The sequence below is a fragment of the Gigantopelta aegis genome, chromosome 3 (genome assembly GCF_016097555.1).
Source record: "Gigantopelta aegis isolate Gae_Host chromosome 3, Gae_host_genome, whole genome shotgun sequence".
Lineage (NCBI taxonomy): Eukaryota > Metazoa > Mollusca > Gastropoda > Neomphalida > Peltospiridae > Gigantopelta > Gigantopelta aegis.
The window spans coordinates 78,053,644-78,197,822 of NC_054701.1; the positions used below are offsets into that span (position 1 = coordinate 78,053,644).

General features: G+C 36.5%; 2 protein-coding genes and 1 long non-coding RNA gene across 7 annotated transcripts; 2 read left to right on the top strand and 1 right to left on the bottom strand.

Annotated features, from left to right (window-relative positions):
• Window positions 1-18,491: 18,491 nt before the first annotated feature.
• LOC121369116 (serine/threonine-protein kinase TBK1-like) lies at window positions 18,492-97,204 on the bottom strand. Of its 3 annotated transcripts, none has more exons than XM_041493976.1 (22): window positions 97,174-97,204; window positions 75,449-75,554; window positions 71,329-71,442; window positions 52,902-53,110; window positions 50,447-50,737; window positions 47,044-47,184; window positions 45,116-45,245; window positions 44,464-44,554; window positions 43,732-43,822; window positions 42,407-42,564; window positions 41,008-41,118; window positions 40,183-40,362; window positions 39,438-39,649; window positions 36,812-36,962; window positions 35,263-35,464; window positions 34,169-34,281; window positions 29,223-29,342; window positions 28,725-28,826; window positions 26,516-26,612; window positions 24,247-24,422; window positions 21,688-21,759; window positions 18,492-20,021 (listed from the first exon to the last, which is right to left on the bottom strand). In XM_041493976.1, exons 5-22 carry the CDS (start codon window positions 50,558-50,560, stop codon window positions 19,961-19,963), a joined length of 2,322 nt encoding a protein of 773 aa, XP_041349910.1. In that variant the 5' UTR covers window positions 50,561-50,737; window positions 52,902-53,110; window positions 71,329-71,442; window positions 75,449-75,554; window positions 97,174-97,204; the 3' UTR covers window positions 18,492-19,960. The 3 variants fall into 3 exon arrangements, with proteins under 3 accessions (XP_041349910.1, XP_041349909.1, XP_041349911.1); XM_041493975.1 differs by lacking the exon at window positions 97,174-97,204 and adding an exon at window positions 85,551-86,050; XM_041493977.1 differs by lacking the exons at window positions 71,329-71,442; window positions 75,449-75,554; window positions 97,174-97,204 and adding an exon at window positions 59,775-59,837.
• Window positions 30,002-33,457, top strand: LOC121369117. Its single transcript, XM_041493979.1, has 2 exons — window positions 30,002-30,436; window positions 31,559-33,457. The coding sequence occupies exons 1-2, from the start codon at window positions 30,019-30,021 to the stop codon at window positions 32,917-32,919; spliced, it is 1,779 nt and encodes a 592-aa protein (XP_041349913.1). The 5' UTR covers window positions 30,002-30,018; the 3' UTR covers window positions 32,920-33,457.
• Window positions 48,756-84,627, top strand: LOC121369118. Of its 3 annotated transcripts, none has more exons than XR_005957561.1 (3): window positions 48,756-48,981; window positions 57,877-58,082; window positions 84,208-84,627. It is a non-coding gene; the product is annotated as an uncharacterized LOC121369118 (long non-coding RNA). The 3 variants fall into 3 exon arrangements; XR_005957562.1 differs by lacking the exon at window positions 84,208-84,627 and adding an exon at window positions 64,224-64,531; XR_005957563.1 differs by lacking the exon at window positions 48,756-48,981 and adding an exon at window positions 49,165-49,409.
• Window positions 97,205-144,179: the final 46,975 nt, after the last annotated feature.

The window sequence follows — 144,179 nt, forward strand, 5'->3', positions numbered from 1 at the left end:
ATAACTTTTAAATGTTTATAATAGCTCAGTTGTTACTTATATCTTAAGTTATATATCATTTAAACAAAATATTTAGTGTAGTTTACTTGTGGTAGAAACAATTTATGTGTACCAAGATGTGTTGCTGTGACAGTAGGAATATCCAGTTTTGGACCCAGGCAGAGATAATCTTACATATGTTTACTTGATTGATTTGAGTGCTTTCATTGAACTATATTCCATGTAGATCCAGTGGTATTTACTTAGCTGTCTTTTTATCAGTAAGTTTATCCTGTTGTGTGAGGAACATTATTTATTTAGTTGAGGTTAGCCATGGATTATTCATCTTGGTGACGTTACGGTTACGGCTATACATGAATAGTTTTTAATATTTGTGTCCTTAGGATTTGTTAATTCATAGACAATTAATACTGGTGACCTCAAGGTTTGTCTATTTATAGACTTAAAACTGATGACCTTGAGGTTTCTTTACTCATAGACCTTTAATACTGGTAACCTCAAGATTTGTTTACTCATAGGCATTTAACACAGATAACCTCAAGGTTTGTCTACTCGTATACATTTAATACTGGTAACCTCAAGATTTGTCTACTCATAGGCATTTAACACTGGTAACCTCAAGGTTTGTCTACTCGTAGACATTTAATACTGGTAACCTCAAGGTTTGTCTACTAATAGACAATACTTTTAACCTCACGGTTTGCCTACTCGTAGACAATACTGGAAAATCTCAAGGTTGTCTACTTATGGACAGTTAATACTGGTGACCTCAAAGTTTGTCTATTCATAGACAGTTAACAGTGGTGACCTTTTTGGATGTCTATTCATAGACATTTAAAACTGGTAAACCTCAAAGTTCATCTACTCATAAACTATTAAAAGTGACAGGTTCATTTACTCACAGACAGTTAATACTGGTAAACATTGAGATTTGTCTACTCACAGACAGTTAATACTGGTAAACATTGAGGTTTGTCTACTCGCAGACAGTTAATACTGGTAAACCTTGAGGTTTGTCTACTCGCAGACAGTTAATACTGGTAAACATTGAGGTTTGTCTACTCGTAGACAGTTAATGGTGTCTGTGAGGTTTGTCTACTCGCAGACAGTTAATACTGGTAAACATTGAGGTTTGTCTACTCACAGACAGTTAATACTGGTAAACCTTGAGGTTTGTCTACTCACAGACAGTTAATACTGGTAAACCTTGAGGTTTGTCTACTCACAGACAGTTAATACTGGTAATCCTTGAGGTTTGTCTTCTCATAGACAGTTAATACTGGAAACTGCAAGGTTATCCATTCTTGGACAGTTAACACTGGTGACTGGTATTTGTTATTAAACAGTTAACACTGGTGACCCTGAGATTTGTTTGCTCATGAGAAGGTGATGCTAATGACAATAAATGTATTCCTGAGGCTTCACCCTGGATAGTTAATTTGGTGACCTCAAAGTGACAGACCCTAGTTTCAACCCGTAAAAATGGACACTAAGTTTGGTTAATGTACAAATCTGTAACACATTTGAATGAAGTTACTATAGAGTAAAACAAGAAGCTGTGATGTTGAAACGGGGAAAGACCCTTCAAGAATAGACTAGAGCTCGTCTCTATGACTTACTTCTCAGAGGTACGTGCATTTTAAAAAATATAAAAAATCATTTTGTTGTATTAGAAACACTAGGATCACCACAATCACTTTGGATACGGAAATGAATAATCTAAATAATAAAGTGTTAATAATGTCTGATTCAATGAAAAAACTTGATTCTGACAGTGAAAAATATTCTGTATCGGTTTAAAAACTAGGGCCTGTCACTTTAAGTTTGTTTGTGGACCGTTAATCCTTTAACTGTGACAGTTGTCCAGTCATGAGCAGATGATGTTGGTGACAGTGGCTCTTAAACTGTTCAGCTCATTTCCATAAAACTTTGCAAGAATGTATTTCATCTCAGGGAAATTAAATTTAATGAAATACTGTGTCAGTTGTATCTTGAGCTGTACATGTGTTTGGGAAATAGATGATGTTGTGATGACAGTCATTGATTGAAAATGAAACATGGCTGTTCACCGACACTGTAACCATTGGTAACAGATTTTGCTACTTCCAGTAATCGCAGGTCCAAATTCACAAAACATTGTAACTTTATGTTTTGCGATTAACAATTATAATTTTCATACAGAAAAAATTATGTTAATATGGAATGTGGATCTTGATACGGCTGAAAATCAAAAAATTTAACATGTATATTTCAAACTCACTGTAATTGAAATGATTGCTTTTAATCATGATTTTAATAACCTAGTTTTGCACATAGATGCAATTTTACAACTGCAAAACTATTGTTATAATTACAAACAGTACAAATAATACAGTTTGAAATGTACATATATATATACATGTCATTTTGTTTTGTCCTTACCAAGACCCATCTTCTATACTAACATAATTTTCTGCATGAAATAGATAACAAATAATTATGAACCTACGACTAATGATCGCTAACAGTAGACATAATGTGGCAATGTTTTATGAAGTTGGCATCTGCACTTGGGTTGGAAAAACCATTGATTTTTCTCAATCATAGATTGTAATTGATAAATGTATTTTTTCAGATTATACCAAGACCATTTCTCTGTTTGCGATCATATAAAATCAACTTGATTATGTATTATGCACATATTTACAGTTTTTTAGTTTTATGACAACATCATTACACTGAGTGTGTGATATTTCTATTGATACTTGAAAATATTCAGACAATTCAAAAGGCTACGGTTTTTTAATTAATGACCAAATAGACCAGGCCTTTATAAATGTGATATTGTTAATAGTAGAATAGCAATCGAACCTGCTCAAGTGCCCATCTCTATATAGAGGGCAACTTTCTATTCTTACAATTTCTCGTTCCAGCCAGTGCACGACTGGTATATCAAAGGCCGTGGTATGTACTACCCTGTCTGTGGGATAGTGCATATAAAAGATCCCTTGCTGCTAATCGAAAAGATTAGCCCATGAAGTGGCGACAGCGGGTTTCTTCTCATTATCTGTGTGGTCTATAACCATATGTTTGACGTCATATAACCGTAAATAAAATGTGTTGAGTGCGTCGTTAAATAATTTTTTTTTATTTTTTATTTTTAATTCTTACAAATCGTCTAATTTGTTATACTGATAGAAAGAAGTAATGTAACAGATGGAATAGTAGACCAAATTTAATTTACTACTGGCGTAGTAATGTCCATATTTTATAAGAAGTTATAATGTCGGACTGACTGCCAATAACATGGTCAGCTTGTAACACTGTGTATTGAGGGTTTAGGTTTCAGTCATTATTGTCTGTTACTCTTTGTGTGTTCCCTTATTACACCCCAGCACAAAGAGTACACTGACTGTTGTTGTGTCGAATATTGGGTGTCAAACAAAGGTAAGACATGTGTAAAGAGGGTAATTTAAAATATTCCCTTAGGTGACTGTATAACACAGGTGGCCTTAATACAGAAGTAATAATATTGAGTGTCAAACAAGGGTAAGACCTGTGTAAAGAGGATAATTTAAAATATTCCCTTAGGTGACTGTATACCACAGGTGGCCTTAATACAGAGGTCATAATATTGGGTGTCAAACAAAGGTAAGACCTGTGTAAAGAGGACAATTAAAAATATTCCCTTAGGTGACTGTATAACACAGGTGGCCTTAATACAGAGGTCATAATATTGTGTCAAAGGTAAGACCTGTGTAAAGAGGATAATTTAAAATATTCCCTTAGGTGACTGTAAAACACAGGTGGCCTTAATACAGAGGTCATAATATTGGGTGTCAAAGGTAAGACATGTAAAGAGGACAATTTAAAATATTCCCTTAGGTGACTGTATAACACAGGTAGCCTTAATACAGAGGTCATAATATTGGGTGTCAAAGGTAAGACCTGTGTAAAGAGGATGATTAAACAAATTCCTTTAGGTGACTGTATAACACAGGTGGCCTTAATACAGAGGTCATAATATTGGGTGTCAAACAAAGGTAAGACCTGTGTAAAGAGGATAATTTAAAATATTCCCTTAGGTGACTGTATACCACAGGTGGCCTTAATACAGAGGTAATAATATTGGGTGTCAAACAAAGGTAAGACCTGTGTAAAGAGGATAATTTTACAAATTCGTTTAGGTGACTATAACACAGGTGGCCTTAATACAGAGGTCATAATATTGGGTGTCAAAGGTAAGACCTGTGTAAAGAGGATGATTAAACAAATTCCTTTAGGTGACTGTATAACACAGGTGGCCTTAATACAGAGGTCATAATATTGGGTGTCAAACAAAGGTAAGACATGTAAAGAGGACAATTTAAAATATTCCCTTAGGTGACTGTATAACACAGGTGGCCTTAACACAGGGCAGGACGTAGCAGCTCACTAGTAGAGTATTTGCCTGTGATACACTAGGTCATGTTTAAATGTGCTCTGTAAACCTGGGTTTTTTCATCGTCCCAACCAGTGACCCATGCCTGGTGTATCAAATGTGGTATGTCCTGTCCTGTCTATGGGAAAGTGCATATAAAAGATCCCTTGCTGCTGTTCACTAGGTGTAGACCATGTGATGGCAGCAGGATTCCTGTTCACACTAAATAGCCATAGTTTAAAACAAATATTCCTTTCCTTTGTGAATTGAAAGCAGAAAAAAGAGAAGTTTTGTTTCAAGACACCACTAGAGCACATTTATTAATCATCGGCTATTGGATGTCAAACATGAGGAAACCCACTGTTGCCACTTCATGGGCTACATCTTTTTCCATTAGTAGCGAGGGATCTTTTATATGCGACATCCCACAGACAGAATAGCACATACCACAGCCTTTGATATACCAGTCATGGTGCACTGGCTGGAATGAGAAATAGCCCAATGGGCCCACCGACGGGGATCAAGTATCTGATGTGCCCTTTATATGCAGGAGGCTGCTGTACAGGTTAGGCCTTAATCTGAACATGACCTTTTGTTTTTAACTTTATTCTGATGTCTTGTTAAGAGTGGTGTGTGTTGGAAAACTTTTCCAAAGATAGTGTGTTAAAGGTAACCATTTGCTACTGAATTTAACAATCAGAAAGCCATTTGATATGCCAAAAATTATCATTTTGGCAAGAAATTTTAAGTAATGTATAATTTAACAAAGCAAAAACGCTGTTACACTGCCAAATAGCTATGGTCGGTGCCTATGAGAAAAGTGTTCAAGTTAAGCTTTTACTCTTTAATACTCATAATTAGGTCTGGCCACCCTGTTTCAATGCATTTCTATTATGCATTTGTTCCTTTTATTGAAACAGGTCCTTCCATGTATACTGAAAACCAAAAGAAATGTAAAATACTGTATACGCAAATATGTTTGCGAATAAAATATACCGCGAAAATCGTGAACACGTTGATAGCACCGTGAATTTAATTACGTGCAAACTTATTTCCGATTTGGTATAATATTATTTACCTTATAATATATAGTCTTATCTCTACACGCCCAACCCATATCAGAATCAAGCAGTCAGAGGTCCGCAAGGTCACGTGATCCTGTAAACCTGCCTGGTCAGGTGGATTTGATCGAAGTGACACACAGTTGCGTGTAAGTCTGTTGTTACGTAACCTCAGTTTTGTTTGTTTTCTTTGTAACCTTGAATGGAAGTTTTTGGGTACCATCAATAATTAAGTTATTTCTTCTGATATTTGCGTGTATCACATGTGCGTGCATGTTCCATCAATAACATGTCTTATCAGACATACATACAACATTGACGTCTTGCTGACAGCATGTGCGTGAAATCGTCATTGAAAAGAATTTGGCAAATGAAATATGGGCAATTTGATTTTATTATCGGGAGACACTGTCGCGAAAATAATTCCTCGCGAAAATGTAAAATGAAAGCCCGATCGCGAATTGTTTTAGCCGCAAAAATATTTGCGTATACGGTAGGTTATAGTAATTAGAATAGATTTACTTACTTACAAACACTCGGTTCTGTGAAATTATCAATCTGTATTTCTCCGGAATCTCAATGTGTTAATCTCTTCTTAAAATAAAAGATGTGTTTCTTTTGGTGTTTAGTATAAATTCCAGCTTTTTTTTTTATGGAAAGGTTTAAAGAGCTAATAAAAGGAAGACATACAGGTGTTAGAATTCTTTTATTTAAGATTTTTTTTTTTTTTTTTTAGTAAAGAAAGGTTTTATTCATGATTGCTGGTAGTAAGGGAGTATAGTAGAAGTGGTTACAAATGCCTTTTAACAATGCCAGAAGTAACCACTGAACTCGGAAGTGGTCAGACAAAGACCACAGCTAAAAGTTGATGGGAAATGGCAGGTATGTGGCACAGATGACCGTAAGAGACAAGCAATTGTTGCAGCTGGAGAGACAAGGACTGGGGTGTGGAGGTGGACAGCGAAAGAAGTTAAAATATAGACAAAAGCTACCAGATCAGTAAGAAATGAGATGGAATTCAAAGGAGAGAAAAGAAATAAATAAAAAATAAATTGAAAGAAAAAAAAAAGAAGAAAAAAAAAAAAGTTTAAGCCCTGGGCTTTGTGAAGTCTTAAACACAAGAAGCAGCATTTTGATTACAAAAACAGTAATTACTTTCTATTATCCATAATTGTATTTATTACATTTCCAATGACATGTTCTCAGCCTAAATAGGGAGGGACTGTGTGCATGACATGATTATGCAAGACCAACAGCTAATCGCCAGGCAAGGAAGAATTCAGAACATTCTGACAAATGTGCTGTCTACGAAAGTTTCACAAAAGGTTTGCTGTTACATCAGGACAATGCACCTGCTCACATATTGGTGGTCGCCATTGCTACACTGCATGACTGTGGCTTGAAGCTGATCGATCACAGTATTCCCCAGATCTAGCACCATTTGACTTCCATTTATTTACTAACTTGAAAAAAGGAGTCGGCTGGCAGGTTTATTCAACTGATAATGGAAAAAAAGAAGAAATTTTTATTTAACGGCGCATTCAACACATTTTATTTACGGTTATATGGTGTCAGACATGGTTAAGGACCACACAGATATATAAAAGAGGAAACCCACTGTTGCCACTTCATGGGCTACTCTTTTTCGATTAGCAGCAAGGGATCTTTTATATGCACCATCCCACAGACAGGATAGTACATACCATGGCCTTTGTTACACCAGTTGTGGAGCACTGATAGTGATGTCATTTCTGCTTTTGAGGAGTTTTTCTACTTCAGGAAGAATCTTTCTTCAGTGTGTTCTAGATACTACTGCACCATTGACAGAAGTGTGTGATTCTCCAAGTAATAGGTAGGTATGTTTACAGGACAAGTCCATCCTAGTTAGGCTGAGAACCGTTTGACCACTCCTCGTCTTTCATAGACGTCTATATGAAAACATTTAATGTAACTAGACACTTTGCGTGTTTGCTAATCTGGAGAAATCAAATGTATTTTTCACTTTTGCTCTAGATAATAGTTGATGAATTAAATTCATTCTTACACTAAGTTATAAAAGATGTTTCTAATGCAAGCAACATCGAGAGCAGAATTTCTAAAATAAGTTATTACAGTATATTGTAAAACACCGATACATTGTTATTCATTCACTTTTCTTCTTGTGATTCTTGCACATGTATGTGCATTTTATATTTAAACAACACACACATCACAATTTACGTGTCTTGTTTTAGTTCAATAACATTTTGTGGAGAGGAGTACAGTTCTCAACTTTATTGACATGGTAAGCTCTTGGTAATCTGATAGACCATTCTCGACTTATTTAGAAAACATTTCTGGCTCCACTACTGGGAAAACTTACAGAAACTCAACTACAGTATTAATAAATCTGTGTTTTTGCACGTATCCTGTATTGTAAACTGCCTTAATATATGATTCAAATTAATTTCACGTCAGATTTGTTTTTGTGCCATGTCATTTTTTTTTCTCTGTTCACACTTGGTTTGTGATCAGTATAATATTTCAAGTATTCCATTTTCATTTATTAGACTCCCATAAATGATATATTAGGTAGGGTTTAGGCTGGACTCCAAATAATAATAGCAATTTGGCGAAATTTGATGAGCAAATCTGCAGCCAAATTAAAGTAAAGTTCAGATATATAGAATTATTTTTAAAAATAGCTATACAATTTCAAATAAAACACTGTTTTCAAATTAACTTTTTGGCGAATTGGTATCCTTATTCTGTTTGAAAAATATTGTCACCCTATTTTATTTTAATGTTTAACAACTTGACACCAAATCAAGGTGATGTTTTACTGTTAAACATCTGACACAAAATTTCATAGTATGTTTGCTCAGACCTTTATCAAATGTATTAAGTAATGGTGAATGTACAAGAGGGTGTAGATCTGTGAACAATAATTCACGAACCCTGTAGGGGCGAGTTAATTATTTTTCACGAATCTTACACTTCCGAGTGCATTCTCCAGCTTAATCCATTATTCATTAAAACATATTATGTGCTTGCTAAATTTTATCTTTGTATAATGAAAATATTGGAAAATAATATTTACAAAATGACCAGTAATAACCCAAAATGATAGAATCCTTTCAGACCTAACCTGAACAATTCGATCAGGAAATCCTCAACAGTGGATGGCTGGCATTAAGTGTGATGCACGTGTTAAATGTGTAATCTCTGATTTCTGATTTAGTTTCCGACAATCTTCACTGTGTTTTGCCAGAATATATTAATATCAGGTTTATAAGGCTTAAATTACATGTTTATTTGATGATGCAGATGTTTGGCCTCGTTGGTTAAAGCGTTGTACTTGTTTACAATGAATATTGTCTGTCAGTAGTGGGTTCAAATCTCTGACCTAAATGCACAAAAAGTTCAAATTGCATGGTTACACCTAGAACAATAGTATGGATGAATATTGTCAAGTGCATACAATGTAAACATTAATTCCTCTTGAGAACAGAAAAAAAAGAGTTAAGTCATGTTAATTTTCTTTTTACTAATTAGTTTTCTTCTTTAAAACTAAATTAAGTAGTAAAAGCATGCTTGGAATTGGGATGAGTTAAAAAAAGAAAATAAAAATTGTTTCTTTACTTGATATTTTGTCCCCATTCTAAATACTATGTTTTTTAACCTTTTAACTGGTGATTGTTGAAAATCTTTTTACACAGAATAATTATGCTTAGCAAATTAAATATTTGTGACAAGTATTTATTATAACATTATTGGAAAATTTTATCAGTGGATATATATATATTCAGTTCTGTGTTAATAATTTAAATCTCTCTGTCATTTATTATCACTTGGTGGTTGGTTAGATGCTTTGAATAGTTTTCCTTACAATGTTTATTAGCTGCTGGTAATCTACTCTGTTCATTGAAAAAGGTTTTGGATTAAGCTGTGATACATCAAGAAATACTGAGTACGTATTTGATCCCATATTATTGTCTAATTGTCATTTAAAGTCTTTAGCTTGATTAATGTGTTCTTATAGTAAAATTATATAGCAAAATAATTTGCATTTAATTTAGTGTACATGTAAATAAGGTATAGATTTCACTTGGGTTTTTTTTCGGTTCTTTCATGGTGGTGATTTTGACGATTCAAGTGATATTACCTTTCTTGTGCTTTATCTGTGCCAATTTTTATACATGTAAAATGACTACTAGCCAGAATTTCAAATTCTTGATACAAAAATAAAATTATATTCAAGGTTTTTAGTTGTTGATTTTGGATTTTTTTATTTTTTTATTTTTTAAGCTCGGCTTTGTGCCTGTAAAGTGGGATGTGAACTACCTCTCCCTAATGAAAAGTGGACTGAAGTACTTCTCTCTAATGAAAAGTGGATTATGAAGTATATCTCCCTAATGAAAAGTGGGATGTGAAGTACCTCTCCCTAATGAAAAGTGGGATGTGAACTTCTCCCCCTAATGAAAAGTGGGATGTGAAGTACCTCTCCCTAATGAAAAGTGGATTATGAAGTATCTCTCCCTAATGAAAAGTGGGATGTGAAGTACCTCTCCCTAATGAAAAGTGGGATGTGAAGTACCTCTCCCTAATGAAAAGTGGATTATGAAGTATCTCTCCCTAATGAAAAGTGGGATGTGAAGTACCTCTCCCTAATGAAAAGTGGGATGTGAAGTACCTCTCCCTAATGAAAAGTGGGATGTAAACTTCTCTCCCTAATGAAAAGTGGGATGTGAACTCTCCCTAATGAAAAGTGGATTATGAAGTATCTCTCCCTAATGAAAAGTGGTATGTGAAGTACCTCTCCCTAATGAAAAGTGGATTATGAAGCATCTCTCCCTAATGAAAAGTGGGATGTGAAGTACCTCTCCCTAATGAAAAGTGGACTGAAGTACTTCTCTCTAATGAAAAGTGGATTATGAAGTATCTCTCCCTAATGAAAAGTGGGATGTGAAGTATCTCTCCCTAATGAAAAGTGGGATGTGAAGTACCTCTCCCTAATGAAAAGTGGGATGTGAAGTACCTCTCCCTAATGAAAAGTGGGATGTGAACTTCTCCCTAATGAAAAGTGGGATGTGAAGTACCTCTCCCTAATGAAAAGTGGATTATGAAGTATCTCTCCCTAATGAAAAGTGGGATGTGAAGTATCTCTCCCTAATGAAAAGTGGGATGTGAAGTACCTCTCCCTAATGAAAAGTGGGATGTGAACTTCTCTCCCTAATGAAAAGTGGGATGTGAAGTACCTCTCCCTAATGAAAAGTGGATTATGAAGTATCTCTCCCTAATGAAAAGTGGGATGTGAAGTACCTCTCCCTAATGAAAAGTGGGATGTGAAGTACCTCTCCCTAATGAAAAGTGGGATGTGAACTTCTCTCCCTAATGAAAAGTGGATTATGAAGTATCTCTCCCTAATGAAAAGTGGTATGTGAAGTACCTCTCCCTAATGAAAAGTGGATTATGAAGTATCTCTCGCTAATGAAAAGTGGGATGTGAAGTACCTCTCCCTAATGAAAAGTGGACTGAAGTACTTCTCTCTAATGAAAAGTGGATTATGAAGTATCTCTCCCTAATGAAAAGTGGGATGTGAAGTATCTCTCCCTAATGAAAAGTGGGATGTGAAGTACCTCTCCCTAATGAAAAGTGGGATGTGAACTTCTCTCCCTAATGAAAAGTGGGATGTGAAGTACCTCTCCCTAATGAAAAGTGGATTATGAAGTATCTCTCCCTAATGAAAAGTGGGATGTGAAGTACCTCTCCCTAATGAAAAGTGGGATGTGAACATCTCTCCCTAATGAAAAGTGGGATGTGAAGTACCTCTCCCTAATGAAAAGTGGACTGAAGTACTTCTCTCTAATGAAAAGTGGATTATGAAGTATCTCTCCCTAATGAAAAGTGGGATGTGAAGTATCTCTCCCTAATGAAAAGTGGGATGTGAAGTACCTCTCCCTAATGAAAAGTGGGATGTGAACTTCTCTCCCTAATGAAAAGTGGGATGTGAAGTACCTCTCCCTAATGAAAAGTGGATTATGAAGTATCTCTCCCTAATGAAAAGTGGGATGTGAAGTACCTCTCCCTAATGAAAAGTGGGATGTGAAGTACCTCTCCCTAATGAAAAGTGGGATGTGAACTTCTCTCCCTAATGAAAAGTGGATTATGAAGTATCTCTCCCTAATGAAAAGTGGTATGTGAAGTACCTCTCCCTAATGAAAAGTGGATTATGAAGTATCTCTCGCTAATGAAAAGTGGGATGTGAAGTACCTCTCCCTAATGAAAAGTGGACTGAAGTACTTCTCTCTAATGAAAAGTGGATTATGAAGTATCTCTCCCTAATGAAAAGTGGGATGTGAAGTATCTCTCCCTAATGAAAAGTGGGATGTGAAGTACCTCTCCCTAATGAAAAGTGGGATGTGAACTTCTCTCCCTAATGAAAAGTGGGATGTGAAGTACCTCTCCCTAATGAAAAGTGGATTATGAAGTATCTCTCCCTAATGAAAAGTGGGATGTGAAGTACCTCTCCCTAATGAAAAGTGGGATGTGAACATCTCTCCCTAATGAAAAGTGGGATGTGAAGTACCTCTCCCTTATAAACAGTAGATTGTGAAGTACCTCCCTAATGAAAAGTGGGATGTGAAGTACCCCCCTTATGAAAAGTGGGATGTGAAGTACCTCTCCCTAACAATAAGTGGATTATCAAATACCTCTCCTTAATGAAAAGTGGGATGTCAAGTACCTCACCCTAATGAAAAGTGGGATGTGAAGTACCATTGCACTGGTACCTCTTAGTATTCGAGTCTCAGTGTCTACACTAAAAGTTTTATAAGTGTGGACCTTGGCTAGAGATTTTCAAAGCTATCTTAGCACTACAGTATTGTACAACTGTCGTGAGCTACGACGTAACAAGGCATGCCATAGCCAACGATGGTTTAACGATATCGTAGTGCTAAGATCGCTTTAAAAATCTGGGCCCTGATCACTCCAAGCTGACTTATTTTGGGACATGTACATGTAATGTAATGTTAAGTTTGTGTGAATTTCCCATACGGTCTATAGGTTTTACATGCAATGTAATGTTAAGTTTGTGTGAATTTCCCATACTGTCTATAGGTTTTACATGTAATGTAATGTTAAGTTTGTGTGAATTTCCCATACTGTCTATAGGTTTTACATGTAATGTAATGTTAAGTTTCTGTGAATTTCCCATACTCTCTATAGGTTTTACATGCAATGTAATGTTAAGTTTCCCATACAGTCTATAGGTTCTACATGCAATGTAATGTTAAGTTTTCCATAGTCTATAGGTTTTACATGTAATGTAATGTTAAGTTTCCCATACTGTCTATAGGTTTTACATGCAATGTAATGTTAAGTTTGTGTGAATTTCCCATACTGTCTTTAGGTTTTGCATTATACATGTTTAAATGATGTAAACTCTATATCAATCATCATATTCTCGAGTAATTTTTTAGTACTTCAAACCAAATCCAATCTATACTGTGAAAATTATTCCATGCTAAAAAGCTGAAATTTTATAAAAAGCTGAAAACTCACATACATGAGTCTTTGATATTGGTTTGTAAATTCTAATCATTCTGTTTTTCAGTATTACTAAATTACGAAAATTATGAACACACACACAACAAAAGATCAGTGTAAAATTGTGTTTTTTTTAAATTGTTTTATAATGCATCTAGGAAACCCTAGCATTCTCCCTACTATACATGTAAAATATCCAAAATTAATAACAGCAAAAAAACCCATTAACAATAAAGTGATAAATACAAATTAGGTAAGGCACTTGATAGCAAACAAAAATCTTTAATTTACTAGCAATTTTAATAGTGATAAATGAATATGTGGAATACACTAATATATGTAGATGAAAATTACTTACAAATGTACACGTACTGATATATATCTGCGTACAATTTCTGCTGAATGAATCACTCATATTCCTTAGTCTAGACACTAGTTACGAACATTAACTAATCATTCTAGTGCACTAATTGTTTGCCTGGCTTTGTCTCTGTGGAACAACCAAATTGTATTCCTATTTGAAGCCAATGCCAACTTGAATGCAGAATGCAAATGGACTATGACTTCAGCAACTTACTGCATTCTACCAGATGAAAGTGACAAACACGGCGGAGCAGGTGGGCTACCCCCCAGTAATTCTGAATCCAAAATATTATTGGTAGTAAATCTTAAGGCAGAGATGAATTTTACTTGAAGAATGCAGGAAATTGCATTTCTGGACATCTAATTTTAAAACGTTTATGGAGAAGCATACCCCTGACCGCCCCCCCCCCCAAAACAACAACAACAACACAAACAACCCCATTGCTTTGTGCCCTTGATCTCAGCTAGCTCCCCAATGTCTACTTGCCTCCACCATGCCTGCAGATGTCATTTCCCCCAATGAAATAATCCACATGTGACTACCAGTCCTGGTTACCATATATATAACAAATGTAAAATGATCCGACATATTTTAAAGTGATTTTTCAATGTTTCCCCATTCCTGATACATGCAAGAAAACAATATAGATGGTACATGGTATATCATACATGGAATATAGTCCACACCTGAGGTAATATTCTGTATTTCCAATTGAGTATAATCAAATTATCTTAATTATACATTATACACTGGGAACTACAACAACCTGTTCGCCCATAAACTGATATAATTTATTTATTAATATTCATCTTAAAAATATATATAACATAATAAACATATATGCTGTTGAAACTGAATATAAAACATATTTATTTAATCTACAAAAAACTGATTCCCAAAATATGATAGAATTTTGAGGATATGCAGCCATGACTGTCATCTTGTAAAATGTCATTAGATTTAAGTTAGCTACTAACTACGTTAGCTACTATAATGTTAAATTATATAAAAAATACAGTTGGGTATTTTAAAACACTGGGACAATCCACCTAACAAACTGACAGTGGCCTTTATGATACTTATAAACTTCTTTCTTTTCTTGTTTTTTAATCAAAATTATTTAATATTTTTAATTAATTTTTTAATTTTTTTTTATATAGGATCACCAAAAATTAACATATCTTAAATTGAGACATTCAAATGGAAAAACATCATGGCAAAATCAGTTTGTTTTAGATACATGTACAAGAGTGTTAAGATAGGGAAACACATCAGTTATACAAATATAATTCAAATGAAAGTTTGTTTTATTTAACGGCACCACTAGAGCCCATTAATTTATTAATCATCGGCTGTTGGATGTCAAACATATGATCATTTTTACACAGACATAGAGAGGAAACCCACCATATTTGTCCATTAGTAGCAAGGGATCTTTTTATATGCACCATCCCACAGACAGGATATAGCACATACCACAGCCTTTAATATACCATCCGTGGTGCACTGGCTGGAACAAGAAATAGCCCATGGGCCCACCGACGAGGATCAATCAGGCGTGTGCTTTACCACTGGGCTACATCCTGCCCAATATAATTCAAATATAATGGACAAAAGGTTATTACATTTTAATTTTTTATTATTTTTTTCTCAACCATGTCTGCTTGTAACAAGTCCTAACATGAAATTTGTAGAACACAATTTGAATTTTTCTTTCTATCTCTTTCCAATCCCATGGTCGTGCAGGATGTAGCTCGATAGTAAAGTGCTTCCTGAGGTGTGGTGGGTTGTACGATTGATTTCTCTCAGTGGATCCATGATTTTACTTTATTTTTCATCACATCCAAACTAGTTTGGCAGCCGGTTTATCCTAGTAGAACATGTAGCATGTGCTATGGGCCCAGCGTTTCAGGGGGCCCCACGGTGATGTGTACATTTATTCCCCACCCCCCTCCCCAAGGGAGTTGCAAAATATATATCCTGGGAAGGGGGAACACGCTGTTATTTGTGCTATAGGCCTGTGCATCCGTAAACCGGTGTAACGGCTCAAAATATACCCCCCACCAAACTATACCCGGGGTTAAAGTGGGCTAGCCTGTTTTATACCCCTAACCCTAACACTCATTTTTTATTACTAACCTGTATACAAAATAAATAAATAAATAATAATAATGAATGCTTTAAAAGAAAAGCAACTGTTTGCTTTCATAAAAATAAAACTATCACAAATTAGTCATTTTAGAAGATATTTTGATATTCTCTACCCCAAAATATATAAATTATGATGGAAAAAAAAACCTCTGGACACTGAAATACAGACTAGAGAGGTGTATTCTGGGCTAGCCTGTTTATACCTCGGGGTATATTTTGGGCTAGTCCAATTTATACCCTGCGTATAGTTTGGCAGGGGGTATATTTTGGGCTATTACACCGGCTCTGATCCCAACCAATGCCCTATGACCGATACATGTACATCAAGTCATGATGTGTGCATTCCTGTCTGTGGAAAAGTACATATAAAAGATTTTTTTTGCTGCAAGTTGATAAGGAGTATCCTATGTGACAGCAATTACATTTCTCTTTGACTATATCATGTTGAAATAACCACAAATTAAAATAGTGCAGACTGTAGTTTAAAACAACAACTTTGCATTCAATTAAATCATGTAAATTTGTACATATAAATCACAGAGTATCATGGTATAAACAATGTATTTTTAGCATAGAAAGCTAAACGAATATAACTAAATGGAATATAACTAAATGGAATATGACATGGACATAGAGAAAACACTCTACATATTAAGTTAAAGCAAAATTAATTTACAAAAATTAGAACACTATGCTGTAAATCTGTAGTTTAAAAAAAAGAAAAGTTGTTACAATTACTATATCTGCAATGGTATTCAAAATATTACCTTTTTCAGTTATTAAACAGGACTGGTCAGACTAAACCGACAAAAAGCGGATTGCAAATGACAGATGTGTGGCGTGGATGGCAACAAGAGACACAGGCATCTTTGCAGTTGATGAGGAAGGAAGGAAATGTTTTATTTAAAGACGCACTCAACACATTTTATTTACGGTTATATGGTGTCAGACATATGGAAAAGGACCACACAGATATTGAGAGAGGAAACCCACTGTTTCCACTTCATGGGCTACTCTTTTCGATTAGCAACAAGGGATAATTTATATGCATCATCCCACAGACAGGATAGTACATACCACGACCGTTGTTACACCAGTTGTGGGACACTGGCTGGAATGAGAAATAGCCCAATGGGCCCACCGACGGAAATTGATCCTAGATCAATCACCTTTGCAGTTGATGAGACAAGGACTGGAATGTGGAGGTGGACAAGGCAAGGACTGGAATGTGGAGCTGGACAACAAACGAAGTTGAAAGAGTTGTCGAAAGTAGAACAGAATGAGATAAAACCCAAAGTGGGCAGTTGAATATGCTTCCCCACCCCTAAAAATACCAAACAACCCCAAATAAAAATTTTAAAAGGTTATTTTCACACAAAAAGGTATTAGAAAATCAAATGGTGAACCATATTAAATTTTTGTAGTGGTAGCAATACATATCTAGAATGCATCGCCATAAATCTGATATAACACTGACTGATTTTGTAAAAGTACAATGTGTACATGCTTTCCAAATATACATTAAAATATTGACCGAGTTAACTGTTTATGGCCCTACTTAGTTTAGAATAATTCAGGAGAGGGGGGCAGTGGAGGGCTGTTAATTAAAAAAAAGAAAAGAAAAAAGGGCACAGTAATAACTTTTCTCAAGCTGTACAAAAAGTAGTGGGGGTGGGGGTGGGAACAGACAACTGAAGTCTCCATATGTACATGTACATAACACATTTTACTGACCATACAATTAAGTACTGGAAGTCAGCAACAATGACCTTGACCCAGTGTTCAATGTAAAAACAAGTTGCCATCATAAAATGATGGTAAACCCAGCTTTCATAACCATGCCAAGTTAATTAGCTATATGTTTTACTGTTACTGATCAGCTTTCAGGTCATTAGTGCCAAAATAACCACGACAATGTGACCTAATTTGTTTTACTGTTAAAACCAGTGTACAACAAATACAGCTGACTAATCAGCTTTTAGGCCATTAGTGCCAAAATGACCTTGACAATTTGACCTAATTTTTTACTGTTAAAGCCAGAGTACAACAAATACAGCTGACTAAGCAGCTTTTAGGTCATTGGTGCTAAAATTTGACCTCATTTTTAGTAAAACTGTCATGTGCAATGACCTTGACACTGACTCCATTATCACAGCTTGGGTGGTTTTATTTGTCCAGCCTGTTGTCAGATATAGTTTTGATGACCACTGAAACCCAAACACTGAAATGTGTTAGTTAAAGCTTTATTTTAGGACCTTGCGGCCCCAATTTCAGTTGGTCATGAGGTCTTTATATGTAGATAATACTACATATTATACAATAACCTAATGACAATCATTACACTGTGATGCATTAAGTCTTATTAATGGATGCCCCCAATCTAAAACAAAAACCCCTCAGACCACCCCCCCCCCCCACACCCCTACACCAACCCAGTTGATACCAGAACTGCCTGATGTTTACAGGATGTAAAACTGACCAAACCACCCTTACATTACAAAGGTCCTTTCATTATGGAGACCATTAAAACATATAATACATTATCCAATTGTATTTTTGAAACAACATAGTTTTATATGTAAAGTATCCATAACATACGCCAGGAACTCTTTCTACCAATCAAACTAGATGAATTCATGCTCATCTGTACTTTTCTATTTCTTTAATTATTTGTGTATACCAGTCTTCAATCAGAAATTAAGTAATTTTTGCTGAAATCAATGTGCAAGAAATAGACAGTGACTAAATGTTTCAGTTTAAAACCCCCCTCTCAAGTATATTTTTGTATTTAACCATTTACATTAATTATTTTACTGTCCAAATTTTGTTTTGTTTAACGACACCACTAGAACACATTGATTTATTAATCATCAGCTATTGGGTGTCAAACATTTGGTAATTTTGACATAGTCTTAGAGAGGAAACCTGCTATATTTTGCTAGTAGCAGTAAGGGATTTTTTATATGCACCATCCCAGACAAGACAGCACATACCACAGCCTTTGATATACCAGTCGTGGTGCACTGGTTGTATGAAAAATAGCCCAATGGTCCACCGACGGGGTTCGATCCTAGACCAACTGCTTTACCACTGTGCTACATCCCGCCCCTTTTACTGTCCAATGCTATCCTTTGATATCATTCTAGCTATACTCCCCATCTCGGCTGTCAGCTGAAATAAGTATTACTATTCATTTTAAAACACAGAGGTAGGCTAACAAGTCACCTATTTGTTTTATATAACTCAAACCCTAACCCATGTTGCTCAATATATATCTATTAGCTATTAACTATCTAACATAGGGTTATTTCAACACTTAGTCTTTTGAGTGAAAAAACCTGCTGCCATCACATAAGATACTCCAACCACAGAACAAATGTGCACTTTTTCCACAGACAGGATAGCACATATCATGGTCTTTGATGTACAAGTCTGAGGTTGCAGAACTGGAACCATAGTGCCCCCCCCCCTCCCCACCTTTCCATTATTGTGCTCAGAAGGTTGAGCCATATGATTTGAATACCTGAAATTCAATTTCACACACACACACCCCATACTATCAGAATATAGCAAAAACAGATTGCGACAATGAGACCACCAAATTTCACACACACACACACACCCTATACTGTCAGAATATAGCAAAAACAGATTGAGACCACTAAATTTCCATCCCCTGGGCTATTGCTCTGACAATGGCCCCCTCTCCCACTTTCAAAATTTAATACATTCCGTGGTGTGCCTTGCAAGTTGTGGGGCATTTTATCGGGATGGCAGGGCAAATGAAGGTCAAACCACCACATTGATGGATTTACATCTGACCTGACCTGGAATTTTTAACAAAACCATTAAGGTATTCAACATTTTAAAATTATCTTCTCTGTAAAGATATTTTGACAAGGTTGTGAATGCTCGTATACATCAATTGTCCGATACATCCTTCTTACAGAAAGTGTTTTATTTATTTCAATTAATGGGAAACACTTGTTTAAGGTTTTCCTTCTTTTTTTTGACAGTTTCAAGTAACACGTTTCCATTCTTTTGCTATATTCTGACAGTATTTATTGTTTCTATCTACAAACAACATTAATTCTTTTCTCAACAAAAATACTAAATTTATACACTAAAAAAACAACACTACATACATCAACATAAAAACTAAAAAATTTGGATGAAGGAAAAAACAAATTTAAAAAATCTTCATCACCAATGTTTTATAGCCTGACCTGAAGAAACACTGGTCAGACTGGTTAATTTGTCACGGTCATTTTCAAAACCAATGCTTTAACTCCAAACCTTTCTGTCACATGGCATGGCCATGACAACTATTCAGAGACATACTAAGCACACACAACGTGCTCAAGTTTCTCATTTGCAACATTCAAGACTTTTCACCAGAAACTAAGATCCTAAGATCATAAAATCTCTTCAATCTTCAGCGAGGACAAACTGCATCAGTCATGTTTGATCCAAGTTTGTACTCAAAGATCCACTGCTATATAATCCGCATTCTTCCAATCTGTAAGAATTTAAAATAAAATAATATACAAATATATATTATATAGATATATATTTTATAGATATTTTCTTAAGAAATTGAATAATAATATTCCAATACACAGTGAACCCTATCTAAACCAGATCACACTGGTGACTTAATATTTATTTCATTTAAACACCCCTGCGGGTGCTGTAACCTCACCGTGGTGCAGGGGTGTAATATTCTCTTTGCCAATACAGCACAAATCCCCTTGTTTTCTTTGAGATACAATTGAAATTTGGAGTAAAAGTCAGTATCTATCTGTGATATTTGTATTTTTGCACAGTTCTTTACACTGTTTTTATTTAAATCTTGAATTTTTATATTGATGTTGATCATCATTTTATTTGTTTGCATTATCATAGTTTGACACCCAGTGGCCGATGTATTTTTCGTGTTGGGGTGTCGTTAAACATTCATTCATTCATTCATTCATTCAGATTTAAACAGGATCCAATCATTAGAGATTTGTGTTTTAGAAGGTTGAGTTTTAGCAGGGGTTTTGCCAGAGGGTAAAATGGGTATGGTGCCATACCCACATTTTTTTGCAGATTTTTTTTTTAAGTTAACCTATTGAAAAAATTAATTACTTCTATCATTACAGTATGATTTTCTTAACCCTAACCCTAAACGTAACCCATTTTCTTTCTCTTAACACCGGACATTTTACTTGGTCCCGAGGGTGTCCGGTTTAGAGAGGTTTCACTGTATATATACAGTCAAACCTGTCCTAGCGGCCACCTGTAATCAGCAGTCACCTGCCTTAAGCGGCCACTTTTTCCCCTCTCAAACGATTTATAATGTAAATGCACCTGTAATAAGCGGTCATCTGTCTAACGCGGCCAGCCGCCACCTAAATCGGATCCCAAATCGCTAAAATACCTGTATTAAGCGGCCACAGTAAAGTTTTACTATTATATAAAAGGAATATTTTAACAACAGCGATAAGGTGCAGCAAATAACTGATCTTCACACCTTCAGGAATACTAGTACCCATTCAGTCCTGACATCTCTACTGTGTATCAATTAAGAAAGTATGCCTCTGCAATGCATCTAATTGCCTATAGGGAGGCTACGCTTGACATTTGTAGATTCACTTACTATGACAACCACATGGAGTAGGAATTAAATAATTAAATGGAAAAAGAAAACAAACTTGTTGAGAACGGTTAATTTAATACATTCCATTTGCATTATTTCTGAAGTAGACGACATGTCAAATGTTGATTTATAGTGAACTGTGAAGCACACATCTGTTGATTAGCAGTACAGACGATAAAACAAGAAACAAATGTTTTAAAGACTATATATGTGGCAACCTGTACTCAGCGGCCACGTTTATCTACTCCCTTGTGTGACCGCTTAAGACAGGTTTGACTGTATATATATATATATTAGAGTAAAAAGATCACATTCACATATACATTTTAAACTGATTTAGTTATGCCAGTAATGTTAAATTATTTTAAAATATAAGTGTGAACGCACCTTTTAACTAATAACACAAAATAACTACAAGTTCCCAAATTCACTTACTAATCATTTCAGAATTCTCTCAACCAAAAATAACTAAAAGTTCCCAAACTCACCTACGAATCATTTCGGAATTCTTCAAACAAAAATAACACAAAGTTCCCAAACTCACCTACGAATCATTTCAGAATTCTCTAAAATCATGCTCGCTATTGACTTGCTGTCGTCACAGATTTCCCGCAAACTGAAAAATAAATAAAGATCAATGAAGACATAATTAATCTCACCTTCACATGTGAAGAGCTACATGTCTCTAGCATCACAGTGGCATTTATTAAATAAAGAAAAACAGAAAAATAATTACTGGAAAAAAACCCCAAAACAAAGTAGAAAAACAATATCTAATTTATCTTAACCTGCATGTCTGTCATACAACATCAGAAAGTAAAGTTTGTTTTATTTAACGACGCCACTAGAGCACATTGATTTTTTATCATATCATCGGCTATTGGACATCAAACATATGGTCATTCTGACACTGTTTTTAGAGGAAACCCACTGTCGCCACATAGGCTACTCTTTTAGGACAGGCAGCAAGAGATCTTTTATTTGCGCTTCCCACAGGCAGGATAGCACAAACCATGGCCTTTGTTGAACCAGTTATGGATCATTGGTCGGTGCAAGTGGTTTACACCTACTCATTGAGCACTCACTCAGGGTTTGGAGTCGGTATCTGGATTAAAAATCCCATGCCTCGACTGGGATCCGAACCCACTACCTACCAGCCTGTAGACCGATGGCCTAACCACGACGCCACCGAGGCCGGTTACAACATCAGAAATGCACATACTATTAGGAAAGGAATATTAGTTTTATTGACACCTCAGCAGATTTTAAATTACGACTATTTGGTGACTAACATATGATTATTTTGACATTTAAAATTAAAAAGTTTGTTTCGTTTAACAACACAACTAGAGCACATTGATTTATTAATCATTGGCTATTGGATGTCAAACATTTGGTAATTCTCACAGTCTTAGAGAAAAAGCCCGCTAAATTTTCCTTTAGTAGCAAGGGATCTTTTATATGCACTATCACACAGACTGGATAGCACATACCACAGCCTTTGATATACCAGTTGCAGTGCACTGGCTGCAACGAGAAATAGACCAAAGGATGACCAGTGGGGATCGATCCAAGACGGAGTGTTTTACCACTGGGCTACATCCCGCCCACAGAAAGGAGAGGAGTAGTAGTTTTATCGACACCTCAGCACATTGTAAGTTACGACTACTTGATGACTAACATATCGTTATTTTAGTCGACAGAGAGACAGAACCTGCTGCTAATGATAAAGCAGCAAGGGATTTTTTATATGCACTTCCTCACAATCAGGATTTTACACACAATAGCAACTGAGGCGAGCACTCTACTAATGAGCCATATCTCACCCTGCTCATACTATTATGTCATCTGCTTTGGTTTTCTAATAATGTTTTAATTTGACTAATAGAGATGCTTTAAAAATTCAAATTGTGCAGTAATTAGAGGATATTACAAGCTTCCATTTCATATAATGTTTATGTCCAGAGTGAAAGTTTTTCAATTGTCATGAGCTTTAGTGAGTGACAATAAAAATATTTCACGAGGGACATAAACATTATATGAAAGGAAATGTTTTATTTACGGTTATATGGTGTCGGACATATGGTTACATTATATGAAATGGCAGCGAGTTTAACATCCTATTTATTATCCATAATTAATTTTAATTTATATCACTGATCTTGTTTTGTTGACTGTTCGGTAAGGTCGTAGTGTGGCAATCGATGACGTCATCATATGACGTGGAAGTGTTACGTCTCACTTGGCCTTCTAATGGGATGTAACACTATGATATGGGGGCGGGATTTAGCTCAGTCGGTTGAGCGCTCACCTGAGGTGCTTGCATTGCAGGATCGAACCACCTCAGTGGATCCGTTAAACTGACTGGGTTTCTCTCTCATTCCAACCAGTGCACCACAACTGGACAAAGGCCGTGGTATGTGCTTTCCTGTCTGTGGGAAAGTACATATAAAAGATCCCTTGCTGCATTAGGAAAATGTAGCGGGTTTTCTGTTGATTATTAGTCGGAATTACCAAATGTATGACATCCAATAGCCAATGATTAATTAATCAATGTGCTCTAGTGGTGTCGTTAAACAAGATATTTTGAACCATATAGTTAATAAATACATTTCCTTGTTGAGAATATCACTCCATGTTCAGAGTAATAGTACAGTTAAATGACATTCAAAAGAAATCTTCAAAAAATCTAATACCTTGAAGCTATACCACTGGATAGCTCAGTGGTAAAGTGCTCGCTTGATACGTTTTCGGTTTGGGATCGATTCCCGTCTGTGAACCCATTGGGCTATTTCTCGTTCCAGCCAGTGCACAACTGGTATATCAAAGACCGTGGTATGTGCTATCCTGTTTGTGGGATGATGCATATAAAAGATCCCTTGCTACTAATGGAAAAATGTTGCAGGTTTCCTCTCTTAGACTATATGTCAAAATTACCAAATGTTTGACATCCAATAGCCGATGATTAATAAATCAATGAGCTCAAATGGTGTCGTTAAACAAAAAAAACTATACTACTGGATATACCAAAACATCAGCTCCGTTTCTGTCTTTGAAGTAACAAACATATTTATAAAACATACTAATACTAGTAATAGAATACCTTGCAGAAAACCCAGCCGATGTGAGCGAACTGGAACCATTGCCACCATTATCCATCCCTCCTTCTGCGTACCCTGTCAGGGGCTGAGTCTGTCTTGCAGGATTCTCGGAACTGAAACCCGAGTCTTGAATAGTCCGCTGTAGTCTGTCAATAACGTCATGACATTTATCCTCCACCTGTATAAAAAAACACCCCCAACAACTTAGGTTATGCACAGTTATAGCAAGATGGATATAGCTCAGTCTGGGTGACACCTAGTGTGGGGATAGAGAGAGACAGCTCACCCTGTACATTGCCAAATTAGCCAATTGACAATTTTTTTACAATGTGTCTACAGCATTTAGTCTTTGGCTAATAAATTATTCCTTAACTTAACCCCATTTTAATAATTTTCACAGAAATTCTCTACAAATCTGAAAATTGGCTAAACCAAACTTTTTTACAGAGTAAGCCCTGCAGAGGGCAGACATCCCCCCCAACTCTCAACTTTGCCCCGATTCTTTTTATTAACTAACCCCTATATTGGCTAGGAACAGCTCACTTCAGTAATAGAACACACTACCGAGTGTACAGTAGGTTGTTGGATCAAGCCTCCTCACAGTACAGGCATGTTAAAGCAAGGCTCGAAATTCCTTTTGTGAAATGCAGGGTTTCTAGAATATTTTTAAAATTCACTTGCCATAGGGTGAAAAATTCACTTGCCTAATTTTAACTGTTGATAAAACAAAAAAACAGTAAATTAAAATAATTAACTTTTTAATGTCCATTTCTCATACTGAGATCATGTTTAATCAATTTGTCAATTTACACAACATATAGGCTCATTGGGCATGCTTTATGGTTTGTTTAAATAAATATGCAAATAATTTTCATCAGTTTAGAATAAAGTTACCGTACCTATTAAAATTTTAAAATATTTGTTTCCACTAAAACCACTTAAGTTATAAAAAATAATCCATGTTACTGAGATATTACAACAATTAACAGCATTATTCATTTACTTATGAATGGGAACTTACCCCCCACCCACCCCCTCAAAAAACAAAAAGAGAAAAGAAACAATTAAGAACCTTTATTAGCATAAAGTGTACATGTATTGCAGTTTAAGGCTCCCCCACCCTCCAACACACACACCATAGTAATTTTGCAATTTGGGTACTTTGTTAAATTTATCTATTTCATGATACTGTGTTCTTAAGCTTTTTAAAAAACGTTTTTGCAATTTATATCATATTTTATAAATTAAATTAATAATTTACACATTTAAAGTATTTGTAAATAGTGACTGGTTACTGTTTTGCATATTATTAGTATTCGAGTAACAAATCTTTGGATTTCAGTGTAAAAAACAAAATGGCAGCAAAACAATGAACTTTTGTTTTTACAATGTTTACACTTTATAACTTTAATAAAGTTATATCAGTAGGTACATTGATGTCATAGACTAGTCAGAGATTACTGCATGGTGGCCAACTATTTGTTAGTGAAATATTGTATGTGATAGCAAATCGAAAGAAGTAGATGTTTCTTTTGTTTTTGTATGATAGTAGGAAGTAGCGTTGTAGATTTTTTTTTTTTTTTTTTTTTTACCACTTGCCATCGGGATTGCACAAAGTAACTTTTACTGGGCCAAATCCAAAAAACACTGGCCTCGGGCATCGGGCCACTGTATTCTAGAAGGCCTGAAATGAGAAGCAATCACTGAGAACCAGTTCGTGACCACTTGTAGTGTTATAAGCTTTACTCTCATGTAAATCTAAACGTAATGGCAAAAAATAATATCTTGTAGATATATAGATTGTGGGGTGCCATTTTAATCAACACCAATTTGGTTTCATTTTCGCTTGGGGCTGTTTTGGCATGGTTCCGTTTTCACTATAACCCATTTCCGGAATGTCATGTTTGCGCACTTTGGAACTCTAAGTCGTTTATTGACAACGCGGTGCATGTATTATTGTGTGTTTCGACATCATTCTAAAACGTTTGAATGGTTTGGAATTCTTGCATGACTGATGTGTAGTCACGGATTCAATGCAAAAAAAAAAAAAAAAAAAAAAAAAAAAATTATAATAATTAAATTATAATACAGTCAGTGAGAAAAAGACAGATCGCCCATCTAACGGGTAGTTGCATTTTTTTATTCGTCCGTCAGAATTTTTACTCGCATTTGGTGAGCGGGCGAGTACTTTCTGCAGCCCTGTAGACGTGTTATGTGTGTAGTGTATAAACCATCCAATTCCTTTCTTAAAAACAGATAATACACCAATACCTTATCCAGCCGTAAGCTCAACTTTTGCTGACATACAATAACACTTTCAATATTTTTCTCAATCTTTGTAATTCTGAAGAGGTCCTTGGAGAGAGAGCTGTAACAAAAGGAACAGACAATATAATTTTGTTATAAACCAGGTAAAATATAGGAAATAATAAAATACAAAATGTATAACAGTGTTATCATAGGAACTAATGACATTATGTAAAGAACCCAATAACAGGAAGTGTATAATTTGTGCAATGATGTGTTAACTATGTGATATCATTTGTCTTCCAAATAGTGATGACGTCATGTCGTTGTTTGTCAGTGTCCAATAATATTTTATTATCCCAGCAGGCACTCATAATGGGGAAAATAAAAATCATAATGCATTGGTTTAACGTACACTACTATTGCATGATTTGACGCCAACAAACCAGTCACGTTGTTGGTACTAAATATGACGTCATCATGATTTGGCAAAGCACACACAATGACGTCACGTAGTTTAAAGCATTTGTGTCTTTCTGGTTTCAGTGTTAAACTTGTAATAAAATGGTAGTTTATTGCCATTCATTATAGATTTTGTTTTACAGAATATACAGAACTTTGGGTTTTGAAAATTATCAGTGAACCGTGAATAAAATACAAAGTTTGAGCAATACCCAGAACAGTAAAGTAGTTTACATCGTTTTTTATATACATGGACGTGTAGCCGATGTAGGCTATATTGAAAATAAAGGCTTTAAAAAAAACCCCAAAATAGCTGAGGTAATAAATAGAACAAACTCGGTACCAGTTATTATCAAATGTATGTTCCTCATGAAATAATGTTCACTTGTCACTAGCAAAAGCTTGTGATAAGTGAAAATTATTTCACTCGGGATATAAAGTTGATAATAACTGGTAACTCGTTTATTATCCTAAATGTACATGTATGTTACACCAATGCATGCTACTTTCTCAGTGAGAAATAATGATTTTTATTTCCCATGTAATGAGTGCCCGCTGGGGTAAAACATTTATTTGTTTTTCAAGTATTTCTTAGGCTAACTTTACTTATATTAGTCTGTCTCTTGTTTAAAGATGTGTACTTTTGATCAAAATGTATATGGAATATGTATACTAGGACGAGTTAAAAAAAGGAAAAAAGAAAAAGAAAAAAGAAGAAGTTTATATTGGAAGGATGAATAAATGGATTAAGGCAAATGAAATGTTTAGAAGAATAGAAGAATGAACCTGGATGCATATGTAACATCTCATGCTACTTACATCATACAATAAGAGTGGATGAATGGATTGATGGACAAAAACGTTTGTTTTGTATAATGACACAGGAGCGGGACGTGGTCCAGTGGTAAAGTACTTGCTTGATGTGCATTTGGTTTAGGATTGATCCTCGTCGGTGGGCCCATTGGGCTATTTCTCGTTCGAGCCAGTGCACCATGACTGGTATATCAAAGGCTGTGGTATGTGCCATCCAGTCTGTGGGATGGTGCATGTCAAAAATCTCTTGCTACTAATGAAAAAATTTAGCAGATTTTCTCTCTAAGACTATATGTCAAAATTCCAAATGTTTGACATTCCATAGCTGATATTAATAAATCAATGTGTTCTATAGAGAATATTTAAATGTTTTTTGTCAAATATGATTTATATCTCATCTCGTGAAGTTTGCAATCATATCACATTCGTCGCGTAAGCGCGACTCGTGTGATATGATTGCAAACTTCACGAGATGAGATATAAATCATATTTGACAAAAAACATGAAATTGTCTATTTATTATATAACTTTTGGCAATTTATCTTTATTTTTAAAATGCCAGCAGCAAAATAGTTCTGTCTTTCTTACAGTGAAGATAACACTTTCTACAGTGACGATAAAACTTTTATTTCACTGATATTTTAAGATATTTCACTAAATGTTATATAATAAAGTAGTGTTATTAAATAAACCAAACATCTTGTATAACAATACCACGAGAGCACATTGATGTATTGACCATCGGCTATTGGGGATCAATCCTAGACTGACCACGCATCAACTGAGCGCTTTACCACTGATGGATAAAAATACACACCTAACATAAGTACTCTTTACATCATTCCGCAGCAGAGTGATTTAAAAATAAAAATAAAAATATGGCCTGTACAAAGCTCACACAAGGTGTTTTTGTGTATCTGAAATGTTAACGTTTCAACCAAATGAAATAATAGCTTACCCCAAAAACTGTATCGCTTCTTTATACATTATTTCGAGATTGCAGAAGCAGTGATCTTGTAGAATTGATGTCATAGCAACGCACTGTTCCTGGAGCTTTTGTCTGTAAATAGAAACAAAATGAAAATATTATTATCAGTTATTATTACTGATATGTTTGATCATCGTATTATAAACCACAATTAAACGTAGTTAACTTGTATTTAATCTGATAGGAAAGAAAAAGAATCTTTGTTTAAAATCAACTCTGCACATTTTATTTGTAAAGGCAGGGCTAACTTTGTGATCAGAATATTTCACCAAATTATCTCAAAAACACAAAAACTATAGCTATTTTTCAAAACAATTTCTTTTCGCCAAATTAAAATAAAATTTGCCACTTCTTAAAATTCGCAACTGACGAATGGCAGAGCTAGCCCTGAAAGAAGAAACACTTAATCGATATGAAAAAGACAAACAAAACAAGTATACAGTCAAATTCAAATAATGACATGGATACCTTTCACACTGGTGCACATGTTCATCATGAGATGTCATCTGGTCTTTCACATTCTTGTCTCGTCGGAATCGGTTCTGGATGTTACCGATCACTGTCACATAATGACTGATTTTAGAAAAACTAAAAAAACCCACAAAAAAACTAATATATATATGTATATGTGTATATATATATATATATATAAATATATATATATATATATATATATATATATATATATATATATATATATATATATATATATATATACACACACACACACAGTAGAATCTCGTTCAGTCGAACTCAAAAGGGTCAAATACACACTGCTACACTTGAACCAAAAATGTCGTCACAACTGACACTTTTTTGACCGAATGGTTATGTCAAACTACCAGATTGGTAGAACAATTTATCGAGCACCGATAGGGTTCGAGTCAACAGGATTCAACTGAATATATATATATATATATATATATATATATATATATATGAAGAGTTCAGGCGCAAAAACCGACAAACGCCATTTTGGTCGAAAATAAACCATGGCGACCATTACATAGTACTGGTGCCGTATTTACTGACAGCATATCTGTTTCTTTGCAAAAGCCGACACCTACTTCATAAAACCCACAACAATTCCATGATTCGTTTCAGAAACCGACAAGTGACGGGTATCATTTTTCGCAAATACCGACAACTCCATTTATCCAATCTATACGCTGTAATTAGTCACGTGATTCAACATGGCAGCGCCCAGGATCCCTCTCATTACTCACTAAAGTTTCTACGTATTTATCGAAAATGTCCTTTAATAATGGAGAACTTTGATGACATTGACGAGACAGTGGTATTATCACCAATTGGGCGTAAACGGGAGAACAATTCAGGCAATTCTGGACGCTCCCTTGCAAAAAACGCGCGACATAGTGGTGCTGAAAAACCTGCTAGCATTTCGTGTGTACATAATGTACGTAATGTGTGCTTGGCGACTTCCCTGTCCAATGATGATTTAACCTACGCACATGATCGGTTATATTCTACTGAAAACAAGGTTACTCAGGATGCCACCCTGCTTTCTTACATGGATATCGGTAAATGTGTGCGGAGGCGACCAAGGATAGACGATTCTTCTAAAATTAAGAGGAATAGAGAAATTTCAGTGAAGTACTTCACTTTGACTGCAAACAAAGAGAAGATACCAGTGTGCAAGGCCTCATTCATGAGCATTTTCGGTGAGTATAGTACCCAGTGTAATAAAGTTCTAGACCCTAGGCCATAAATGATCTAGTTTTCATTAGTATAAAAATGCCATGCAAATAAAAAAAGTATTATAAGTTGTAGAAACATCACAGGGGCAAATGGATTTTTATGTGCCCTCTGTGTGCTTCGACTGGGGGTAAAAGAGCACACAGAGGGTACGGTGCATAAAAATCCATTTACCCCGAGAGATACTTCTTCAACGGATTTATCTGGCCGACATTTAACTATATATTATTATGATGTATTTACAAATTTCCGCGATTAAAGGTTTACACTTTTCTAAGAGTACGGCGTCTCCCTAAAACTGAATGTTTTCCTTCCATAAACCTAAAACAAAAATGACGTCAAACCTTAGAAAATGACGTCATTTATATCTCGGCGGGGAATACAATTCAATAAGAGAATCTGGCTTTGCCTTCCAGTGTATAATGGTTTTGTCAAAGGCTAAATGATCAATGGAATTCAAGTATTTTACATGCAGGCGAGATAATTAATATTAGCCCCCGAACCAGAGAGTGGCTAGCCACACCAACTGACCAAGGCTATGTAATTGTTTGCTCCAACGGCCATATTTCCTGGTATGGCAGGCGCGTGCGCAGGGGGAGGGTTTAGGGGTCGAACCCCCCCCCCCCCTGCTCAAGGCGAATTTTTTTTTGTCAGAAAGCAGCTCGGCTAGCCAGCAGAAAACACCTCAGAATAGCCCTAGAAGGGGCTTCGCCAGACACCTCGACCCTCCTCCCCCCCTGCAAAATTTCCTGCGCACGCCCCTGTATGGTTACATGACTGCTAAATTAGCTCCACTTAGCAAATATTCACCCCTACCCAAGACCAGGCTATACCCATTTATTCTGACCCCCCCCCCCCCCCCCCCCCCCCTTCCCACACATTTTAACCTTACTATATGGGCTTTGGGAGTGGCTCAGGTCGTATCTAATGACATAGTCACGTACTTTGAGCCTTCAGGTGGGACCCACCTTCATAAAATCGTGGATCTTCCCCAGATTGCATGCCGAATGATAACTGCTTATTGTTATGTGCTCCAGTATCGTTATTTTAATAATTTTCTTATTTTCATTTCCATTTTATTGTTTCAGGTGTCAAGAAAGATCGGTTAGCGAATATTGCCAAATATTGGTCAGAGAATGGAGTTGCGAGACCAGAACATCGTGGAGGTGTGCGAAATGTGGAGAGGAACCTTGCCAGAAAGCATGCCATTCGTGACCACATCACAACGTTCACTTGTCGAGCTAGCCATTATGCTCGGCGTGGCGCCCCTGGCCGGAAATACTTACCAGCCGACCTGAACGTCAAAAAGATGCACCAAATGTTTCAGGATCAGAATAATTTACAGATATCGTATTCACTATACTACAGTGTTTTTGTCTACGATTTCAACTTGGCCTTTGGTCATCCTGCTGTGGATATATGCAGCACATGCCTGAAGTTCAGGCTACAGCTGAAGAACCCATTCATCACAGATGATAATAAACGGAATTGTTCGGCCATGTTCATTCTTCACAGGCGTATGGCAAGGAGATTCTATGACAGTTTAAATAATGTCGAGGATTCATTCACCGTTTGTTTTGATATCATGGAGAATCTTGTTCTTCCGAAGTCTCCCATAGGACAAACCTTCTATTCTCGGCAGCTCTACCTCTATGTTTTTGGTGTAGTTCACCACCGCGGCCGAGGTCTTCCACAGGGAAAAGATGACATTCACCTATACATATGGTTAGAAAGCCAGAACCGCAAGGATAGCAATATGGTGGCTTCAGCCTTAAACCATTTTTTCATTTCTGTTGTGGGGGACCAACTGAAAAGGAATCAACACTTGCGCTTGTTTTCAGACTCCTGCTATGGCCAAAATAAAAACATCAATGTTTTGTCGATGCTGTGTGCTATGCGAAAACAGAACTTTCCACAGCTGAGCATCGAATACACATTCCCTGTCCGAGGCCACAGTTTTCTTCCAGCAGATAGGGTATTCGGGAGGATCGAGCAAGACATTAGGAAAAATAATACTATTCTCCTACCTGATGAGTATGTTGCTATTCTAAACAAACACGGCAAAGTACATGAGTATTGTACAGATTGGCAATGTCGCGATTTCAAGACAGCTGCAGCAGCGCATTGCAAGTCCCAGAGGTCCTTCAAGATCAGCGACGCCAAGGTCCTACGCATCAATTCGGATCAAGTTGGTTTCAAGCAAGTCTATGGTGGTGACTTTTGTGAACACGTTATTCTCAAGAAGGGTAGAAAATGGGAGAACTTCAAGCCAGCCATCAACCCCATGGTCAACTGTGTGAAGCCTGCCAAGAAAGTTGATGTCCTCAAACTTATTGATGAGATTGGTGCAGCTGACACTGTCCGGATCTTTTATGAGAATATCTTCGCCGATGTCGGCCAGCGTGACATTGGCAGACAGGACCTCGAGGAAAGCAGTGATGAGGACTGAACTGTCATTGGTTGGTTTCAAGCCAGTGCTACATTATATCCTACTTGAACTTTGTGTGGCGATACTAGTCACAAACTGTATAAACCTTAAGAACCTTGACTCTCTTTCATGGCGGTGATTATTCCTTTGTAGTTAATATCAATCTGATTAGATTTCTAGTCATATGAATGTTTGTTTCTTCAAGGACCTCTTGTTTTGTTAGATTAATACTGATTTATGTTGAATATTGAATAACAGTCATAATATTTGCCATTTTTAACATATTTGTGTACTTTGAAACATATAATGTTTCGACCATTATTTGAAGAAAAAAAATGTATGGATTTGTCTGTTTTTGCCGTAAAACGGAATCAAAAACTACATTTTTCTACTTTATTAATAAATTAATATTTTTGAAATTCTGTCCTTGGTTTACTTCACTTATAACAATTCAGAATCACCCTATACTAAATTGATATGCTTAACCTAGAAAGCACACCAAAAAAACCTCTTTTACAGAAAATGATCAAAATGGATTTGTCTGTTTTTGCATCTGAACTCTTCATATATATATATATATATATATATATATATATATATATATATCTATATCTATATCTATATATATCTATATATATATATATCATCTATATATCATCTATATCTATATCTATCTATCTATATCTATATATCTATCTATATAAATTCTTTCTAAATATGTATGTGTGAGAGCATATGCATGTGTATTTATAATACAGTAAGACTTTCTTTACAAACATTCACAAGACTTCCGCAGAATTAAATTCCGAAACATTGTCCATTAGTTTGATGAGTCTCAGAGGATCACTGTACTAAGTTCAGAACACTCCAATAAAGAAATCAAAGGAAAGGGTGATTTATGGATATCAGATATCAGTATTAGTTAAGCTCTGCCATTGAAAGTCATTGCAGAGCTAAAAAGTATAATTGTTTTATTCTTAATGTACCCAACAACCTATTCAATAAAATCGTAAAATATTTGTTTTAAAAACCCCACCATCCATGTGGGCAAGGAATACTCGGCTAATATTAGTGAATATTTCACATACTCAACAACAGCCAGTAAATAAGTTTGACATTTTTCTTTATATTACAAAATACATTTGTTTCTGGTGTTACAAGCTTACCTTTTTTGTTCACATTGGTCAAGATTTACTCAAACATTTAGAAATATATCTGTAACCACCATTTGCTAAATAATGTTGTTGAGTATATCATTGCCAGAACTCACCAGCTATTTTGTTCACACCTCACAAACCAGTGGTTATATTCATCACAGTTTTCATGCACTTTAGCCACCAGGGTATTTTGATAAGTTATAATTTCTTTCATTCTGATCTCTGCCTGTTAACAATAAAAGAAATATTTTACAGACACACTTAATAATTGCTAATGATGGTCAGTACAGTTGTACTAACATAAACAGTAGGTCGTTCTGGAAATAAGATTACATGTATAAAAAATATTTGGTTGATAAAATTTCAAAGTATTATTTTGTATTTTTATTTCAAAATATTATTTCATATCCCCAGAAACACATTTGGCAGGCACTGTGTGAAACAAAATAATTATTCTTGAACTGAATTACGAGGTATTCAACAAAAGCAAAAGGCCTGAGGATACATGTAAAACAGTTTGTTTTGTTTAACGACATCACTAGAGCACATCAGCTATTGGATGTCAAACATTTGGTAATTTTGACATATAGTCTCAGAAAGGAAACCCGCTACATTTTTCCATTAGTAGCAAGGGATCTTTTATATGCACCATCCCACAAACAGGATTGCACATACACCGATCGTGGTACACTGGCTGAAGTGAGAAAGAACCCAATGGGCCCACTGATGGGGATCGATCCTACACCAACCACGCATCAAGCGAGCGCTTTACCACTGGGCTATGTCCCACCCCCTGTTAAACAGAGATAAATAACCGCTGAAAAGCCTAATACTGATTAACCAATAACAAATATGTGACGTCTAATCACAGGCCAAATATTCATAATCATTTCCTCTATTAAAATTTATTTGTTTGTCACATTAACATAAGGAAATTACAGTCTGGTCTGGTGAATGAGAACACATCTGCTCCATTCACACTGCTATTTTTACTATCAAACAGCAGAAAATTAATAATACAACCCCTATCCAAATTCACTGCCATTAATACAGCTTATTTCAAAACATCAAACTTAATTATGCATAGTTTGTCATCATATTCACAGATGTTAAAAAACCCAACACCCCCTCCCGCCCCCCGAACTGATTATAAAAATCTATACTTTGTGGCATGAGCTGCCCAAGTCAGTGCAGTGACCTAACAAACCTTCTTATGCACTTCCTCCTGGGTCTTCTCCATGGAGATCTCTTCCAAGTCCCTATTCCGGATATTAAGTTTGTCGCAGAAAGTCTTGATGGTTCGCACCATGAAGTAAAATGTGTTAAAGCGTTTCTGACTCTCTTTCATTACCTGCTCCATTGTGCCAGCGCTGTGTTCAGAGTTATCTAATCTTGTATGTATGTAAGATCTGTAACAAATGTTGAAAAAAATAAAAAAATTAAATCATGTCTAAAAACAAGAAATGGAATGTTTTCTTCAATGACACTTCAGCACATTTTAAAGTATGGATATTTGGTGTTTAACTTATTATGGTTACTCCGACACTAGATTGAGAGTGTATGGTTATTCCGACACTAGACTGAGAGTGTATGGTTATTCCGACACTAGATTGAGAGAGTATGTTATTCTGACACTAGACTGAGAATGTATGGTTATTCCGACACTAGATTGAGAGTGTTTGGTTATTCCGACACTAGACTGAGAGTGCAAGGTTATTCCGACACTAGATTGAGAGTATGGTTATTCTGACACTACTCTCGAGTACCAAATAAATGTACACCAACGTTTATTAAATTTGTGAAAAAAAATTGGTGTCTACGCTTATTCAGCACCCTACGTTTAATTACATCTTTAAAAAATGTAACCCCCTATGCTAATTCGGCACCCAACGCTTATTACAATTCTTAATTTATCAAATAGTACCGATTTTCCGCGATCGCGGACGAAATTGCGGAATTTACAATTTTCCGAGTTGTCAAATAAAATGCCAACTTTTGTGGTCAAATAATACATTTATTTATTTATTAATATACATACATTGTTTTTCTGCTCATTGATCATTTGAACCATTAAGGCACAACAAAGTATGTTACTCTACGACAAAATGTAAACACACGTTTACGAACATTTTTCTATACACAGGACAGTACATACCACAGCCTCTGGTGTACCAGTAATGGATTCATCACCATAATGCAATAGTGTCCTCACTCTGGTTAAATATCATCTAAATATATCCAGGAAACATGTTCAGGCAATTGAGTGTTAAGAAGTTCGGACCAGTCTATAAGATGGGGAGAATTGCACTATGGTTAGAGGTCAGGTTCAATGTATTAAAAAACATAACCCTCATAAGTAAAAACTAAATAAGATCTAGTAGTTATATGAAGTTTATTTTGTTTAACAACACCACTAGAGTACATTGATTTATTAATCATCGGCTATTGGATGTCAAACATTTGGTAATTTTGACATAATCTTAGAGAGGAAACCCGCTACATTTTTTCATTAGTAACAAGCGGTCTTTTATATGCACCACCCCATAGGCAGGATAGCATATACGACGGCCTTTGATATACAAGTTGTGGTGCACTGGCTGGATCGAGAAATAGCCCAAATGGGCCCACCGACACGGATCGGTCCCAGACCGACAGTGCATCCAGTGAGCGCTTTACCACTGGGCTACGTCTCACCTCTCCCCTAGTAGTTATATGAACCTGACTTTATTGCTTCAAACACCAAGTCCGTCACGTACCTGATACAGACCAATCCCTCGGAAAGAAACTTCTGTTTTCTCAGAGTCTCATCTGTGTATCTCTTAATCAAATGTCCTCTGGCCGAACAACTGTGGGAGAGCCGTAAATCCTTCTCCATGTCGACAAAGTTGACAAATTCAGGAATATGAGCTGTGAAAAACATTACAAAAAGCATTCAGAAATATTTAAATCCACTAAATTTCTACAGCAGGAATAATTGAATGTAATACTATACAAGACAGAAAATACATTATGAAGTATTAAAAAGTGAAAAACAATGTTGTGGAACATCCATCGAAACTACAGAAACATTAAAATAAGACTGAAAATGCACAATATACGACATACTTTGAAAATACAGTACCGTGCAGTAGGCATGGCAACAATAAGGAAAGCCATCGATTTCTTAATTATTTACAAACAATTTAGTTATGAATAGCCACTGGTAACTGAAACTGACTGACAAAATGATTAACATTTTTAAAATCGCATATTTGCACAGGGTAGACGCAGACAGAGATGTTTTGACAATATCATGATTGCTCCCTTGATTCACTGTGAAAATTTGCCATATGGTCGGCACGGCTTGAACTTGATGACAGCATCTGCCGTCGTTGAGATAAAAAACTGGTTAAATATTTCTACTGCCGGTAATGCTCCTCAGTCATGACAAACTGTATATACTTGGTGTATATTATCTGCTAGTATTTAATATTTTTGCTTTTGAAATGTGTCTACATCAAGCATGTGAGAGGGGCTGGTACAAAAAAGGTTACTGCGACCTGGGGTCCAAGGAAAGTTGTTGTTTGCCACCCCTAAAACTGCCAAAAATTGCATTCAATGCTAACAAATCTAAACTGGTTATAACTTATAATATAAGGCACACATCATAAACTTGAAACCGTGAAAACATGCAAATGAACCTTGTGTGATCAACAGTATTGAAAATCATGTTTTTCTTTTTTCAGACGAAATGGAAAAGCAAATTTACTCGTTTCCGTGTAGCTTTCACATCCCTGCTACATACAGCAAAATAACCGTTCAGTCATGTTGATTTGAATCAAAAGTTACTTTGAAAAAACCCAAATTGTAGGCAGACTCAAAATTGCCGTTGGTGGGCTGTTTTACCCATTTTAATGTTTTTAAAATATTGCTGTAGGCTACAAATTCTTAAGTTCGAGCCCTGAGGTGGACTACCACATCCCAGGGTGATACATCCTTCCAGGGTTTCTGCCAGAGGGTAAAATGGGTATCATACCCATTCCCAAATATTTTTGCAAAAGTTTTTTTAAGTTAACATTTTGACAAAATTAATTACTGTTTATCATTACTGTATGATTTTTTTAATCCTAACTCTAAACTTAACCCATTTTCCTTCTGAGGGAGGACCCCCCCCCCCCCCCCCTACTGTAGAATACTTTATTTTCGCGGGATCAAATTTTCGCGATTTAATGAAAATGGGTCAATTCGCGAACATTTATTTTCGTGAATCCCCCAACCCCCATCAATAAAAAAACCGAGTACAGATGACAGATGTCAATAGTTTTGTTTTAAAAACGGAACTTAGTTTTGCCGGTTGTTATGCTAATCTGTAAACTAATCCTACATGTACACACGAGTGCTATACACGTAAAACAATAGTTTTCCTGCTTTAACCAATCAAGACTTTATTGTTTAATAAGCTTACAGAACTGTCAGAAGGTGCTTACCGCGTACAGTTTTTCTTAATTCTTATAATTGTTATAAAAACAAAAACCGAAAACAAACGAAACGAAATTTGAAGGCACAAGCTACTAGTACTCAGTAACTTAAGTTTGATTGAAGCAATATTTATTGCCGTCAAAATACTAGTTCAAAACGGTTTGTGATTGGCTAACAGGCCAAAAATAAAAATAAAATTGTGAAACATCTGAACATAGCCCAGTCCGGATTTTTTCACTTCCACATTTTTAATATACTGTGATAATGCATGTTTACTTCCGTCGTTGAACACGTGTAGATTCTGTCCGATGAACTGATCGCTAGCACATGCGAAGGAAAACAGCATAAAGCTTTTTAGTGTTAGTATTGTTTTATTATCATGTATGTACTTACAATTGTGTTCAAGTTTTAAACAGCTTTTGTGTTTTGTTCCGTGACAGTAGGGAGCACCGCTTTGTTACTACTAGCCTCGTACATCGGAAACTAATGTGGTATAGTTGAACGAGACTACATATTTTTTTATTTTTTGTCGGCCTTTATAAAAAGTTTATTTTCGCGTGGAATATATTTTCCCGAATTTCATTCACACGCGAAAAACACGAAAATAAATTCCACGTGAAAATAAAGTATTATACTATTATGTAAAATGCAGTGTAAAGTGCTGTGGGAAACGTACAATAGATCTAGAACCAAGTCGTTTACTTTCATGTCGACATCATTGATGCTGTATTTTTACAAAATATAATTAATAATATAATTAACTTAAAAGATAGAATGCTAATTCTGGAGATTTAGTTTCGAGGTTATTACCTGTTATTTGCCAAAAATATACAGATATATTTTTGTTTTACCAAGTTGTAGGCTTTTCCCATGTGATGGATACTATATTTTAAAAAACCCCAAACATTTTGAATCAAAACTTACGTATTTCTGGATGAATGACTCTTTCCGACTCAATGAATCTAAGATCACGTTGAAAGAGGAAAATATGACTGTCTCTGATGTGAATGGGGTAACTGTCCACAGTGGCTGTCATATCTACAAGGTTCTCCATCGGCTTCCCGTCGATCAGAAGCAGCTGATCCCGCGCACAGATATCAGTCTGAGATGCTAGGATGTCTTGTAATGTGGAAAATCTGGCATTAAATAGAACTACATACAGTCAAACTGAACAAGCTAATCTTGAATCATGAGTGGTTCAAGATGAGCAGTATACATGGTTATTTGCATATGCTTTCAATGTTTTGATTCACAGCCGATAGTCCCGAATGTGCAGCATGAGGGTCTATCATCTGTCAATCAAAATATCGAAAGTGTACAAATAACCATGTATACCATGAGTAAATATATGTGGTGACAGACTTGCACCACGCCCCCAAGTGATATTGCCTGATGTAATAAGGAAGTGCGGCTCGGTGAGAAGTGATATTGCCTGATATGATAAGGAAGTCTGGTTCGGTGAGAAGTTGGGTTTAAAAAGTATGTGGTTATAGAGATTAACCACACACTTGAATATCAAAATAACTCGCAGCAATATGGTTTAACTTTTATTTTACACAACTAAACTGAATAAGGGAAAAAAAAAAACCCCAACTCCGCAATTTGAATAGAAAAAATATACTTTACATTAATTACTCTATTCAGCGTTTAGAAGAATAAAAATACTTACGATTCATTCTTATCAATAAATATCTTCAGTTCTCTGCATGATGTGTAATGAAAAATGGTGAAGGTGATTTTTTGAGCAATAGTTTGTACAACACGGAAGAGAACATCGTAGGTTATCACGCGGGACTCGTCACATTCCATCAGTCCTGCCAGCAGGGGAACTACGAGTGCTTTCATTCCGCTGGAAAAACAGTTTAAAAAAAAGTAATTTCTTCCCCAGTCTTCAAAAATACATAAACCTGATCTTCCACCTCAAACTACAGGTAAAGACGTAGCTCAGTGGTAGGGCACTCGCCTTAATTGTGATGAAAGTTTGTTTGTTCGTTTTGTTTAACGACACCACTGGAACACATTGATTTATTAATCGTTGGCTATTGGATGTCAAATATTTGGTAATTTTTTACATATAGCCTTAAAAGAGGAAACCCACCACATTTTTTAATTAGTAACAAGGGATATTTTATATGCACCATCCCACAGACAGGATAGCACATGTGTTAAGGTAGTCTGTTATTAATAATTTAACTGAAACTAAAATAATATTGATTCATTACACTAAGTATTAAACTTTTGATGTTAAAATTGTTATAAGTTACCATGAATTAGAAGTCTTCTGCTAAATATGAATAGAAGATGAAATTCGCCGATATACTTCCAAATATTGCCATGAAGTTAATTCGGAAATTACATGTACATATATTCAATTATTTTGATGTACTTTGTTTTGCTATGCTAAATGTATTTTGTCATCATATCATCAAATAAATTCTTTAAAATTCATGAGAATATCACTCCACTCCCCAGCTTAATCCTTGAGTATAATTACCTTGATAACTGACATGACTGGGGCAACTCGCGACTCCAAATGATGGGACCATTCTCAAAATTCTGGACTCCTGAAATCACACCATATTCTTTCTGGGATGTAATCGTAAACCTGAAACAACACATAATACACAAAATTAAAAAACTAAAAAACTTGCCTCTACAAACCTGTATATATATATATACACTATCTATATATATATATATATATATATATATCGGACAGTATCTGTGAAAAGGAGTACAGATGAAGGAAAATAACAAAATAGGTTTTTAAAGCATAATTTGATAGCCAGTGGTCATAAGAATAAGAGATAAGCTCAAAGATATTTATGTGACTGGAATCTTAAACATCTAAAGACATTTATGATTGTATATAAAGAGCAATTAAAAGATAATTGAACTCTCGTTCTATCATTAAAATAAAATAAACGATTGATAAAAATATGCTTTTCTTTATGAAGGAAGGAAATGTTTTATTTATCGACACACTAAACACATTTTATTTACGGTTATATGGCGTCAGACCACACAGATATTGAGAGAGGAAACCTGCTGTCGCCACTTCATGGGCTACTCTTTCCGATTAGCAGCAAGGGATCTTTTATATACACCATCCCACAGACAGGGTAGTACATACCACAGCCTTTGATATACCAATCATGGTGCACTGGCTTTTTTCGTTATGATGTACATGCCAAATGCTTACCTACCGATAACATTTCCAACAAGGAGCTGCCCAACATGTGCTATACTGAAATTCCACATGACTTTATTTTAAACATTTCCAGTGAACAATGCCAAGCTGCATCTGTACTCGTTTTTACAGACGTAGTCATATATACATATATATTACAAAACTGCTAATTCAGAAGTATGTGAAAACAAATTTAAAGGGAAAGTCCTGAGTTTACAACCATTGTAAAATGTTTCCGACCAATAGAGCCTTTTCGATGACGTAACATACAAATTAAATACATTTTCTTATTTAAAATAGCAGTGTTTCTATTTACAAGGTGTATGTTGTTGTCCTAATGCTTGTAGTAGTCCAAACCATATTTTACCTCCCAATAATTTTGTCCGTGCGAAAAAATATATATCACAAATTAAAGTAAAAACTGAGTGCTACAAACACTAGTAATAGTAGTATACGACTGCAAACACATTCGATATACAGACACTGGTATTCTAAACAAGAAAATGTATTTAGTATGAAATAGTAGTGGCCAACAAGGCTCTGTTATCGCAAACATCTTACAATGGCTGCAAACTCAGGACAGTCCCTTTAAGGAAAATCCTGTGAATAAATAAGATAATAAAAATAAAAATTAAAATGCACAGTACACAAGTACACCCTGCAAATTTATGGCAAAGATGTGAAACAAAGAATACAAACTTACATTGTCTGCTTATTAGTTCTGCCGCCATAAGGTTGAAATGGTAGCTTTCCTGTAGCGACATGATAAAAAGTAACGCCTAGACTCCAAAGATCAACTTTGGCGTCAAAGCGTTGACCACTAGACTGCCGCAGAACAGCTTTCTCATACATCCCGGGATGCTGTAAAAACACAAACACATCTATCCTCGATGTAACAATGACTCAGGGATTTATCCAGCATATTTCACCAGTGTCCCCTGTCTATGGGACTGGGGAAAATAGCACGAGTAAATCATACTGGGGATATGAATAATGCAGTACACCACTGTCAAATTAAAATTTATTATAATTAATTGTATATATTGAGAATGCTTAGTACAACAATTGGGAATATTTTCAGTGCCACTTTCTTTTGGGAAGCCACGGAACACCTACAGATAAATCCCTGCGACTACATACAGACATGATTGTGTACCCTACCAAAAAACCCCTTTTTTTTGCTTGAATATACCAGATGTTAGTGTGGACTATGAGATGGCTTTCCAGTTGAGGGTTTGGGAGGGTGTGTTTAATAACATAGGACGCCATTTTTTCACAAGGCAAACTGTTTCCCAACTTATTATGCAGCGAATCATTAGTCTATTGTGCTATTGGAAACCATAGGCCAATCCCAAGAAGTTCAGATAGTAATATTCGGCTATTTTCGGTATATCCCGGCTAATTTTGTTTTCTCTGGCACCATAAATAAAGGCAAAATGCTCCGAATGACAACTCGTTAAAAATTATAACTAGCGGAAAAATAAAAATCTGTAACGGAATATTTAAAACATGGAAATCTGTTTTATTACGGAAAACAATCATGTCTGTACATACAATGAATGTATTCACTTATATCAGTGTTTGAAATAAGCACTTGTCAATTTGTATGGACATGTGAAAATCTACCCAAAGAAAAGGTACCTCAATGGTTATTCAGTGGACCAGTGAAAATGGTCAATGCAATTTCATTTCGAGCAATAACAAAAACTTGTCTTTATACTTGAAAAAGTTAGTTTTGTTCAACAACACCACTAGAGCACATTGATTTATTAATCATTGGTTATTTCTACTTAAAACAAACATTTATTTGGATAATTTAAAATATTGGTGGACAATTAGGTTTGTAGATGTACTTGTCCTGTGACTAATGAAAAATGATAAAAGTCTACTTATTTCTACTGCTGTATTCCCATTTATGTAAATAGTCGGTGGGCCTATTGGGCTATTTCTCATTCTAGCCAATGCACCACAACTGCTATCCTGTCTGTGGGATTGTGGAAATAAAATAGCAATGCTCTATCAACTTACAAGATATTCCTCTGTACCATACATTGATGTGAAATTCTGTTCCTCATTCAGTTCGCGCGCTGCCCCAAAATCTGTTAGCTTATAAATGGATCTGGAATAGCAAAGCAAAGCATCACTCATTAACTGAACTTAATATGACATTCAGTACAAAATAGATATTTATATAGATTTTATATAAATTTCTTTTTGTCTGACCTTTGTGAAATTCAGGACTGGTATCATTTAGAAGGAAACCATATAAGCCGTATTTAGTAATGTAACATGGCACACAAATTACAACACAGTGCTATTTCTAAAATAATAGCAATTAATGTGAACACCAAATTATTCTTTTATGCACCATGGTGTTAACTATAATATAATTAACAATGATAATTTAAAAAAATATATTAAACATGCAAAAACAATCAGTGATATACTCCAAATTTTTATCAATAATTTTGTCCAAAATAGCTCTGGTAGGTAATTATCTCCCCTTACATGGACCAACATCTCCAATGACAATTAGGAATGCAAGAAATGTCTCTTCATTTCTTTTGATTTTCAATCAAATGTTCCAATTCTTTTCTCCAAACCCCAAACTATTGATGGAATTTCTTTTTAAAAATTTAATATTGCATATTGTATTACAGTACATTGTGAACCAATGTTGATGTGTTTTCATTAGTATATATTTGTCAGAACAAATGTTTGCGAGTAAATGTATGTTTGTAGTTATATTTAAATCCATACCTGCCATCTTCTGTGACAAATCGCATGATATTTCCTGGTTTGATGTCTCGATGGATGATTTGCAATCTCCGGAGATACTCAATACCAGCAGCTGTAATCACGAGAAAAATTATCATGTACAAACACCAAAATTACAGTGATAGGATTTATCATGTAACATGTAGAGGATTTGATAACCATTTAAAAAAAGAAAAGCTGATACAACTTGGTTTAGAAATGAACCGTCAATCATACTGAAAATGAAAAACATTTGGTTGGGTTTAACGACACCACTAGACAATTACTAGCTGTCTTAGAGAGAACATCTGCTAAATTGTTTTATTAATAGAAAGGGATATTTTATATGCACCATCCCAGATAGACAGGTTAGCACAAACATACATACATACGGATGGCTCAATAGCTCAGAGCGCATCGTGGTTAGTCTTGCAATTTGAACCATGAATCATAAGTTGAACTATTATGAGAAATCGGACCCAAGTCTGATGCTTGCGCGAGTGACTAAAGTGGAAACCATACAATACGAGTGCCTCATACGAGAAAACGCCAATTGCATAGTAAATGATTAAATCTTAATGTTTGTCTTTTCACAGTCTTTATTCTCGTATGAGGCACTCATAGTCATATTGTGAGGCGTCGCTGAATGACTTACAAACGTGCTGCAGCACAAGAACAAACTGATCTTCTGGAAGGCCATAGCTGTGCTGAGGCTGGTCCAGCATATGGTAGAGACTACCTCCCTCGCAGTACTCCATGACAACCACCGGGCGCTTGCTCTGGCTCTAGTAACAAAACAAATTTCTTTAAAAATGAGAAACACATTGTTGCTAGAACAGGCAAATACAATACATCATGACAGCCACCAGCATCTGTCTCTAGCAACAAAAACACAGGGCTAGCTCTGCCACTCGCCAATTGTGAATTTTAAGCACAACTGGCAAATTTAATTTTAATTTTGCAAAATAATTTTATATAATGGTTGAAAGTTTCTTTAAAATAATGGTAGGTTTCAGCAATTTTTCAAGTTTAATAAATAATTTGGCGAAATATTTTGTACATCCAGAGCTATCCCTGAAAACAACAACATCCCCCCCCCCCCACCTCAAATGATACATGTTCAGTGGATAGAAAAACATATATTAAATATTTTTAAAGTCAATATAAACTGAATAAAAACATAAAAATCTAGTTAAAACAAAACTACAATCTACAGATTCAATTGGAACACATTTTGGCAACATAACAATAATGGGCCAAATTTATGGGTCTGTTTTTCTCGAACACAGGTGTTTAAGCATTGTAAATGTATGCAGTTACATATGTGTAAGACGTAAACAGGCTTTGCAAATTCAACCCAATATTTCTTCTACAAGCCTGACAAAGTTTTTTTTTTTTTAAAACCCAACATGCGTATTTGTGATGACGGCTAAACATTTACATTGACTAGTGATAGTAAAAGCAGTATTTCAGCCAGAAAGAAATTTTTGGGTATGGCGCTATGGAATTGTATGCAACCAGTCAACATGGGGTATAGGGGGCCTCCACCAAAAAGAAAATTGATCAAGTTTAGGGTTAGAGTTAAGAAAAAATCATACAGTAATGATAAGAGTAATCAATCATACAGTAATGATAAGAGTAATCAATCATACAGTAATGATAAGAGTAATCAAACATACAGTAATGATAAGAGTAATCAATCATACAGTAATGATAAGAGTAATCAATCATACAGTAATGATAAGAGTAATCAAACATACAGTAATGATAAGAGTAATGGGGCGATCACACTGGCCCAAATGAGCTTCCGTTTGTTTTCCGTATACGAAAGTGGTGTGATTTTTTAAACTGGCCGAATGTCCCTCCGAATGTGTTTTCCCCAATGTATCACCGAAAGCTTTCCGTTTGTTTTCCGAATGTTTTCAGTATGGTTTCAGAATGCTTTCAGAATAGACCGAATACTTCCCGCATGTTGACTTCGAAAGGTTTCCTTTCCGAATGCTTTCAGAACACAGCGAATCGACCTAGAATGGACCGAACTCTTTCTGAACGTTTTCGGCTTACTCTGACGTCCGGCTGAATGCTTTAAGAACCGCCAGTATAATGTTTGGAAAGCATTCGTCATGTTCTAGGTCCATTCGGGGTGTTCGGAAAGCATGCGGAACCCAGCACCTCCAAATTTTCATTCCGAATGCACCAAGAACTAGACGCATGCTTCCCGAACGTTTTCCGTACAAGCCGTATGTTCCTAGAATGCTTCCTGTATACTTCCCGAATACACATGGACGCCACATTCGGATGGTCGATAAAAATTATTTTGAACATACAGAACAAATTTTTGGAGCTACCGAATGCCGTTCCGTATGCATCCGTATGGAGCCGAACAGTATGCTCCTAGAACACATCGAATGCTTCCCGAATATGATCCGTTCGCTCCCCGAACACCCAAATTCCTATTCGGGTGATCGGGCCATAATCAAGTTTGTTAAAACAGTTAACCTAAAAAAGAAAAATCTGCCAAAATATTTGGGTATGGCGCCACTCATTTTACCTTCTGGCAGAAACCCTGAAAAGAGAACTTACTTCTCTCTCAATGGCAAATAGCTTGACGATGTTTTCGTGTTTGAGTTTCTGCAACAGCTCGAGTTCACGGATTTCATCACAGCCAGAAACCCAGTGAATGTGATCATGAAACACCTTGACTGCCACCACCTTTCCATGTTGCTGAAACAAACAAAATAACAACCACAAAGTAGATATTTACAAAATATTTTTTTGTATTGCGTGCGTTGGATGGTGTAAGCCATAGTTCTCAACATTTTCTATTTTTATTCTAGCGTGCTGTGCACAATACATTTCTTTCTTGGGGTGTGGGGTTGGGTGTGTGAAGAAAAGTTAAAGTTTGTTTAGTTTAAAAACACCACTAGAGCACACTGATTTATTAATCATCAGTTATTGGATGTCAAACATTTGGTAATTCTGACATATAGTCTCCGAGGAAACCTGCTACATTTTTCCATTTGTAGTCTAAGACTAGTATAAGGGGAGCTAAAAATTATTTCCCGTGAACTAATCTCAGCGATGTGATGGAGATCAAGTGTGATAGTCCCCCTTAAACGACAAGGTCTAGTGAAGATGGTATGACGAGAGACTGTGGTTTATGCACTTGTGACTATATTGATAATTATCAATGACCTCTTACACTGCAGTAAGAAAAAAATATATAAAAAATTCCCCAGTCGAACCTGCTTAAGTAGCCATATCAGTAATGCAAATATATACAGCAGTTGTTTATCAATCCAATATAGTTGTTTTATTTATTTTCAATTAATACTGCAACTTTAAATGGGTTAATATACCAAGGACGCAAAGTTACATGAGAACTTTTCATCAAAAATATTTATTACATTTTGTTTTTAAAAGTAAATATGAAACCTTCAACCATAATTAATTTACATTTTTAAACTAAAATAATATACATTTTAAAAAAGGTTAACTAATAATAATTAAAAAAAAGGTTTATTAAAAAACCTAGAGGATGACCAAGAGCTTCGAGTGTGTAAATGACATTACCGGTACAATTTTTATAATTCTTAAATTAATTATATGCAAAATAATGTGTGGGATCAATCAATTTGTGTTACATAAATGTTACGACGTATATATATCACAAAATTAATAAATGTAAAAATAGTTAAATATGGCTTTTTGCAAAAATAATAATGGAACTTTCAGCACTGTAATTAAATGTTATAAATTACCATCTATTTATCTACTAAGTTACAGTTTTACACAAGTTTGTTATTTGTTTACCTAGCAACTACAGCTTCTTTACAAGTTTGTTATTTGTTTATCTACTTCAGCTTTATAAAAGTTTATTATTTTTTAACTTTGGAATGTCGTATCGGCTTTACAAATTACACACAGATTAACAAAACCCCCAAACCCACCAACCCAAAACCATTAACTTTTGATGCCCAATTGCTTTGGTTTGTGTTCAGACATCTTCAATTAATTAAACATTCCCTTGTTTAACACTGACTACAGTAGATCCGGTTCTTTATGTTGTTGTCAAAACACTTACTCAGTGACACACCAGGCAGCAATATCACTGGCACTTGAGTAACTAGATATCCATCTCCGGTGGATCTAACAATAAACACTGTAGCTGTAGTAACTTATAAATATAAGCGAAACATAACTCCGGAAACTCCAGCTATTAATAACCAAGCATCATCAGCATTAAAAATAAACCGACACACACCATTCTTCTTTTTCATAGTTCGTAACTAGTGCATGTTTGTGTGAACACTGCTGTACATAGCAACAAAACGTTTCTAAATACTGACGGAACAAAAGTAAGTGTTACAGACTTTAGTTACCAATAATGAAGATACTAATGCATGTAGAAAAGGATCACCGATTGACAATTAAACCACATTACTGAATGAAGACGAAAATAGAAATGGGAAAAAACGTGTCCAAGCATATCTGTTTCTTCTATCTGTGCCAAGTTCAAAGGTGGGTATTAAATTAATATTGAATGAATCATGTAATAATTGTGGAGTTGAATATTAATAATAAAGACGTACATGTATATAACTAAGGTATGCACTGAACTTTTTGTGAGCAACAACTGTTTTACCGCTGTGTTAAATGTACCGACCAGTACATAATTTAAAGTGTAACAACATGTACTAAACTGCCAGATTAGATCAAGCCAATACTGTTAGTGGGATGGTCTAATTGATACTTTATCAAATGCCATAAAAGAAAAGTAAAAACACACGCGATGTAGAGAGTGGAGAAGAATAATTTGGGGAATTCCCTACAGTAGAAGATGGTCAGCCATTTTGGAGGAAGCACATTTCGCAACACCTGCCAGTTGTGGACACTTGTTCAGTAAAAAGGGAGTGCTTAAATAATGCTGGCTACACCCACTAACACAGGTAATGGTGTTAGATATAATAACAAAAATTACGTTTTGGAAATGGAAGCATACTGACCAACAAGGTGTGCTTGTAAGTAGGCGATCAATAGAAGGGTGAAATGACGTCACGTTTAAAATGCCTGATAAGGTAGGCAATTTTTTTGTATTGTTGTTGTTGAAATAAGAGTAAACAGTTCTACGCTGACATGATTCACCTAATTCATAAATCTGTATTATCTGGTATTAGTCTGATATTATCTAGCAGTGTGTGGAGGAGTATTAATCTAAAGAGGCGTTAAGGGTTGTTTCACAAAAAGACAACAAAACAAAAACCGCACCCATATCACGATCACAAACAATAGGTCCAATATTCAATACACAATTGACCTACAATGTCGACTAGTAAAGAAAGAAAAGAATGCTTTTCAAAAGGAACCAAAAATGTACTGTATTTAAACAATTATGGGATGAATTTACAAAAAGTATTCATCTCTTAGTCACACGTCTTTGACATCAGATCACAGTTACTCATTTTGAATAAATGCTCATGTTTAGCTATTTGCTATTCTGTCTGTGGGATGGTGCATGTAAAAGATCCCTTGCTACTAATGGAACATTTTTGCGGGTTTCCTTTCAAAGACTATTTGTCAACATTACCATTTATTTGACATCCAATAGCCGATGACAATTAATAAATTAATGTGCTCGAGTGGTATCGTTAAACAAAACAAAGTTTAAGTCTCTTTTTTTTAAATATATGGTTCCTATTAGTAATACTAAGGACCTATAATTATTCAAAATGTTTTCTATTTCTTATATTTTTACCTTGTTTATAACAAAATTACATCTAAAGATTAATAGTCATTTTAAAACAAGACAAACTTTAACACAAATAACAATGAATATTTAATTTTAAAAATATAAATAGAAAATCTCTAAGATACCTTTTGCCTTCCGAGGTATACCATTGCTGTTGCTCCCCTTCCCAAAACAATGTTTAACACAAATAACAATAAATATTTAATTAAAAATATAAATAAAAAAGCTCCAAGATACCTTTTGCCTTCCGAGGTATACCACAGCTGTTGCTCCCCTTCCCAAGCTATCGGCAGTGTTCCAAAGATGGTTCTCCGAGGATTGCAGAATGCCTTTTATTACAGGAAATGACATCTACGGGAAATGTCACAGTATTCCAACAGAATGTCACCCTTTACAAGATGAAACAACATCTACACTAAATATGTGTTTTTTGATGAATGCTGTTTATTGTATTTACAAACAGTTTCAAAGTTTAAAAAAAATAAAAAATCCACTGAGTGTGTGACAGTTGAAAATATATTTCAGGTGCTGAAAAAGGAAAAGATACACATTTATTAAAATCTTTAATTAATTATACTGCAATAATGTGTGCAAACTGACTGACACAACATGTAATGTTTAACCAGGGCTTCTAGATTGTGGTAGCCCCATTCCCATGGCTAGTGATATTCAATGTTGGGCTAGTATATAACTACTATTGCGCATGCCAGATGGCTAGTGAATTTGGTTTGGTCAAATGTTGCAGTTAAATCTATGTTGTAAATATGAATATCCTGCCCCCATCCGAACCTCCCAATGTTAGTTTTTTTTTAAGCTCTATCTCCCTCTTTAGGTGACATATCTGATTATTACTATTTAGTAAAATTAACAGAGTACAGTTAAAGCGATACATGTACCCTATCACCTGGGCTGGAAAAAAAATCCCAACTCGTAAGTTCAATGAATGAATGAATAAATGTTTAACAACACCCCAGCACAAAAATACACATTGGCTATTGGGTGGCAAACAAGGTAAGTACACCTAAGTTCAAGGGCAAGGCTATAATTCTGTGAAAAATTGGTAATGTACCACGAAAGTCATATGTGATCTGTAACAGTACCGTACATGATAAAGCAATACACAAAATTTCAGCTCAATATCTTGAGGTATTGTGAACACAAAGTCAGGAAAACTATATGTGGGACAGACAGACACGAAACTTATAGTCCCCACCCGTTGGGGACTAATAATTAGGTAGTTATAATCAAGCCATAAAAAGGACAACTGGAGGGGGGAGGGGCACATTAGTGATGGGGGCGGGGGGCTTTTATCACCCTCAAGCCTGTTCCTATGGGCCTGATAATTAATAAGTAACTATATGGACTGCAGTTTATTTTTTCATTTATACTACATGTATTTCATGATATCCTAATAAGCCAAAAATATTTAAAGCTCTATTTAAACTGAATATTCACAAACATGTATGTGTTAATTATTTTTACTGTGGCTAATGATTTTCTCATGATATATTACAATCAGCAATTGTTAAAATATAAAAATATTTATCATGCATCATACCTGTATAAAAAATACAGAGGCTCGCATGATACAATTTTTATTCCTAATATATGATAGTGACGAGAAACCGAAAAACATTACTCTGTATATATGTATATTATTATATATATTAGTTAAACTGAAGTATGACCCAACAAGAAATACTGTTAACTTGTGGATGTAAATTAGCAATAAATTAACAAGCATTCTGAGAGTACTGCTTAAGCAATACATGTCCCCTACCGTGCCTGACAAATTTTCACATCTCGTAAGTTCAAAGACCATAACTCTTTAAAACAATTTAAACACCATGAAAGTGATCAGTAACAGAACATGATAAAACTATATATACAAAATTTCAATTAATATCTTAGGCATTGCCAAAAAAAAAGTTTGAATAGCAAATTTTCATATCTCCTAAGTTCAAGGGCCATAACTCCAGGGCTTGAAGATTATGGTAGCTCCACTCCCATGGCAAGTGATATTCAATGTTGGGCTAATAAATAACTACTATTGCCATGCCCGACAGCTAGTCAAAAAAAAGAAGTTGTAAAATGCTGTATTTAAGTTTATTTAGTAAATATGAATATCCTCGCCCCAATCCTAAGGATTTTTAAGCTCTATCTTCCTCTTTAGGTAACATATCTGATTATTACTATGAGTAAAATTGTATTTACTTAAAAGTAAGGCTAGTGAATTTTTAATTATGGCTAGTAAAATGTTTTAATCACTGATCCCATGGCTAGTGATTTGTTTTTAAATTCTAGAAGTCCTGATAACTCTGTGAAAAAAATGAGTAAATTGCCTTTGAAAGTCAAACTTAATCTGTAACAGTACGTGATAAAGCTATACACAATGTCAGCTCAGTACCTCAATACACTGTGAAAAAACATCCAGAAAACTATATGTGGGACAGACAGAAGAATGGAGAAGAAACCTACCACAAGTTTAGCCACCAAACGTTTTGCTACTGCTCGTGAACTATTTGACTGATTGCCAACGTGACCAATCGATTTACCGTGAAGTGCGTAAACCAGTCTATCGGACGTTTTTCTGCCAGATCTGGCCGAACTCAGCCCTATAGTCCTCTCCAGTTGGACTGGTAGGGGACTAATAACTAAAAAATATATTAAAGTATTTTTTACTGTACCGTACCTTTTCACTTCCAATGTATCCAATGGATTGTTAGTCTCCCTCGCAGGTTGTCTATGATATTCCACAATTAGAACCACAGAATATCACTTTCCAATCCCACATACACTGAATGTATCTTAGTTAAGCTGTTTATTGTACTTACAAATAAACACTTTCGGTGAAAACACAATCCAATAAGAACGCGACAATGGATAACAAATCTTCAGATGCTGAAAAAAATAATCATAATAAATAATAATGAAAATTAAAATAAAAAAGTGTCCTAAATTACCCTACATTTAACAGTACATATACACAACTGACATACATATATAGATAGATACACATCATACATATTTTACTTTTTTTTATTTATTATAATAATAATATTAATATTCACATGTTACACTGTAGAACAATACAAATCGTAAGTTACCATTACAGACATAGTGTACCATATATATATATATGCACATATACAAGTATCAACAAAGCAAATAATTGTTGATAGGGCCGACACAAACACAACATTAGGTTTCTATAGACAGATTGTGTAATATACATGTATGAATGGATCCAACATGGTGTTTGTTTTGACAATCAGGTGATGATGAAAGGTACAAATTTTAAACATACAGGTATGTACAAATACATGTACCTAAACAATAAGCAGATAAGGGCTTCTAGCATTTTTACAAAATTCAATAGCCATGGGATCAGTGATATAAAAAATTTACTAGCCATGATTAAAAATTCACTAGCCCTACTTTAATTAACTAATACAATTTTACTAATAGTAATAATCAGATATATTACCTAAAGAGGTAGATAGCAATTAAAAACACTAAGACTGGTGGGGTTGGGGACAGGATATTCATATTTACAAAATAAGACTTAAATGCAGCATTTGACAACAGCATTTCTTATCACTAACTGTCGGACATAGCAATAGTAGTCACTTACTAGCCCAACATTGAATATCATTAGTCATGGGAGTGGGGATACCATATCTAGAAGCTCTGTATTCAGCATTTTCACATACATACATACCGTATGCAAGGGGTTGGAAGTTAATGTCAAAACACTTTTAAAAGAAACCAAAACATTATCATAAATAAAAATATTCTTCACAAAATACACATTAAATTAGGAGTGGAGACACAGATGCAAAAAAAAAAAAAAAAATCTTTCCAGGCTAATAGTGGTATCTCACATATATCTTATATAGACTGTTGTCATTAGGTTAGTGGACCATATTTTTGCTGAAGTCCTTACTGTCCTATACAATCACAGTGAGACCTGTCTAAACTGGACCCTGATCTAACCAGAATTCTGTCAAAACCGGCAACGTTTCTGGGCTTACACTGAGACAAATTTCGTTTTAGCCAATTTTGAGACATGTAGAATATTTTCTGATTCCTAAGGGCCTGAGGCCAATCTCACTAAACATCATACGTTTATGTCTGTGGCTAGCAGTTATACCAGGCATAAGTTTACACCTGTTTGGCATCCATTTCACACGGAAAATTACATCATTACGGAAGATGGAGCATTTTAATGACAAAAGGAAATTAAATATGTGTACTTAAAACTATATATGTTGTACTATGATAGTAATAAAAATTGTGTTTTAGTCGTAGATTTACGTTTACGTGCAAAACTAGGCTTACGATGTTTCGTAAAATTGGGCCCTGTACTGTACACAGTACCTTACCTTAAAATACCATCAGAATATTACATGTATGATAAAGGTGGGATTATTATTATTATTATTTTTTTAAAATATATAAATATTGTACAACTACATTGTGCCCGCGTAAGAATAAAGTTGTAAACAAAATTTTAAAACACTTTTTTGGGGGGTCATATGAACATAAACAGTTATTATTAAAAACAGAAGTATATATATCCTCATAAACTAGTGTTGTTACTAGTAATTAATATACACTAGTGATTTCACGAGTGTGTACACTAGTTATGTCACGTGTGTCATAACATTTTTACTATCGCACAAGCCATACAAATGTATATCATTTACTAGTTGGATAAATAATTACATAAATTTATGTAACTGTTTATTGTAAACTAATGTACCGGTATGTAACAAATGTGACCAATAGTCAGGTATTTAAGTGTACCGACAACTGCAAATACTGTTTAGTTAAAAAAAAGTTTGTTTTGTTTAATGACAACACTAGAGCACATTGATTTATTAATCATCGGCTATTGGATGTCAAACATTTGGTAATTTTGACATAATCTTAGAGAGGAAACCCGCTACATTTTTCCACTAGCAGCAAGCAAGGGATCTTTTAATGCCCATCCCAGAGACAGGATAGCACATACTACAGCCTTTGATATACCAGTTGTGGTGCACTGGCTGGAACGAGAAATAGCCCAATAGGCCCACCGACAGGGATTGATCCTACACTGACTGCACATCAAGCAAGCATGTTACCACTGGGCTACATCCCGTCCCCGCAAAATACTGTTTAGATGCATTTTATTATACAAACTTTATTTATTTTCACACATGTAGGTAGTCAAAATTAAAACAATTGTACAAAGACATTATGAAATAAATGCTATATACATTACTCACATGTGATAGTTGCTTTTTTCCTATAATACCTATGTCATAAACTCATTTTATATTTTGGTATATATTAACCCTATTAATATTTATTGACTGTCAATGGGTAATTTGTTTACAAGTCAAGAAGACCTGTATGTTTTAATAAGATTTAGATAGGGTGAGTGATATGAAACTACATTTGTGCCACTCATGATAATATCTTATTAATGAAGGTGACATAAGAACTGTGATTTACTAAATATCATTTTAAAATCTTATTTTAGAAGTGTTTTAGGATTTGCAGAATTAAACAGAATTAGCTATTTGTGGCTTTTTAACATGCAAACATATCAACCGTATCTAGTTAATCGGTATTTGTTTCAGTAGAGCCTCGACAAACACCAATTAACATAGACTCGGTTGATACTTTCCATATTAAAAAAAAACTAGTGATGCAAATTGAAAAAGAGTAACCCATGAAGTGGCGACAGCAGGTTTCCTCTCTCAATATCTGTCTGGTCCTTAACCATATGTCTGATGCAATACAACCGTAAATAAAATATGTTGAGTGCATTGTTAAACAAAACATTTCCTTCTTTCGTTCCTTCTATAACATATGAGCCACTATTGTATTGCCTATTTATTCTAGATTAAAATCTTGCTTATGGTTCGCAAAACTGAATGTATCAGCTTACCGTAATTTGTCTACATTCATTTATAAACATTGCCGATTTTGTAGACAATTATGGTATATATGCCCCAAAGATAAATAAACAACATTAAAAGAAACTATAACCCAGAATTTTGGGTCTGGCCAAAAATTGCCTCTCTGCTGCCCGACTAATGTGAATGTTGTTTGTAGCTTTTCTCCATCAAATTTCTTATCATAAATACAAAATATATATTTGTAAATTGTATGCTAGGACCAACTTGAAAGCTGCCATTTACATTTCAGTACACTACCCCATCGGTTCTTTTACAAGGGAGTACTTGTTGGCACCAAACAATAATCTGAATGAAATGATAATAGACAGAGATTTCCGGAAGCATTGGGCTTAATGCTTCTGGGTCTGAACAGAAAGTACAGAAATTGTGCAAATCCTATTATATATTGGCCAATATAACCTTTTTTAATTATTAAAATTATAATTTACTTACATTTTCTTGATTAGAATATGAGTAACTGTAAATCCAATACATTTCTTGTCATTCTAATGTTTTGTAATTGTAGTAGATAAATATAGATTTTTTGTCTTCAATAATTTTGTAGGTACCAACAGCCAAACAACATTTTATTTTGTAGGTACCAACAGCCAAACAAAATTTAAAATAATTAAATCATAGGAATTCCTGAATATTTTTTATCTGTGTAGTGTTTTACATTTAAAACATGTTTAAGATAATATATTGTTTACAAATTTAAAAAAAAAGAAAAAAGTAGGATATGTGTTTATTTTGTTGGGAGGAAAAACTGGAACTCTTACTATGGCTGAAATACAGGACAGTCCCTTTAATTTCCGAACAGCATATGATTTTGTGTACATAGCGAACTGATAAAAGGGAATGTGTAACTATGTTACTAAATGTTTTTGAAACTTATAAAGACACTTTGTATTAACATGGTGCTGACTTTGTATCAACTTCGGTGCCGATTTCAAACACTTTCTGCCACTGGCAATATAGGCCCGTTCTCTTAGTATTTTGTTCCAAATTAGGCAAAACATATTTTTAGATTTTCTGACGAACGACTACAGCTTTTGCATAACCAACAGACGAACTACAAAATTGTATGTTCCAAATTTTATGCACTGTGTATGTTGTATGATCATAGTTAATGATAAGTTATAACAGATGCTAGTGAAAACACTTGTTTATATTAAAATTGTAGAACTTTGTGTTTGTATTTTGCTTTAATAAAATGTTAGAATATGGTGAAGCGACATAGTGAGTTCTTTAAAACTGTAGGTGTATTTGTATTTTGAATTAGTATATATGATGCCATAATGTGGCGATGCAAGACTGCAGCTGAGGCCAATATTTCAAAATCTTAGGTACAACCAGAACCTGGTTCACGTGATGTTTACCCAAGGGGTTACTGATTGTTTGTGTACACACATTATTTTTGCATAGCTAGTAAAATTCTGATTAAATGTTTAAGTTTTTATCTTAATTTTAGAATGTAAAGGTTCACCATGCAACTGATTGGTAGTTTAAAGAAAAGTTATGTATCCGTCAGGCGAACAGAACAATGGTTCACATAAAACAGTGTATCTTGCTGCAGCTTTAATGCTCAAGTTATGTTTGCATAAAAAAAAAACATGTTAAAAGCTTTATAGGATGGGCTAAAATATGGTCTAATTTTGCAGTATGTAGTTGTTCAACAATTTCTCCTTTTTTGTTCTTGCTTTCTTTATTTCTCAGATGATGTCCTTCAGAACAAAAAAGATGAAGTTTTGCACATACTTTGTGTAAATCTCCTTTCACAAAATCCTGAATGTGTCTGAAGCTGCTTGTTGTCAATTATTGAAATTAAACTGAATATTCAACAAATCACTACAAGCGAAAATGCTTACGAAATGGATATATATCATGGATTTGAAGAGAAAGAAATACGTACTGATCAACAGGTAAACAAATATTATCCACTATGTAATATTATTCACATGGACAACCTGTAGGCTATGTTCCATTTTTGTTCCCATTGTTTGGTAATTCCACTCTGTAAATACTCTAGTTATAAATGCTTGGATTAGTCTTATCACGTGACTTAGAAAACTAATATTAACAGTTTCATGAACACTAATTTCATATTATTGTCTGATGTCCATCTTGTTTAGGAGAGCACTTATATATAGGCTCTGCCTGTTGTGCAATTCTTTTTTTCTTATCAATAAAATATCTCAAAACAAAACTACTTTTGGCAATGCTCAAAAAACTAAACAGATCATTTTTGTTGTTTCCTTTACTGTTTACAATTAATAAAGCAACTGTTAGTGATGAATCAGAAATGTTAATGTTACTGAAAAAACATGCAAATCTATCTATACATAGAGGATATTCCCCTCGTGTCTTGTGATATCATAATTTATGAGCACGAGTTGATAAAAGCATAAAATCCAAGGCTTGCTGAGGATTTTTATACTTTTATCAACAAGTATGATAAATTATGGTATCACAAGACACAAGGGGGTATTCTTTTTATCATCCATTATCATTCTTTGCGACAACTGTAAACAATTTCAGTAATGTGGGTTGAATGTCACTTAATTTGGCTGCAGTAGACTCGTTAACTAGTAGAACGACAGTTGCGTGACGTCACTAATGATAGGTTTAGCGCTGAAACATACACAATGATCATTGATGTAACAAAAAAAGTGATATCTCCTAAGGAGAATATCAAAGGAGATATTGCAAATTATAGTGCTAGCGATATCTCCTACAAAAGCCTTTAATGGATGATAATAATACATATATATTTTAAAAGTTATCTGTCGTAAAAATTAGGAATGGGATGATTAATTTTTCTTATTTTCGATTTGATTTTCGTATTTAGTCCACGGTTCGATTTATTCACGATACTTTTCACAAGTATGGAGTTATCACACATGCCTTTTAATAAACTATTTTAAGAACAAGTAATTTAACATTTAATGGTAATTTGTAAAACCCTATGCGATCTCAGCAAAGTCGATATTGGTGACATTGTTACAGTCTCAAATGTGGAATCTGTGTCAGTGTAATGGTTTTTACACAACTTTTGTCTGGACAAAATTTGAGGGAAATATAACAGTAGGAGAGTAATTTATCATAGTTAACAATCTGGTTCAGACTTTAGTAAAAATGCAAGATTTATCTCAGTCCGATACTGACAACCCACCCCCCCCCCCCAAAAAAAAAAAGAGAGCGTAGAATGGGGATTCCGCTAGTGTCGTGTAATAATTTCTTCCAGAAAGAGTTTGATTGTTATTTCAATATTTGATAGTATTTTATATTGATCAATGTGTTATAAATTTGGAATGATAAAAATTGAACTCAATGTTTTATGTTCGTGGAAGTATAAACCACAGAACTGTCTAAAAAGCAAAACACGCTTGTGAAGTTATACATAAGGAAACATATTGCGAATTTGAGCAGCATTTCGGCCATTTGTCAATTTCGAACCTTGCAGTGTCTTTGGGGTAAACACTGAAATGGACCAAAATTATATTGAAAATAAATAAATGCCAAAATTAGTTTTCCTTTCTGGACTGCTTTATATGGGCCTGCTAAACTTCAGTAAAGGTAAAATATTACAATAATTCATTAACATTACGTTTTACCAATAGTGCAGTATCTTTGTTTCTTGACTGTTAGAACCAGAAAAAATTAACTTGAAGTTGACGCTTGAAAAACAAAACAATTGTGGACTGGTTTTCCCCGCTAATGGAGAACCCGTCTACGTTCTGCCAGCCGTTTTTTGCTGAACGTTTGCAACCTATGTTGACTGGTTCCCTCAGTGGTCATTTGGTTTAATGTGTAGCGTAAACACCAGTCTACCAACCATTAGCAACAAACGACAGACTGAACTTACCCCTATAAGTCTTAAAACAAAATACAAAACGTCGGCTAATTCCGTTCTCCACGATTGATGCCACAAATCAAACCTCTTATTCATAGTACAATACTATCATTACACCCTCAATCCCCGGATTTATTATTTTGGGGCATTTACTAACACTTGGGCACAGCCCCCCTTCCCCACCACCCCGGTTCCTACGGATATGCTTATAGCAATTATTGTAACATCTCTAGTGCCATATCGGCATATGACATAATCATAGTGATGATATGACTGTACATACAATAAAAATGATAGTATTCGCGATTATTTGAGCTATTTGTTGATATAATTAAATATTTTTATGTACCGGGGAAAAGCAGATTTATGTTTACTGAACAAAGGCGGTTCGAATTCTAAAAATTGATTTCTTCAGGAGCATAGGCCTACATGGCCGTAGCTAGGATTGTACACGTGTGTGTGTGTGGGGAAGGGGGGGGGGGGTTCTTGCAACGAACGACCATGGAAGGCGCAATACACTATAAGGGGGTCTGGGGGCATGCATCCTCCAACCCATAGAAATTTTAAAATCTAGAGGCTCTGAAATACCATTTTGAAACCATTTCAGGGAAGTTAGCCTACATACTTAAACGTATTAAATACATATTCAACTATTTTATAACTATTTCTGTTATTTTTACCGGATTTGCTCCCCCCCCCCCCCCCCCCCGCTAGCTACGGCCCTGGCATAGCGCACGATCTAGACGGGTATGGGGTTCGAATACGAACCAATTAAGCGGACCCTTTTGTCTAGGCCTACATTTTCACTGGACACTAGCCCAATATTGGAAAAGCCAAGCACTGTAAGAAACTGTTTAACCTCAGCGGGGGATGCGGGTAGGTGACCTTCATAAGTATCGGTTTGTACTGTCTGGGTATGTTGATATTCTTCTGATAAATATTATTAGTTTTATTACAAAAATATTAACATCGTTGACAATGGGAACTGATTTGATGTTAGTGAACCTCTAACACTTCCTGGTAGGCTCGATGTCAATGGCTAAATAAAGTATTTGGGATTCCCCTAAAATCTACGTGGCTTGAGAATGTTAAATAAATCCATATGGTTAGGCTATAATCTGTCACCGTAATTATAATTATATAGTACTGTTAACTTACTTTCTGTTATTGCATATATTTTTGATAAATGTTGTACAATGATCGCAACGATCTCGTGGATTTTATTTTCAACATCTGGTACCACAAACTGTTTTATCACCTTTCATTCAAACGTTTTATAATTTGTCCGACACCCAATATTAGCCAGCTTTCGTTTGTGCCGGGGTGTCATCAGTTATCCATTTATTGAATATGTAATTTTGGAATTTATCACTTGTAAGATAGACCTATGAATAGTACCGGTATAATTAAGGCCTAAAATATACTTCGTATGTGAACAGATTTAACATGTTTAGCCACCACATACAAACAGATTATCAAACGTTAAACTTACAATCTGCATTATAAAGGTGGAGATAAAAACAAGAGAACTGTAGTATATATATATATATATATATATATATATATATATATATATATATATATATATATATATATATATATATATATATATATATATGTGTTTGTGTGTGTGTTTACTTACCGACAAATGAACGGACACGTCAAATATTATATAATATTATGTATAACACGTGTGGCTTCGAGTAAAAAACCCACACACACACACGGAAGAACTATAGTAATGCTTAACACAATACTAGTATCCTTGATTTTTTTTCTCCAGGAGCATACCACGACTATGTTATAGGGCGGTGTACAGAGTGAGGGCGTGTACATATAAAATACACGTGTAATACAGGGTGTAACCATATTACGTTTACGTAACGTGTGATCGTGTAGGCCGTAACTGTAAAATGTACACCCACGTGTATGCACAGTGTACTACACCATGGAAGCACAATAGACTGATTGATTGGCTATATATATATATATATATATATATATATATATATATATATATATATATATATACACACACACACACACACACACACACACACATATATATATATATATAGATATAGATATATATATATATATATATATATATATATATATATATATATATATATATATATATATATATATATATATATATATATATATATATATATATATATATATATATATATGTATACATATATATATAGCCAATCAATCAGTCTATTGTGCTTCCATGGTGTATATACATATATATATACACAAATGCTTGAGTATTATAAGTCACACGGTCAAAAACTGAGTGGTGCTTAATTGATGTCCAGGAGTATATTTAATATAATATATATAAATAAATTTAATGTAACTACTCACAGTAACTAATACACGTACATCACGAGCACACTTTGGTCGGCCTATACGAGTTTAACCGCTAAGCTCCATTTTGTATTAAGTGGCAATCGGTGCACTTGGGTGCGGGGACTTCTTCCGATGATTATATTAAACGCAATTGTAGGTGCAGCTAAGTGTGCAGTACATTATTATTGAAAATCTCTTCATTCTCCTGGAATTAGTGTTTAGTACAAGGCTATTTTGTGAGTGTGTGTGTGTGTGTACAATATATACACATTATATATGCATATTATTATGTGTGTGTGTGTGTATATATATATATATATATACATGTACACACACACACACACACACACACACACATATATACACACACACACACACGTGTGTGTGTCAATACAATGAGGCACACACACGCACACGCACACATATACTATAATATTCTGAATTTAACACTCACCTCATCGAGTACCGAATGTCCCCGGGATGTCATTCATACATGTCAAGTACGTCCTTACTAAATTACTCGTGTAGGTTATACATTGGGTTCATTTATTATGGTTACTTAACCATCACCATGCACACGTACCGTGAACATTATACAAATACCTTATGAACCAGTCTTGTTCAGAGATACGATTTTAAACACATTCCATAGAACCACCACCACCACCACCGCCACCGCCACCACCACCACCACCATCACCACCACCAACACTAACACCACCAGTACTAGGTATAGTAGTAATAGTAGTAATAGTAGTAGTCGTAGTAGTGGTAGTAGTTCTAGTAGTAGTAGTAGTTCTAGTAGTAGTAGTAGTAGTAGTGGTAGTGGTAGTAATAGTAGTAGTAGTAGGCTTTTATTTTGCTTTGAATAAATGTTTTTTTAAGGATGTTTTTTGCTACTTTTAATGTTCGCGGACACCACTACACCAGCGCACTGAATTTCATAACATCGTACCTTAAAGGGACAGACCCTAGTTTCAACACATGACAATTAACACTAAGTTTAGTTAATCTACAAATCTGTAACACATTTGAATAAAGTTAAAATTGAGTAAAACATGAGCCTGTGACTTTAAAATGGTAAAAAAAACCCCTCTAAAACAGACTAAAACTCGACTCCCTAAATGTTACTTCTCAGACGCACGTACGTTTTTAAAAAATATGAGAAAGGCATTTTGTGATATTAAAAACACCAAAGTGACCAAAAACATTTCGAATGTACGGAAATGGATAATCTGAACAATAAAATCTAAATAATGTCTGATTTCAGTTATAAAAACCCCCGGCTCTAATAGTAAAACATATGTCATAGTGTTTAAAAACTAGGGTATGTCCCTTTAATTGCAATTGTATGGAAGTTACATTTTCAGATTAATCTGTACTTTCACCATAGGACAATTCTGAGTCATTTTACAACAGATCGTCTATTTAGGTTGCAGAGAATTGCGAGGTAGTTTTAAATAATTTGTATTTTATTCTGTTTTCCTTGACAAACCGTGTGCAAACCATATCTTTGATTAAAACAGATTTTATTGCTTTTGAAAAGCAAACTGATTAGACACATGGTTTCCAACTTACTAGGCCTTCTCAAATCTTTACACTTATTAATCAAATGATTATTTTATTTATTTATAATTTTTACTGAGTATAAAAAAAGGAGATTAAATATTTCTTTCTGTTTGCGAAAGTTTGGTTTTGAAAACGAAGCAGTTATCGAAACTTTAAATGTATTAAACAAATTAGTAAATTTTGCATTGTAAAGTAATAACTATAACAAACAAAAAGCAGTTATTTGTAAAACTGTTACTTTTTTTTGGACTGTAAAATGATGTAAATTATATTTATTTTACAGTTGCCAATTGGACACATTGAACAAGAGGCCCAGACAAGTTCACGTGTTGCAAATAACCGCTCACAATCAAAAGTTTCTTAACTACACCAAACCTATTCGTTCGTTCGTTCGTTCATTTTTTGTCAATCCACCCTTTCATTCAAAAGTGCCCGAAACCATAGAGGTATATGGGCACGTTAAAAACATATCTAAGTCTAAGTCATTCAAAATATATTATCATAAAACAATGCATACAGAGCTCTTAAAGGGACATTCCTGAGTTTGCTGCAATTTTAAAGATATTATCAACTAACAGAGACTTTTTGACGACTGTAAGTACATATCAAATATATTTTTCTGCATACAATATTTGTGGCTGTATATTAAACGTGTTTTTGATCGTTCTAGTATTTGTACTAGGTTAAATTTCATTTTATTTCCTAAAAAAGATTTTTCGTACGTACGAAATTATCTGAAGACAAAATCCAGTTTGGGCTTCTTATAAATATTAATACGACTAGAAACACATTGAATATACAGACACTGATGTTCCAAACAAGAAAATATATTTAATATGTAAGTTTAATCGTAGTAATATTTTATTAGTCGGAAACATCATACAATGCAGCAAACTCGGGAATGTCCCTTTAAGGATTAACGATTAACATGCAATGTTTCATCAACAATTATAGTAATTAGCAAGCCACAGTATCATACTGAGTATGCTGTATACTCTAGTAACATACCTTTAATAATAAGAGGGGCTGTATTGTTTCGCATGCTCTGTTTAAAGTAGTGCTTCAAATCGTATCTCCAAACAGCATACACAGAGTGAATAAATACTATATTCCATAACGAAAATGATGCATTAGCTGGCTGGTAGTTTTGTTGCCAAATGTTCAGCTGGGATGCGTTTGGTCCTAGGGTCGATCCTCGTCGAAGGACTCATAGGCCGATTTCTCATTCAACCAGTATTCTACGATTTGGCATATCAAAGACAATGAGTGTCTTTTGGACAGACAGTTAATTCAAGGTATCCGAGTTATGGTCAATGGATGAAATGAGGAAGTCGTACGATTACAGAATACGTATCTTGCGAACTAGGAAGTGTTACCTATATGTACCCTTGTCATGAACCTTTCAGTTAAATACTTGAAATATAGTACGAAAATGTATAATTGGGAAAAGTTAAACATTTGATTATTTCAATTACAAGTTATACCCAAAGTTTCTGCAGCATTCCGCTATCTTCATCTGGGGAACGCAATTCTTTAAGGGGAAATGATACCTAGTGGCGCTGCGTGCGATAGTATCATTTCCTCTAACCGTCTGTGTATTATCAATCTTTACTTAGGAATAGTATATAGCCGTTTAAATTAAACTTTAATATAATAATATAATTATATTAACCTTCCGGCAGCATCCCTCTGACTTCATCAGGGGCAATTTACCATAGTTTGACACCCAATAGCCGATGTATTTTTCGTGCTGGGGTGTCGTTAAACATTCATTCATTCATTCATTCATTCATCAGGGGCACTAGTGATTCTCGTAATTGTATATACATTTTTCTTTTGTTTGACGACACCAATAGAGTACATTGATTTATTAATCAACGGCTGTTGGATGTCCAACATTAGATTTGTGTAATTTTGACAGTCTTAAAGAGAAACCCGCTACATTTTCCCATTAGTAGCAAGGGATCTTTTATATGCTCCAACCCACAGACAGTATAGCACATACCACGGCCTTTGATATATACGAGTCTTGGGGCACATGATGGAACGAGAAATAGCCGAATGGGCCCATCGACGGGGATCAATCTCAGACCAACCGCGCACCAGGCGAGCGCTAATTTTAACACTAGACTACATTCTGCACATTTCTGTGTAATGCCCAACTTCACTCACGAATATCCATTAATATATTATTATTATTATTATTATTATTATTATTATTCATAAATAAAATCAAGTAATTAATAGGATGTATACCACAAATTCGAATACCATAGCAGGCCCGTAGGTTCCCTCACTCGAGGACGAAAATGAAACTCTATACAAAATAAAACATATGTAAAGGTAAAAAATATGGCTTGTATCCCCTGACAGCTATGGTGGCTGTGTCCCCCCCCACAAGGCGTCCTGTTTCCTCCCCTACTCCAGAAAATAACTGATATATATAACCAGGAAGCGTCACCGAGTACTTCCGCGTAACATTAGTTACGTCGGGTATTTACTGGCCCGATGAACAAGACTTCGTTATGGCAACAAATCGTGTTAGGCAAGGCAGAGAAGTGACACTAGTTTTTACCCTTTGTGGAACACTTCAATTTTCACCCGGTAAGATGCTATTTTATTCAGTACTATTTATAGCCGAACCAACAAATGATTTAGAATTGAAAAAAAGAAAGAAAAAGAAAGAATATAAAATAATAGCTAAAAACCCAAACAAAACAACAAACAGCTAACCCACCAACAAAAAAACCCCCCAAACACACGCACACACACACACACACACACACACACACACACACACACACACACCAAAAAACAAAACAAAGCCTCCCACCCAACCCCTCAAAAAGTTATGTTGCGCTCGCCTAATGTGTGATGGTCGAAGGATCGATCACACTCAGTGACCTTGGATTTTCCTACCCCACGATTGGTACACCAGAGGTCGTGGTATGTACTGTCCTGTCTAGGCATATAAAATAGCTTGCTGCTTTATCTAGTTGTAGCCTATGTGGCGGCAGTTCAACAGTCATATGTTTACCTGTGTTTCGCATCTAGTTTACGCAGTTTTTTCTCGTTCCAACCAGTACACCACAACTGGTCAAAGGCCGTGGTATGTGCTTTCCTGTCTGTGGGAGAGCGCATATAAAATGTAGCGGGTTTCCTCTGATGACTACGTGTCATAATTACCAAATGTTTGACATCCAATAGCCGATGATTATTTAATCAATGTGCTCTAGTGGTGTCCTTAAACAAAACAGACCTTTTACTGTTTTTCGCAGAAAATGACATAATTACGGAAGATGATGTATTTTATGGATAAAAGAAAATGAAATATGTGTACACCAAACTATATTTGTTATACTGTCAATAGTAATAAGAATTCCTTAACGCTAAAGATTTTACATTACCTGCCTAATACATATGGTTCTTTCTTTTGAAGGATATAACCCTGCCCAACGTTCACTACTTGATCTAAAGTCTGTTTTGTTTAACGACACCACTAGAGCACACTGATTTATTATTCATCGGCTATTGGATGTCAAACATTTGGTAATTTTGACATATAGTCTTACACAGGAAACCAGCTACATTGTTCCATTAGTAGCAATGGATCTTTGACTTTGATATGCACCATCCCATAACACATACCAATCGTGGTGCACTGGCAGGAACGAGAAACAGCCCAATGAATGGGCCCATCGAATGCCGGGATCGATCTCTGACCACTTTACCACTGAGCTACGTCCCAACCCGTGTGAGATCTGTGCGGTTCACTGTATGGATTATTCTGCTGTCAATAAATTGCTTTGAATAGACACAAACATTCACCCACTCACTCAGGTAATCGATCGAGTATTATTTATTATCACTATTATTTTATGTTGTGAAACGATCCTCCACATTACGTCACAGTTACGTCGATGGAATGTGAGGGCGGGACGTAGCCCAGTGGTACAGCGCTCGCTCGATTCGCGGTCGGTCTGGGATTGATCCCCGTCTGTGGGCCCATTGGGCTATTTCTCGTTCCAGCCAGTGCACTACTACTGGTTTATTAAAGGCCATGGTATGTACTACCCTGTCTGTGGGATGGTGCATATAAAAGATCCTTTGCCGCTAATCGAAAATAGTAGCCCATGAAGTAGCGACAGCGGGTTTCTTCTCTCAATATCTGTGTGGTCCTTAACCATACGTCTGACGCCATATAACCGTAAATACAATGTGTTGAGTGCGTCGTTAAATAAAATAGTTCTTTCTTTCTTTCGATGGAATGTAATACTCTTATTCAGGCGCGGGTCTAAAAACAGGTAATGGGGAGGGGGCGTAATATTAGTGTAATGTAATTTGAGACCCCTCACCTTACACAAACGCAAATTTAATTACTTGACCGAAAATGGGAGGGGGGAGGTTGGGGAAATGGGCGCCGGGCAATTTGTTACATTAATAATGTGTTGTGCAAAAATGTATGGGGTGGAAAATATCTCAGTATTCCGCCGGAATAGTACCAATGAAAATTGACTAGTGCGTCAGAATTTATATATATCTATATATATTTAACATCGCGTTGTGAGGTATAATAGAGAAGGAAATGCCAACCAAAGCAGTCGTATTATTTTTAAAGCTTCATTAAAATATGTTTCAGATACAGGGATTAAATTCTAAAGTATTTACTCCGAAAATTAACTGTTGAGACGACCCTTCTGGACTGTTCCGAGAGGGGTCTGTGACCATTTTTCTTTTGAGGACTTCCGGGGTGCCCCTGAGCCCCCTGCGGATCTAGCATGTGTGTGTGTGTGTGTGTGTGTGTGTGTGTGTGTGTGTGTGTGTGTGTTATGTTCTATGTTTTATGCAGTGTTTTATACGTTTAGTTTGTCAAGGGTTACACTGCGTCTAATCTCTCTGGCAGGAGTAATACGCTGTATATTAGTAATCCTTATACGTTTTAACTTTCTGAGTCTTGTTCTTAACCATATATGACTAATAAAACATTTATTTTTGGTATTTTAATAATTAGATAACCCCTATTGGAACTATATCTCGTATGGATTGGTATCCTTATTAGTATTCCAGAGGGGGTTTTAACATTAATATTGCCGAGAATTTTACTCTACTTTTATACGACTGGACACTAAAATATAATCCACTTTTTCCCTTTCTACCTATTTCAACACCTTTTAATTTACTACTATGATATTTTTATACATATTTTATTTAACATTATTATTATTATTATTATTATTTTTTTTTTTTTGGGGGGGTATACACGTATCTCAATTATTTTAAATATATAATAATGTGTTTTTGGGGTTTAAAAAAAAGGATATGGATATAGTTAAAATGGAGGTGATATTATCCATCAATCTCCAAATCCATACATTTACATTTATGGAGGAGGTGGTGGATTGGAGGGTCCAGGGAAATGAATTGAAAATGGGGAAGACCTTCCTTTCTCCTCTCCTCCGACATAAATACCCGATTAAGCTTTTCAATATTCTACCTTTTACGTAATCATTTGTAGAAACCTTTTTTTAAAAACTTTTTAACTTCCTTGTAAATAAAGTTTATTTAACCATCAATGAAGTCTTTTTTATCTAATCATTTGTATAAACGTTTTTAAACTTGTTTTTTACTTTTTATTTTTATTAATACTCCCCGTGATGTAACAAAACAAACACATTAAACGTGACGAAAACTTGTACATAAAAGAGACACTTAAAATAAATCATCATCAGCACTTGTAAATCCTTGTCGAAACAGTGCTGATCATATCAGTGAAACACGAATCAAAGCCATATCTATATAGAATAACTAGTTAAATGACGTAGGATATTGGCTTTATCCTGTGAAGGTAATAATGGGACATGGTGAAGCCGATATTCTACGTCATTAACTAGTCATTCTTTTTATCCTGTAATATAAAAACAAATCATAAGGAAAGACTATTATTTGTTATTTCACCAGACGCGGATCAAGGGGAGGCGCCGATGGGCACACGCCTCCTTTTTTTCGATGACGTTATAAATATCAAATAAAAATATAACAAAACCCTGTTCAAACACCTCTTACCTTATCCGGACGCCCCCCCCCCCCCCCTCCACAAGTCACAAACCAATGGACTCGCGCCTTGTCAACTACGTTGTCATTGCACGATGAACAAGAAGTCAAATGAACGGTTTTGTAATGTATCTATGCGCATGACGGAAGTCAAGTCATAATCTGCTAGAAATACGCTTATGACAAGCTTAATCGGTCATCATAATAAGCCAACAGAAACAGTGGTTGCAGAATGCAGAATAACACATTTTAACCGAGGGGCGGAGACAATAAACCAAAACCAGTCTTAGGTGTTCGATGGACGAACAAAGAAGTATGTATCATCCTGGGGAGTGGCACTCCTTTAAACGAACTCGGAAGGATGCATCATTATGGGAGTGGCAGTCCTCTTAAAATAAACTAAGACGGGTGTATCATCCTACGTAGTGGCAGTCATCCTAAAATGAACTGGGAATGATGTATCGTCCTAAGGAGTGGCTGGGAAATGGCTGTTCTTCTAAAGTTGAACTAGGAAAGATGAATCATCCTGGGGAATTGCAGTCATCCTAAAACGAACTAGGAATGATGTATTATCCTGAGAATGGCAGTCATCCTGAACGAACTAGGAAGGATGTATCATCATTGGATTGGCAGTCTTTAATGAACCAGAAAGGAAGTCTCATCATGGGAATGACAGTCCTCTTAAATGAACCAGGAAGGATATATAATCATACAAGTGGCAGTCATCCTAAACGAACGAACTAGGAAGGTTGTATCATCATTGGAATGGCAGTCCTAAACGAACCAGAAAGAAAGTCTCATCATGGGAGTGGCAGTCCTCTTAAATTAATCAAGAATGAATGGATGTTTAACGACACCCCAGCACGAAAAATACATCGGCTATTGGGTTTGAACAAGGAGATATGATCATATGAGTGGCAGTCCTCCTAAATGAACTAGGAATGATATATCACAATAAATGGCAGTCTTCTTAAAACGAACTAGGAACGATGCATCATTATATAAGTGGCAGTCCTCTTAACACTGAATTAAAAAGGATGTATCATCCTATGAGTGGTTGATGGATGGCAGTCATCCTAAAACGATTTTGAGAGGATGTATCATGCTGGGGAATAACACGTCCTTGTCAAAAAGCACAGAGATTCAAACGTGCCAAGTGTTAATAGTTTTGTCGTTCCAGTTTCTTGCTTCCAGAATAATCAACCGCAAAGAACAAGACGAAACAACACTTAAATTTTCTTCATTGTCTCTAATCAAAATCAATAATAATATAATAAGATGTAAATGCGTCTCCAGTGCGGTCTAACCTATACTTCCTGGTGCATTCAGTTACGTACCTGATATTTCACAGAAAATCCGTTTCTTCATACAATGAAGCAATAAGAACAAGTCAACAGTTCACAACTTTGTTGTAATTTGTATATCCCAGTTACTCTTTGTTTATGTTGGATCTAGAAGAGAAGAAAAATATTTAAGTTATATACACGCATGCACACGCGCTATGCACATACATATACACACACACATACACACACATGCGCTACACACACCCACCCACCCACACATGCGCTACACACAAACACACACACGCTACACACACACATACACACACACACGCGCTACACACACACACACATATATATATGTGTGTGTGTGTGTGTGCCTTCCCCCCCACTTCATATATATATACATACACACACATGTATATATGTATATATATACATGTATGTATGTATGTATGTATGTATGTATATATGTATGTATGTATATATAAGCCATCGCTGCTACTAAAAAGTGTTGGGAGGGGAGCTACAACCCCCCCTCCCCTGCCCCACCCCGCTTTTATGCCAGTGCTTAGGTCTGATGGCTTAACCACTACGCCATCGAGGCCGGTCAGGATATTCTAAATTGTTTTTAAATTTATGTTCATGCTTGTATCATGTTAAGGTTCAATCACACTTTCATGAGCACACACCTCAGCTATGTGGACAGAAGAAGTTGGTGTAGTTACACTACCCCCCCCCTCTCTCTCTCTCTCTCTCTCTCACACACACACACACACACACACACACACATAGTATCATACACACACACGCGCTACAAACACACACACACACACACACACACTACCCCCTCTCCCTCTCTCACACACACAACCACCCCCCTCTCTCTCTCTGTCTCTCTCTCACACACACACTACCCCCACTCTCACACATCCTACAAACACAGACACAAACACACCAACCCCCCTCTCTCTCACACACACACACACACAGAGAGAGAGAGAGAGAGAGAGAGAGAGAGAGAGAGAGAGAGAGAGAGAGAGAGAGAGAGAGAGAGAGAGAGAGTGTTAGTTCGCGGAATTAAGGGTTACATGTATAATCTTGCTTTTGTCTTGCACGCGTATAACTACATATTTACAATGCTTAAACATCTGTTTAAGTAAACCAGGCTTTGCAAATTAGGTCCTTAGTCTCGTCTACCATAAACTTATAAACAGATGTCGCTTATAAATTAAAAAGCAACAACAACAACAACATTAAATTAAAACTTTAATTTAATTGATTACACATTTTTGCATTATGATGACATGTGAAATTATAAACAAAGTTTCATTAATCTAGAAATGGAGTTATATATATGTGAAAGTGTACACCGCCGCCTCTAGGAAAGTAATACATATGTCTCACTTTTTTCCTTCGAGAAGGCGAGACATAAATGCCCACGGATTACTGCCTGTACTTAGAAGAACGTTTACTAAGTTATTACACTCATGTGTCACCACGTCTGCTATTAAATGAAAGTAAAAAATGGCCCTACCGTGGCCTACAGAAAATAAAATAAAATAATTATATCGACGTTTCATTGGCAAAACACATCTTCAAGAGAACAGACAAACACAATGTGCCAATATCGATGACGTGGGGATGGAGGAGGCAGTGTGTTGCTATACACATCAAGGAAGGAAGGACATGTTTTATTTAACGACGCACTCAACACATTTTATTTACGATTATATGGCGTCGGAACTATACTTATCATCCACAAAATAAAATGTTATAAGCAAGAAGGTCGATATGTTTTATTTAACGACGCAACACATTTTAAGTTTGGTTATATGACGTCGAACATTATGGTTGAGGACCAAACCGATAAAGAAAGATTTTATATGTACTTTTAAACATGTTTTTACCACTGAATTTTAAGTTACTACTCCTATGCCTAAGTCGTATCAACGTGCGTTATCAGTGTTTCGTAGTGGTAGAAACAGGTACTGTGAATGCAAAGATTTCAGCCAATAGATTTACAACTAGTTTTAAATGGTAAAAATACTCTAAGTGAAGAAGACAATAAAGAAATATTTTTTCATGTACATAAGTATATAAATGAAACAAAACGTTTCCCTTAAGTAGTAAATAAAGTATGGATCTTTAAAATTATTACTATTTATTTATTTTATTGCTATTATTATTATTATTTGTGTAGCCATTACATAATCATTGCGATAAATTGTTTGTGTTTTGTGTTTTCCTTTATCAAACCTGCTGTCTAATTATCGAACACATAGAAAACTTTATTGCGTCTTTTTTTCTGTTTCCTTTATTATTATTTTTTTTTCAATAACATTTATTTCTGTTCATATTTAAATTGCAAAAATATATTACTGTCGTAATATGTATGTATTTTGGAGAAGGCCTAGTAAGTTGTGTAATTTGTGCCTAATCCATTTGTTCTTTAAAAAACTATAAAATATGTTTCAATCAAACAACGGGTAGATAAGAAAATTTGGAGATTCACAACAGAACCTGTTTTAACTGTGTTAATTATATAGAATATGAAGAACATGTTTATATTCACTATCCTCTTTATGATGGCATTAGAGTAGATGTTTTTAAAAAGGCAGTAGCTACTATGTTAAACTTTAATAACCTTTTAGATAAAGAAAAAATATCATTACTTTTAAGCCACCCAGATATTGTTAAAATTACAGCCAAACGTTGCCATCTTATTAATTTGTTAACGTCGCCAACGATTTTTTTTTATGCATATAGATATATACATATTTTATGGGTTTGTTTTTTTAAATATTTGTAAATACAACATTTTGTAAATATTTATGATAGTCTTTTAATAGTTCTGAACTCTCTCATAACTCCATAGGAGTGACTTGTGTACTTCTATTGCTGTATTATTGTATTATTACCATTGAACTCATGTTTTTATTTTAATCTGTACACAAGGTCAGATGTAAATAAAGAATTTGTCCGTCTGTCTGTCTATGGCAAGCAATGAACTTATGATATAAAAAAATAATGAACAATTTGTCAACTTCCTTACACCGACAATTAAAGTTCGTTTCGCTTAACGACACCACTAGAGCACATGATATTTCGGAGACTTCAGAGGAAACCTGCTACGTTTGATTTTCATTAGAAGTGATCTTTTATGTGCATTTTCCAGACAGCACAGTATATACCACTAATTTTAATACACAAGTCATGGAACACTTGTTTGGGCTTGAATACCATAATATAGACCTAGCACTTGAACTCTGTGCTTGTCTTCACTTTATTAAATTAAATTATCCATTTAACAAAATGCAATTATGTAAAATAATTAAACAATTAAATTAAGTGAATTTATGAAAATATATATTTTTCTTTTAACAAACAAAATAATCTTATCAAAAACTATGAAACTAGGAGATCAGTTGAATTCCTAAATTGAATTTTTATTTCAAAATCAAATTGTTGATTCAGGGAAAATAGATCAAAATTATGAAAAATGTTACCATCATAACGCAGGACATATTTAGGACAGTGACTTCTATCAATAAAGGTGCGTTACGTAGCCCAGTGTTAAAGCGTTCGCTTGATGCGCTGTCGGTCTAGGATCGATCCCCGTCGGTGAACCCATTGGGCTATTTCTCGTTCCAGCCAGTGCTCAACAACTGGTGTAACAAAGGCCGTGGTATGTACTATCCTATCTGTGGGATGGTGCATATAAAAGATCCCTTGCTGCTAATCGAAAAGAGTAGCCCATGAAGTGGCGACAGCGGGTTTCCTATCTTAATATCTGTGTGGTCCATAACCATATGTCCGACGCCATATAACCGTAAATTAAATGTGTTGAGTGCGTCGTTAAATAAAACATTTCCTTCCTTCCTTCTATCAATAATGACAGAATATACTTAAAGGGACAGACTTAGTTTTTAAACACTACATCATATTTTTCACCTAGACCCTAGTTTCAACCCGTAAAAATGGACTCTAAGTTAATTTACAAACCTGTAACAAATTTGGATACAACAGAGTGAAACAGGTCTGTGACGCTGAAATACCCTTAAAAATTCACCTACACAACTAAAAAACCCAACAAACAACACACAAATAACTGTTTCTCCAAAATGGCATTAAAATACTATTTATAACAAATAATTATGTTTCTTGGCATTACCTTTGTCATCCAACTTTTTGCCTTGAAACAACACCGTTAATGCACTACTGAAAGAACCGATTGTAAAAATACCATATCTGTCCATCCAACAAACGATTTGACGTATCTGAAAAAACAAGAATTATATCAATTAGTAACGGTTTGAAGTTTTACATGTGCGTGCCTAAGCGTGTGTGTGGGAGTGTGTGCGAGAGTGGTGTGTACGTGTATGTATGTATGTATGTATGTGTGTAGGTAGGTAGATAGATAGGTGTGTGCGTGTGTGTGCATGTGCGTGCGTGTGTGTTCCTGTGTGTATATAGGTAGTACTAAACCAAATAACTTCCAACTGGGTCAAAGTTCGAGGTGCACCTAACTTTGGATAGAGAAGTTAACACCACAAGTCCTGTGATTGGCGACAAATATGTGTGTGTTGGTTGTACCACCGTGTCAAGTAGCCTTGTGCTTGAAACATGTATGGGGTACCTTTAAAAAAACCTGCTCAAATTTTGATGTGAGGGGTGGTTGTATTTATATCCGTGGTGTACATGTCGATTGATACGCTGCAGGTAGGAGTTTTAGCAACATATGTTACTATTATCGTCTATGGCATTTGATTTGGCAGTATGTGTGCATGTATCTGTGAATATGTACGTATGTATGTATGTATGCATGTATGTATACATATATGTATACATGTATGTATGTATGTACGTACGTACGTACGTATGTAGGTATGTATGCATGCATGTATGTATGTGTGTGTGTGTGTGTGTTTGTGTGCGTGCATGTATATGTATGTGTGTGCGTATATATGTATGTGTGTGAGTATATATGTATGTGTATATGTGTGTGTATGTGTGCGAGAGTGGTGTGTGTGTGTGTATGTGTACGTGTGCGTATATATATCTCTGTGTGTGTTTGTGCGTGTGCGTGCGTGTGTCTTTATAGGGCTAATAACGTTCATCTTAAGTGCAGTACTGGCAATAAAAAAGTCAAACCGACTTAAAAATCAATCGAAATATTTGCACGAAGGTTGTGAAAATCTATGGAATATTAAAACATTTTATACACAAAAGATATTTTCTGGGTGAACACTTTAATTTCATTCGTTCGTGTGAAATAAAACTAAGTGTGTGGCATTTTGTTGGGTATCCTTGAAAACTACTTATAACACTATACAGTATATATACAATCTAATATTGAGGCCCACCTGGCCAACGTTTATATTTATACACAGTAGTGGCGTGACTACAAAATCAATGTTTTCATCCTACCAGGTCTCAGCACAACAACACGCGTACAAGATATACAGAATATCAAAGTTTTGTTTTAAAGTTTTGTTTTGTTTAACAACACCACTAGAACACATTGATTAATTAATCATCGGCTGCTGAATGTCAAACATTTGGTAATTTTAACATATAGTGTTAGAGAAGAAACCCGCTAAATTTTTCCATTAGTATCAAGTGATCTTTTATACGCGCTATCACACAGACAGAAAAGCACATACCACGGCCTTTGATAGGCCAGTAGTGATGCACTGACCCCACCTGGCCAAGTGCCCGAACCCTCAAGGGTTTACATAAAATATCCACCGATGTGTTGGATTTTGTTGGGTATACTTGAAAACCACTTATAACACTATACAGTATATACAATCTAATACTGAGGACCACTGAGGACCACACCACTAGAGCACATTGATTAATTAATCATCGGCTACTGGATGTCAAACATTTGGTAATGCTGACTCGTAGTCATCAGAGGAAACCCGCTACATTTTTCCTAATGCCGCATGGGATCTTTTATATGCACTTTCCCACAGACAGGAAAGCACATACCACGGCCTTTGACCAGCTTTGGTGCACTTGTTGGAACGAGAAAACCCCCCAATAAGTTGAATGGATCCACCGAGGTGGTTCGATCCTGCGACGCAAGCACCTCAAACGAGCACTCAACCGACTGAGTGAAATCCCACGGCCTTTGACCAGTTGTTCCACTACGCCACAAAGACCGACTTTTATTCATTCATTCATTCATTTCAATTTATTTTCGTGCTTATATCTAATTAAGGTTCAGGCACGCTGTCCTGGACACACACCTCATCTATCTGGGCTGTCTGTCCAGGACAGTGGGTTAGTTGTTGGTGGTCAGTGAGAGAAAAGAGGGTGTAGTAGTCTTACACCTACCTAGCCCGAGTACTCTGACTGTAAGAGAGCTAGACGGACATTTGGACATAAACACGCTCTCATTACAGTCAGAGACCAACCTATGTCTTTTTTTGGCAATTCCTGACTACCAAACGGTAGGCAACGAGTCCCGCTCTAATACCACAACAATCCTATGTTTGACGTCAAATACCTTTACATCAATCATTTTCGAGTTAAGTGATACAAAAAAATCCACATATTAATCACTAATACACTTACTACAGAAAGAAACCCGACAGCACCCACATTCAGCTACGCTTCGTGACACTCCGTCGCAACAATTGCAAAGCTCGGCGATCTATTTCGAGACGTAGACCACGTGATCGCGCACTGGGCGATTCCGCCTTGTGCAGCAGTTACAGGGGCCGTCTCATATCAAGCGAAGTTACAACATGGAAGAGTTGGCTAATGCCGTTTTGGATGAATTTGGATTTCATTACGTCATTAAACCAAAACAATTACACATTATTGATTCTATTTTGAATTTGAAGGATACATTTGGGGTGTTATCGACAGGATACGGCAAAAGTATGTGCTACGTGCTGCCTCCTCTTATGAGATGACCCCTGTAACTGCTGCACAAGGCGGAATCGCCCAGTCTCGAAATAGATCGCCGAGCTTTGTAATTGTTGCGACGGAGTGTCACGAAGCGTAGCTGATTGTGGGTGCTGTCGGGTTTCTTTCTGTAGTATGTGTATTAGTGATTAATATGTGGATTTTTTTGTATCACTTAACTCGAAAATGATTGATGTAAAGGTATTTGACGTCAAACATAGGATTGTTGTGGTATTAGAGCGGGACTCGTTGCCTACCGTTTGGTAGTCAGGAATTGCCAAAAAAAGACATAGGTTGGTCTCTGACTGTAATGAGAGCGTGTTTATGTCCAAATGTCCGTCTAGCTCTCTTACAGTCAGAGTACTCGGGCTAACACCTACCTACCCATCGAGTCGTTAAAACTCGCTCTGGGTTGGAAGCCTGTACTGGGCTAAAGACGTAAAAGGAACGCAGGTCCATAGGAACCGAGGTCCGTATGACCTCGATTCCTAGGAACAGTAGTCCTACCCGGACTTTCATTCCTGGTTTATTTTTAAGTTGTTTTTATCCTAGGACTTGTATTCTTATCGGACTTATATTCCTTCTACAGCAGTGACAGAAATACTAGTCCGGCAAATTAGATATCCATTTATTATACTCTGCAATTTGCACGAGCTGCCAGAAAGACACGAGAAAAAAAGTGAGGTTTTGCCAGCCTTCTCTCGTACATCTTTATAAATCAAGGCTAATATTCGTTCCTCGTATTCAGCCTTGATACATGTAGTCAAGATTACTGATATCCACTACTAGCGCCCTCTATTGGAAGAAAATTTGTAACACCGATTATGTGCCTTACACGATGACATCGCTGACCAATCACAGCATCGGTAACATGTGACAATCTTGAAAGGAATATCAAAAATTAACCGCCGGACGCTGACGCTGCTATCTTTGTTTACAATAACAAGGGAATCTATAAGGAGCGTTGCGATTCGTTGCAATCAGATCTCATCGCATCCAATGAAATTTAAGCATTTTGTGGCACGATTTCTTGACGATATGTATCAAGGCTGAATACGAGGAACGAATATTAGCCTTGATTTATGAAGATGTCTCTCGTAGTGTGATGGATAAGTGTACGAGTCTCTTAAGATTTTTGTGGATTCAAATCTCCATGTAAAAAAATATTTTAAAGTTAGAGTATCAACTTAATTATTTTTTGTACGTCATAGACTTGTGGATCAGACACGTGAGTGGATTTTTGTAATCGTCTTACATTTTTGTTAGCATATTGAACTAGGACGAATATCTTGCTTTTTTCAAAAGTATATAATGCAACAACAGATATAAAGTAGGCTATATGTCCATGTGTTCAACACGAAGTAATATACCCGTCCCCCCTCAATATGTAGCCCACAATTGTTTTAAATATATATATATATGAAAACTGGTAACTCCGAAAAAACTTGACATTTGGTGAACAACAAAAGACAATTTCTATATACACCAACATAATTTTTAATAATATGTTTTGTAAGTTTATATTTTGACGGTAAGTCACAATCTGATTAATTGTGATTTTCTTAATCTTTGTACGATCGGACTTCCATTCCTCGGAATCCTAGTCTGTGGGACCTGTATCCCTAGGACTTTAAGTCCATGGAACTTTTATTCCTGGTACTCCTAGTCCACAGGACTTTCAATCCTAGTATTCCTAGTCCTCCGATAGTTTGCTTATTACATATACGTGTATACGATTCCTGAAAATCCCTGAAATAAAACTTTAAAAACTATACTCAGTTCTAGTAGTTAGTACTTATAACTAGTACTATAATGACCAGTTACTACAATATAAAATAACAGGAATAATTTTTAATTGTTCATCAATAAAAGTCAAAGTATGAAAATTTGACTTTTATTGATGAACAATTAAAACCACTTAAAATTAATTATCACTGACTGCCTCATGGCAGTTTTGACCATACAAAGCATAAGATATGAGTTGGGAAAAGGGTCTCTGCATTATTATACCTGGCTGTTAGGAACACCATAAGCGTTCGAAACTGGGTGGAGGTAGGAGTCGGGGTGGGGTGGGGGTGTCACTCCGCCAGTGGGGGGGGGGGGGGGGGGGGGGGGGGCAATGGACACGTTCGGGCAAAATGAGCTGGCCTAAAATCTTCACCATGCATTTCCATAATTTTCCTCACAATATTAGTTGTAATCCATGTAAAAATCCAGATTGATTTGTTTGGAATTCTATTTAGCGTCTTGGTAGTAATGCGAATATAATTATACGTTGTGTTCCTGATTCGGACATTTTCGTTTTATTCGGGCAATAAAAATCAGCATGCCTCCCCCACCCCTTCTCCCAAAAAGGGAGCCTGAATTCCTATTGCGACCAAAACTATCAGGTGTAAAAGTGTCATGAGTAGTTAGTCTGTTTAAAAGGATCTTTATAAATTGTGTGTGCATATTATTGACAGTATGATAATTGTTCAGGGGTTACTGTTTTGTTTTAGTCGGTGTAGTAGCCCATTGAGCTGCTAAAACCTACTGTTAGTCACTGATATTTCTATTAATTGATAAACATTAATGAAAACCATGTCATATGTTAGACCAAATTAATTAAAATGTTCAGTAAGCTATGCAGGGGATAGGTCAAGAAATTTGCTTTGAAGAAGGATGTTTAGAACACGCCACCCACCCCACACCCTATGTACACGCGCCTGCGACATTATTGACAAAAAGGCACAAAATTAAAATTATATAATAACAAAATAATGTATATAACGCAAATATCACATTTTTATAGTTAAATTATTATTATTATTATGTTATTATTATTATTATTATTATAATTATCAAATACCAATATATAATGTCTAACAGATAATTGTGTTGGTATATCATATGGGCAAGTTATACTTATTTGCGAGTACTAATATTCTTCGAATTATGGAAAATGTTTTCGAGTTACTTTTAAATGTTTAAACATTTATTAGTTGGAACAATACGCAATGAATAAATACCTTGGTGCTGCTCATGTAATAAGGTCAACAAAATGTGTACAAACTCTTGCAAATGCTATAAATGGAAAATACTGGAATAAATAGAAAATATTTAAATAAAGCGAGGCGCTAGTATCCTAACTTAATTAAATAAACCAAAAAGGAAACTGTTTTTCGTTTTGTTTACATTTATAATTGAATTTTTATGTGTACGAACGGACTTAAATTTTGATTGTCCAGGAATGCAAGTCCGGCCCAGACTTGATATCCTGGCAGTCAAACCAGTATTCCTAAGGAACGTAAGTCCTAGGACTTGCATTCCTAGGTATATTAGACCTAGGACCTGCATTCCTAGGAGATTAAGTCTACGGACTTGCATTCCATTTACACCGGCTACACAATTTAACATAAATTGTTATATAGATTTCTGTCGCGTCCTATCATACTGATCACACGTGACCGATGGGATGCCACGTGTACTGACACGACAGTAGTAGTTTTCACCAGGGGCTGATCGCATGGTGGTGGGGTGGTTGGGGTGAGCAGAATGTATTTTTGTTTGTATTCATCCAACACCTAGTCCAAGGTGGATCCAGTTCAAATTGGAAGAAACCCACCCACTTTCTACAAACCCACCATGTGTAGCGAAAAAACAATGCATCAGACTCACAAGACATAAAACAATATTCGGTCACCCGATCCCGTTATAGATTCTGTAACACTCGAAAGCCACGTGCGCACGTTTCCGTTCTGTTACGAAGTATGACCTTCGATTTACTGTTAGTTAGTAGGCTTTTTACAGTAAACTCGCCGTATTAAAAATAATCCTGAAAAAATGTACATGCAACACAGAAGTTAACTTATATACATTGGATTGTTGTGTAAGAAAGAATACAGTGTACAAACAGAAATTGAGAACAAAGAAGACTAAGTCGACTTCCAGTCCACACAAAGCTTATTGTCTTACCTTCCAACGAGTTTCAAACTCAAAACAAATATTCACATTCAGTAGTAACAAAATACATTTTAAAAAATGTATCAATTAGCGTATATCTATATATACACACATATATAATATTATATATAATACAAAAATTAAGTAAAAGTACAAGTTATAACTCCAGAGTTCGAAAAATAGACCAAGAAGCGTTCTACTGTTATGTGGGTTTTCCCCCACCTTTGTGTGCACCTATAATCAAGTCTAAACACGTCTCACGAGATATTGTTACTCCCGCGTTTCGACCACGCACGTGTAACGGGGAGTAAATATTTGTAATTAGTTTATTTTAATATTTACTGTATGTATTTTATTTCAGTTTTCTAGGTTACGATATTCTGTTGAGAATATCGTATTTCGTTTGGACAACGCCCTAGCTTGTAATTAGCCAATAGCCAATGTATTTTATCACGTGCTGTTTCATGTAACGTCCGTGCAACATTCACATACACACACAACACCATAAGATTTCAAAGAAGAAGGATCTATGTTTGCTTTTCATGTTCATTGATCGCCATTGATCACAGCACAGATTGTCCATGTTTATCTCTCTGTGAGACTCATCGCCCACAGTGAAGAGTATTTGTGTATAACTTTTGGTTCCGACTGGGAATAAATCCCTGAACCGTGACCCCGCCTTGTTGTTTTTTCCAACGAGTTTCCAACAATGGAGCTGACGTAGGGACCCAGGCGTTCGTGAACTTACCAGACGGCACGTGCTAGATCGGATGGATTCTTTTGTGTGTGACATTTCTTTCTTTGGTGTTTTTATTTTTGTGGAGGAACATTGACTTCAGTGAATTGTGAACTTTGACGTTAGTGTTCATTTGTTGTGATTTTATTCTGTTTTCATGATGTATGGAATATATGTGAGTATGCAATTTAATTTAGTAGCTACTGTGAATATATCTTATGATATATATAGATTTCAAAAAAAATAAAAAATTCTTCTCACCATAGTGATTGATATATTGTAAACAAAACCAAATGGTATTTTGTTTCTGTGATTGTTTTTAATTTTTCATTACTTGTCATGTTGAGTTACTGTTAACTGGCTCCAGGCTGTAATAATTATTCAGTTAATAACTCAGATTTATTTTTTCTGGTACCAGTGTATTCTGTATACATTGATTTATTATTTTTAAAAATTGTTTTCCGAAGCTTCTGTGCTTTAGAATTTAATGATTTATTGACTTGGATTTTGTTTTTGAGTTTTGATTTTGTTTCCTTTGCCATTTCCACAATCTGTTTCCTAATAGTCTTGAGTTTGGCTTTGTCTTTATTGACTTTAATAATTTGTTTTATTTTTTATTATTATTATTTTTTGGGTCTCGACCTGGAGCTGTGGTTGACTTTGATAAATTTCTTGTATCTCGTGTCTGTCAATATGGTTGCGTTGTTTGTTTTGTTTGGGGTTTTTAAAAGTTTAGGATTTGGTATTAAACTTAGATTTAAATTTATATTGGACTCGAATTAAATTAAAAAATTTAATAGCAAAAGGTTTACATAAGTTTATTTAATTTAAAAGTTGATTGTTAAACTTTAAATTAAATTTAACTTAGATGAGTACAACTTAGGTGATAAATTGAATTTTGCACTGGTTTTGGTGTTTGCACTTAACACACTGCAGATAACACTTGCATTTATTTTCTGTACCCATATATAATTTCCTTTTCAGCTTTCCTTGTAGTTCTTAGTTTCTTTGGGTCTTAGTTTCTTTGGGTCATACAAACATATATATTAATACACACAGCAAATGTTTTATTTCAGGTTGTGCATATGATTACTGTGTGTCATTTATTTTAGTACACATTGAACGCCAACATTTGCTTTATATTGATGTTTGTCATAGGTTTGCTGGATTAGGTGCACTTATTTGTTCACCCAAACCCAAAATGGATAATCCTGAGGATTTTAATGCTTGGGCTTTGTCATATGCACAATCGTTAGGTGAATTACCACCACCACCGAACTCAGTTGTTAGTACAGTTGAAATTAGTCAACCTGTCAGGGTTTCTTTCTTTTCAGGTGCCAGCTGTGCTAAAACCGACCTTTCTTTCGATGTTTGGTTGTATGAGGTGGAATGTCTTCTAAGGGACAAAAAGCATTCTACCGATGACGTGTCATTGCTCAAGCAGTTCGTCGTTCCTTAAAGGGCGATGCAGCGAGAGTTGCATTGCGTCTGGGTTCAGACGCTAGCCTTAATCAGCTGATCCACAAACTCAAAAGTATATATGGTTCTGTTGATGAGGGTGAGGCACTACTTGCTGACTTCTACAGTGCACAACAGCAGGATGATGAAACAGTTTTTTCTTGGGGTTGTCGGTCAGTGCACCACGACTGGTATATCAAGGCCGTGGTATGTGCTATCCTGTGTGTGGAATGTGCATATAACAGATCCCTTACTACTAATGGAAAAATGTAGCGGGTTTCCTCTACGACTGTGTCAAAATGACCATATTTTTTACATCCAATAGCCGATGATTAATAAATTAATGTGCTCTAATGGTGTCGTTAAACAAAACAAACTTCTTCTATTTGATTGCTTCCCGACGTGGCCATTTGGTTTACCATGAAATGCTTAGACCAGTCTAGCGGACGGTTTTCTGCTCGGTCTGACTGTACTCTAGCTTTATCTACAGGGGCGGATTAGGCTTTAGCTTTATCTACAGGGGCGGATTAGGCTTTAGCTTTATCTACAGGGGCGGATTATGCTTTAGGTAAGGGGGGAGGGAGATCCGAAACAATATGTAAATGTTTATAATTTGAAATTATAAATTTTACGTGGACATCAAATTAGATCTACGTGATGGGGTTGGAAGGAAGGGAACTGTATTAACGTGCCCACATCCTTTCGGTTCAGGCACGCCCACCATGGACTCGGTTTCTGACTTCGCCAGTGGCCGATTCCATGGCGAGGAGGGGTGGGGGTGGGGGTTTGGTATTTTTTAGCCGGGAAGGGGGGGGGGGTGCGTGCAACTGGGAAACCCCCCATAATCCGCCCTTAATCTATTACATACTATGTGACCTATAATAGGATAACGCTACAGGACACACGAGTTATGTCTGGCTGAACTTGAGACGGTCTACTGCTCATGACAACATTTGAATATGAATCCAGGTTACCACTTGGATTTCCTGCTGACATGTCAATCAATATACAATATATTATGCATGGGAAAAAAATTATGCACTACCAAAATGCGTTTTAGAGCTATTTTTCTTACACCTTGAAGAGTAGCAAAGATGCATTCAAACAAAAGACCTGGATTTTGTATGTAAACAAACATACACCCACCAAAATAACAGGTTTGTTTTACTTCTATTTTAATTACAAGCCTTTTCTGTAAACACATTAGTTACGTTCTCACCTTCCATTTTCTTTCCATTTGCTTTGTAACAAAACACATGCAAAACATGCACAGAATATGGTGAAATATCCGTGTGAACACTATGACTGTAACAGCTGACTAACTGTCACAATCATATGAAATGGCTAGGGCTCCATTATGGTTAATCTATATTTAAACACAAGTAATGTCCTGGCAGCCTCGTTGTGGGGGTTTGGTAAAACCCAGTAGTGAACACGGCACAGTCAAACATCATATATCGGACTCAGTTATATCGGACTAGTAAAGTTTACATGTGTTACGTATATTATATACTGGACATCGTGTTGGTGTTAAAATTTAAAGTTTCAAACTAATGGTACAAAACCCAAAGTGCATAGAGCGCACATTAAGTCAATACTTTTCTTCGGACTACGTCTTGTGCCAAGTTGTGGTAAGTTTCTTGATGAAAGCGCCATGTTGTATAAATGTGACAGTACATCGATATATCACCCAGAGGCGGGTCTGGGGGGGGGGGGGGGGGGGGCAGGGGCCCGGCCCCCTCCCTAAATTTTGCGATAGTTATAATTTTATTATATATTAATTTTAATTTTTTTACGACCTCCCTCCAAACCTCCCCCAAAGTTCCCTTGGCATTCCACCTCATGTCACTGCCTCCCCCCACCCCCTAAATGGATTTTCTGGATCCACCACTGTCACCTAAGTTAATATTACTCAAATAGCTCCTTGAGTTTATTTTCGATGAACCGTTCTAAAAAGCGCCCCAAATTACTTCAAGAAAACTGCGCATATCTTTATTGTAAGTTTCGGACATAATCCCACGGGACATTCCAAATTTCATAGCACCACAAGTCGGGCTGCCGGTTGCACTATACCAATTAATTTCCGGCTGGGTCGAAGTTCGAGGTGTACCGAACTTTTGATAGAGAAGTTAACACCACAAGTCCTGTGATTGGTTATAAATGTGAGTGTGTTGGTTGTAAAAAAAATTAGTTTCATCTGGGCTAAAAATGTATGCAATTTTATTTGATGTAGTACCACCGTGTCAAGTAGCCTTGTGCTTGGAACATGTATGGGGTACCTGTAAAAAAAAGTACTAAAATTTTGTGCGAAACTAGGGGTGTTGCAGAAACATCTGGTTATACCGAAAATGAGCCATGAAAGGTACCATTTTCTGCAGTTAATACTTTGAGGTAGGGGTTGTAGTACTGATATTTATGGGTCACAGTTTGGTTGATATATTGCATATAGTGTTTTTAAACACAAACGTTAACATGGTCGCCTATGGGATTTGAATTGGTATAGTCCAACCTGCCAGTGCTCTCTTGCACTGGACTAGCGTGGGCGGTCCATTCTCCCACACACCCACGCCAAACTCTTTCCTGGACGAAGGAGCCGACGTAAGTCGACACCTGCGCCCATGACAGGCGTGCGATACCAGGCCCGTAGCCAGAATTTTGATTGGGGGGGGGGGGGGGTCGTTTAGGCTTATAGTGAGGCACGAAGTGTTTGACACGAGGGCGCGAAGCGCCCGAGTTGCTAAGGGGGGTCCGAGGCATATTGAAACAAAAGAGTTACCGGTAAGGGGGGGGGGGGGGGGGTCGACCGATCCCCCGACCCCCCATTGGCTGCGGACCGGACCTGGCTACAACAGCTTGCTCTTAATGTGCACGTTAAGCCCTATGGCCTGACCTGATTTATATACCACTATATTAGCTCGAATGAATGAATGAATGAATGAATGAATGTTTAACGACACTCCAGCACGAAAAATACATCGGCTATTGGGTGTCAAACTATGGTAATGCAAATAAATAAAGTGATGATCAACATCAATATAAAAATTCAAGACTTGAACAAAAACAGTGTAAAGAACTGTGCAAAAACACAAATATCACAGAATTTTACGGATACTGAATTTTACTAAAAATTTCAATTTTGTGCAGTATTGGCCATTCTCAAAGAGAATGTTACACCCCTGCACCACGGTGAGGTTACAGCACACGCAGGGGTATATTAGCTCGAATGTCCTGTAGCTGTGGCCTATACCCAAATTACAGATCACGGATAAAGGACACTCGAGCCCTAAATATAACACTACAATACAAAACGGTGGCGGATCCAGAAAATCTATTGGGGAGGTGGGGGGGGGGGGGAAGGTCCCCAGTGACGTGGTCGAAAGCCACAAACGTTCCCAGAGATTCCTCGGTTTCTCCAACTTAAAAATGAAAATAAAAATATAACTGTCGCAGAATTTGGGGGGGGGGGGGAGTTGTCCCCAGAGTTCCCCTTAGATCCGCCACTACAAAATGCGTTATTTCCGTGTTTACATATGCTGTGCATACATATAACTATACATATAAACACAGTCTGGTGACCCAGCAATAACAAAGCTAATGATAAAGGTAATGGTCGACTGAATACATATGTTCGATCCAGCCAGTGCACCACGACTGGTATATCAAAGGCTGTGGTATGTGATATCCTGTTTATGGGATGGTGCATATAAAAGATCCCTTGCTACTAATAGAAAATGTAGCGAGTTTCCTCTCTAAGACTATATGTCAAAATTACCATATGTTTGACATCCGATAGTCGATGATTGATAAATCAACGTGCTATAGTGGTGCGTTAAACAAAAGAAACTTTAAAACAAAACTTTGATATAATGTATATATTGTACGCTTGTAAACAAAACTTTGATATAATGTATATATTGTACGCTTGTAAACAAAACTTTGATATAATGTATATATTGTACGCTTGTAAACAAAATAAAACAATGTATGGTTGTAAGTGTCACAGTGACTTTCCACATCATTTGATAGGAGTTTTAGTTAATGAACTAGTTCTTACTGTATCCATGTCCCAACATACTGTAGCAACGGACTTATTCATTCATTTCCATTATAATTTATATTCACTTCCCTTTATTTCTCAGGCGCGTGTGCGGGGTAGGGTAGTGGTGGTGGTGGTGGTGGTGGTGCTGTGTGTGTGTGTGTGTGTGTGTGTGTGTGTGTGTGTGTGTGTGTTGGGGGTCGAGGGTCAAAACCCCACCCGCTCAAGCAAATTGTCTTCTCTCTTTTTTCATTATACATGTATTATATTTTGCGAGGGAGTATGAAAAAGTAAAGTTTGTTTTATTTAACGACGCCACTAGAGCACATTGATTATTTATCTTATCATCGACTATTGGACGTCAAACATATGGTCATTCTGACACTGTTTTTAAGAGGAAACCCGCTGTCGCCACATAGGCTACTCTTTTTACGACAGGCAGCAAGGGATCTTTTATTTGCGCTTCCCACAGGCAGGATAGCACAAACCATGGCCTTTGTTGAACCAGTTATGGATCACTGGTCGGTGCAAGTGGTTTTACACCTACCCATTGAGCCTTGCGAAGCACTCACTCAGGGTTTGGAGTCGGTATCTGGATTAAAAATCCCATGCCTCGACTGGGATCCGAACCCAGTACCTACCAGCCTGTAGTCCGCTGGCCTAACCACGACGCCACCGAGGCTGGTCCCGAGGGAGTATGACTCTACCCCTCTATAATGTTTTCTTGCCACAGTCTAGACCCAGCTCCTGCTAAAATTCCTGCACACGTGCCTGTTTCTGTATGCCTTACGGCACATACAAATAAAACAAAATACTATACAGTGTTAAACAAAATCGTGAACCATATACAGATTATAAAACTGATTTGTAATACAACATTACATAAAAATAAATATAAATTATTAGACAGGTACCTACCTATTACGTTTGATGAGGGAAAACAGTTTGTTTTGTTTAACACCACTCTTTTCGATTAGCAGCAAGGGATCTTTTATATGCACCATCCCACAGACAGGGTAGTACATACCACGGCCTTTGATATGCCAGTCGTGGTGCACTGTCTGAAACAAGAAATAGCCCAATGGGCCCACCAACGGGAATCGATCCCAGACCGACCGCGCATCGAGCGAGCACTTTACCACTGGGCTACGTCCCGCCCCTACAGCACATTGATTTATTAATCATCGGCTATTGGATATCAAACATTTGATCATTTTGACATATAGTCTCAGAGAAGAAACCCGCTACGTTGTCCCATTAGTAGCAAGGGATCTTTTATGTGCACCATCCCACAGACAGGATAGTACATGTATACCAAAAAAAAGGAGAAAGAAATGTTTTATTTAACGACGCACTCAACACATTTTATTTACGGTTATATGGCGTCAAACATATGGTGAAGGACCACACAGATAATGAGAGAGGAAACCCGCTGTCGCCACTTAATGGGCTACTCTTTCCGATTGGCAGCAAGGGATCTTTTATATGCACCATCCCACAGATAGGGTAGTGCCTTTGATACATGTATACCACTGCTGTTGATATAACCGTCGTGGTTCATTGGCCGGAACGAGAATAGCCCAATGGGCCCACCGACGGGGATCGATCCCAAACCGACCGCGCATCAAGATAGCGCTTTCCCAGTGGGCTACGTCCCGCCTCGTTCGATGAGAGATACAGCTATTCTGACGTGTTGCTGTGGCAACGTAGAGACATTTTCAAATGTTTAAGTTAGTAATAATTATCATAATTGGGTAATACGTAATACATGTAATTGAATATTGTTTGAAAAGCAATAGTTTACAATAGTAATATTTTAAAATGTATTTAACACGGAATTCTTTGAATTGGACATTCTCTGTACACAATACATATATATATATATCTTGTAGCCTTGTTGTTGCCCTGATACCTGCTAGGATGAAAACATTGATTTTATAGTCACGCCACTACTGTGTATAAATATATATTTTCCCCGTTATGGATACGGATACGTTTTTTAAATACAATATCTGATATGGTTTTCATTTGTTAAACAGATCTGAACAGGGAAGTTTTAAAAATTATTATTTAAGCTCCCCCTTCCCCCTACTCTAATAGTTTGGAGCTGAAGCGTCTTTATGTCCATTTTGTGCGATCCGATTGGTGAATTTCATAGATTTTAAGATGGCGGTTAAATAAATGGAACTGATTATTATTTTCATCTAAACACTATAATTCAACAGCTAAACATAAAAATGTAACGTACGGTATATATAGTTACACCAACATTAGTAATACAGTTAGTTTAACAAAGGTTAAAAGAAACAAATGAACAAACAAACAAGCGAACAAACCAACCACCCACCCCCCAAAAAAAAAAAAAAAACCCAACAAAAAAACAAACAAAAACCCAACAAAAAAACAAAACAAACCTAAAACCAAGCAAACCAAACTGAAAAGGACACAAATCGATATTCTAATATTAAATTAGTATATATAGTATTGTGCCAAAAAATCCACAATTAAAAAAAAATCTGTATTTTATATAGTTAGAATAAAATAAAACATTTTTATGCAATAAATTAATATTACGTACTTCAGTAGGATATTTACGAGTGATTTCCCTTGTTTCTACGATATGTCACGTGAGGATGCTTTTGAGCAGACGACATACGTTTTGGTCACGTCGATGTCTGAGATAGGCAATAGAAAACGTCTCCTCGATTTATATGAAAGTGGAGTTCAATCGGCAAACATTTTGTGTGATATAACAAAATACCTAAGTCTACCGTCTATGATAAATTGAAGAAATTTCGAAGGGAAGAGTTACGATGCTCAGGATCTGGACGCAAGAGAATCTTTGACGTTAACGCAGTTGGCATATGCAAGTTGGGATTGTCTCCCCTAGTTTTGGTTAATGGAAATATTTCCTGTGTCAAGTACTATGAAATTTTAGAGGAAGGATTGTTAAACCCAGCCATTGTGACAAATGACATTCCTTTCCTTCTCTAGCAGGATAATGCAAGGCCACACACCGCAGCATACACCCGTGACTGGTTTGAACGGCATCACGTGGCCGTACTAGAATGGACAGCTGCTTCACCCGATTTGAACCCAAAATAAAATAAAATGTTTGGCAGATCATGAAAGACCAAGTTGAAAAACTTCAACCCAAACTAATCGGTGACTGGAGAACAACAATCGTGAAAAGATGGATGAATCTGGAGCAGAGTTATACAGACAAGTTAATGGACAGCATGCCGCGGCACATTGCCCAGTGTATAGAGAGAAGAGGGGGACTGACAGACTACTGACGCAACATATTGTTAAATTAAGTTATGACCCCAAGGGGTCCACTCCTATTTTTATCAAGTAATTAATTCTGCCTTTATATAATGTGAAGTCGACGCCCCCCCCCCCCACCCCCTCTCTAAAACTTTATAGTTCCGCGCCCGATAAATAACATGCGGTAGGGCGATCGATCCTCAGCATGTCACCACCAGTGAAATATGTCAGTTATGAACAAATCATTGAAGGGTCCGGGGGGTGGGGGTGGGTGGGGGTCAGAGGGTTGTCTATTTTAAAGTAACCTTTTGAGTAAGGAGTCTTTTTAAATACCAACGTCACTGAACTACATTGCATTAGTCTCAAAGGGTTTACGGCACCTCGTTAAACAAAACAACCTTTAACTTATCAGCCCTAAGCTCAGCCTTCAGTTTGGGAACTATATATTTTTACTGGTTCCCGAAGTGGTCGTCTGATTTAATGTGTAGCGTAAACAAACAAAAAAACCTAGTTAGTGAATCCTATAGTGACAAATGGCTGACTGAACTCATCCCTAGCCTGGTGCTTGTAAAACATTTGGGCCGATTTCATATGTCTGGGTTTCAAAACACCGGGTTATATCAAAACCTAGGTTTAACACTGGTTTACGTAAAACACTGAAACACTTGACCAAGACATACACCCGTGGTGCATTTCACGTGTGTGTTTTACCCGTGTTTACAAAACCTCGATTTTTACATGGGTTACCCGCAGATTTGAAAAGGGACATAAGCGAGGAATAGCTTACACTTCATCACTTTGTAGTTGAAACTCGTTACCAGTATATTATTAGCATTCGCGTTCGAGATGGAGGATTAGCTACCTCCTCCCCTCCCCCCTCCAAATGTGGAGCAAACCTTCACATTCTGTCAAAAATGATGGACATATTTGGGAAAATGAGCTGGCCTGAAAACGTTTCACCATGTATTTCCATCATTTTACTCACAATATTAGTTATAATCCATGTCAAATGCTTACAAAACCCTACATAGCTTACAGAACCCTACATAGCTGTTGGTAATAATGCAAATATGAATAAACGTTTTGTTATTGGCGTTTCCCTTTAATTCTAACATAATAGTAAAAAAACAAAAGATGGGACGCGTACGCCTGAGGGCACCGAGATAACTAACGTATGGTCAAATTTTCAAAACTTGGGGCCTGTACCGCCTTGTTCCCCCTTTATTAAGACGAGACAAGCAGGAAAGTATGTCATTATAAGACTGCAGTCTATGATAGACGTTTATTTTTATTTATTTTTCAAAATCTACCAAAACCAACATACCTGGTATTTTTTGTCTTTCTGTATAGTCCATTATGTCAAATATTAATCGTATACTTTCACCAATATACCTGCCTTTGATAAAACCAGTTTGATCTTTAGCAATAATTGTATCAAGTACTGTTTTTATTCTGTTGGCTATGCATCCTGAAGCTATTTTGTATATACAGTTCAATAAAGTAATAGGACGCCAATTTTTTAAAAACTGCTTTGGTTTATTTAATTTCGGTATACAAGTAATAATTCCTCATTTTTTAGTGTTGGACATTTCATTTATATTATAACTATACTTAAGAGATCTAACAATAAAGTGACCTAGGTCAATCCAAAAGAATTTTAAAAATTCAGCCGTAAAACCATCTGAACCAGGGCTTTTATCGTTTTTCATATTTTTAAGACATTCTAGTGCTTCACTATATTTTATTTCTCCTTCTAAGCCTTCTGCTACTGCATCTAATAGTTTATTTGCATTAATATTATTAATATTTTTGATGTTATCGCCAGTAGATGGATATCGTTTAAAGTATAAGTTTTGATAGAATTTTTTAGTTTCCTCTAAGATTTTTGTTTGTTCTGTTATTACGTTACCGTTATCTAATTTTATTTTGGAAATAAATTTGCTATAGTAGTTCCTCGATTCTAAATTACAAAAGTATTTAGTAGGCTTCTCGCCTTCTTCTATCCATTTTGCTCTAGATCTAATGAATTTCCCTTTTAACTTTTAGTTCATTTCTTTTTGCTTCTAGTAAGTCAGAATTTGTATTATTTTCATCTTCTTCTAACACCTGTATTTCTTCACTAAGTTTTAATTCTAACACATTTTCCGATTTTTTCTTAAATGTTGAATACGAAATTGTTTTCCCCCTTATTTCCATTAATAATACTTCTAAAGTAGACGTTTATTGTTTTGATACCGGTGGTAACCGATCAACGTTCATTACTAGTACTTCCTGTTTTCGTGCAGTCCATACACCATGAAGAAAATGTATATTTTTACTAATTTAATAAATAACTATATTTATTACCCCCAGTGACCACTCATAAGAGGGAAAATATTTTCCGTATTTTCTCATTGAGAAATATTATGCAGTGTTGTGACGTACAATATTACTGGATGATTTGACGCTTACAAACCAATGACTTTGTCGGTACTAAATATAACATCATCGCGATTTGGCAAACACGCAAAATGACGTCATGCACTTTAATGAGTTTGCGTTCACGATTGTTTTAATATTAAATTTATAACAAAATGTCATTTTAACGCAAATCATTATTTATATTTTTAGCAGAATAACGATAACTTTTGTTTTTGAAAATTATCTGTGAACGTGATTAAAATGCAAAGTTATAGCAATACCCAGAACAGTGTGTAAAGTGGTTTACATTGTTTCTATAGCCTACATGTACGTGCATGTGCGCCTAAAATAAAGGCGTTTAGAGAAAACATAGCTGAGGTAATAAATAGAATAGCAAACTCAGTACCAGTTATTGTCAATGTATGTCCCGAGTGAAATACTTTTCATTTGTCACTCGCTAAAGCTCGCGACAACTAAAAATAATTTGATTCGAGACATAATTTTGATAATAACTGGTATCTCGTTTATTATCCTCTATATATCTCAGGCGCTTTGTTGTTCATTCGCCACGAACATGGTGAAGGGGTGGATCTAATTATACAGTCGTGCTAAAAAAACCCAGGCAAAAGGGCATCTTGTCTAAAGGGGGAGGGGGTTCGAACCCCCCTACCCCCACTCTGTATTCGTTTCTGTACAGTGGCGTAGGCAGGATTTTGTATGGGGGGGGGGGGGCATCTGGCAGCCAAGTAAACGATGATATTGAGTACGCCACTGATCACCCCTAATTTTGCCGGGATTGGGGGGGGGGGGGGGGGCATGGACCCCCTGCACCTACCCCTGGCTACGCCACTGTTTCTGTAGTGGCTTCAAATGATCTCTAAAATACGTTCACATTTCATGGCTCTGCAATACTGACGTAAAACACGATTTGGCTGCTGAAATTATCTATGAAGAAAAGTTACTTTGAGCAAACCCAGTGAAAAACCATCTCAAGGGCAGGTTTAAACAAGCAATACAATTGTAACCCAGTATTAAACTAGGATTACTGAAAACCAGACATGTGAAATGCACAGTAAACATGACCCAGGGTTTAACCTAGGTTTATACCATATGTTTCCAAAACCCACCGATAACCTAGACACATGAAATCGGCCCATTGTGTATACAGATACTAATATTCTAAACAATATGTAACTGTATTCGTTAAAGTGACAGACCCTAGTTTTTTGTGTTTTTTTTTTTTTTAAATACGACGGCATGTTTCCACTATTAAAGCCGTTTTTCATCACTGAAATAAGACGTTACTTATATTCTATTGTTTAGTTCTGGTACTAAGCTACATTAAAACTATTTTCCTGAATTGTTGTACCACTGTAACTTAGTAACATGTTTCCCCAACTACCAGAGCCTGTTTGGGCTACGTATTACACATATAAAACGACCAAAAACACATGGGGCCGATTTCATGTCTGGGTTATCGGTGGGTTTTGGAAACATATGGGTTAAACCTAGGTTAAACCCTGGGTCATGTTTACTGTGTATTTCACATGTCTGGTTTTCAGTAACCCTAGTTTAACACTGGGTTGCAATTGTATTGCTTGTTTAAACCTGCTCTTGAGGTGGTTTTTCACTGGGTATGCTCAAAGTAACTTTTCTTCATAGATAATTTCGCCAGCAAAATGGTGTTTTACATCAGTATCGCAGAGCCATTAAATGTGAACGTATTTTTAGAGACCATTTTAACCCACTACAGTAGCAGATAAAGGGTGGGGGATCAGGAGGTTCGAACCCCCCCCCCCCCCCCCCCCTAGACAAGATGCCATTTTGCCTTTTTTAATTGTCTTTTAGCACGACTGTATATAGGTAATAATACATGAGTGGCTGTTAGATACCATTTATCTTACAAGTTGTTTTAAAATGTATCTTACGAGCGAAAGCGAGTTTGATACGTTTTTAACCAGCAAGTTGTAAGATAAATGGTATCTAACAGACACGAATGCATTATTTTATTTCTTACATATCCTAAACAAATCAGGTTTTAAGCAAATTTTAACATCTTTTTCGACTAAAAGTTATTTACAGCCCTTCCGCTTGTAGCTAAGTTACGCATCACAGACAAATGATTGTCAGGTTCACTATACATTACAGTGTAATCGATTTCGATTGTGCTGTTTTTCCATTGGATGAATGGCATTGGTGACCTAAACATCACCTAGGAGTAGCCAGTCATATGTCTTGAAATTGTTGACACACACGTACATGTTAACAAGTATGTGTTACCAAAAATAACAAATGATGTTCTCACCAATGGGTGTGTAAGAAAATTAGATCCACCTTTTACGTGGATTATAACTAATATTGTGAGTAGAATGATGGAAATACACAGTGAAACGTTTTCAGGCCAGCTTATTTTGGCCAAACATCTCCATAATGTTTACCCGAATATGGTTTGCCCCAGACTGTGGGGGGAAGGGGGCCAGGAGATAGGTGACCCCCCCCATCGTGTACGCGAATGCCAATAATATACTATCAACGAGTTTGAACTACAAAGTAATGAAGTGTAAGCTATCCCTCGCGTATGTCCCTTTTTAGATCTGCGGGTAACCCATGTAAAAAACGTGGTTTTGTAAACACGGGTAAAACACACACATGTGAAATGCACCACGGGTGTAGGTCTTGGTCAAGTTTTTCAGTGTTTTATGTAAACCAGTGTTAAACCTAGGTTTTCATATAACCTGGTGTTACGAAACCCAGACATGTGAAATCGGCCCATTGTGTATACAAATACTGATATTGAAACAATATGTAATTGTATTCGTTATATTTTTAAAAAACCCTAGGTTTTAAACACGACGGCATATTTTTCACTATTAAAGCCGTTTTTCATAATTGAAATCAGACATTACTTATATTTTTTTGTATAAATTATCCATTTTCGTACATCCGAAGTGTTTATAGTCATCCTGGTGTTTGTAATGTTACAAAATGCATTTGTCATAATTCTAAAAAAAAAACCGTTACGATGACAAGACTTTTAAGGGTATTTCTCCGTATCAACGTCACAGACTATTGTATCACTCTATTGCAACTTTATGCAGATTTGTTACAGGTTTGTAGATTAACCAAACTTAGTACTTACTATTTTCACGGATTCAAAGTAGGGTCTGCGACTTTAAAAAGGCCCTGCCAATCACAATTCCCAATCGGAAACAGTTAAACAATGGCAGCGAACTCGGGACCGTCTCTTTAAAAATAAAGAAAACTTTGCCGAAAAAAACACAAAAAAGAAGAAAAAGAAAACAAGAAGAACAGTAGGGACACGTAACAAGATGTTTAGTGCCCTATAGACTACTAGAACAGGAAAACAGTATGATATATACTGAAACTGACAAATTAACACACAGTTCGCCCTCCCAGCCCGTAAAAACAAAACCATTTACCTTAACGTATAGCACAATCGCATGCGCCATTTGTCATGTAGTCCAAGATATCGAGAGAGATATTAGCTTAACAGCTTTTGTCTTCGTACACGTGTAGTGTTCAACTCAGTATAGGTCCATTAACGGACAAATAAGCACGAGCTGTCCGTTATATGCAAACAGATTCGTCTGTTTACATAATCTGCATGTATGTATCTATACTCTTCAAAAAAAGAAACGCAAAAGGGTACAAATGGGCTATAACTCCGATTTTATGTTTCCTACCGGTTCATGCTTTGTGAATATAAGGTCATTGCATGTCCCAAACACATTCCCACGGTTACATTCGATAAAACGCAGCTACTGTACAATAAAGTTCCAAAATGTGAATATTCGCAAAAACGCAGCCACGTGCAAACCATGTCACCACTGCACGTGCGTTGTCTGCACGTGCAACATGAACACCGACAGTATAAAAGTGCAGGGTGTTCGCTTGCCTGGCCTCTGTATCTGGCCGACAGTTGACAATCCAGGACATGCCACGTCTCAGTGAACCGCAGAGAAACAATGCCATCGGCCGACTAGACGCAGGCGAATCCAGAACGGCCGTTGCCAGGGCATTCCATGTGTCCCCAAGCACCATCTCCAGACTGTGGGACCGTTACCAGCAACATGGATCAACACGTGACCTCCCTAGATCCGGTCGACCACGGGTCACTACCCCCGGGCAGGACCGCTCACGATCCGGGTTGATGCAGTGTGTTAATACACGATTGACTATGGCCACAGCCGCAGCAATGAGGTTTGCGCAGGATATCCGACCAGAAGTTGATGCAGTGTACGTAATACACATTCGTGGGTGACGTCCAGTTCGAGGCGTCATGCGTAACACCACAACACCGTCGACTCCGATTGAAGTTGATGCAGTGTGTTAATACACAATGGCATGGCTGTGTCATGATTGAAGTTGATGCAGTGTGTTAATACACCGATGCATGGGAAGTGTCATGATTGAAGTTGATGCAGTGTATTAATACACATTGCATGGCTGTGTCACGATTGAAGTTGATGCAGTGTGTTAATACACATTGCATGGCTGTGTCATGATTGAAGTTGATGCAGTGTGTTAATACACATTGCATGGCTGTGTCACGATTGAAGTTGATGCAGTGTGTCAATACACATTGCATGGCTGTGTCACGATTGAAGTTGATGCAGTGTATTAATACACATTGCATGGCTGTGTCACGATTGAAGTTGATATCTATGGGACAGTTGGATCAATACAGCGATTGCATGGCTGTGTCATGATTGAAGTTGATGCCGAGTGTGCCAATACACATTGGGACGCATGTGTCACGGGTTGAAGTTGATGCAGGCGTGTTAATACACATTGCATGGATTGTCACGGTTGAAGTTGATGCAGTGTATTGATACACGGTTGCATGGCTTTGTCACAATTGAAGTTGAGTGAATTGTGAACAATCCTGCAACATTTGGTGATTATGTGGACTCATGATTGTTCAATAGTTAAATCAATTCCAAATGTTACGACAATGTGGTTTGCGTGTCTTCTTTTGAAGAGTATATGTATTTATTCCTAATTATGGATGAAATTCAAATAGTCTCTGTGTCACCAAGCTTGATATTGTATCGATCGTATTAATCACATATACATATTTACTGTAATTTTAAAAAGTTAGAAAGAAATTGATTTCTTCCGGCTAGCATTCTCATTACACCTACACACATGACAATGTTTTATACAGACCAAGAATAAGCGTTGCATGGTGTCGTGTGTTGGAGATCCTTGACCTTGACTTACATTGGTATGACTACAGATTGTATGGATGTGTAATGACTGAAGTTGATGCAGTGTGTTAATACACATCGCATGGCTGTGTCACGATTGAAGTTGATGCAGTGTATTGATACACATCGCATGGTTGTGTCACGATTGAAGTTGATGCAGTGTGTTAATACACATCGCATGGCTGTGTGACGGTTGAAGTTGATGCAGTGTATTAATACACATCGCATGGCTGTGTCACGATTGAAGTTGATGCAGTGTGTTAATACACATCGCATGGCTGTGTGACGGTTGAAGCTGATGCAGTGTATTAATACATATCGCATGGCTGTTGTCACGGTTGAAGTTGATGCAGTGTATTAATACACATCGCATGGCTGTGTCACGATTGAAGTTGATGCAGTGTGTTAATACACATCGCATGGCTGTGTGACGGTTGAAGTTGATGCAGTGTATTATTACACATCGCATGGCTGTGTCACGATTGAAGTTGATGCAGTGAAGTTGATGCAGTGTGTTAATACACATCGCATGGCTGTGTGACGATTGAAGTTGATGCAGTGTGTTAATACATATTGCATGACTGTGTCACGGTTGAAGTTGATGCAGTGTGTTAAAACACATGCATGGTATGATGTCACGGTTGAAGCTGAAGTGACTACCACTTTTTCATGCTGTGACGGTGACATGCTCTTACACATTGCATGGCTGTGTCACGATTGAAGTTGATGCAGTGTTAAAACACATTGCATTACTGTGTATCGGTTGAAGCTGACGCAGTGTGCATGGCTGTGTCACGATTGAAGTTGAGGCAGTGTGCAGTTTAAATACACATTGCATGGATGTGGCACGTTGAAGTTGACGCAGTGTACTTCGCGCGATGGACATGAAGTTGATGCAGTGTATTAATACAGCTGTGCATGGCTGTGGCGATTGGCGTTGATGCACCTCTGCGAGTGCGGTTTCGACGACCGTGATTTGGCGACGATGGCGTCAGTAAGTTGACGATCAGTGTAGAAATATACAGACTCTAGTAGAGTTGGAATATGAGATGATACGTGAGGTACCGCCTTGTACCCCCAGGCAAAAGCCTGATTTATAATAAATAGCTAGTGTTTTAGAGATATCGAGGAGAACGAATTAGGAAGGCTCCAGGGGATCACGGACGTCGTCCACTGAACGAAAATATTAGTTCAGACGGGACTTTGGTAATTATATATTATTTCTGCTCTGTGTATAACCTTGATGTGATTGATGTGACTTTTAAATATTTTAATACTGTATTATACCAATATTCTTTAGACAGTGTCTTCGGTCATCTGACGAAGTAAATCGTAGACTTCTTGTTCTAACATTATACGAGTATTTGGTAATATAAAGCTTAGCCAGTCATCCTAGAAAGACCTAGGTACACTGTAGGTTATTGTCTTTATTGTGATCGGTACCAGTATTAATTCTGTGTTACAAGGTTACTGAATGAGTAGTTAGGGGTAATTAAAAATTAACCCGTTAGGAATAGAGCTGTAATTCCTTTATTAATTAAGTTCCCCTGGAAGCATTCCTAAATTATCACACGTTACTGAACGAGTAGTAAGGGTTAATTAAAAATTAACCAGTTAGGAATGGTGTTGTAATTCCTTTATTAATTAACTTCTCCTGGAAGCGTTTCTCAATTATCACACGTGTGGGTGTGGTGTAACGGTGAAGTGATTCGCATATTGTGTAACTAGACACCTAGAGATTAACTAATTAAGTGATCAGTTCTGGGTTGTTATTATTGCTGTTATTAATTAACTACTACGGCTGTACATTTGTCAGCGTAGATTAATACAGATTCCAAAGTGTATTGTGTTTCTAGTGAGCTAAACGTGCTATAATAATATATACTTATATAAGATCGTATCTCTGATCATACCTAGAGACGAGCCATACTAGGGTTTAACCGCCTGTTACAGAGAGATCTAATAGATATACATTTAGGAGAGATATTTTGATAATCGTGTTTTATTCAGTTACGGGAATTATAGAATCCCCGTGACACAAGCTGTACTTACTTGTTAAGTGGCATGGAAAACAAATCGAAACAGGTTGACCACAAATATTTTATAATCAACCCATAAGACGGACCACCGTGTCATTTAGCTCCCCTCTGTCCATTTCCTTGTGACCGCATACCACACATAGAAATGCTGTTACTTAGCATGGGCTTCGGGAGGTGCCAAAACCTGTGTGTGTGAAGGGGGGGGGGGGGGGGGTAGTAATAACATTAATAAAAAATTTACAAGCATTGGGCTATTTGCATATTAGAAACGTCAACCTACCTGTGTGATCATCAAAGAAAACTTTTGAAAGAAGCTTTTACCACCACCACTAGAGCACATTGATTTTATAATCATTGTCTATTAGGATGTCAAACATTTGGTGATTCTGACATATAATTTTAGAAAAGAAATCATCTGCCTTTTTCCATTAATAGCAAGTGATCTTTTATATGCATCATCCCAATGACAGGATAGCACATACGATGGCCGTAGATATACCAGTCGTGACCACACTTGTTGAAATGTTGTAATAATAATAACAAATAATTTAGTTATTACAAAGATCAACCTACCTGTGATCACAAAAGAAAACTTTGAATGAAGCTTTTCTCAATATTTAAATATTTTTAAAAATCAAGATCTATTTGCACTATATTATGGTGCTACAGCTAGTAACGACAGTTCCTGTCATGGACAAAACTCTTGCGAAATCAGAGGTTGTACACACTGTTTCACCAACCTGATATTCACGATCCTCTGTGTCAGTATACATTTATTTATTCAATACAATCAGTATAAATGATTTGCCAAAGCATGCTAAGCATAAACAAACAGCCTGAAACAATACAGTTCATTAATATTTACTAGTTTATGGTAATTAAATGCCACGAACAGACATTACACGAACGCGTGAGCTGTGTTGTGTGTTATTTATATATGTGTTATTTACAATCTAATTAAAATTATCTCCACTATTACATGTGGATCTAAAGACAGCCAGTTGGAGCTCATGTCCACCAATCAAAACCTTACTTGCAGAATCCTGCCAGTGAGTTAAAACTAACAACACTGCGTAGTCCCCAATGTCCAGGTAACATTTCGTCTGTAAATAATAATTTAAATATTGACCAATCACACTTCGCCTTTTACAACGTTATTTGGGAGCATACAAATTCTAAAAATATCGGGCGAGTCTATTTTAGTGGCCGCAGTACAGCAAACCATACCAATACGTACAGGGTGGGTTATCAGTCTTCAATTTTACATTAAAAATTATTTATTTATTTATAATAAAAACAAAAACTAAATCAGTCTTCAGTTTTACATTACAAATTATTTATTTTATAAAATAAGACATGTTTTAAGGCATTCGTAATTCACACGAAACATGTCGTATACCCTCAGGATAATTCGGAATGTTTTCAAATAATTTTTAAATCACTGGCAGGATTCTGCAAGTAAGGTTTTGTTTGGTGGACATGAGCTCCAACTGGCTGTCTTTAGATCCACATGTAATAGCGGAGCTAATTTTAATTAGATTGTGTTATTTATAGTAATATATGTATGTAATAGTTGTGAATTGTATCTTTTTTTCAGGTGGAGAACTAGAGAAATACTATTCTCAACGTGTTCCACTTGTTTCAAACAGAAAACAGGTGACTGTCTTATTATTTCCATGACAAATATTTCCATGTAGATATATAATTTACTCAAACCAATGTACGAGTATAAACGCAAAATAATTGCCAGCCCGACGGAAAGCAGACAAAAAATCCCTGTAAATATGTTTTGTTGTTCACTTAACCTGCCTTTGGAGACGACTAGACCACCAAATTATCTAAATAGGTCTTTAAAAGAAGGTGGCCTTTATATAGAATACACCACACGATTAAGCATTCAGAAAATATATATTCCAGTAACTGAAAAAGTCACCGTGGTCCCTCCATACATAATTACATAAATGTAATCAAATGGTGCACAAATAACACGACGCGTAACATTCAGTTACAATATGGTATGTCTGAGACCAACTTTAAAGGGTTGCACAACACGCCATCATAAATCATATCAACAACATCAACAAAATTTCACGAAATAGGAATCCTTAATGATACTTGACCAGCCTCGGTGGTGTCGTGGTTAAGTCATCGGACAAAAGACTGGTAGGTAAGGGGTTCGCAGCCCGGTACCAGCTCCCACCCAGAGCGGGTTCTTACGGGCTCAGTGGTTAGGTGTAAGACCACTACACCCTCTTCTCTCTCACTAACCAACTAACCAACTAACCCACTGTCCTGGAGAGACAGCCCAGATACCCAGATAGCTGAGGTGTGTGCCCAGGACAACGTGCGCTTGAACCTTAATTAGATATAAGCACAAAAATAAGTTGAAATGAAATGAAATGAAATTGAGTAAATATATGTGAATACTTAAATAAACAAGACCGTTTCGTTTTATAACACATATAACTTATACAGTCATTCCTTGTCTTTGTGTTTTATAACACATATAACTTATACAGTCATTCCTTGTCTTTGTGTTTTATAACACATATAACTTATACAGTCATTCCTTGTCTTTGCTACTAGTGTACGGGAACACTAAAGGAAGGAAGGAAGGAAATGTTTTATTTAACGACGCACTCAACACATTTTATTTACGGTTATGTGGCGTCAGACATGGTTAAGGACCACACAGATATTGAGAGAGGAAACCCGCTGTCGCCACTTCATGGGCTACTCTTTTCGATTAGCAGCATGGGAAGGGATCTTTTATATGCACCATCCCACATACCACGACCTTTGATATACCAGTTGCGGTGCACTGGCTGCCACGAGAAATAGCCCAATGGGCTCACCGACCGGGATCGATCTCATGCCGACCGCGCATCGAGCTGGGCTACGTTCCGCCCCTACTGTAAAGGAAGAAACCCTAAAGTATACTACGGTAATCTAAATTTGTAAAAACTTCATTGAAAGTTCATGGAAATGCTCTGGGCCTTCTGTTACCAATATCTCCTAAACCAAATTCTTTCTCATCAGTGTGTCTTATGCATGTTCTATATATTGTAATAAAGTTTTGTTTAACGACACCACTAGAGCACATTTATTTATTTATTAATCATAGGCTATGGGATGTCAAACATTTGGTAATTCTGACATATAGTATAAGAGGAAACCCGCTACATTTTTCCATTAGTAGCAAGGGATCTTTTATATGCATCATCCCACAGACAGGATAGCACATACCACGGCCTTTGATATACCAGTCGTGGTGCACTGGCTGCAACGACTATATATTGTAATAAGTTAAGCTGTAGATAATATTGTGGGGACATATTCAAATATGTCGCAAATTAACAGCTATACAAATTTATTGTTTTAAAATGTATTATACATTTATTTTATAGAGGATATTATATGAGTGTCCATGACAGACGATGTTTACGACACGAGTGCCTAAATTATCATATTTCCCGAGCGAGAGGTTGTGATTTGGTTTTCAAGACAAACATTACTCCGCCGTTAAGGAAACGTTAGTTTGTAAACAATTACTGGAATGTTCATTTAGCAAGACAGTTCTACGGTAATAAACAGAATATTACATTCGTGTCCATGACAGACGATGTTTACGACACTCGTGCCTAAATAATGATAATTTATGCACTCGTGTCGTAAACATCGTCTGTCATGGACACTCATATAATATCCTCTATTTATGTCCATTCATATTATTACTTTTACTGTTAATTATTGAAAAAAATAAACCATTAACATACTATTTCATTTACTTAAAAAGGGATGTGTGTTATATTACTTTCTGCCAACAATTTTGTTTATTTTTATTGTAATATATACTCTTTAAAAAAGTAGGGGAACTCTATTAGACCGAACATTCGTTTGACCAGAGACATTCTAGTAAAGAACGTTCAGGTCTGTTTATCAACACACCGAAACACATTCCATAGTTTGCACATGCATCACGCAGTTGCCCCGTACACGTGCGTGGGGTGTCATTCTCGATTTTGACAATTTCTCGGAAGGTCCCTTAATCACTGTGGAACATTATTTCTTTCAGTCTTTTCCATTCTGTTGATCATACAGTTGTTATTGTTTTGTTTTTAGTCATTTTTATTGTTTGAATTTGCGATTTACTAATAAAAAACCCGTCAACTTTAAAATTTTACTTCTGACCCCAATCGTCCTTGGTGGTCATAAAACCTACTGTAATACTGAACTACCGGTTGTAATGTTTGCCCAATTAATTCACTATTATCATAAAACCATTCCCCACAGCTAATATACCTTATAATTTTGGCAATTGTAAATTCTTATTGGAGTTCCCCTACATTTTTTGAAGAGTATATAAATCACAAACTTTACTTTTTTTGAAGAGTATAATATGAATAATTATAAACACAAATTAACACATCTTACCTAATATCCCAGTCTCTTAGGCTGTGCTACACAACAAAGTTGCGAGAGTTTAGTGAAACTAGGGGAATTCCACGTACATAGAAATTAACGCAGTAAACTCCACACCGATCCTTGATATCAGTACAGTAATTAAATATGACATCCGCCATTTCGTTGCTTATAAAACTGAGTACATATATGTCAACACTTTAATAAACAAGACAGTTTCTTTTTATAACATGTACAACTTATCATTCCATGTTTTGGCGTTGCTGCAATTGCACGGGAATATTGTAAAGGTAGAAACTGTGCAAATGCCAAATATTCAGAAGCGCGTAATGAAAATTATTTTAAAGGGACGGACCCTAGTCTTTAAACACCAAGGCGTATTTTTCACTATTAGAGCCGTTTATGATCACTAAACTCAAACATTACTTATATTTTATTGTTTAGATTATCCATTTCCGTACAACCGAAATTTTTCAGTTCATCCTGGTGTTTCTAATACCACAAAATGCATTTTTCATAGTTCTAAAAACGCACCTGCGTCTGAGAAATAACGGTTATGAATCGTGTTTTAGTCTATCATCTTGGCGTCTAGGCTATAGTTAAAATGAAAATAAAAGAAACCAAAAATGTGTATGATGTTTCCTGCCAAGAAATTGGTATCAGTTTATATTTCTATTTACGAATTGCTAGCATAATTTTCTTTCATAGCAACCAACACGGTGTTATTAGCAACATCTAGCCTATAATAAGCAAAGCATTTGTAGGTTTTGGGGTATGAGTACAAAATGCATGTTTCGAACAAATCGAATTATTTATTCATTCCAAAGTAACCAAAACTGGCGTCTTTAGCAACAATGACAGTATGTTTCAGCAAATTGAATCTTAATAGATTTTTGATGTCCGATATAGAAATGTCTGTCCAGGAACAATTCGATAACCCAGTATTTCAGCAATTAAAGTATTCAGACTTTGTCTTTTAAGGTATTTCAATCTGGCGAGTGTTAACAATAACGCACGTTACACTTAACAAACAGCGCACGTAAAATAATTGTGTATATTGACTGCCACTATATGACCAGTACTTATCTTTGCTATACATATCGGAAAATCATTGGCTTAACAGACATCTTCGAAGACGTATCAATCCTCTCAAAACTCTTTTGCCTATTTCATTTATTATTAATTAGAAACAGTCCACTTTTGTAAAGCAATAGAGCACCACGTCTGATAAGGCTAACTCATATATACTGTTCATATAGCTATGAAAAAAAAGGAATTGAATTATTTAGTGGCTTCTGTAGCCTACACAAATGAACTCGTTACGGAAATCAGCGAAATCGGTAAAACTGTCTCGATTAGTTCATAACAAAGCTAAACGTGAGGTCAGGAAAATGGCAAGCGTGTAACTTTCAACTTTGTTTAAAAAAGAAATGAAATTTAGACAAAGACAATTGAAAAGTAGACTGCATAATAAAGATAAGGAAAAGAAATGATAATAGGTATGTAGTAATAGGTCCAGGTCTCGTTTACCAAAAAAAAAGTAGGTTTTTTTACGTCTATTATTTTCTTGTTTTATCTTTAAAAAAACTACAAATAAAACTTCATTTAAATATTTGTATTTCAGCCAGAGGTTTAAGAATGTACATCTGTTATTTATATATGTATATATGTACAAAATATAATAACAGTAATCAATGATCGTATCCGACTATTCAATTTTTGTTTGTTTCAATACGTTTGTTAGAAAGTCACTGATCATGCGACTGGAACATGATTTGATGCGCAGTACTCTGTGGCATATTGACCAATCTGAGCTCTTGGGGTCAGATTATTTTTACTCTTGGAATTCTGGCTGCACTCACACGCTGGTCTACTTGACAACTTGTTTCGCATTTATGATGGTGTCTAAAATTATGTTGTTGTTTTTTAGATTATCTTTATTATGGCATCTCACGTTTGGAATAAAATCCTTTATATTGACAGATTTTGTTGGAGTTTGTATATATTTTTTTTATTAACAACATTGAGACCGTTCTAGATCAATAACGCAACGCTGACTTCACATAGATGTCAGAGCCAGAGAATACGGCAAAAATCGCTAACCACTGTTATCAATAGAGGTGTTCACATATGTTCGGATACGGATACGAATACGATATCCGGATACGAATACGATATTAAATATGTATACCCCGTTGTAATACCGTTGTAATACCGTTTCTAATTGCAACGGCTCTGACATTATTGCCACTGTCATGGAGATTACTAATTTTAATGAATATTGATATGTAAACTGTTATAATTATCAGAAGAAATACAGTTCTCTTTTAAAAAATACAGTTCTCATTTACACTATACAACTTGTTTCTTGTCTTTCCGCCAGAATGCCCTTTCCGCCTTGTGGAAAGATATGGTTTTAGTTACATTATATGGTTTTGTCATTTTAATTATATTTATTAAAACGAAATGTGTTTTTCTGGGAATCTGACACTACTTGCAAACAAAAGACCAACAGTAATTCTTTCTTTTAATGTTTTTTTTTTCCAATTGTGTTTAATGAATATATATATATATATATATATATAACGTAACGTAATTTAACACTATTTTAACAGCCTCGGTCAATCAGTCTTTTGTGTTCACTAACTTTCGTCTGATATTTTGTTCTCAACTGCAAATGTAGTTGGTCGTAACTGATGATTTTTAATTACTGTCATTTGTTTATTCGGCAATTCTTTATAAAATATTAGAAACTTCATTTTGGGGGTATCACCGCTTATAAAAATAACGTAAGTGGTAGTGTTCATCATTAAAAGTATTTTTCTTGGACGCCAAATTATATAAACATCGCCTTTACCAAAACGAAACTACTTTTTATCACCTGGCGATATCGGTGCGATTGATTCATTCGATGAAGAAATAAAAAGAACACACACATGTTAACCCAATTTAGGGGATCACCTTTATTTTTTTTAGATATCTTGAAATCTTTATTAAAATAATATTAAAACAAGGGGTATGTCTTTTCGCAAAGTCGACCAATACCCAACGATAGGCCTACACGTAGTCCAAGTACTCGGGCAAGCCTATACGATAACCATGTTTCCCACCCTTTTTCCCCCAGTTCTCCTCTAGTTTCTTTTTTAGGGGGGGGGGGGGGGGGGGGGGGGCTTCCACCCTCCTTTAATTTTTACCCAGCGAGAATATTATGTAGGCCTGAAATTCGATTTTCAGATTATTTTCTAAAAGACAATCCACTGCATCTTTTCTGTAACTGGTGCTAATTGGATACGGTTCAGTGTCATTCTGCTCACTGGTGTTATCATCAGATAAGTGTTTGATTCTATGTTCAGTATTATTGTCAACATCTACTGGACTGTATTTATCATATTCATCCAATACAGTTAAAGTTAAAGTTAGAGAACATTGATTTATTAATCATCGGCTATTGGATGTCAAACATTTGGTAATATTAACCTATAGTCTTACAGAGGAAACCCGCTACATTTTCTATTAGTAGCATCGGATGTATTATATGCACCATCCCACAGACAGGATAGCACATACCACGGCCTTTGATATGCCAGTCATTGTGCACTGGATGGGACGAGAAATAGCCCAATGGCTCCACCGACGGGGATCGATCCCAGACCTACCGCGCATTAGGCGGGAGCTTTACCACTGGACTATGTCCCACTCATCATCTAATACAGATAATGTTTCTTCCGTTTCAACTGTTCTTAGTCTTGGTCTTCTATTTTGAATTCCAAAATGTGCCTCAAAGAGTAGGCCTACTTCAGGCTCTTGTAAAATTAAAATATACATCTGTAAGGAAAGAAAACCAACTCCTTCTATACAAATGATGTGAAGTGAGTAAAGTGAACAGATATTATAATAATGTAATAATTATCACACGCACACACACGCACATACACACACAGCAATAATAATAATAATAAAAAAATTGGTTGAGGGAGAAACAACCTTTCGAGAATTGTTCTACTATACCTCCGCATGTTAATCTCTAGACCAGCTTATGCAATGACATCATGGCATATAATAAAGGTACATAAATTAAACGTTTCTGTTACCGTACCGCAATGTGTGTGCAGACGACAGTAAATCTGTTTGCAAACGATGGTAAAATAAATAACTAAAAATGTAATATTGTTACAGATATATATATTTTTTGTAGGAAATGATTTAGTTTTCAGTATTTAGATTATAAATAGAAATAGGAGTAGAAATAGTGGTGTTGATTGTAGTCCACAGAACAGGTAGGCCTAATCGAGTGGTAGACCCATGCAACCCGATACGATCATAATTTGATGTTTGGTCTAACTTATGAATATTGTATATAACTTCTGGAAAAGTTGCTGAACTTTATGTTATGTATAATCATGTACGTTATAAAAACGTGTGATACTTGCATACCATATCGATATAGAGGACCTTTCCCTATGCTTGTAAATGTGTATCAAAGTACTGATGGTATCGCTAACGATCTCGATCAATGTTCTCGGGTACAAAATACAAAATAGTAACCAAACACTATTGTAAATACAAATATATGTTTACTTCAAACTGATCTTCATGTAAAGAAGAAAATGTCATCTCCTAGATTCTTCAAAACAAACAACGCAAACAGCATGTCAACTTTTACTTCCGCGTTTACATGTGACGTCAAACTTTGAGCCCCGTTTACTCGGTTTCTGACGTCATGCTAAGTTGTAGGTTTTCGCGTGTGACGGCTCAATATATATATATATATATATATATATATATATATATATATATATATATATATATATATATATTTATATATATATATATATATATATATATATATATATATATATATATATATATAATATAAAAATTGTAAGGTATATTAGCTGTGGGGAATGATTATATGATAATAGTGAATTAATTGTGCAAACATTACAACCGGTAGTTCAGTATTACAGTAGGTTTTATGATCACCAAAGATCTTGAAAGACGATTGGGGTCAGAAGTGAAATTTGAAAGTGGACGCTTTTTTATCAATAAATCGCAAATTCAAACAATAAAAATGACTAAAACAAAACAATAACAACTGTATGATCAACAGAATGAAAAAGGTTGACAGAAATAATGTTCCACAGTGATTAATTGACTTTCCTAGAAATTGTCAAAATCGAGAATGTCACCCCACGCGCGTGTACGGGGCAGCTGCGTGATGCATGTGCAAACTATGGAATATGTTTAGGTGTGTTGATACACATACCTGAACGTTCTTTACCAGGATGTCTGTGGTCAAAACGTATGTTCGGTCTAATAGCTGATATTAACATTAATATTACAGGTTCCCCTACTTTGTTTTGAAAAGGTAAGTTTTGTGGGTACGTTAAATTTAAGACCGGCCTCGGTGGCGTCGTGGCAGGCCATCGGTCTACAGGCTGGTAGGTACTGGGTTCGGATCCCAGTCGAGGCATGGGATTTTTAATCCAGATACCGACTCCAAACCCTGAGTAAGTGCTCCGCAAGGCTCAATGGGTAGGTGTAAACCACTTGCACCGACCAGTGATTCATAACTGGTTCAACAAAGGCCATGGTTTGTGCTATCCTGCCTGTGGGAAGCGCAAATAAAAGATCCCTTGCTGCCAATCGGAAGAGTAGCCCATGTAGTGGCGACAGCGGGTTTCCTCTCAAAATCTGTGTGGTCCTGAACCATATGTCTGACGCCATATAACCGTACATAATATGTGTTGAGTGCGTCGTTAAATAAAACACTTCTTTCTTTCGCGGGCGTCGTGGTTAGGCCATCGGTCAACAAGCTGGTTGGTACTGGGTTCGGATCCCAGTCGAGGCATGGGATTTTTAATCCAGATACCGACTCCAAACCCTGAGTGAGTGCTCCGCAAGGCTCAATGGGTAGGTGTAAACCACTTGCACCGACCAGTGATCCATAACTGGTTCAACAAAGGCCATGGTTTGTGCTATCCTGCCTGTGGGAAGCGCAAATAAAAGATCCCTTGCTGCTAATCGGAAAGAGTAGCCCATGAAGTGGCGACAGCGGGTTTCCTCTTAAAAATCTATGTGGTCCTTAACCATATGTCTGACGCCATATAACCGTAAATAAAATGTGTTGAGTGCGTCGTTAAATAAAACATTTCTTTCTTTCTTTGTTAAATTTAAGAGAATAAACAAACAAAACAAAACCATATTTCGAAACGTGAGACGATTCCTTGGGTTATGTATCGTGGCACCGGCCTCCGTAGTGGAGTGGTGAAGCCATCGGACATAAGGCTGGTAGGTACTGGGTTCGCGGCCTGGTACCCGCTCCCACCTAGAACGGGATTAACGCGTCGGCTCAATGGGTAGGTGTAAGACCACCGAGTTCTCTCTCACTAACCACTAACAACTAACCACTGTTCTTGACAGACAGCCCAGAAAGCTGAGGTGTGTGCCCAGGACAGCGTGCTTGAACTTTAATTGGATATAAACACGGAAATAAGTTGAAATAAAATGCATCATGGCTACTTGCATCGTTCATTGGTACTGCTATTCTGATTATTGTCTCCATTATGTTTTATTAGGGTCATATTTCAAAGGTTCGTTACTCCGGAAATATATTGAACGACACATAAAACACATCAGTCAGATTGTTTGTTGTAAAAAAGATATTATTGTTTTAAAATTATTAAATATTTATATTTATTGGTAATTATTGGTAAAAATAAAATAAAATCATTAACATACTATTTATTTAAACTGGGATCGGGGTTATATTACTTTCTGACAACAATTTTCGTTATTTCGTATAATATATAATGATACGAATAATTTCAAACAGGAATTAATATACCTTACCTGCTAGTGCAGACAAGTCTGTTCAACAGGATCCTAGTGGGGGGAATTCCACGCACATAGAAATAGAACTGACGAAAGTTTTCTGCGAAATTGCTGTTGTCTCTGAAATACAGTGAAACTTCAATTATTCGACCTGAAGCGACGGTCCCGGCCGAATTGCTATACAAAACTAGTAAAAACGGTCTTCGAAAACTCAACTTCGAACACTCAATAAACTCGATCTCTCGACCTAATTATTTGGTCCCGCTATAAAGAAACAATAGATTATGCACCTCTAAAACTCGACGTGCGGGGAATGATAAACTGTCGATGATGATAGTATTTTAAAGACGAATAATTACAACCGTGGTTAGAATTAAAGGAAGGAAATGTATTATTTAACGAGGTAATCAACACATTTTATTTACGGTTATACTGCGTCGGACATATGGTTATGGACCACACATATATTGAGAAAGGAAACCAGCTGTCGCCACTACATGGACTACTCGATTAGCAGCAAGGGATCTTTTATATGCACCAGCCTACAGACAAGATAATACATACAACGGCCTTTGTTACACCAGTTGTGGAGCACTGGCTAGAACGAGAAATAGCCCAATGGGCCCACCGACGGGATGGTTAGAATATCACAGTTAGTCGCATGCTAATTTTATGACGTATTTCTGGTATCTATGATGATCTTACAATAATCATACTCTTCACAAAGTTAAAGTTTGTTTTGTTTAACGACACCACTAGAGAGCATTGAATAATTAATCGTCGGCTACTGGATGTCAAACATTTGGTAATTCTAACTCGTAGTCATCAGAGGAAACCCGGTACATTTTTTTCATTAGCAGCAAGACATCTTTTATATGCACGTTCCCACAGACAGGAAGGTACATACCACAGCTTTTGACCAGTAGCGGTGTACTGGTTGGAACGAGAAATTCTTCACACATGCATTTTGGTTTAAATAGTCTAACGTTAATCAGGATTGTCGAATAATATTTTTTTCATATGGTTCATTTTGGAGAGAAAGGAATATTTGTTTATCGATACGTCAGTTCATTTTAAACTGACATTTGGGGTCAAACATCTAGTTATTTTCACACTTAATCTGGATAGTGAAACCAGAAAAACCGCTTCCTCCACACAAGCTACGCCTACCGAACAGCAACAAGGGATGCTTTTAATATGAAGTTTCTCATTGTCGATAACGTGCATACTACGCGTACGACCTTTTACATACCAGTCGTGGAGCACTGGCTTTGACAAGGTAAACAATAGACTGATCCACTGAGGGTTATCGATCCTATGACCCTTCCACCTCTAGCCCATAGCTCACCGATCGAAGGTGGTCAAAGTCTGGGTCTGGTGTTTCTGGCGCTGTCAAAAAAATAGATCATGTTCTACGTCATCTGTTGTCTCGCACCAGCTGAAGTGGACTATATTTACACTCGAGCCGGCATGCGGGAGGGGGGCGTAGCCCAGTGGTCAAGCGATCACTTAATGCGCGGTCGGTCTGGGATCGATCCACGACGGTGGACCCATGGGATATTTCTCGCTCCAGCCAGTCTACCACGACTAATACATCAAATGCCGTGTATTCCCCTGTTTAAACTTTAGCGTCTCTCTGTTATATCCTTATCCAACTGTGTGTTGCAGGTTTGTAGATTAACTAAACTTAAGTGTCCATTTTCAGGGGCTGAAACGGGTCACGCAGACCCAAGTTCACACGGTTACGGATCCGATATTATGCACATACGAAAATGGGATCCGACAGCAACAATGGGACGTGGCGTTCACATACTGATTATAAATGCAATAAACTTACAGCAACAGGTGTTTTCAAATGAAACTAAAATAATCGTGACGGTATCCGGATCCTATATGTGGACAACTCCGTTGAAAACAACATACTTTAAATGATGTTTTGCCGTATCCGGATCCATATATTAGTGAACACAGCTTTAGCCAAGCATCCTATCACTAATCTACAGCCTGCTTCTATGGGATGGATCCCAGTGGTAAAGCGCCCGCTTGGTGCGCGGTCGGTCTGGGATCGATCCCGTCGGAGGGCTCATTGGGCTATTTCTCGCCCCAGCCAGTGCACCACGACTGGTATATCAAAGGTCTGTGCTATCCTGTCTGTGGGATAGTGCATATAAAAGATCCCTTGCTACCAATAGAAAACAAATGTAGCGGGTGTCCTCTCTAAGACTATATGTCGATATTACCATATGTTTAACATCTAATAGCCGATAATTAATAAATAAATGTGCTCTACTGGTGTCGTTAAACTTTAACTATAGGATGGAAAAGCAAAGGTAGCAACTTTTAAACGTTAACAGTAAACTGTTAAAAATAGCTTCCCATGCTAGTTTCGACTGGAAAGACGTTGCCGTACGTGTATCGCATGTATAATCGTACATCTATGATTGCCCGACCCTGTATGTGAACATGGTTTTTAGGCCTACTGTGATTACTGTGATGGAAGACATCCTTACCTGCTTATTCGTTTTCAAATGCGTCAAACGTCAAACGAGTCGGTATATCCAAGGATAAATGAAAATGCGGATTTGAATTAGTAGCCAAGTTTTGTTTTTGTTTTTTTGTATACAATATAATATGTCATATAACATACAACACAGGCTGCGTATAAGGTAATATTTAACATTCTAGTGGTGGGAAAACCTTCTGGATCGTGTGCAGAGTATTCGAGCTATGCTAATGCTCGTTTGCCTTTAGGTAGTACTAAACCAAATAAAGAAGTGAACACAAGTCCTGTGATTTACGGTTGTAAAAAAAATAGTTTCATCTGGGAAAATGTATATGCAATTTTATTTCATCTAGTACCAGTGTGCCAAGTAGCCTTGTGCTATACCTGTAAAAAAAAACCTACTCGAATTTTGTGCGGAACTAGGGTAGTCATAAACGCTACCCGTTATCTCTGAAATGAGCAGCTTGACCACATATGGGTTTTTTTAATCACTTTAAGGGTGAGGGGTGGTAGTATTTATATCCGTGGCGTTTATGTCGATTGATACGCTGCAGGTAGGAGTTTTAGCCACATATGTTAATATTGTTGTCTATGGGATTTTATTTGGTAGTATACACCATTTAGTTATATACTAGTATACTGATGAGGGAAAAGAAAAGAGAACACGTATTTGAGACCAAATGTAATGCACTGCTAGGGTAGTTACGATTATAGTTATATAAAATACAGAGATGTAATGTGGGATTCACTCCCAGAAGGGCGGGATGTAGCCCAGTGTTAAAGCGCTCGCTTGATACTCAGTCGGTCTAAGATCGATCCCTGTCGATGCGCTCATTGGGTTATTTGGATTTTTTCCGCCGTAACCAGTCACACAACTGATATATCAAAGGATACGGTATGTGTTGGTCCATCTTTGGAAATTCCAGCCAGTGCACCACGAGTGATATATCAAAGACCGTGGTATGTGTTACCCTGTCTATGGGATGGTGCATAATATAAAAGATACCTTGCTGCTAACTGAAGAAAAAAATGTTGTGGATTTCCTCTCTTAGACTATATGTCAGAATTACCAAATGTTTGACATCAAACAACCGATGACTACTAAATCAATGTGCTCTAGTGGTGTCGCTAAACAAATCAAACTTTAACCTTCTGACTGCCAGTAACACGTTTAACATTCTTACTGTGGGTGAGGGGGCGCAATTTAGATCAGTCGGTTGAGTGCTCGCTTGAGGTGCTCAAAACTCAAAGCTGATGGGGAATGGCAGGTGTGTGGCACAGATAGCCACTAGAGACAAGCACCTGTCGCGATAGGAGACAAGGACTGGGATATGGAGGTGGACAGCGAAAGAAGTTGAAAGATAGGAGGAATTGACAGATCGGGAAGAATTGAGATGGAATTCAAAGGAGTAAAAAGAAAGGGGGCAGTGGGATAAAAAAAAAAAAAATCATTGTACTCTAGTGGTGTCGTTAAACAAAACAAACACACTTTAACTGTGGACAAGGGTTTTGGTTGCAGTCAGTCAATATTTGATGTTACTGCTTACTGTTACTGTTTATTTCTTTCTACCAGTATATACGAAGCGGGATACTTTTAAAGAAAGCAAACAAGAAAGAAAGAAAGAAATGTTTTATTTAACGACGCACTCAAAACATTTTATTTACGGTTATATGGAGTCAGACATATGGTTAAGGACCACACAGAAATTGAGAGAGGAAACCCGTTGTCGCCATTTCATGGGCTACTCTTTTCGATTAGCAGCAAGAGATCTTTTATATGCTCCATCCCACAGACAGGGTAGTACATACCACGGCCTTTGATATACCAGTCGTGGGCCCACTGACGGGGATCGATCCCACACTGACCGCGCATCTTACCACTGGGCTAAGAACCACACTTTTTATGTCCGTTCGGACTGTTATTACTTCACCTTTCATCTGGGGTAAGGGCAAAGCATATTCTGACAACCGTAGCTTGGGCGAAATACCTCGTAAATAACTTGATAAACATTGCACTAAATGCGACAATATTGTATGTAATTAATACTTGTTATATCAAACATGTATGTATAAAGCATATTATATTATTAACATGATATAGCTTACATTGCTTGGAGTCTGCTGGGTTTGAACGCAAAGCGAAAGTAAAAGCTGAAAATTCGGGGATTTGTTTATAATATGTTTCTAGGAAAGCTATTTCTGAAATGGGAATATAGCTTTAAATAATAATTACCAAGGCCGCACCTAGCGGGCATGCAAGAGAAAACTGTCCCGTTTTTATTTTAAAAGTGCCCTTTTTGTGTGCTCTTGAAGAGCTCCATTACCGGGTACTATGCCTTAATTATTTTTATTACCACCACCCCTCTTATTTTAGACTATGTACTATCCTGGCTGTGAAATAAAGTTGTAGGCCAGGTTTTGAAGAGACCAATGAAAAAGACGGTGTTATTAGGTCAGGTCAGGTCATAAGGTTTAACGTGCACATAAAGAGCAAACTGTTGTAGCACACGCCTGTCATGGGCGCAGGTGTCGGCCCAGCCGGCTCGTCCGTCCAGGACAGGAAAAGGGTTTGGGGTAGGTGGGAGCCGGGATCACCCTCGCTGACGTTTCCAGCCTAGATCTCCGTCCAGGACAGGAAAAGGGTCGCTGGCAGGTGTAAGAGAGCACCAGCATCCATACCGGGGTCGGTAGCGGGCGGAAGGTGTTATCTGCGATATTCCCTTTATAAAGGGAATTGGGGGAATATAGTAGGGAATACACGGGTCATCGGTAAAACGCAATAAATGTATTTTTATCTTATGGTTCATAATATACATATGTACTAGGCAGGGCCGGATTTAGACCCTGGGACTTCAGGTTCGGTGGCCCCTCAACACAGAAATTAAATTACATGACAAATAAACAAATTAACTAATTTTATAATGATTAATTATTTTTTTTGATAAAGGAAGTCCTTAGTCTGGGGGCCCCTCTAGCTGGGGGGGGGGGGGGGGGGGTAATTGCCACCTTATAAATCCGGCATTGGTACGAGGACTCTATCTAGAGGGGGCCTGGGGAGGACAGTTGCCACTCCAGGTACCGTTTCTATCTTATATTTTGCCTTATATAACTTCTCTCCTTCCCCGCACAAATTACGGATGTGCTCTTTTAGTTCACAAACATTTCACTGGCGGCTAAAGAATACTCCAATATATTGCCTGTGTTCTTATTTTAGTTTTTACCCCCACCCCTAGTTATTGTAGGTTAGGTACTGCCCTGACCGGTTTGTGATTCGAATTGGCTTACAAAGTTCATATTATTACTAAATGAGATGATGATGGTGTATGTGTGTGTGTGTGTGTGTGTGTACGCGCGCGCGTTTGTTGTGTGTGTACTGTGCAATGTGTCGGTGTTTGTTAGTGTGTGAATTAATGGATGCGGCCTTTGCTGTCTATATATACACGTTTGTCTTGTGTGTGTGTGTGTGTGTGTGTGTGTGTGTGTGTTGTGTGTTGTGTGTGTGTGTTTGTGTTTGTGTGTGTGTGTGTGTGAATGTTGTATGCGCGTGTGTGTAAGCCTACGTTTTGTTTGTTTGTTTTGTTTAACGACACCACTAGAGCACATTGATTAATTAATCATCGGCTATGGATGTCAATCGTTTGGTAATTCTGACACGTAGTCAGAGGAAACCCGCTACATTTTTTTCTAATGCTGCAAAGGATCTTTTATATGCACTTTCCCACAGACAGGAGAGCACATACCACGGCTTTTGACCAGATGCTGTGCACTGGTTGGAACGAGAAAACCCCCCAATCAATTGAATGGATCCACCGAGGTAGTTCAATCCTGCGACGCAAGCGTCTTAGGCGAGCATTTAATCGATTGAGCCTACGTGTGTCTATGTATGTGCGTGTGTGCGTGTACTCTCGTAACTAAGAAGAATAGCCTGGTGTTTTCCATTACGTTTATACAGGATGAAACTCAACTAACATACCTGTCTGTCAATCCAGTCTGTATATACAAGTTATTTTTTTAATTAGAAATTAACGAGTCGATGGATCATGAGATCGGAATCGATTACCTGACCGTCTTCCGAGAACGGTTTAGTTCCGATTTTTATTTCACAGCATGACCTTAGAATCATTTTCGGTTGCCTTAGTTTGGCTTTCATGTTCACTGCGACGTAAACACGAAGAGAAGTGAAGAGAAGCAAAGAAAAGAGAAACTAAGAGATGGAGAGAAAGAGAAAGAAATGTTTTATTTAACGACGCACTCAACACATTTTATTTACGGTTATATGGCGTCAGACATATGGTTAAGGACCACACATATTTTGAGAGGAAACCCGCTGTCGCCACTACATGGGCTACTCTTTCCGATTGGCAGCAAGGGATCTTTTATTTGCGCTCCCCACAGGTAGGATAGCACAAACCATGGCCTTTGTTGAACCAGTTATGGATCACTGGTCAGTGCAAGTGGTTAACACCGACCCATTGAGCCTTGCGGAGCACTCACACTGGGTTTGGAGTCGGTATCTGGATCCGAACCCAGTACCTACCAGCCTGTTGACCGATGGCCTAACCACGACGCCGGTCAAGAGATGGAGAGAGAAAAGAAGAGGCGCACAACGAACGATCTGCATAAAATAAGCATGTGTAATCGAACAAAGTTAAAGCTTATTTTGTTTAATGACACCACTAGAGCACACTGATTTATTAATTATCAGCTATTGGATGTCAAATATTTGGTAATTTTGACATATAGTCTTAGAGAGAAAACCCGCTACATTTGTTTTTTCATTAGTAGCAAGGGATCTTTTATATGCACCATCCTACAGATAGGATAGCACATACCTCGTGGTGCTGGAACGAGAAATAGTCCAATGGGCATAGGGACCGGTATCGATCCTAGACCGACCGCGCATCAAACTTCACCACTGAGCTACGTCCCGCCCTACAAATGATATGGATACGAGTGATATTTCACAAACAGGGATGAAGAGAACCAAACCCAATGGAACTGGGTGTGTGTGTGCGTGTGCGTGCGTGCGTGCGCGCGCGCGCGCGCGCGTGTGTGTGTGTTCGTTCCCCCTACTTGAGGTCAAAAACATTTACCGTACCTTATTCCATCCCAGGGCGGGACGTAGCCCAGTGATAAAGCAGTCGGTGTAGGATCGATCCCCGTCGGTGAACCCATTGCGCTATCCCTCATTTCAGCCAGTGCACCACGACTGGTATAGCAAAGGCCATGGTACGTGCTGTCCTGTCTGTGGGAAAATGCATATAAAAGATCCCTGGCTATTAATGAACAAATGTAGCAGCGTTCTTCTCTAAGACTATATGTCAAAATGTACCAAGTGTTTTATATCCAATAGCCGATAATTAATAAATCAATGTACTCTAGTGGTGTCGTTAACCAAAACAAACTTTAACTTCATACTGCCTGGAGTTCTGCTTTTGGTATTCAGCTGTTAAACGTCTTATAGGATTAATATTACATAGAATACTTCTATTGTCGTATATAATGTATATTCAATCCGGATATCATACTGTATCCTTATTTGTATCCGAACATGATATCTCCACACCTCCATTGAAAACAATGAATGGCGATTTTCCTTATCTGTATCCGTATCTGTATCCGTATCCGTATCTGTATCCGTGTTTTTAGTCCGAATCGAACCTAAAAGGTGGGTCGATTTGTTCTAGGTCCGAATTTCCACGTATATGTTATGTGGACCATGTATTCAAAAGTTGTAGCACCGTACTTAAATCATTTCTTAACCGAAATAAATGTTTGTTTTGTTTAACGACAGCACTAGAGCACATTGATTAATTAATCATCGATAATTCTGACACGTAGTCATCAGAGGAAACCTGCTACATTTTTTTTTCATTAGCAGCAAGGGATCTTTTATATGAATTGTCCCACAGACAGGAAAACACATTCCCACGGCATTTGACCAGTTGTGGTGAACTGGTTGGAACGAGAAAAACCCCAACAACAATCAGTTGAATGGGTCCACCGAGATGGTTCGATCCTGCGACGTAAGCACCTCAGGCGATAACTCAACCGACTGATATAACTCCTGCTCCTCAACCGAAATAGTGCAAGAAATGGAAAGAGAAATGATAAATATATAACCTATCTTATTAGTTGAATCCCCATTGGAAGTCATTGCCACACTATCAACAAAATATATCTTCTAACGGCCACTTTCTAACGTTTTTCTCCCTCAATTTAATTCGGCTCAGCGGCTTCGCCAGCTTTGCTTTAAGGCAGCTTAATGTACAACTTGAACTTTAAGGTAGCTTAATATACAACTTGAACTTTAAGGTAGCTTAATATACAACTTGAACTTTAAGGTAGCTTAATATACAACTTGAACTTTAAGGTAGCTAAATGACATTGTGCAACTTGAGCTTTAAAGTAGCTTAATTTACAACTTGAACTTTAAGGTAGCTTAATGTACAACTTGAACATTAAGGTAACTTAAGATACAACTTGAACTTTAAGGTAGCTTAATATACAACTTGAACTTTAAGGTAGCTTAATGTACAACTTGAACTCTAAGGTAGCTTGATGTGTAACTTGAACTTTAAGGTAATTTAAGATACACCTTGAACTTTAAGGTAGCTTAATGTACAACTTGAACATTATGGTATCGTAATGTACAACTTGAGCTTTTGGGTAGGTTAATGTACAACTTGAACTTTCAGGTGGCTTAATGTACAATTTTAACTTTAAGGTAGCTTAAGGTACATCTTAAAGTACGTGATGGTGTGAACGCAGCTTTAAGTCGTTGTTTTTTTCTCGTTTCCGGAAAAGCGGCTTTTACTAAATATATAAAACGTGCCACATTATCGAGCCAGCACATTCTCCGACGGTGTCTCATTCCGATCGAGTCTATGACTAAGTGCATGAAGGAATGTAAACCGTCAAGTACAATGGACAGAACTAAAACAACTATTCGATTGGGGATGTTTATTTACAGTTACGTGATCCTCCTACAACTTCATATGGTCTTTCTGGTCACGAAAAAACTACAAATTTGTCCAGCATTCCACAACCCAAATATTTCGAAAACTACCTGGCTGTTGGCTTAGCGGGGGATTTTATATTGGAGAGAGGACCACCCACATTGGGGAGTGGGAGTGGGGGTGGGGGTGGTCAACCACACTGTCTATGAATAGACCCCTAGCTCGAGTGTCCTCTAGCCCTCCCCGTTTACATGTTGTCAGGGGACAATCGAGCTAATAGACCCCATGCCCCCCCCCCCCCCCCCCACACACCTCATCCCCCGATACACCAGTGCTGTGCCCGTGGTGATATAAAGTGTTCCGCATTGATATACATCACATCACTAACGACTTTGAAGCAAACAAACAAACAAACAAACAAATATATAAAATAAAAAAACCCACCCAAAGCCAAAAGTAACATTAACTTTCTGGCGCGCGCAAACGGTCACATCAAGATACTATCTTGAGCTTTTGTAGGTAGCTGTATACTAAATAGCATCGCATCGGGTCAAAGTGCACCTAACTTTGAATGTCGCATTAAATACTGCCCCACCTGCCATTGGTGAGATATGTGGCAGAACGTTTTATAATAAAATTGTGTTTGATATGGCCAATAAATTAATATAATTTAACATTTAATTTGAACTATCTTATCATCAAAGTACCAGCTACCAGGGCGGATCCAGAATTTTTGAAAAGTTGTGTGTGCACATGGGATCCTACAAATGTAGTCCAGAGAGAACCCATGGGAAGGAAGGAAAACCACCCAACCTGATCTGTCATCTAGAATAGAGAGACGCCTTGGTTAGAGTTAGAGGTTTTGTTTTGTTTAACGACACCACTAGAGCAATTAGTTTATTAATTATCGTGTACTTGATGTGAAACGTTTTTTTATTTTTATTACACTAAGTTTTAGAGAAAATTCGCTACTTTTGTTCCATTATCAGCAAGTGATCTTTTATATGCACTTTCCCCACAGACAGGACTACACATACCACAGCCTCTGATGTAGCAGTCGTGGTGCCCTTGTTGGGACATGAAAACCCCAACCAGAGAATGGGTCCACTGATCCTACGACGCAAGCATCTCAGGCGAGCGCTCTACCGACTGGGCTAAATCCCACACCCGCCTTGGGGGATCACCCTCCGGACGGTGAAGGCAGGTTGCCACCCCAGAAGCTGTTTATGATGCCCATGGTCCATATTTTCAAAGCAATCTTAGCCTACGTAAAACCATCGTAAGCTATGATGTCACTATGGCGTGTGCTGTAGTGACTTCAGAACCTACGATGGTTTTACGATTTTGTAGCGTTAAGACGACTTCGAAAATAGGGGCCCAGCCTCCATGGAATGAAGCAATTTCCATCCCAGGCAGGCACATAGGCGTACGGGCTCTCACTTCTTTTGTTACGGGGAGGGAAGGGGGAAGCTAGAATTAGACGAAAATGCCCGAATCTGGGTAACATTATTTACATATTAGCATTAGTGCCAGATAGCTATATAGGGTTGCAAATTAATCACTACACATTTTCACATGAATTAAATCTAATATTGCGGGTAGAATGATGGGAAAATACGGTGAAAAGGTTTCAGGCCAGCTCTTTGTGCCCGAAAATCTCTATCGTTATTGCCTGAATTTAAGGATTTGAAGTTGTCCCCTCAACCCCATGCCTTTTTGTTACCCTTAATGCCAACATCGCTGGGTACCCAACAAAATATAACATCTTTATTGGCAATTGATAAAAAGACACACTTTCGTATCACCATCCCAACTAAGGGATGCTCCAATTTCATGTACTGTAGAGTTTGGAGACACGAAAGTGAGTCTGTAAAAATAATATACTTGGATGCACATGAATCCATAATCTGTTCCAGGGCTTTAATGATTGCCCAAATTTCAGCAGTAAAGATTGATGCTGAATCGGGCAATCTCATGGAAATTATTGCGTCCGATGGAAAAACTGTAGCACAAGCCACAGAATTCCCATCCCGTGATCCGTCTGTGTAAACAGGAATGTAATCACAGTACCTCTCTTGAATTTCCATGAAATGTTGTTTATAAATAACTGCATCTGTGCGATCTTTTTTTTAGATGCACAAGATCGAATACAATTTTTGGTGGTTTGATACACCAAGGTGGCAAAATAAAATATGAAGGCATTTCCAAAATGTCTGTTAAATCAATGTTGGAAACTGATAAAAATTGCTTAATGCGAAGACCAAATGTTCGAATCGCATTCGGTTTTGCATCAAATAACTTCATATATTTATTATCAAACACCACATTGTGTGCAGGATGTTTTGGCATTGCTTTAATCTTTGTAGCATACTGCAGAGAAAGCTTTAAACGTCTAACACCCAAACTAGGTTCGTGTGCATCGACGTACAAGCTCTCCACAGGAGATGTTTTGAAAGCACCAAGACAAAGCCCTAATCCCTGGTGGTGTATAGGTTTTAAACACTGGGTGATGCTGTTAATTTTCACGGAAAATAAAGTTACTGACAGGAAGCTACCTTGAGGCACACCCATCTCTTGGGAGTGAGAATCGGATAACGTAGATCCCACTCGTACCTTGAAAGACCTATTCTCTAAGAAATGTGAGATAAAGTCAGGCATACGGCCTCTTAAGCCCATGCCATGGAGGTCTTTCAAAATCCCATACTTCCACGTGGTATCATAAGCTTTCTCGAGGTAAAAAAAGACCGATACCAAATGCTGGTTATGGATAAAAGCATCCCTACAAAACGTTTCAAATCTAACAAGATGATCAACCGTGCTACGTCTGGTCCTGAACCCACATTGCATGTTAGTAAGCAATTTGTGGGACTCAAGATACCAGACAAGTCTACGGTTGATCATTCTTTCCATGGTTTTACAAATGCAACTTGTCAAAGCAATAGGGCGATAACTGGTAGGATTTGTTGATCCTTACCAGGCTTAGGAATAGGAATGACCATGGCTTTTCTCCAATCAGAAGGAAAGACACCCGAAATCCAGATTTTGTTAAAGATATTTAATAGAACCATTAAGGATGATTCAGGTGTTTTAAGAGTTGATAATGTATTTCATCTGGTCCTACCGACGTATCATGGGCTCTACGTAGAGCGTCCTGCAACTCCTCCAAAGAGAAGTGCCTGTTGTATACTTCAGCATTTTCAGATGAAAAGTTAATAGGTTGCTTTTCAGCTTTATTTCTGACAGATGTAAAAGCATCTGTACTGAAAGAATAAGAAAGAGTTATGAGAGAAATTGTCTGCCAATGCATTGGCAATGTCACGATGAGACGTCACATCCGTGTCATTGACAGACAAATGGCGAATTGTATTATTGGATTCCACAAGGGTCTGGACAAACTTTCCAGGAGAAATCAAGACAAAGTGATGGACTACAAAGGGTTAAATCAATGGATGTGAAAGAACCACTTGCAGGATGAAAGTATGTATAGCTTTTATCATTAAGTAATATTAAGTCATTTTTGAGAATTAAGTCTTCTAATTGTTTTCCTCTAGTGTTTATGTCATCGAAACCCCACAAAGTGTGGTGAGCATTAAAATCTCCAATGATAATAGAGGGAGTAGGGAGTTGATCAAGAAGACCTTGAAAGTCCCTAGTGTTAAAATTGTAATTGTTTCGAGGGGGTAAATAAACTGAACAGAGAGTAATAGTTTTATGAGCCGTGATCTTTACGGCTACAGCTTGTAAAGTCGACTTTAATATGACTTCACTCTGGGGAATGTTTTCATTTACAAAAACGGAAACGCTCCCAGATGCTCTGTTTTCACTTTGTTGACATTTATGGTAGAGATTAAATCCTCCGATGTTAATACTGTCAGTATCCTTCAGGAAAGTTTCCTGAAGACGCACTGCAAGAGGATTATACTTTTTAATTAGAAGACTTAATTCATCAAAATTGGGCCTAAGCCCACGACAGTTCCACTGGATAACTTTATTTTCCATCGGGAAGAAGTATGGGTTTTATCTTTGGCTTTGCTAATGGTCTTTGTGATCGGCAATGATCTGGAGATGAAATCTCCATATCATCATCACCGATATCATCCAAAGTATCATACATATTCAGGGTTCGAACTTAACGGTTGCCCGATCGCCCCTGGCGACTGAAAACCCACAGTAACGTTGCCCCCCTGGCGACCGATTTTTTAATTATTAAAAAAAAAAAATCAATTAATAAATAAATAAAAGTACAGCTATGTAGCCTACTTTGCACCATGAAAAAGTGTAGGTCTGCTTTTACATATAAACATATGCCCAATATAAGAATAGGTGTAAGGTAAGTTAAGTGGCATGTAAAATTGGGCACAAATTCATGTCGACAAGATTCAGCCCTGGTTGTGTGTACACGTCATAGATCGTATCCACTGAACATTATATATATATATACACATTTTTTTTAATTATTATTATTTCATTGAGATGGGGTGGGGGGAGGAACGGGTTGTGTCGGTTTTGGCAGTGCTCAACGTTTGGTGAACGCAAGCATCTTTGTTTGTTGGAAATACCACAAATGTATTGACAGTGACAGTGGGGAGTCACAGTGGCATGTCTGTTATTTATTTAAAGAGTGGGTTGGTTGAATGCAGGAAAATACTCAAAATAAATGTTTTCTCTTATAATCTGTTGCAATATTGTTTGTTTTTTTAGAAAATAATGTTTTCTCTTATAATCTGTTGCAATATTGTTTGTTTTTTTAGAAAATATTATTCGGGCAAGTGAAAATAGAACCGGGCAAGTGAAAGTGCTGTCACCACTTGCCCGGATGGCAACTAAAAAAAGAAGAAGTTAAGCGCGAACACTGCATATTGTTGATCGGGACCGAACGTAGTTCGATCTTTTTCAGCCTACCAGACAGTACTTCTGTAGCTTTCTTTGTATCATTGCCTGTCTTAGGGAGACTAGTGCTCGACCTATTTGGTGGATTTTTAAAATCCAATGACACTTGTGTCTCAATTTCCTTTTTCTGGGGTGTAATTTTTTGTTTTTGTGCTGCTTTTTGCACCTGTTTTTGCACCTTCTCAATATCGGACAGTTTCTTGTACTTGGCTTGATCACAATGCCAGGTGAGATCTGTATTAACTGCAACACTTTTAGTGGCGACTTTGGCAGCAGCTGCATATGACTTGTCACCGACTGTAGGTGTTGCTGTCTCCACCAACCTCCTGACATCCGTGAAGGACAGTTTATTTTGTACCTTCACCTGTTGAACTCTTTTTTTCCCAGCTCTCGCGAGTATGCACAGTGGTTGCCCCTGCAGTTGAGACAAAGTATATCGTTCTTACATGTCTTGCTGTCATGGTCAAACAGTCCACAACGAGCACATATAAGTTTTCCACGACATGTGTTCTGACCATGGCCAAACCTCTGGCATTTGAAGCAACGCAAGGGGTTTGGAATAGAGGGTTCAACAGGAATATTAAGGTAACCGGCTTTGACAGATTGAGGAAGGGTAGGGACGTTAAAGGTGAGGATACAAGTATTCGTCGGTAACAAGTCATTGTTTCGACGAACCTTTATCCTCCTCGCCGCAGTAATACCCTGAGAACTTAAATTTTGACAGATTTCGTCTTCACTGACACCTTCCAAATCTCTGCATCTGACGAGTTGAGGGAGGTATGCGGAGTTAACTTAATCGGCACGTTACAAAAAACTGTCGACTTGAGGAGGCAAGTTGAATGCTTGTCGGTTGAACATTCAACCAACAGCCTATTTTTGATTTTTTTAAACAGATTTTAGCTCACCAGCCAAGCCAACGATTGCCTTTTGAATTGCGAAAGGAGATAGTTTATTCAAGGTACCATCATCAGTGGAGCTGATGACGAGAAACCTTGGCCAATGTTGTGAAGAAATCACTTTGGATTTCTTCACATTTGTTTTTGATTTCATTGACTCCTCGTCCGAAGACAAGAAGTCCGAAACTTCGGTGTGGACCCTTTTCAGGGTCCCATCTGAATTTGGAATTAATGGTTTAGCCATATTTAAAAGAAGAAAGGTTCATCAACCATGCCCCCCCCCCCCCCCCCCCCCACAGAGTCCAACAAGGGAACACGGTGCTGCGGATAACCAGCAGACAGCCACGCCAGGGATACATGGTTGATATACTTGGGCAATAAACAAACAATAAATCACCCAAATGACCCTAGCCACCGCTTCAAGAGCAACGCATACAAACGGTAAAGCAAACAATGTTTGTTCTTGACTGTATAACCAAAACAGAGGTTGTTTGTTCTAGAGCATGGCGTGACCAGCCGATTGATCAGGACTACCAGGGGACAGTAGAAAGGTCCAGCGGCCCCCTGAATCATCTTCTCAGCTATCCACCCTGTAATCTCTATGTACCACGCCTACCTCCAAGAACCTTTCCGCCTATAAATAAGGATAACGTCACTTTTGGCCACCCTCTAAAAACGGTTGTAGGACAAAATATCAATAGTTTAAATGTCAATGATAAAAATGTGAACTATTAAAGTGGTACCCAGGTCAAAATGTCACTTTTAGATTATACATCTGTAAAAAACAAAACCCCCAAAACCCAAATAATTAAAAAAAATTAACAAATTAAAAACAAGAGTAAACGTTCTATTATATGACCTTTTATTTGACCAATCAAAACACTGCTTGCATACATTTGACAGCACTAAATGTATATATACGATTTTGTCAATAAGGGAACATTCAACAACATGAGTGATGGCTTTTTTTTTTTTTTTATGCCAGTAAGTCATTAAAAATAATAATAATCAAAGACAGATGTACAACCAAAGATGAAGCATTCTTTAATTATTCAAAATTTTGTAATGAGCAAGGAATTTAATATATTTTCAACTATTGAGATTCTTTCAATCCAGTAACAATTTCCAACTTACGAAGCATTTCCCATGATAATCCACACACACATACACATACACACATATTGACATTTTGACCCAGATACTATATTAAAGGTAGGGTCAACTCAAACAAGAGCCTTATGTGTTGGAAAGATGTATACCCGGACCACCAACACATACGGACACTTTAACAAATGAAAAACGCGTAATTTTAGAGTTAATAAAAAAACATGATTATTCCTGCTAACTGGGGACAGCCATTTTGTTTCGTTTTTGTGACGTCCGGTGGTATAGCTTGGGGCGAAGTGACGTCAGCTCTGTCCATCTTCTCTATGCACAGTGTAAACAAACGCTCTAATTTACGACACGGTGGTTCGCTTTCATCAACCTGACTTGTAAAACAACATAAATGACTTGATAGTATAATAACTTATTTAACTAAATATATTTCAAGTTACATCAATAGAACGAAATGGAGTTATAGTATTTTTCTTTTTTTTTAAATCCAAAGAAAAAATGCATACTATTAGGCCTATTGGTAGGGCACGTTCGATCAAAAACGACCACTCACGATACCCAAGTGATACCTTTCTTTTCTTTGGGACGACGTAATTGGTCAGTTTTGTGATTTTAGATGGGAAAGTCTACTTAATCAAGGGTTTTACAGAATTACTTACAGTAATAAAGCAGGGCGGTTGGTAATGTCCATTACGATTTGAGGTGTATCCATGCTGTTATCACACAATAGCCTGTGATCTTCATAAAAGAGGCACGTCTTTTTAGTGTGTCTAGACACAGTGTCTGGGGACCGTCTAAATATACACCTGCCAATCAGGAACCACAGGTACAGGCCACGGAAAGAAAAGACCAATTAACCAAGAAAACACTCCGATTATTGTTTCAGTACGTGGTTTAATTTATGTACGAAACATAATACAGTTATTTCAACACTTTGACAATGGTGGTTTATTTTGTATTGAAAAATAATATATAATTGGTGTTGGCTTACTAGGATAGATATTATTACAGAACATTGCGATGCATCCATCCGCAAAAATCAGGTATGTTTTGTTTCTTCATTTCGAAGACTAATTCCTGACGTGACACGTTAGGTATTACGTAACCACCAGCTCGCCAGAGGGCGTATTCACTGGGATGGTACAAAATGGCTGCGCCCGTTATATGTAATAGCCGTCACATTTAACCGTTTTATTAATTAACTATACGATTACACTAGTTGATATTAAGCGATAATGTGCATTATATATCGTTGAATATGCATACGAGGCCAAATGCCTTAACAGCCCCCTCCTTTAATGATAGACATTTTGTCCGTTGACATTTTAACCGCTGACATTTTGTCTGTTAACATTTTGACCTCTGACATTTTGTCCGTTGACATTCTAAAAACGGATGACGATTTGTTTTTTTTGTAAATATAGTTCAAAACAAAACGCTTTTATTAGGCAGTCCGTATACATGGCGCAAATCACATTCAACCTTTTGACTGAGCAATCAATATAATATATATATATATATATATATATATATATATATATATATATATATATATATATATATATACACACACACACACACACACACACACACACACACACACACATCAGTACATACGGCATGGGACAATTTGTGAGGCCAGAAAGGATTTAATTATCCCCTGTGCCAGTGCGTTATTATCTATGTATGAAACAGTCAACCTCGACATACATACAATATATAGATATTCATACATCAATACATACTAGCCAATGCCAGGTCTGCCTACTGTTTCGTGCACGTAAGCGGGATCGACCGCGTAGATTGTAGGCCCCATGCATGTGGTTGAGTTAAAGAGCATCCTTTTTAGGATGCCTCGATAGCTCAGAGCGCATCGTGGTTAGTCTCGCAATTTGCGGACTATTCGGTGCCACAGGTTCGAGTCCCAGCAACGGCATCGGACAATTTGTGAGGCCAGAAAAGATTTCATTATCCCCTGTGCCAGTGCGTTAATATCTATGTATGTAACATTCAACCTCGACATATATACAATATATAGATATTCATACATCAATACACACACATATATATATATATAATTTGGCTTCTAATTCTCTCCAGTCTGTGTAGAATGAATCTGATTATTTACTAAAAAAAAAAGAAAGAAAAAAAAGAAAAAAAGCAACTTCCGCCCATGTCAAAATCACGTTCCCACTCTCTCGCACCAGGTCTCTCCACTGACGATGTGAGTATTTAGACCAGAGGTAGGCATGCATCGACCTAGCTTCAGTGAATATGAACTTGCATAAGAGTACCCTAGAGGTATCGGTAGCTGTCCCTGGTGCGGTGGTTTAATAGTTTACTAGTGGGGAAGCCGGTTTTCGGATGCTAACCCAGTACTCGACAGCTGACGGCTTAAACACAAAGACTGTCCTTAGTTTGTTATTTTCATTTTATTTTAACTTATTTTCGTGTTTATATCCAATTAAGGTTCAAGCACGCTGTCCTGAGCACACACACACACACACACACACACACACACACACACACACACACACACACACTGACACCCCTCAGCTATCTAGACCGTCTGTCCAGGACACTGGGTTACTTGTTAGTGGTTAGTGAAAGAGGAGAGTGTGAAGTGGTTTTACACCTACCTTTTTGAGTCGTTAAAACTCGCTCTAAGTTTTTATTTATTGTGTATTTGTTACATCTTTAAGCAGAATTAGGACTGCATTTTTGTGTGAATGATTAAATATGGGTCAATTAAGTTAAAGTTTGTTTTGTTTAACGACAATAATAAACAAACCATAGTTAACAAATGTTTTCTGGTTGTAATTAAGTGATCCAACCTCGAACCTCACAAACAACATTTTGTCTCGTTGGTTGAAATTGCCTTATCTATGCCACACAACCGTGATATATTCTATTAATATTAAACGTCTATTCGTAAGTAAAGATGACATTACTTAGTACAATTAAAATAATTACCTTATCCTGTAGGGCCTCCACAAATCCAAAATATTGGACTCGATTGTCAAACTTGACCCGGACCCGAGTACCCGACACTTACACTAGATGATAGGGAATAAAGTAATATAGCATTATGTGTCTTAATTCCAGCGCTGAGCATGGATGCCAAATCATGCCATGGTATTTGCATTGCAGACATTCTCATAGCCCTATAATGTAACCCATAATGACAAAATGACATAAAAACCCCCCAATTAAACGAGTGCTCTTCCTACCACGGGTACTAGTCCTGTGAACGGACTCGAGTCTTTGTTAAACTCGGCGCGTGTCCGAGTACTCGTGGAGACCCTATTCTCCTGATTTATAGTCATTGCACTTCCGAGGCCGGTTAACTTCGTAACACAATGAAATAAAACAGTAATCATTAATGGCGTTTTTAAATGTCTAAAGTGACATTCCGAGAGAAAAACTGACATAAAAAGAAGTCAAGAAAGCCATCAGCAAAATAAAATAAAAATAAAACACAAAGAACGTCCCAAAACGTTTACAAAACGCACGCACGCACGCACACACACTGAAAATACTGGTTGTCAAATAACATGCGAATCTATGCAGCGGGTTCCAATCATGTCAATGTACACTGTTGAATTAGGTTTGTAAGCAAGCACCAAAATTGACAACTGCCAATTGAAAAACCGGAATAACTGTGTTCTTTCCAACAAGTAGCTTAGTGTGTAAGAAAAAGAAAATACTTACTTGGACCGATTTTAGTTGTACTATCCAATTTTTCATTTTAGAAACATTTTATATAACATTTATTTATATACGTTTACATAATTTATTTATACGCTGCATAGAATGTTCTAGATATAAACATTACGCAGTGGTATTTTGGTCTCTATAGTGCATCATCATATAATGAGTAATAAATTCTTTTTTTTTTTAAAACCCCCAACAAAAACAAAACGAGTTAAAATATAAAGCTGATTGTAATATTAAAGATATTTTTGGTCATCGATACGAGGACGTATCTCCCATCCAAAATTTAGTTAATATTTTATTTTATCGTATTAAAACAGTATGCCTTCAAGAGTTATCTCCCATTATAAACTCGGCACCAAATGAAGCCTCAGTTTGTCGAACTGGTCAAGAAGAGAAATGTTTTTTATTTAACGACGCACTCAACACATTTTTACTATCGTTATAGGGCATTGGACATGTGGTTAAGGACCACCCAAATAATGAAAGATGATAGTACATCCCATAGACAGGATAGTACATACCACGGCCTTTGTTGCAGCAGGGTACATAGCCCAGTGGTAAAGTTTTGGTTTGTTTAAACATTCATTCATTCTTACAAATATTAAGACGACCAGAAACACATTGAATATACACACTGATATTCTAAACAAGAAAATATATTTAATATGCAAGTTTAATCGTAGAAATATTTTATTAGTCGGAAACATTTTACAATGCAGCAAACTCAGGAATGTCCCTTTAACGCCACTAGAACACATTCATTTATAAATCATCGGCTATTGGATGTCAAACATTTTAGCCCAATGATAAAGCGCTCGCTTGATGCGCGGTCAGTTTAGAATCGATCCCCGTCGGTGGGTCCATTGAGCTATTTCTCATCCCAGCCAGTGCACCACGACTAGTATATCAAATGTGTTATCCTGTCTGTGGGATGGTGCATGTAAAAGATCCCTTGCTACTAATGGAAAAATGTACCGGGTTTCCACTCTAATTAAAATTAGCTCCACTATTACATGTGGATCTAACAGCAGCCAGTTGGAGCTCATGTCCACCAATCAAAACCTTACTTGCAGAATCATGTCAGTGATTTAAAATAATTTTAAAACATTCCGAATTATCCTAAGGGTATACGACATGTTTCGTGTGAATTACGAATGAATGAATGAATGAATGTTTAACGACACCCCAGCACGAAAAATACATCGGCTATTGGGTGTCAAACTATGGTAAATGCAAAAACATTTGGTTTATGATCAACAGCAATATAAAAAATTCAACAGCTAAATTAAAACACAGTGTAAAGAACTGTGCAAAAATACAAATATCACAGATAGATACTGACTTTTACTCAAAATTTTAATTTTGTGCTGTATTGGCCATTCTCAAAGAGAATGTTATATCCCTGCACCACGGTGAGGTTACAACACGCGCAGGGGATGAGAATTACGAATGCCTTAAAACATGTTTTATTTTATAAAATAAATAATTTATAATGTAAACCTGAAGACTGATTTAGTTGGTTTTCGTGTTTTTTTTATAAATAAATAAATAATTTTTAATGTAAAATTGAAGACTGATAACCTATCCCGTACGTGTTGGTATGGTTCGCTGTACCGCGACCACTAAAATAGTATATTCCCAAATAACGTTATAAAAGGCGAAGTGTGATTGGTCAATATTAAAATTATTATTTACAGACGAAATGTTACCTGGACATTGGAGACTACGCAGTGTTGTTAGCAATCTGACTAAAATTAGTTCTACTGGTCTAAATAAGGCATTCGTAATTCACATGAAACATATCGTATACCCTCAGGATAATTCAGAATATTTTCAAATTATTTTCAAATCACTGGCATGATTCTGCAAGTAAGGTTTTGATTGGTTGACATAAGCTCCAACTGGCTGCTGTTAGATCCACATGTAATAGTGGAGCTAATTTTAATTAGATTGCTCTAAGACTAAATATTAAAATTACAAAAATGTTTAACATCCAATATCCGATGATAAATAAATGTGCTCTAGTGGTGTCGTTAAACAAATCATTGGGTTGAATGAACAATAACCAAGTGGAAGCACCGACAGGAATCGAACCGAGGCGTCAACGGCATCATGACATAGTAGATACGCATGCATATATATATATATATATATATATATATATATATATCTGTCTATCTCGATCTATCTATCTATCTATCTATCTATCTATCTATCTATCTATATATATATATATATATATATATATACACACATGTATATATATGCTGGTAGGTACCGGGTTCACATCTTGGTACCAGCTCCAACACTTTGTATATCAGACGAGCGCTCTACCATTAAACTACATTATACCCTGTAAAGGCGGACTGTTTATTTTGTTTATCGACACCAGTAGTGCAAACAAATGTATTAAACTCGCTACATTTTTCCATTAGCATCAAGAAGTCTTCTATATGCACTTTAACCACAGACAGGGCAGCACATATCTGTCGTGGTGCACTAATAAGAGAATGGGTCTACTGAGGTGGTACGATCCTACGACGCAAGCACCTCAGCGATTGTCGAAGTGTGGTTTTTGACCTGAAGTGACATTAATGTCATTTATTTGTTGCTTGTTTGTTGGAGTCCTTTCACAAAAATGCTAAATTTATATTCACTTAATATTTATACCAACATTATACTGACATCACTATAAGACATATATAAATGAATGAATGAATATATTAATAATAAATAAATAAATAAATAAGAAATAAAAATAAATCAATAACACACATGTTAATGAATGAATGGATGGATAAAAGAATGAATAAAATAAAATAAAATAAATAATATAAAAATAAAATAAAGTTGTTTAAAAACTGAATTTTAAATATAGACTATCTACGTTTTCACTGTATATACATTCTTACCTTTACGTTTCACATACGCAGCTGTTAATACATAGTATGGCAGCTTACGTGAATAATGTATATATATAAGTGTATTTATGGTAAATTGTTCACCAAAAATCTGATGAGTTATTATCATGTGTGCACAGCACGATTGCCGGTGTGGCATGATATACGGCCCGACGTGATATGCGGCGCGGTGCGTTTAACTGCGCATGCGCGAAATATGCGGGCCAAATCTCATCACCACCTGCATGACAAATGGACTGCCATGACATATGGCCCGTTTGTGGTTGTTCGGGAAAGGCATGTAAAATACTAAAATTATGAGATCATTCATGGTTACTGTGTGTGTGTGTGTGTGTGTGTGTGTGTGTGTGTATTAGTGATGGTATAAATTATTCAGAAAAATAAGACAAGAGGTTGAAGAGCTTAATAGACAGTTTTTCTCTTATGTGCCAAGTGCGAATATCAGTTGGTGGAACACCACTAAGCTTCGTTATTGTAAATAAATGTTTAACAGGTCAGGTCAGATCAGGTCATAGGGCTTTACGTGCACATTCAGAACAAGCTGTTGTAGCGCACACCTGTCCTGGTCCTGTCCTGTTTAACATGTTGCCTTCGTTATAAATAACAAATTCTCTCGTTATTTTTTGTTTCATTTAATTACTACTGCAGGCAAGGTATTGTCATACTAAATGAATCTACAAATGTCAAGCTTCGCTAACGCCGATGCATTCAGGACTTCACACTGTGTTAATTGATACACAGTGGTGATCCTGGATTGAATGGGTACTACACTACTAGCATCTTTGAAGGTGTGACTAGTGCTTATCTCTTATACCTTGTCACTGTTGGTTCACTGACTGATACCGATTTTCAAAAAGGTTCAGGCACATCACCATTGACTGAAAGGTGTTGGTAAGTTTAAGATGGCAATTTTCAGTAAACATTTCATATAAAAATGTCATGTCTGGATAAAATTAAAGTCGCCCCCACCCCCAATTTTTTTTTTTATTTTTTTTTATTTTTTTAAAGAATAATCCCTGGAATTTTCAGATAATATAATATATGTAATGTTCACTTCACATGAAAATTGTGTGTAATCCCTGATATTTTCAGTTAAGCATAATACATGTGCCTGAAATTTTCAATAAAACAATACCTTAAATTTAGTCAATTATATACATATTCCCAGTTTCATATATCACTGTATTGAGGTTGCCCACTGGTAAAGCCTGATGCATGGTCAAAGGCTGTGGTATGTACTATCCTGTCTGGGATACTGCATATAATAGATCCCTTACTGCCAATAAGAAAGACTATTGTGTAGGTTTCTTCTCTTATTATCTGTGTGGTCCTCAACCATATACCTGACGCATTATAACCATAGTTAAAAATATGAATGCGTAGTGCAATACAACATTCCTTCCTTCTCTCATTGTAATCGAATTCTCTCATCTTATTAGGAACCTGAATACAACTTCTTCCTTAAAAGTTACAATGTGTAATTAAGAAATAGGAATGTGTTATGACCGTCACAAAACTAAAGCTAAGAGCCAGGACAGATGTAACAACATTGATAAAAAAATGTTTTTATCTGCTGCTAATAACTGTTATATTAGTAAGTATCTCATAAAGAAATACAAGTCCATTTTGAAGTAAAGATGGTTAGGTAAGTATACCTAGGCTTGTGTTTTTATAGAATCTAGGAACAAAAATAACTGGTAAAAAAGTCAGAAAAAACAAAAACAGGAAAAAAGTCACAACTTTTAATTAAAAATATATTAGGCAATGAAACAGTTTTTGTCAAAGTTCTTTGTTTTCAATGTTGGTGGTTCCAGCAGATGTACCACCCAATGCCACAGAGAAATTCTGCCAGTTTTGCGGTCCTTGAAGCCACAATAGGAAGCCATTGTTTTTAATCTACCCTAATCAGTAAGCTGGACCCAGGCATAATTAACTCTAATCAAGAGGTGTCTCTAATCACCGCCCTGCAGGATACGAAGCCTCTTTCTTTAACTTAACCTAATTGACCCAGCCACTCTACAAACCCACCCTATCAATAAGTTTAACATGTCCCCCCCCCCCCCCCCCCCCCCCGCATACTTTGATGCCACTTTCTTTTAATTTAGCCACATTCAATACTCTGCAAACTCGTATTTTGTTATATAAAAATTGTGACTTTTTTTCCTGTGATTTTTTTTCTGTGACTTTTTTCCAGCCACCGTTTTGCTACTTCTATAGACCTATAGTTGGGTAAACAGAGATTATCTGTGATCTGAATTTCAATAAAAGTTTACAGCAGCATAGCTCTCGCACACTAAGTCCAGCAAGAAATCACAGCTGAAAACACCCCATGATAAATGGCCTTGAATGGGTTAAATACATCAGACTATATACTGAGCTATGTCATGTCACATAGGTCAAATTTTGCTGTTTCTTTTTACTATTAACACTGTTATATGCATAATTAGTATTATAAAACAGGGTATAAATCATGGTCCTACTAACAGCACGATACATGGCCTGCAGGGGTGGAAATATTACATTAAGATGTAAGTACAAGTAGATTTAGTAAACAAGTATTCCACAGAATTAAATGTCTCTTGTATTCAGTGTCACTGATACTTGCATCCATATTTTTTTTTTTTTCAATTAAAAACGATTAATTTAAAAACACCTTTAACGATCACACTTTTCCAGTTTGATTCGATTAAAAAAAAAAAAAAATAATAATAATATAAAAAGTTTGCACAGCACCATGACAAATGGCCTGCATGGATGAAATATAGATCTGCATATACGTACAAGTAATTTAAGTTATTTTATTATCATCAGGCTTTTAAAAAAAAATGTTTCTCCAGTTTCCTGATCTACTCTAATTTTATGTAGTGACCCTGAAATTTTTTGAAGCAATAAAAAAAAAAAAAAAAAAATTAAAAGAAATTTAAATCAAGATCCCTGATTTTTTGCAATCAGCAAACTAGATTCAGAACACCTTTGCTGATCACACTTTTCAGGTCTGATTCGATTAAAAATAAATAAATAATAATAATAATAAAAAGTTCCTACCTACCTACAGTATGTTATAAACTTATTACATGGATATATAGTATTATAAAGCAGAGGGCCATATGTCATGGTCCTGCACAGCACCATGACAAAAGGCCTGCATGGATGAAATATAGATCTGCATATACGTACAAGTAATTTAAGTTATTTTATTACTATAATAAGAAGCCATGTCATGTCATGTCTAGTTCAAATTACATTATACATGTTTCTTCTTGTTATTATAAGTATGTTATAAACTTAGTACATGGATATATAGTATTATAAAGCAGAGGGCCATATGTCATGGTCCTGTGCAGCACCATGACAAATGGCCTGCATGGATGAAATATAGATCTGCATATACGTACAAGTAATTTAAGTTTTTTTTATTATCATCAGGCTTTTAAAAAAAAATGTTTCTCCAGTTTCCTGATCTACCCTAATTTTATATAGTGACCCTGAAATTTTTTGATATAAAATATAATTAAGACAACATTGCAAAGCCAATCAGTAAAGCTCACAGTCACAGTTTCTTTTGAGCAGTAACTTCCTGAAGTGAATAGAAACGTAATGTAAACAACACTTCAAAAAGTATTTCAACAATATAGAGCTGCTTTTCCTCTGATATATTTATGAATATAATATAATATATATAATATATATAATGAAGTAATAACGAAATATAACAACTTTGATTTCTTTGTTACCTAATTTCGATAAAATCACAACAAATCCGCAAGAACGGGCCATTTGTCACGCCGAAATTGACAGGTAGGGAAAACCTGTGACGTAATTTCTTAGCTGAGTTCTAATTGGTCAAATGTATTCACCGCGCCGTATGTCACGGCGGGCCATATGTCATGCCACACCTGCCTCGGTGGTGCAGTGGTTGAGCCATCTAACATAAGACTGGTAGGTACTGGGTTCGCTTCTCGGTACCGGCTCCCACCCAGAGCGAGTTTTAACGACTCTGTTGGTAGATGTAAGACTACGAAACCAATGGCGTACAATCAGAGACTTTCCGACAGGTGGCGCTCGTGCACTATACACCATTCCTTTTCCTAAATTTGTATTGTCGTAAAGCACCACTCTATTGTTCTCGACCTAATTGTCAGCATGTATGTGACTAAAGCGTGGAACGGCTAAAAATTAAAGTAAATAATAAAAATCCACAAAATTCCGCAGTTGGTAGTAAAAAAAAAAATGTAAGAATAAAAAAGAACAAAATAATGTCCAGCTAAATCGTGGGTTTTCCCCAACCACGTAGGCTACTCCCTACCGTTCTTACAACTTTCTATCATATATCCACCATGCCAAAACCATTAAATGTGTACATATTTGACTGATAATACTTGAGTGTTTGCAATAAAAAAAAACCGGTAACAGCATTTAATAAAGTTTTAATTTGTAAAACGCCACGCTCCATTCTTCGCTGTTTACTTCCGGGTTCTATTCAATGTTATTTGTTTACCATAGTTTTACACCCAGTAGCCGATGTATTTTTCGTGCTGGGGTGTCGTTAAACATTCATTCATTCACTTACTATTCAATGTTTGTTATTGCGATTTAATATGAAGATATACGTGTTTAAAACCACAAATTATTCGTTTGCAGAGTAGAGTAAATTCAACCAAATTTGTCAACAATTATTTTTAATAAATTATTTCAATGAAATTTAAAAAAACCCCAAACCCAACCCAACCCAACCCAAACAAAATAAATAAATAAATAAATAAATAAATATATTCAATGTAAAATAAAATTAAAAAAAAAATGTTTATATGTATACATGTAATAAATTTTAAAAAATCACTAACATACATATATAATTACAGAAATAAATATTAAATTTTCAGATGATGAAAAATAAATAGGAAATTTAAAATATTAAATATATAGGGTTTTTTTTCTTTTATTTTTTTATTTTTTCACATGTAAGTAGAAATATAACAATGCTTTTTCATACACATTTACATGAAATTAGAAATCATAGTGGTATTGTTTTTCAATATTTATAATTTGTTAATGTAAATAATTTAATTTGTGTGTACAAAATGACATAATCTGATAGGAATTCTGATTTCACTGAGCCTGTTTTAACATAAATCTATTTGACCTACTGGTATCTAAATTTTATACTTTTCAGTACTTATATTAAGAAAAGTCCAATGTAAATAATCTTTATCATGGTTCATACACTTATTTACCAAGAAAATTCATGACTTTCCATGATTTCCACTGATAATGAAATTAACAGCAATTGAAAACTGCTTTAGACATTATACTAATTTTTCTCTCCAAAGGCTGCAAGAGTAATAAATTACAAATTAAAGAAACAAAATACTGCTATTTTACAAATGTGGATTTCTAAAACCAGATGCAGCAAGAAATAATTATGACTATATATAAAAGTACACTTATGGTTTACTAATAGTTTAAAGTGAATATAGGTACAACACCAATTAACACTAATTACATTAATTTCAAGAGATGCATTACATGCAGTATTCACACATGGCTCGTTTCATGTTCAATGTATGATGAGTTACTTGCTTAGCATGTACATGTATTTGATAAACTGTACATAAACAATACCTATCTGGTATTTATATTTTCAGTCCAACAGTGTGGGTTTTTTCAATGCCATGCTAGAATTTATCACAATGTAGTCCAAAAAGTAAAAGTATTATAAACTGTTATAGGCTTAAACAGTCACTGGAGAATAAAATGTTGGGATTTTGCTACATTTGTCCAAAATAGTCCAGTTAGGCAATAATAATAAAAAAAAGACAAAGAATAAAATGAGACCCCCCCCCCCCCCCCTCTTCAAGAAAAAGAAAGAAAAAAAAAAGGAATTTATTTTTTGAACAAATATTAAAATTTCCAGTTTCAGGATATTTATGTAAATAAATTCTAGATTATAATTTGGAAAGTATTTTGTTATGTTTAGTTTGTTTTTGGGTCAGTAGCAAAAACAAAACAGTTTGTTCTGTTATGCCTCAAGTATTTAATCAAATCTCACATTGCAAAACAAGCTCCGCAGTCTCTTTAGAATAACCAATAATGAAAAGAAATTAATATATTTTTTACATCTCAGCACATTTTAAATTTGATGTTAAACATCTGTGTTTCAGAAAAACAGCCTTCATAATTTTGACCCATGGTTTTGACACTTGGCATAGATACTGACTCACCAAGAAGGTAAATCCATGGCCACCACACAGGCTACTCCTACCAATTACTTTAATTTCAGCATTTTGACTTTCATTGGAGTTATTTGTTTACACCACAATCACAGCATCCTTTGGTAGTGTTTTTGTCAGTAATTTCAGATATGCTTAGTATAAAAAGAAAATGAATCCTACATACATCTTACAGCTTACAAAAGAGATACCCAACAAAGGAATAATCAAATGTAGAGTTTAACAAATGAAGACAAGAAGTTTTTATTCTGCCTTGTACCTAAAAAAAATTCTGGGAACATGACTAAAAAATATTAGGTAGGGCAGTCTAAACTTTAAAAAAAACAAAAATAAAACTACATCTGTACTCTTTTTAACTTAAAAAAAAAGGGGAAAAATAATCAGGGTAAGCCTTTTTTTTTTAGGTAGGGTCGGTTTCAAGAAACAATTGTTTTTACACCTCAATGGGCATTCCACATGTCACTATTCTGTTTATATTGTATGTATGCTATTTGCATGTCTCAAACTATTATTTTCTTCTTCAAATTGTGTATTAGGGGCTGTGGAAGAGGTGAGGGCCGATAGGGCCATGGTCTCCTCTTTTTTCCTGTTACTGTTCTCAAAAGTATGGAGATGTCATAGGCCCTATGTTAACATGTGATATTTAAACTTATTCTGAGTGAGCATGCCTCCGAACCCCCACGAACAGGTTCGGGCCCTCAAATACATGTATATACACTCACACACTCACACACTCTCACACTCTCTCTCTCTCTCTCTCACACACACACTCACACTCACTCACACTCACACACACTCACACTCTCACACTCTCTCACACTCTCACTCTCTCACTCTCTCACTCTCACTCTCACTCACACTCACACTCACACTCACACTCACACTCACACTCACACTCACACTCACACTCACACTCTCACTCACACTCACACTCACACTCACACTCACTCACACTCACACTCACACTCACTCTCTCACTCACACTCACTCTCTCACTCTCACACACTCTCACACTCTCACACTCTCACACACTCACTCACACTCACACTCACACTCACACTCACACTCACACTCACACTCACACTCTCTCTCACTCTCACTCTCACTCTCACTCTCACTCTCACTCCCCACTTTCAAATACACTCTGCTGGTCCTGTACATAAAAAAAAGAGTGTTGTTTCTAAAACATTTTTTCTTCGAGTCTGTGAAATTACTGATTAAAAATAAATAAATGAATTAATTAAATATTGACAACATGATCAAGGCCATGGGGGGGGGGGGGGGTAGGACGAACTCACCTAAACCCTCCCCCTCACCAAAATGCAGTGAACAAAACACAAATAAACAAATGTCCACATAGCATACATAAAAGGAAAAAAATATAATATTCCAACTAGATTTTATTCAAATAATATATAAATAATTAATTTTGTTTTAAATCCACACACCGAGAATTGATAGGTTTTTGGCAATGACCTACATTACAAACGCCTCGTTTTTCAGCGATTCACTGTTTGTTTTGTTTTTTGTTGTTGTTGTTGTTGTTGTATTTTGTCATATACTAGATCCGTTATGCAGTCCAGACATTCTTTGTGCAATGCTTCATCGTCTGAAAAAAATATGACCACTTTTCCTGTTCGTACAGAGGTGAACAAGTAATTTTATACGACCAGTGGCTTCTGGGTGTTCGCCATTTCCGTTTTACGAAGCGATTTTAGCATTAAGATCACCTTAAGTACGTAACTAACTACTTTATGCACTTAATTTAATCGTAGCACTAACATCGCTTCATGGAACGGGATCTTGGACAGACAACCCATATAGGTTAAGTGTGTGCCCAGGACAGCGTGCTTGAACATTTATTGGATATTTTTGTTTGTTTTGTTTAACGACACCACTATCGGCTATTGGATGTCAAACATTTGACAATTCTGACACATAGTCATCGAAGAAACTCGCTACATTTTGTCATTTTGTCTGTTATTTGGCTATATATGTTTATAATAGCCGCTGATTAATAAATGTAATGTGCTTTAGTGGTTTCGTTAAACAAAACAAACTTTAACATATATTTATATAATAATTGGGCTGATCTTGTGTTCCACGTGTAAGTTCACCCCACGTACGGGTTGAAATAAACCATACCGGAGATTAGACACAGTAAACGGGTTGAAATAAACCATACCGGAGGTTAGACACAGTAAACGGGTTGAAATAAACCATACCGGAGGTTAGACACAGTAAACGGGTTGAAATAAACCATACCGGAGATTAGACACAGTAAACGGGTTGAAATAAACCATACCGGAGATTAGACACAGTAAATGTGCTGCGTGTTGGGTGGAACAGTGCATAATCTTTTTCTAAGAATGAATGAATGCTTAGGG

Excerpts from the sequence above, each read along its gene's own strand:
- LOC121369117 (XM_041493979.1), top strand. The coding sequence starts at position 30,019 with ATGGAGAACTTTGATGACATTGACGAGACAGTGGTATTATCACCAATT. Across the intron at positions 30,437-31,558 it reads CTCATTCATGAGCATTTTCG|GTGTCAAGAAAGATCGGTTA; the intron begins GTGAGTATAGTA and ends TTATTGTTTCAG.
- LOC121369116 (XM_041493976.1), bottom strand. The coding sequence starts at position 50,560 with ATGTCATTTCCTGTAATAAAAGGCATTCTGCAATCCTCGGAGAACCAT. Across the intron at positions 39,650-40,182 it reads TTTATTGATAAGAATGAATC|ATTTTCCACATTACAAGACA; the intron begins GTAAGTATTTTT and ends ATTTAATGCCAG. Across the intron at positions 21,760-24,246 it reads TCGGCTGGGTTTTCTGCAAG|TTTGCGGGAAATCTGTGACG; the intron begins GTATTCTATTAC and ends TTTATTTTTCAG.